Below are 144,179 nucleotides of genomic sequence, written 5' to 3'. Positions count from 1 at the left end.
TTGGATGAAACTGTGGGTATTTCATATTTGCCATGCTGGTCCTTGTTTAACCTCATCCCGACTCAGCTCAGGTGTGGAGCGAGTCAGGTGGCTCAGAAGTCATCTTCAGTTTGATAGTGGCTTGTAACACAAGAAGGAATTTCACCACTGACTGAGCTGAAGAAAGAGATAGGGGCCTTAAAAAACTCCATGTGATTTCCATGAGAATGATAACAGGCTTAGAAGCTATGCAACACACTTATTTTCATGGATGACAATGTAATAAAAAGATCCTGGCTAAAGATGACCAGGAAAATAGTTCCAGTTTCCGAAGTTAAATGTGACACTACAGTGTAGTAACTGGGTAATAGATCAGATTCAATGTCTAATGACCTACATCTTGCTTGTCAATAGAGTATTTAAGCAAGTAGTAGCTCTGCTTCTTTTATTGATTGCAGCTGATGTGTAGTGCTTATATATTGTAGTGATAGCCCCACCTTCCACATTCCCATCATTCTTATTTTTCTGCTTAGGATTTGTCAACCCCTTATTCAAATGGCTTTTGCAATTTGCTTGTTTAGTTGGTGAATTTTTGGGGCTGAGTCTATCAAGTTTCTACATTCTTTTTTTTTTAAATATTCTACACCAGGCTGCTGTTATTATCCCTTTGTGTAGCAAAGCATCTGCATTCTGGGCTGTAAAACAATTATATTTACTAATACCTTCTTCTGCAGAAGGACAGTTTTCACCTGGCTCACGAGTAAAGCTCCTAAAACCCAAACTGTCAAAAACACTTACAGACTCTGAGTTCCAAGGAGGAGACATGCCAGCTCCCATTCTCTGAAGGGCCAAAATCAAGGCACATCCAGACATTTACAGTCACCTCGAGTCACCCTGATGATATGTGTAGGGTTTGAATGTGCTTCCAGCATAACACTGCCATCAGCAGAAGGTTTGTATTTCTTTTATTTTTTGACTAAAATTTTATCAGAGATCATAATACTCTATCACATTTAGTTTTAAAACACCAGATGTGTTATACTATGCTATGTACCCTCTAAATTTCTTCAGCCAGACCTATACATTAATTTCCGTATTTTATCAGTTTCACCATTCCTGTGGTCATTCCCACAAGCTGGTCACCCTGAATACCTGAGGATCTTAAAAATTTCTGGGGAAATGGGAGCTGATTCCTTTCTTCTCATTTAATGCCCTGATATTTAAATGCAACACCTATTTGTTTGGAAAAAAGAGCTTCAAAATGATCAAATTTACTTGTAAATTATTGATTATATATCTGAAATCCCAGAAAAGAGTCTTTATAAATACACAGCACATTTCTTGCATCTTACTGGAAGAGCAATTCCTGCTATTGTGTGTTAATAGAATTCAAGGCAGTTTTGATGCCATGTCCTAGTGAGAGAGGAACCCATAGCCTCTATTTCACTTTCAAATGGAGAATTGCTGTTATTAATTCAACTAAATTTCCTCTAGCAGGAAGACAACAGTGCCTACCCAGAGAGCCACGTTCTAAGGAGGATTTAATACAATTTGGTACAAATTAAGTTCCTTTAAACAAAGCCTCCAAACATGTAAGTGCATAAGGATAATCCAGATAATCATAAAATAAACAGTGAACAGTATATTATGTACAGTAAAGAGAAGAAAACTCCTCTTGTGTAATATCAGAATTTTAGGTTTCTTAGATTCCTCATACTGTGGTTCATAAATTCCTTTTAGCTCTGATTAAAATACTTGGATAATGAGGCTATTGGTCAAAGTGAGAATTGTAAAAGGATGTTTCAGTGCCATCTAGTGGGTTTATCATGTTAATAAAGAAGTTCCCTCTTGTATGACAATTTTATTTTATAATCATAATCAAAAAACAATTTTTGCTTCTGCTTTATGCTTCCTTTTTCTTCATATTTGTACATAATGATGTTGGACACATTACCATTAAAATATTTTTGTTTATTGCTTTGAAGGCCCATCTGTTTCTGTGCAAAAATAAATACTGTGCAAGGTGGGAGTATACTGAGCTATACTGTGTACAGGGAGGAGGCATCATGCTCTGAGTCCAAGACCAATAATCACCCTAGTGAGGCTACCCTCCATCCTTTGGAAAGGTACAGCTTCAGCTTGAAGATGCCAAGAGTGGGGAAAATCAGATCTGTTCTGCTGACTAACTGGCATCTTGATATTCATTTAACTGAGAATTTGAATGAGTTTACTGTAGCTTCTCACCCTTGTTTGTCCTTATATTTTCTTCTTTGAGGTAAAAAAACCTTTTAATGTATTTTCCACGTGTTAGTACTTCTGTGCTATAATCAAGACTTACCTTTCAGAGTCCTTTTGATATGCTTAAAAAATTGCATTCATTCTGTCCTTCACAGTAAGGCTTCCCCTCCCCAGCGTGCAGATAATCTTTGCTGCTTTCTTTTTACACTTTCTCCATTTCTTCCACTGTCAGAAACACTTGACACCTGACTTGTAAGCAATATTCTAGTACTGGCTTCATCAGTGCTTATATAAACAAAAAATCACCTCCCTACTCCTACACACTGCCTTCCTGAATAGATTTACAAATTCAGGTTAATCCTGTTTGTTTTGCACATCACATTAGAAGTGTGTGTTTACTCAGTTGTTCAAGATGATTTATAAGCACTTTTCAAAGTTGCTGTTTTCAAGGATACCATCCTCCCCTCCATAGTTATAAATTTCATTTCTTTTTAAGACATACAACTCAGTATGTGAATATATTAAAACAGAGCTAATTGCATGGGTTCATTCTATCCATCTATCAAACTATCCATGTTACTCTGTGCAACTTCAGCATCAATATCTGTCATGCTGTTCACCTCTGTGTCATCTGTATATTTTATCTGTCATGATTTTATATCTAAATCAGGTTATGTATAAGACTAGCATTGCTTTCCTTTGAGCACTCATCTTTGGAAGATGGTTTTAAACAGCCTCACTGGAGGATTGTTTCTCACTGGCATTATTTTTCCAACCCATCAGTTTCAGACTGTAGGTGCTACAGAGGCAGATATTTTAAAGGAAAGGCAGCATATTGTGCTTGTTGAATGTCCTCTAGCAGTTAAAGCATATGGTATCAGCACAGTATGATTACATCTGTAATCTCTCAAAGACCTAGATCAAGACTCCTAATTGTATTCCTATAGTTTAAATCTTTGTCACCAAAATCCTCTGACTTTCTCCACTATTTTAGCTGGATTGTATCAGGTTAGCTACAAGTTCTTTTTATATGCTCCTAACTTATTCACAGCTTTTGTGCCTCTACAATTTCCTCAGCACTCCAAAATTCATCTCAAAATCTGCTGGTGTACGTGAAGTGCCTCAGCCAAATGTGCTTTCTTTATGGACTTTCAGGTGTGTATAATCCAGATTTGATCATCCCAAGCAGATGCTAAACTTTCCTCCTTACATAGTAATGAATTTAGTGGATTTTATGCATTGCATATTTTGTTCCAAACACAAGAGAGGAAAAATATACTGAAGCTCTTTGCCCTTTTTACATAGCTGTAATACAAATCTCTCTGAGTAGTCTACTTGAAACGTGTTCTTGGGAGCACTGCCCAGCATCTCAAAGAAAATTCACCTGGAGCTCTATGGCCATCAGTCACAGACTTTGAATTCTTTAAAGCTCCCAGGGTTAATCTATAAGCACATCTGCCTGCCATGGAAGCATGCTAGAGAAAGCAAAATCAGAGCTACCACATTATAGAAAGAGCCACTGCTGGTGTGGAGGGCAAACTGTGACACCACAGCTGATGTTTCTCTTAGAATCATTCACTCTGTCAGAAAAAGGTAGATACAGCTTGTAGTGATATATTTGCAATACTACTGCTTGTAATTATTAAATAAACTGATTTGCATTCTGCTCATATTTGAGCCCCTTCCAGTCTTGCTAAAACCCAAGGAATTATCCATCAAGCACCAATTTGTCCCTTTAAGCCTGTAGCCTAAGCTTTGAGCACTTAGCTTCAGTGTGGGCAAGATCCCTTTGCCCAAATCACACTGGAGTTCCAAAGTAGTGAATTTTCTCAGCTATTCATGTGCTTATAGGGAAATTGATCATTCTGGTTTCTATAGATATGGCTTGCAAATCAAAGGGACACAAAGAAACAGGAGGTCTGAAAAAAAATACTTGCTTATTGAATGAAAGCATATATGGTTTCCTGAGAGTTTAGTTAGTCCATAACAAGAACTACTATGAATAGATTTGGTTTTTTCCTTTATAAGAAATAAGTATATATTCCATATTTTTGAACAAGGACAAATACAGCTAGTATTAGAGAAAGCATTTTTCAGAAAGTTCTGCTGACCACTAAGTTAATTCTGTATAGATTTTTCCTATTATGAGAGCATAAAGTAAGACTGGGAAATTAAACATAAAAAATAAAAAATACTAACTCATGTAGCTTCTTTTTAAAAAGTGATATTATCCAACTGTGACTGTAAAATAATTCATTGAGACAAATGAGGATTCCAATATAGCAAAAACTCAAACACCAAAGTCCCTTGTAAATGGAAAATGAGTTTGTGTGCCCTTTTTATATTATTATTATTTTATGTATTATTACATAGCCAGCTCCTTATTACTAAGGAGCAACATTACATTTTTGCTCTTAAGAATTTTGTTTAAATAATTCCTATATAATTTGAGAATGTCTATTGGAAATACATTTTTAAAAAATATATTGTTTCATGAAAGAAGTAGAATAGCATCAAAGTAATAGCTACACACTAGGAATTAGCAACATCAGCTGGGCAATCCATACTGTTCTTTGTTAAAACCAGAATGCTAATTCTTGTGAACTTGGAGATTTACTGGGGTTTTACATACCACAGTACATGAGCTCAAGACAATCTACCCTCCTTTTCCAAATCACACTTCAAATATTAACAAGGTGTTTGTACAAAGCAACCACTGTTCATTCATAGAAACACACAGCTGCATAATTCAGCAGAGGTGTAGGTGTGTACTATTGTGCTACAGAATGATTGCTGTCTTAAAATTGCTGTATACATGAGAGAAAATAGGTAGATAAAGCATGGAAATCAGGGTACTATTTACAGAGGACTTACAGGAAGAAAACCCATCCTGTAAGTGTCTGTTTCTGTCATTAATGTAGAGTTAATGTTACAGTCAATAAATACCTCAGATAGATTAATTATTCAGAGGAGTTTTTGAGTAAGAAAGACAGCAGACAGAATAATGCTGTTGCATTGGAACAAGAATTGCACTAGGTGGTAGTGTGAACTTGCTCCTCATGAGAAAGTGGTCAAGGATTAACAGTAATGGTTGCGATGCTCCTTAAAAAAATCTCCTGCTTTCTGCAACTAGACATTCTTTACCTAGGGGCTGTTACTAAGCTGAATAGGGTAGCAAATACCAAGAAAGGGAGAGATTTTTCAGAATGAACTTTCAAAAAAACCCCCACAACTTCACCTTGTCTCATATTCATGCCTGTACCTCTACAACAAAACACATAATATATATCTTATTGCTTTCTTCATACTTAAAAGTATACAGAATGGAGACTAAAACCAGGGGCTCTATACTTTTGTTCAAACCCTTAATCATTTTTGTACTCCTTCAGAAAGACTTCTATAATTTGAATTTTCTTATTTTGATCACTTTTTTCCCCCTGTTTATTTGCCTTATCTACTGTATCCTCAGGTCCAACATCTACTGTATCCTCAGGTGCTCTAGCAGGTTTTCCCAAGTTGTCTGCTAGAGAGCATCACAAAGTTCAGAAGAACACACTAGAAACTCTACATGATCACCAAAACGACTCAAATTTACCTCTGTGATGGTGGCTCAGGTCTAGGTCCCCCTTACAGCATTTCCCTTGGAGGTTCACAGACTTTACAGCTAAAATGCTCCATTAGAGCTCAATACAAGTATTCCTATTTATTTGTGGCACCTAGAAGTGAACAGGTGCCTCATGGCACAACCAAATTACAAAGCACCACAGAAAAGCTAAAAACCCCATTTCAGCCCCAGGAGGAAGAGCAAGAGTCTGGTGAAGGCAGCACCAAGGATGAGCTGCAGGGAGGCTCCAGCTGCCCTGGGAAGAGCTGAGGGCAGTGCTGTGATACTCAGCACAGGAGCCCGAGCTCGGGAATGTTTTGTACAGGTGATGTGTAGGAAGGAGAGAGGAGATGGGAGCACGCTGGGCTCCAGTTCTAGGAGTAGGAGTGGCTGAGGAGGAGGAGGAGGATGTACATCCACCACAGGAGAGGTGAACAAACAAAGCAAGGCTGGTATTGTTGGCTCAGCAGGGATTGGGGTGGTGCAAAGAGCACAACAAAGTTGTGAAACTAAATAAAGTGTTCTGTTAATTCACTTCCCTGAGGCAACCAACCAGCCATTAAAAAATAAAAAAGCATCAATAAAAAAACTACACCACTTTCACTGAAGGATATTTAGGAGTATCAGCTGTTATCCATCTCTCTGTAACACTCAGAAATGTGACTTGTAACTCTGGTTGCTGGCTCTAACTAGGCTATGACCAGTGAAAATGCTCATTTAATCAGTATATACTTCTTCTATTTTATAAAACAAAATAGCACAAATAAATAAATAAATAATAATAATAATACTAATAATAAAGTGTAGTGTCTATAATAATTCTCAAAAATTATTCCAGAGAAACTACCTCAACTACTAAACTGCATTAAAAAAACCAAGTTTAATTTACTGTTAAATCTGTTTAATACAGTTGTGTCCAACTGTATCTTCAATGTAATGATTTGAACTAAATGGTTAATTTTATGTTTCTCAGAAGATATTCAAGCAAATATGATACAGGACATCAGACATATTCAAATATATTATTACTCTGTGTCTGGTTCATTCCTGTGGAGTTGAATGTACATAAATAGAATTTTTTACACCCTTTGAGGATTCAAATAACATGAATTGTAAGTCTCCACCTGACAGAAGATACTGGAATATTTCAGCTGTGTGAAATCACTTTATGATCTCAAATGCACTGATACACTGATATGCTGAACTCTAATAACAACTTGCAGCTGACATTGCAGATATATGTTTGCATGCAAGTACTGCCATCCACTCACCAAAATGCCCAGATTTTATTTTATTTCACTCATGGTGTTTCAGCAGAATGTGAACTCCACTGAACAGCACCAAGATATTTCCAAGCAGTATCTAATTCACTACTGGAAAAGTGGTTTCTCACTGTGATTTCTGCAAGGAAGTAGTCATTGTGTTTTCATCCACTCGTGGAGAGCAGGAAGAACGCAGCTCATCTAATAAAAGAAAATTCATCCAGCTCTAACATTTCATAAATAGAACACAGGTATAAACCAGAATAAATTTCACAGAAGGAATGTCATGAAGCAGTAAATATGAAAGGACAAAAATATCAGAATAGTTGTCATTTCTGCTTCCTTTAAATCCTTCCAAGAGATGCTGCAGCATGGTTGTACCTAGAGAATGCCATTAACTCCTGACAGCTCTGGGGAGGCAGCCATGACTGCTGTCAGCTATCTCAGTCCTTGCTTGGTTCATCACTGTCAGCCTCTGCTTCCTCCAGCCCTCCTCATTTCAGGATCAGGGTTATCCCCTTTGGTCTCTGCGTACCTCTGGCCTCTGGGTGTTGCTGTGATGCAACTGGCAGTAAGGGTGATGGAAATGACTCTGGAGGTTAAAAGGTGCATGCAAAACTGCCCTCCATTTCAGGACCCTCTCTGTTAACTTCTGAGCTTTTTAATTCTGCACGAAATATCTACAGATGGTTGTTGAGCCTGTCCTGAGTAATAAAATGCTTGCACTATTCAGGTGTTTCCATAACTGTAATCATATTTATTAGCTTCCTAGGAAATTCCAAGCACATTTTAAGACCCAGATCATAAAGTTCAATTCACAAGAGTTTCTTTGCCTGTTATAATCTTTTATCATTTCTAAACAGTCAGGGAGTGTTGCAGTACTTCAAGTCCTTAGATACTGTTTTGAGATTAATATCTGATAATAAAAGCTACTTGGAATTTATTTTAAGTAGATATTTTAAAGACTTTTCCCTTTAGGCAGGTGGTGAATTGACCTGACAATGCCAGGGGTAGTAAAATTATAATTCTGTGGCAGTCACAGCATCTCACAGACTAAGCCCCATGGAGTGCCAATGTGTCTCAGGTGTGGATCTCTGAGGGAATGCAAACTCCACAGGGAAGAATTGCTCACTTAGTTGCTCTTGTTCTAATTTAAGATTAGCTGCAAGTATCTTGACATGATTCTTGTGCAGTGCCTGGCATTTTGCATTCCTGGTTCATGCAAGGCTTCCTCGGAACACCAGTGATGTCAATTGGTCATAAAGGTAGAACATGCTCTCTGCATGCTACCATCCTACACATTTCATTTATCCTACCCTGAAAAATCATCAGGTGCCCTTTGATCTGAACAAATGAAATGAGACCACATTTGCCCTATGCCAAAGAAAGAGTGTTTTCAAGGTATCTCTTGATCTTCTGTACCACAGGAAATGCAACCAGAAAAGTGATGTTCCTAGGAATTTACTTTCAATTCTACTGATAAAATGCCTGCATATATCAGTCTAATGGGATTAACTAATGAGACAAGCTGATAATTAATGCGTTGTTTAGAGGCTATGCTATTTAAAGGCAGTAATGAACAGCCCAGCAATGCAATGCAGGCTGGGTTTTTTTAGGTTAGGTTGAAGGACTGGGGAGGGGTGATGCCCCACACAGCTCCCTATCCCAGCTGACTGCAGTGTGAAGGGGGGTGGTGCAGGTTGGGTCTCAGCCCTTGCACAATGAGAGCTTTGTTAGGGCACAGACCCCAGCCTGAGAACCAGAAAATGTTTCTTCCTGGGGCTGATGGAGTAGATGAACCACCAGACATAATTAGGGACCAGTGTGTCTCTGCAAATCAACTGAAAATAGGGGTAGACAGATTGTGATATTTACACATCCACCTGGCTGATTGTGGAAGGACACTGCAACTATTCAGGGAGCCCTCTAATAAAGTGAGACCCTGATTCTTCTTACAAAGTAATCAATTTTTGAGATATGTTATCGTTCTTTATCAATTCTCTAGATGTATGTATTGCAGTTTGATATATACAAACATTTATGGCACAGAAAGACAGAACTCGGGGCTTGTTCCCTCTCCCAGTTCAGTTACTGAGATGGCCACTCCCCTGCTGCTCACTGTCCTGAAGTTGTTCATTGCTGTACATTTTCTTTATGATTAGGGTAGGGGGAATGAATCAATAATGAAAGAAATAAGTTTATCTTATAATGGGATACCAAACATGCCACTTTCTGGCATACCATTTGATGGATGGTATCCTATCCCAGACTTTTTGGCCTTTGTGAATGACAATCTTGCAAATGCTCCTTGCAGATGGAGAGGGCTGTAATTGCTTCTGTTTCAGACCCAGACCTCCTTGTAATCAGCATTTACACAATGGAGAGGAGGATTGTGCAAATCTTGAAAACACATACCTCACCCTCTGTCTATGGATTCTGTGCTTGTCTGAAGACAATTCTCTTTTCTATCACTTGAATGACTTAAATTCAAAGGCATTAAAAATTATGCTCAGTAAGTATCTTACTCGTGTATCATACAGATACACAGAGTAAAGCAAGCAAGCTAAAAGGCACCCATGTACACAGTGCAAAAGAAGTAATAATTTAGATTATTAAATTTCTACTGTCTGAAGAGTAGTGCTGTTGGATGAGAGAAAACTTTCAATATGAAATCTTTCTGGGATAAATAGAGAAATGCAGAGAAAAATTTTAGAGGCAAATCCCAGGAATCTTGAAACTACTTTCTTACTGTATTTAAGACTTCATGCTAGTGAATGTACTTCCAGTTACTATAAAAGCAGTGTTATACTAAAAAGACTTTAAAGGCCTTTATCTTCTATATTGCCTTTAACTCTGTGTTATAAATAGCAAATTAAATAAAGTATTAACTTATGCCACTGATAAATTTTCTATTTTAAAGCAAGTAGAGAATTATTACTTAAAGAAGAGACATGAGGTACATGAAGAGCAATCCCTTTGATGTGTGTTTTCAGGGCTGGCAGGAAGATTTTCAGAGCAAAACAAGAGCTTGCTTTCTCAGAACCCATGAAACTGCCAGTGAGGGGGATGACCTTTGATTTCTTGTCCAAATGCTGCATCTTCTTGGGGCAGGCTCTGATGTCCAGGCTCAGATCTGGAGGCAGTGGACCAAGCTATCTGCAGACCCCTTACTTTTTATGACCTCTGATGCAGGCTCTGACTGCCTTTCATATGGCCAGTAGCCCCCAGGATTTTGGCAATCCCTGGTTCCCAAAGCCTGGCTAACAGCATGTTCTCATCCCAAATCAGTGTTCAAGGCTCACCTTGCCATTTGACAGCCCAGGTGTCATTTGACTCTCACCTCTGGTAACTGTCAATAATTCTAGCTTTGATCTTAAGTTGTTTTTCATTACTCTCAACATGATTTAACTGTAGTCTAGTTGGTAGTAACAGAAAGCAGATGATAGCTGCCTAAAACACTTACATACATTGTGTATAACTAGTATTGTTAATTCCCAGAATAATCAGTACTTCCTCCCTTGCACATACCAGCATTGTTCAAATCACTTCATGGTTAACAACTCCACAGCATGTCACATTGTTGTTACAATGCACTTTAGGAGGGTGATGAAATAGCCATTTCTTTTCATAGGATAAAAGTGTTGAATATTCCCAAAACAGGCACAGCTCCTTGAAAAATCAAGGACTGCATGCTGCAATCACCTGCAAGCAATGTGTTCACAAACCACCCAACTGGTTTTCAGATGCAGGAAGTCCACAGAGAAACCAGCCCTAAAGCTTTTCACTCTCCAGATGTCCACCCTTAGCACTTAGTGCCTGTCCAGTTACAGATCACTGAAATACCACTGAAACCTGACAGCTTTTTCAGACATTTTCATGCACTCTGATTCAGCCATATACACCTTGAAACAGCTACATAACCCTAAAATCAATACTGCAGTGCAGCCTTGTACCCTTGCTTGTCGAAAACAATGACAATCACTCTGGATCACTTAAGAAGAGGCTGGGTTGGACTCACATTGTGAAATACTCCAGTTAAACTGATTTAGTCTAATTGGTGTGGTAATGCTGAGTGCTGTGCTGGTTGCAACATCCCACTCCCACATTCCTTAGGCTTAAACAACTTCATGCTTTGCAGCCCTGCCTCATAACTCTTATTTAGGGAAGCCCTTTAAAAAGCTTTCCCTGTTCCTCATGATTTTTTTCTTCAATTTTTTTTTAAAAAGCTATGTTTCTTGACTTCAAAGGCAAAAGTCTTAAAATCAAAATGAAGGTGCTCAATTTTTAATTTGGAATGTGATACTGATTTAACTGGCCTGCAAGATAAGTGGATTTCATCCACATCCATGTAACTTTTCCATTACTTTATTTACAGAAAGATGCTATAAACTAGATACTTTTCATCAGTCTACCCTGTATTAGCTGGCCTCTCTCAAAGGAGTTTTGCAAGACCTTCCAAAAATAGCAGAGGGCTATTGCTATATGCTTCATTAAAACCAACCTACTGAATTTAATTCCAGTAGTGGCCAAAAATTTCATAAAACTCTGATAGTATTCTCAAAGTGTACTAAGAACACAAGTTCCCTGAAGAAACAAGAGTACTCAAAAGCAAAATAAAGAATCCCTCCTGTTTACAGTCAGCCTTGTTGCTCTGAGCAAATAGGATAAAAGAATATTCTCTGTGCAATCCATCCTTTTGTTCAGGGAGTGGCAATGCCAGTGAGAGGCACCAAGCAGACTTTGGAAACCATCCATGTGCTGCTTCTCCTTCTGTCAGCATTTCCAGGAGTTCCTCTGAGGAAGAAATCTCTAAATCTCAGCTCCAAACTGAAACTTCCTTGCCAGCACAACACGAATAAGGCACAAACCCAAACCTGTGGTCACAAGTGGAGAGGATGCCACAAAACAACATAAATTTTTATGAAAGCATTAGAGGTGCCACACCAAAAATAGTTAAGAACATATTTACTTTGGCACAGGCATAACAGTGCCCTGATGGAAACTTCCTGTGTTACACTGAAGTTAAAGGGAATGTGATGGAGCAGAACCAGTGTCTACAAAATGACAATTAAAGCCACAAACACCAGGTCCCATATCACATCAAAGGTGTGATATGGAACCATCTGGGGGTTTTCTTATGTGTTTCCACTTAATAGTGACTAACATCTTGTATAAATTACTGTAATTTCTTATTTTCACTTTTTGTACTGTAATTTACTAATTTACATCCCAGAAAATTAGATCAATGCACACAGACCCCATAGGCCTTAAAATACCTTGCTGTGAAAGATTTAAAATTTTCTGTTTATATCATATTACTTAGGTCCCTATTTTGTACTCTTCATTCAATATTGTCCTCAGAATATGCACTGAGCACTAGAGTCTTTTATCACAGAAAATAATGACCAGCTACTTCACCTGGAATTCTCTTTGATGAAAACTAATTGCAGGAATAAATCTATTTTCTTTATTAAGATACAAACTTCAGATATTACCCTGTGTAAATCAGAAAAATAATTGGACTTACATGAAAGTTACAAATAAGTCATGCAACAACAGTTAGTTTGGATGGTATAAAAATACAAAGTAATTGGAACTTAACATTTGGTACTCTTTCTTTAGCCAAGGAGTATTTTATTCTATGAGTCATCCCCTTGAGATTGGCATCAAGGAAAGCATTAGAAGCTGGATCATAATAAAGTCACAGCAGATACAAAGAATAACAATCCCTTCATATCTTTTCCAGCAGCCAAGCAGACTGGAATAAATAAAAAAAAATACTTGCTGGTATTTAAGATTCTTTTTTTATTCATATCTGAATAATTCCAACTGATATGTTAGAAAAGGTGGCCTTTACCTTACTGTTACTATCTATGATATTGACACATTATTTATGCACCCAAAACTGAATTATGCATCCTGCATAGATAGGCAGGTCCCTGCCCAGAAAAATGCTCTAGATCAGGACTTGACAGTGGTGCAATTAAAATTAAAAGAAAAAAAAAATAAAATAAAGAGCCCTCAACAATAACTTGCTTGAATTATCCCTATTAGATGATTTTTAAATTGTAGGATATTGTATGCATCATAGTTCATCATGTAAGATGATTACAGATATTGTTAAAGAAGAGAGATTTTGGAGAGAATACACAAAGCTGTGTGTTAGCTGCACAAAGAACCTTCTTCCACATTTGGCCGCTTCATGCCTCATGAAAACACACCCATTGGTAAAACTTCAGGACAGAAGGAATTTTCCTTGCTGGTTTTGGTAATGGAGAGCAAAATACTAAATGTCCTCCTAGTCCAGCCTGATGGAATAAGAAATCATTTTCCCATGTTGGCGTATAGGAGAAAAACAGAAGTCAGCCAAGAACAGAGATGAAGGTTTGAATGTCATCTATAAAAAGAGGAGGATCATGGAGAAGGCAAACATGAAATGCCTTGCTCATTTCCTTCTACCCTAGTAGCAGGGGGCATGAAATGGAGATTCATGTACACCAGAAGAGAAAGGAAAGGAGATGATTCTCCTCACAGTTGCACCATTACAAAGTGCTTGGTACAGGATGCTGGGTGTGCTAGAGCTATGCATGAGTTCAGGGACAACTTGCACAAGCTCATGGATGAGAAATTCTCAGGCACTTCCAAGGGATGGAGAGTCAGCATTCTGTTTCTCACTGCTCACTACCCTGGTCCCAGATAATACTGCAGCAGTTAACCCCATTAAAGTGCAAAGATTTCTAGAAGCCAACACAGAAGTGCTGACGTCTGACAACGCTGCTGAGCTATGAGCTTTCCTGGTATTAGCAAACTAGCATAGAAAAACCATTTCATGCCTGTCAGCTGGAGTAAATCCTCTGACTAATTTGTTCCAAATAGGAGGATACCTTGCTCTCCCAGTAACCTTGTATCAAACACTGAAGGAGAGCTCTGACGTCCCACTGGCTGCTGAAAGGCAGCGAGAACATCACTAAATAATCACTTCATGTGTTCTAAGAAAAGCCTGGGTAACTTAAACTTCATTTGATGCTCAATATTGGCTGGAATTGATCTTTAAAAATTGCACAGCACACATTTATGCCTAGGATGTGAGACAGCAATGTCCTTATTTTAGGTGAAATTAAAACCCCTTTAATATTTTGTTGTTTAAATTTTAACTTGGCAAAGTCACTGAATCCTGTAAGTGATCTGAAATCTGCACCACCAGATTGCAGTTGAGTCTATGTTGCAGCAGAGGGTTCAGCTATGGTTTGGGACTATAATACCAGGTTTGAGAAAGGCTTCTTAATGTATTGAGTTACATTTCTTGAACTCCCCTGAGAACATAGGCACCTAAATACACCACGTAGGTAAAATATATGAATTCAAATTATTCAAGAATGATTCGTTGAATCAACTAGATTAATTTAAAAGTTTGAGTGACCTGTTTGTGCAGCAAACTTTCCTTCTGAAGTGTGAAGAAATGGTGAGGATAGAGTGAAATGAGGGTTTAGTCCAGTATTATAGATAATAGAATTAAATCAGAAGGAAAGATTAGATACTAATACTTCTGTGGAGCCCTTAAATTCTAATGAATCAGCCTTTCTTTGTCTATGAATTCTTAATGATGCAAAAAAAATAAACATTAAGTACTTTCAAATGTGATGATTTATCAGAGATCTGCGTGCACCACACATCACAGTTCTGAGTTCTATTAACCATCATTGAACCTAGTTTTCTGGGATGGCCTAGGAAAACTTGGAAGCAGATTTTTTTTTGTGCATGCGTCTTTTAAACATTTCTTCATTTTTATTTACTTAACTTCTGTGGGTAACTGGTTAACTGATCAATTTGCAACCCAAACACAGACTTTAATTATGTGAGCAGAGGATAACTCAATTTTAATGTGATTAATTCAACAGTTTACTGGACTAACTTATTCTTGAAGGGATGAATAGGAACTCCCTGAACTCCATACTAACCTTGATTCTTAATTTTCTATTAGGGACTCAGAGTTGGAACACATATTTGCTTCTATAATATACAGCTGAAAAAAAATCAAACTTTCAAGGGTAGCTTTATTAAAAAAAAAAGGAAAACTTTGAAAATGCTTTTGTACCTAGTATTTGTAAGAATCACTTTAACCCAGTTAATATTTGTGTGTGCAAGATATGGAATAGCTCATCAGTCAGTGGAAAGGATTATACCAAAAGGGAGTCTCCCCTTCCTGTACACCTTTGTCTTAGGAGGTGTCAGTAGTCACCCTTATACTTAAAGGGTTTAACATTAAAATGTGGAGATGCAGGTTTCTCATTTGTGTCTACACAGAATTATAGAATCATTTAGGTTGGAGAAGCCCCACATACACCAACAGGAACAAAGGTTTCCAGAAAAAGTCTGATCAGAAACTTGAAGATAATAGTATAACAAAAATATAGTACTATGTGAAATGACATCATTATCAAAACACTAAAAAATAAAATTACTGCAATTAATACAATTTAATTATAAAGATTCATGGTGATTGAATGTGTTGACAATCTGCCCCAGGAACTATTCTCCTCTCTTCAAAAGCATTTCTGTCACCTTTTCAAAGAAAAGTCAGGTAATTCATCCAGTAGAAAAATTAGAGATAAAGGATCTATAATATGAACAAATAGCAAGTGACAGATGAAGCAATTTCATTTTTTTAATCATTCTTCATATTTCTTTTTGGATTTTCTCAAGTGACAGTTTGAACCTTGCCAACATACGCTAGCTCATCCCAAAACACCTTGTTTGCATCTTCAGGTTGATATCAAGCACAAATTTGAAAATTTTGCCGAAGACTGGAAGCTATTTAAGACAAGGATCAGTTCCAGGAAGGATAGTTTTGCTACTAAAACAGTGGAGTGGAATGGAAAGGATGGGGGCCCTGCCACTGCTGTTGGTGTGATGTTGAGTGACAATCTCAACTCGGCATCGCACCGAGATGAGCGGCCCCACTGACCCTGAAAGGCCCTGTGCTTGTTCAGTGCTTACATCACACTTCCCAGCAATTTTTAGCTTGAAAAATAATAACCAATGGAGGACAATAACAGCCTGTTTGAAACTTTGCATTAAGTGGGTGGAGTCACGTAGCAACTGGTCGGACCTGGTTGCTGTTATCTCGGATGAAGGCTGACGGAAGGAGATCTCTTTTGGCATTACCCAACACAGCCACAGCTGCACCTGGGAATCCAAGCATTGTGGAGCAGCAGAGGGTGAGCATCCCTGTGCCACGTGCCCTTGGAGGGCAGGCACAGAGCTGTCCTGCTTCTCTCCAGGCTCCTCTAAGAACTTCTGCAAGGTTTGCCACAAGCAGCTGAGAGGTTGACCCTGAGAACTTGCTCTGAACCTTGTTAAGGTAAAATGGGATGCAGTGGAGCCAAGAACATCTAAGGAATTGAAATAAGGATCATGATGATGAGGGGTTGGGTATATGGTGAGAAGCTGGAGGAGAGGAGATGGAAGTAGGACGTGTTTGAACCTGCACTTGGTTTCATAGGAATGAATTCTTTGCTCCTAAGAGTGTATTGTGGACTTCAGGGGACTGGGAAGACTGGTCAGAAAGGGAATGCAGGCTCTGCCTGTGCAGCACTGGTTAGATGATCTGGGCATGACATTAGATTTTTTAAGAATTATCTATTTTCCTTTCAAGATAAGTTGCTCATGGTAGTGGTGACTTTTCCTGCTTCACCTTGGAGTAGATGATGGATTCCATTTACCCCTGTGCTTACCTATCAGCTGGTGATTAACTGATCAGGCACATGAGGGCTGATAAGCATGCATGGCTGATAGCAATGATCAAAATGAGTCTTCAAGACCATCTGTATGATTAATAACCACAAATTATATTTGTTCTTGGGGTGTTTTTAAATGCAATCACTGATGGCAGTTCTGTGAGTAACTTTTCTATGAAACCCTAGGACATACTTCAATCTGTAATATGTTGTTGCAAATCCTGTAAGAATTTAATTTGCATTCCCATAAACTGCAGCTCTACAGAGAAAATAAATTTCTGTTTGTCAAGGAGAGGAAGATGATCTTTAAGGATTCCTAAAGGATTGCCTGATTATGCAAAATCTCCATGGCAAACAGAAATAATCCCAAAGCTCCTTTCTTGAAATCTTACTATTTTTGAGGAAAAGTTTGTGTTTGTTTGGATCTAACTCAGTAAATGACTGATGTATGGAGTTTTGAGCAGTTTTGGTGGGTTAAAGGAACCCTAAGGTGAATTCCAGATTCTAATTTCAATTATGTTTGGATTGTGTTCTTAATCACTTCAGATGCTTGCAGTATGGATCACTACTCTTTTTCTCCTCAACGCAGCCAGAGGTGAGACACATAAAGAATAAAACTTATAAAGAGTAAAACTGATGTGCAGCTTACTCCAGGATATCTATATTCTAGAAAGAAACCTGTTCATTGGAATGGATTTAACATAATTCTTCATTAGGACCACTGAGTCATGTCGTGACTTTCCCGCATTTAACTCATTACTTTTCTAATTCTGTAAAGGTTTTTGCAGCTAGGAAAGAGAATGGGAATAAGAAAGATATTTTTATATGCAAACTGATACTGAAATTCTTCCAGAACATTTTCCCCCTACCCACCCTCAACTCACTCATGGTGGCTACAGCCCTGGTAATGAGAGCCTAGGCACCCACTCTTCACAGTGCTATTCAGAGAATGAGAAAATAGTCTTGGCTCAAAATACCTCTTTAATAACAGGAAATAATAGACTTTTTAATAGCAATATAAATGGGATTTCACAACAGTTGTGCTATAAGTGTGGAAGGATGACAATTAATGGCAACACCTGCATATCATATTTGCACCATTACTGTATTAAAGGCACAATAGAAATTGTGAAACTGGTCCTTCGGACATAGACCACACTTCCTGAGGCTGTGCTTTGCTCTAAGCATCCACTCAAATCCCATTTTATTGCTTCCACTAAAATCTTATGGTGTTTAAAAAGAAAAGATAAGGGAGATGTTTAATGTCTGTTGTGGAGCAACTAGAAGTATGTATTTTAATGTTTTGGTTTCTTTTTTGCTTCTTCATGAACTGTTGCACAACAATTTAGATGATCCCTGGAGTTTAGGACTGATTTAAAGGACTACTCTGTGCTGACAGCAAAAGCTGATTTCTTCCCTGGATCAAGATTTTATAGTCTCTTCCAAAGGCTGTGTTAACGATATGTTTGACCAAACACAACCTGAGTTCACCAAGCTGAGCTCCAGGCTCTGTCTGCTGCAGGAAGCTTTCCTGAAGTTCAAGTCCTTGTTACAAGCACCTGAGCCTAACTGCAGCCCTTAGTGAAAGATGCCCAGAAGTGCCATCCTAATCCAAATCAGGCTTGTTTGGCTTTCCTGGTGTAAACCCTCTCCTGTCAGCTGTACAGAACCTGTGACATTGCCAGAACACTAATATATTTTTCTTTGTGCACCCCAGGAAGGGAAGTTTGCTACAAAAGGCTTGGGTGCTTTTCAGACCGCCCCCCATGGGCTGGGATCCCAGGGAGACAACTGGCAGGCTTGCCCAGCTCTCCAGATGCTGTGAACACAAATTTCCTTCTTTACACCAGAGATAACAGGGTGAAATACCAAGTAAGAAGATGCTTTGTTTTTAAATACTGACATTGGACAAAATATTCAGTGAATTGTAATGCAGCTTTGGTTGTCACGTATTTTTACTCATAAGACCCCCCCAGGAGAACCTCCAATTTTGTATTAGACACATGATCATTTTCTTCCATCTTTTTTCCTTTTTCCTCATTTCAGCTCTCTGAGGAGCCAGATATATTTGCAACATATTAATCACAGCCCTCTAACACAAGTTATTGCAGGCAAAAGGCTCCAGAATTAAGGGGGTTTATATAAATGGCAGTCAAAATCAATAGAGGTGTTTGTTAAGTCACTTCAGAACAAGTCCAACTCCTCCAGCTGAGAGGGTCTATGGTGAAGTTTTAACAAACCAGTCTTTCACTGAAGGTGAGATGTCTGCTAATTAGTGCATGACATCCCTCTTTTAAGTCAACAAAACCATAGCAAAAATATGTAAGAGCTAGTACTTGGAATTTCTTCTAAAGAAAATAATGTCTTCTTTCTCAATACACACCAAAATACCCACAGCGTCTGTAGGCCTGGTGGGCTTTCCCATAAAATATAAATGAAGCAATGGGTCTTATCTTCAAAGGAAAAAAGAAAGAAAAACAGGTATAGTTTCAAAGTCAACCACATAATACCTTTCAGAAGATGCTATCTTTGCATTGCTGTGGCCAAGTTTGATAAAATCTTGTACTTACATGGCATGTTGTACCAGTATATCACAAAGCATTGTGAAAAGATGCCAGTATCATTAGTTCAATTAACCAGAGAAAGTGAAGCATTTGTTGAAGTGATTGTTTGATTTCCCCCTGAAAGGCAGTTTAGGAATGAGAAATAAGACCCAACTCCTCTGTGTCTAGAACTCTGCCTTAACCATTGGGGTACTCTGCCCTTTATCAAAATGTATAGTGGGATGGAATAGTCACATCCTTGTTGTGTTTGTTGGTTGTTTGGATTTTTGGCACAGAAAATTTCAGCTACAAATCCTTCAACTATAAAAGCTTCGAATTTCCGAGCACACAGGAAAACTCGTTTCATTATACACGGCCACCTTGCCGGAGCAGATCTCCCCTGGATAACAAGCATCTGCAGGGTAGGTGCAACTATTGTTTGAAAGCCATTTTGCTTGTATTTGAAAGGCTAAATACCCACATCTGGCTTAAAATTCCCATGTAGAATTTACACCTCTGTTCTCATGTTAATTCAGGGGATATATAAGGAACACAAAAGTCCGAATGAAGCCCAGTTTCACACGAGCACTGTCTTGTTCCTGGCTATGAGTACAGTGCACTTCAGCCTTCTGCTGAATGCCCTTTTGCTGCGTTCACCTCCACAGGGAAAGCTTCAATAAATTGATTTTTCAATTCCTTGCCAATAATAAAGGGGGGGAGGGGGGAAGAGTGAGTTTTCTCACCTCAGCAAAAGGTCTCAATAAATGTGTCACTTTGAGTGACACATCTGATCTAATAAAACCATAAGGCTTTGTTCAGCAGATTGGTTTCATTCTACTCGGGTACATTTCAAAAGTGAAATTGTTTCAGACTAGAAAACAAAATCAGAAAGTTCTGTTGGCAGAAGTGTCTAAATAGAATATTTTGGTTATAATGTGTGAACTTCAGGGCTGAACAATTCAAGCACAAATTTGAGAATCCTTTTTGATGATCCAACCATAGAGAATTTGAAGAATAAAGCTTGGACCTATTTTGGTAACAGGGGTACTGTCATTAAGAGAAGTTGGTACCTTAGAGCCAACCAAGGCATCTAGAATGGAAAAAAAGAGCTAGAGGAAGCTTGTGAATGTCCTCTAATCACTGGTTCCACTCTGCCTCCTTGTGTTGACCTTTAGCATCAGTAGGAATTACTAAAGATGTGTCGGCATCAGTCAAACAAACAAAACAAAATGTAGTATACATATGCCCTGATACAATTGTAGTTAGTGCCTGTTTCCTTTTCCTGTTCTCCACCAGTTCATGTTTCACTCTGAGGATGTGAACTGCATTTTGACAGACTGGAGGGGTGGCTCCAGTGGTCTGTACACAGACGCTGTCAACAACGTCCGCATTGTGGGGGCCGAGCTGGAGTACCTGGTGAACTTCCTCGAGGTAAAAAATGTACCCCTCGAATGTGCACAGCACACATGGTAAAGGTCGTGCTCAGAGTGGCACCTTTAGGTTCGATTCAGTAGAGCCACAAAAAACAAGTACCCTGTAAAGCAGGTCCAAATGTTATAAAAGGGCTCTAATCCCACACAAATGAAAATACCTGCTTTAGTGTCATAATTGATTTTGAAAAACTAAAGTGACTTTTTAGCAGTTCAAAAGGTTTGAAAATCTGAAATTAAAAATTAAATCCCCTAGATTTAATGTATCAGGATAAGATGGTAAATAGCCATGAACACCCTGAAAATGAAGAGGGGTGGGGAATTGCTTCTCTTTAGGTAGAGATCCCATCACCCAGACACCAGGACACCCATCTCCATTGCCCAGTGATCTGGCCCTGTCCTGGCACTGCATGGGGACATGCTACAGTGTCACTGTTTTTTTTTCCTTTCCATAAACTTCACAGAAAGACTATGGCTACTCTCCTGCCAACATCCATTTCATCGGCCATAGCCTTGGAGCACACGTTGCAGGGGAGGCAGGGAGGAGGAAACCCGGCATTGGAAGAATAACAGGTACTGTAGCTATTTCAGCTGATAAAATTTTGTATTTTTGCACAACTTTAGAGCACTGAAGAACCACTGCTGCTTTATAAATATACCAATACAGAATGCAATGGGCTGGTTTGTATCACACATTGCTTTCTTTTAAAAACTCGATATTTTCTGCTTTCCTTCTCCCCCAGTCAGTGCTTTTCTCTGCATAGACATTGCTTCGTCTAAGCCATGCACAGAGTGAGCAGTCACACGAGCAGTTCAGGGAAACTGGGATCAGAGATGTGTTTCTTTATCTCTGAAGGGAACTCACTGACACTGAAGTAAAGGATACCAAGACATTCTGCAAATAAAAACAGACTTCTTGCCAAATAAAAATTCATAAATAAATCTACATGCTCAGAGCAACATATGAAGATTTCATATTATTCAATAAAATGACAAAAAAAAAACCCAGCAAACCAAACCTCTTCTTATATCATCATTCCCAAAAGTAAGCCAAGCATCCATCAGCATTTTACTGTGCTGCAATGCCTTCAGTCAGCTTCCTAATAAAAACCTGCCTGTTTTTCTAGCTGTGGACCACAAAATGGATTTTTATATATGGAGTAAAAGCAGAAATGTAATCACATATATAGCATACACAACCTCTATGTGATGATATACATATAGCATTATTTACTCAATCAGATGTATCTCCGTTCATTTAGGTTTGGATCCAGCTGGTCCCCTTTTCCAGTACACTCCCACAATGGTTAGGCTGGATCCTTCAGATGCAAAATTTGTTGATATAATTCATACTCATGCTGGTCACCTTTTCTTTGACTTTGGTAAGTTTTTATTTAAAGGCTGCCATTGGCACACAGTTGGCTACAGAACACCTGAGAGTGATCTGCCAGGATCCCTTGTGCGTTTCAGCTCCAGGGATTCTTCAGCCTTGTGGCCACCTGGACTTTTACCCAAATGGTGGGAAGAAGATGCCAGGATGCAACCAGCTTCGTGTGCCTCCTGCAACTCAAGATATCAATGATCTGATGAGAGGTAAATATATTTTAAAGAAGTAATACATCATTACAAGTTGCAGTTAGAAACAAAGGCAAGGATAAGGCAAGACCTTTATACAGATCAGATTTGGAATAGGGAGAAAATGCTCAAAATTTTAACATTTAAAGCTACCTCTGAAATACCCTCCAATTTTCTTTTGCACTAACCAAGGCAAATTCTAGATGAAACCTTCAGTTACAGCATGCAAAATTGTGCATCACTAGCTTTCTAAGAGCCTGCCACTCTGCTCAGTGGGAATTCCTCACATGAAGGACTGGTAAAATTTCATTCATGGATAATCCAAAAATGAGAATTTTCAAATCTGAGCTCTCCTTCTCCCCAGGAAGATATCACTCCCAATATTACTGGGATTCATCCATGCCATCAAGCTTTAGTCTCTTCAAAGGGAACAGCCCAAGGTTAAAAATACAGATGATAAAATGACTGCTCCATTAGTAGTTCTTCAAAGAAAGCTGGACAGTTAATCAGAATTGCCCTGGGATCCAGTACAATAGATCCACAAAATCCTTTCTTCTGATCCTAACCTACAGAAATGAGAACATCTGTTATTCACAGCTAAATGTTTTGAAATCCCTACCGTTGTTTAAATAATTTGCTTTCAAAAATGCTCTCTTTTACAACTGGTTGCGAACTTAGTAACAAAGAGAACTGAAAGTTGGCTGTGCTCAAAGTCACTTGGAACAAAAACACTTTCCAATTGAAATGCATAAAAATGTCGGCATTTAAATAAAAAAAAAATTAAATATTTTCCAGAGACATTTCACAAGGCTCTTTGCAATGTTTTGTCATGAAGGAGAAACTCAGTTCTATTGAACACGAGCAGATGGAGATGGTTGTTCAAGCAGCTCTTAAAAATAGAGACAGCCTTAACTCCCTCCCCTTGGTTAAGCCTTACTTTGTTTGGTAACCTCTCTTTTGTGTGCTAATGTTTATATTTATGCAGTGTTTTTATGTACAAAGTGCTTTAGAAATAATATTTAGTGACTTTTCCCCTACAGTTTTTGATGCAGTAGGAAGACTATAGGTGTTAAGTGAATTTGCCACTAACATAAATTGAGCCAGCTGTAAGAGATGAGAGTTTAAAAGCACAAACCCTTCTGAATTAAAGAAGGAGCTACTAAGAATACTCAGGAAGCCTTGATGATGCAGATTATTTTCAAGAAAAATAGACAACAAGTACTTTTCAGGGATATCTTAGTGTGGGGCTTCTTTTCTTTCCTTATGGAAAGAACAGTATGTCAACTGGTCAACACCAGTCGGTCTATCTCTGAGATGCATCAATATTGCCTTTAGGGGAAATTTTGATTTCACTACAAACTGTGCTAACTTGCAACTACTTCAGTGCCTCCCAGACTTCCCCCACCATGCACTGAAGTGGAATAGAGCACCTTTTTATACAAACAACCTAACTTTAGTATATTGTGTTTTGATATATCAGAGACCTCGGAATCAAGGAAGACAGCATTTTCTATAAGGGATGTGTAAATATAACTCAAATTGAACTTCCTTTCTAGCTGCTTATAAATTTCAGTCTGATGGGGAAAAGCACTTGTTTCAAAGAGTTCTGACAAAATCAAGGACATGCTGCCAATTATCCTGCTTTTCAGAGGATTTCACAGAATTGCTATCAAATAACTGCAGATTTTCTAGTGCTTAAAAACATCAAAAGCTACTGAATTTAAAATAATTGCTAAAATTACCTTTAATTCTAGAAATTAGTGGAAACTGTGATTTTACAGAATACCATGTTGTGATAACTGTAAGAAAAGGAAAACTACTTCATTATAACTGCTGCATGCTTTACAAAAACTCTAGCTATGAAATATTCCAGTTTTTGAAATATTGAAGGGGAATGCTCCCAAATACTTCTTGTTTCACCTTGGGGCATCTCCACCTATGTTAAAAACAACGTCTTTCCAACAGAAAAACAAAATGTATGTAGACATAAGTACACTATCTTAATACAAAGCCAAATAATTCACACTTTAAATTTTTTTCAGTGATTGCTATTTTGTTCACCTGAGATATCACTATATGTGGAAGTGTTTTTGAGGAAGAGAGACCCCAAAATGTTTCTTTGTCATGGACTTTATGTTAATGTATTGCTTTAATCACTTTTTACATGTCGGGATTTTTTGCTGTTTTTATTTTTTTCTCAGCATACAGATCTTTTGGATGTGGACATAAAAGAAGTCTCAGGTATTATGCTGAGAGCATCATCACTCCACACGGATTTGTTGGGTATCAGTGTGACACATACCGAGAGTTTGTGTTGGTAAGTACCAGGTCTGGGTCCATCTCAGGGCCTGTAGCCCTGCCCTTCTTCATTTAATAATTTCTGGGACAACCTCTACACTTGGGATCATGGGATATGGGTACAGGGGACATTCAGAACCACTGACTACCTTCATTCAGACCATACTCAAACCCAAGCAGTTTCACAGTAGATAAGTGAAGTTGATAATTTAGCCTTTTTTTCATCGAGTGCACAAATAGCCAAAGATCCACTAATAACAGTTTGAACAGAATCTCCCACGTATCAAAACTGAACTACCTAAATATAGCAATGCTATTTTTTTTTTTGACTGCAATTAAATTACTTTCATGCTTATTTTTTTACCTTTTTTTAATGGATGTCAGGGTCGTGATCTGATTATTTGATCTATGTAGGTAGATTAAATTCATTAAGGTTCTGCATGGGAATAAAGGATAAAGAGCTGACAGAACAAATCCCAAATAGCCCAAACTTCAGTATTCCTAAACATAAATATTTTTACCATATGAGTGAGATATCCAGCCAGACCCCCTTGGAAACATGGTTATCCATCCTGTAACCAGCAGAAAACCTTCCAGTGGACCCTATGAAAGATGAATATATTACCTGGATTTTACAGATCAGGTAGCAAGACATTCTTTATGGTATTGACTTATGATATCTGCCAGACCACAAGAAATTAGGCCAGTTTTCCAACCTGTTTCTCTCTGATTTTCAGCGACATGAAATAAGCTTACTGACCACCTCAACTCCTTTTTCAACCACAATGATAAATACTGAAGATATGATCTGAACTGAGAAGCAAAAACCTAAAAACAAAAAACCACCTGGGAAAAAGCTGAAATACCCTAATTTCCTAAAATTTAAGAAGTGAGATTAAAATAGATGATGTCTCATTACACACATTTTTATTTTCCCCCCAGGGAGACTGCTTTCCATGTCCAGAGGAAGGATGCCCACTAATGGGTCATTATGCTGATAAGTTTTTACATAAAACTGAAAAAGAACAGCAAAAGGTTTATTTAAACACAGGGCCCTCCCCTCCATATGCTCGTAAGTGCTCATTTTGTGGTGTATTCTAAAGTGGCGATGAATTATGTGTGAAAAAGAACCTTACACGTCTGCAGAGCTGCTGCAGACAAAGAGTTGCACTCTCTAAAACATCTAAAAAACCTAAAATTTTATGTGTTAGGAACATGTAGTATCAGCATTATTTGGGAAAGCTGGGAAAATTGTAAAAACAGATCAAATGACGCTCACCTTTGGCTTAAACTTGGTTATTACATAATTGCTTAAAAAATTCTATAAAGCTGAAATTGGGAGGAATTTTATGCTGGAAGTGCATAATTTCAAATTTTAAAATGTTGCATTGTTTTTATTGGCAAAATGTTATAAAACTGGAGCATTTCAGGATATTTTTTCCAAGCTCATCAAGTCAAAATGGCAGGGAGCAATAAGAAATACAGTTTTAGTTGTGATTAATGTAGAAACAGCCACAGGACTGGGAAACAGGAAAATTAATGAATTAACTGTAATTAACCACAGGTGCTTTTTGTTACAATCACATTTGTGAAATCCTTTCCTCTCTCTTAGAGACACTGAAACATATAAGAAATTTAACCCTTAGGAAAGACATCTCCTTACAACTGTAATCCATTTGATTTTCCTTTTCAAGGCTGGCGAAAAGAAATACATGTCAAAGTATGTGCAACAGACACCATGAAGGGAAATATAGATGTAGCCTTGACTGGAACTAATGGGTTCAGAAAAAAATATACCATTGACAAGTAAGTTTAATGTAGCTGTTGAAAACATGGCTCTATCACTGTTATCACATGGAATGTACACACAGCTATTTTTACATGCTTTTTCTGGGTGGTCTGTGATTTACTCTGGTAATAGAAGTAGCTGATAAGTGATTGAAGTTCTCTGTGCTGCAGACCGTGGTAAAAATCTGTTTGCTGGTTCCTCTTGCTCTGTATTTCCTTTTGTTTTCTGAGGTTGATGTTAGCACAGCAGAGTGGGCAAGAGCTCCGTGGCTGCTGATGGATGATTCGGTGATCTCTGAGAAGACAAAGGGCTCAGTGATGTACAGTCATCTAATTATCCCCTCCTCTGGGGAATATGTGAATAAGAAAGTTGCAGCTTGCCCATGAACTGTGCTGGAATATGGGATTCCTGTCCACTCACCCTAGCCTTTTCCAGTAAAGGTGAATTTAAATCTTGATAAACAGATGTTGGTCAGCAACTCGGTTTCAATCTTACTAAACAAACCTCCCCTGTGTTTGAACACAGTCCCATTGCTGGTCTGTACCAGGAGTGCCTTTGGTTATAAATACACCACTGCAGAAATAAACCCACAGATAATGTCAATGTTAATGTCACATTGCAATGTGTGTTCTGTTAAGAGTGAACAGTGATAACACAGAAGGCACAAATGTAAACTATAATTGAAAATTATATTAATTTTCAATTTCCTTCATGGTTGAGAGCAACCAGAAACTATAAGAGAACTTTTTGATTTGGATTTATTTGAAGATAGATCTTATTTTTCAAAAGAAATGTATAGAATAAATAACAGTAATACTTTCAAAGGCTGTGTTAACTGACATGTGTTTTCATCCTGAAAGGCACAGGAATTTCAGCAAATATATTTAAAAAGTTCATAAAATTCTAACAGTAGTATTCAAAGCCCCAACTCTCATGGCACCCTCCTGCACATCTCTCTTTCTGCCTATAGTCAAGTTTTCTTTTGGCCCTCATTGTGTAGAACACCGAGCATCACTTCTGTGTTTTTCTTTTGGCAGGGGAACTTTCCAATCTGGCAACACATACTTGAACTACATTGATACAGAAATTTCTGGGAACATTTCAAAAGTTGAGTTTCTCTGGAAAAATCATGTAGGTCATGTAGACAGCGGCTGCATGGGAGCAGAAGAAGTCAGAATAATATCTGGGGAAAATGGAAATATGTAAGTACATAATCTAATGTTGTAAAGGTAGAAGTTTTTCTCCTAAATTGCAGTTTCATGTGCCCAGCTCTCCATTAGCACAGAGCACAGCACACAGAAGCAGCCCTGCAGAGTTCAGCACTTACCTGCCTGGGCAGGGTACTTGATGCTGTCTCCAGCCTGAGCTGATGGGCCTGGCAGCCACTGGCATCTGCAGGACATTAGATACACTTTTGGAACATACCTCTCATGTAGTTTTAACCAAAATTAATCCAGTTTATGTGTCCACCCCACTCTGTCATGTAAACCAATGTGTGGTAAGTGGGGAAAATGGAGGGAGCAATTCACTTCAAAAGCACTCCTGTCCCAAATGAAAATGCTAGGGGAGCCTGATCAAAAAGGCAAACACATCCTAAAAGTTAATAATTAGTCATGAACTAGTAAGTCTTAAAAAAAAAAATTGATAACACACACTCTGTTCTAAGTCTACTGGAACTTATACTTTGGCCTATCATGAAATAAAAACAGGGTTTATATTGATTATGTTGGCTAGCTGCTACAAAAAAATGTCCCATTTCATGACAAATATCTCCTTAAACTCTCCCTCCGTTCCCAGGTCTGTGTTCTGTGGGTGTGGAACTGTGCAGCCCAGCATGTGGCAAGCCCTGGCTCTTTGCTGAGGACCAGGAATGCCTGGAACACTGCAGCAACCCTCACCAGCTGGAAGAGGACACTGCAGTCAGCAGCAAAGGATTAACAAGGCTCCCTCAACAGACTTCGAGAAATTTGCCCATCCCTCTATAAAAGCTCAATTTCCAAGTCAGTGCTGTCACCTTTTCTCCATGCAGGGCAGCTACACTCCTGTGAAATATAACAGAAAACATGTATGTTACTAATAACTGGGACTCTTTTCTATACCTCAAACAGGCATCTTCTTTATCAAAGCTGTATTGTACTTCTGAGGAACTTAAATTTTCTGGCAGCTTTCAATAAGAAACTGTTCTCTCTTTGCCAGTGAAGCTGAATTTTCCACCTCTACTTTGCCTTTGTGACAATGCTGAAGTCAGACTTGAGCTACATCATTTGGATTAGCATTGCCACTCCAAATTTGTCAGCTTTTTAATTGCATTGATTAGCCAAGCCAGACCACTAAGAGTTATAAGCTAAGGTTCCTTTGTTTCAACACAAGCTACCCACAAAAATTATTTCATTTTTTAATTACCAATTGTTGTCTAAGGCACGCAACTGATTTTTGCATCTGATGATGCAAAAAGGTTTATCATTTGGGTGCAGAAATTATGTGTATCAATCACACTGGGCGATGTTGTGTCCCATCCTGGCAACCAGCTATTCCAGAATGCTTCCAATGAGGTTCACCAAAAGGTGCTGATGTGTTACACAAGGCTGAATGTGGCTGATTAACAGGTGTGTTTCAAACTATGCAGCAATGCTTTTGAGATGTCAGAACCCTGTCACCTCCTGTGAAGATTGCTGAAGGAGCTTGCTCAGGATATTTGATAAATCAAGTGTCTGCCTTCTCAGTGTCTCTTCAGTACCCTTCATTTATCATCTCCCCATGAGCAGGGTGGGACCACAAACCACCTAGAGCAGGAAATTCACCCTTCTTTGCCCCTTAAGGAAACTTCTTGGCAAAATGCCCTTCTTGAGCAAGAAGAAGGGCATCTTCTTACCTCTCCTGTGCTCCCCTGAAGATATAAAAAAACCCCAGGTACTTCTACACAGTTTGGAAATAATCTGTAACTGATAATTACAACATCTTGAACATCCTCCCATGGCTCTCTGCCCCAGAGTTGCACAAATTAAGGAGACTCTATTATTTTGCCTCTCTTAAAGTCAGGAACTGAAGCAAAATAAATGTAAATATTTTCCTCAGGATCACAAAAATCTGTGCAGCAGGAGAAGGAGATGGGTTTTATGGCATAAACAGGAGTGTGATCAGTGCCATGTAAGGCATCACTCCTCACAGGAAGGAAACAAAGTCCCAATGAACTCAAGAATTCTTTAGAGCCTATCCTCTCCTGCCTCCACACTTGTGCCCCTTCTGCAATTCTAAAAACTGTTTTGATGTTTTTATGATAATAAATCATATTCTTTCAAAAATATAAGTTTCATTTTGTTTAATTTTAAGCTATAGATTTCAACAGCGTTAGACAAAATGTGACAGTTCATTTAGGCTGCTGACTTGTGTTACAAGTGTGGTACAGCTGATTAGACCATTTAAAAATATGTATTTTATCACTCAACTTTCCTGCTAAAACTAGAACATTGCAATAATTTCTTCCTCTTGTGTTTTTCTGTTCTCATTCTAGTCATATGGTATTTCTTGAGATAATTTTTATTCTTTGGTATTGCAGTATTGCATTCTTTAGTATTTGGTATTGTAGACATCAACACTGCCCTTCTTTGCTAATGTATTTTTAGACAGAACAAGACTTATTTTTATGACATAAAGGTGGATAAACCCACACTGACAGAAGTTGTGTGCTGCTGGTGGCAAATAATCTTCTTCCTTGTTTATTCCTGTATGTAAAATTTAAAACTTTTCTTAGTATATAATCCTATCACTTCATATTAATAGTGCTAGTCCAAATAATACAAGGGTTTAATATGTCATAAAACAATCTGCCTTTGACAAAGACCTGGACAGGCAATTCTTTCATATCTTTAAAACAAGGTTAAACCATCTTTACAGAAAAATTTAAATTGAATCTTTAAAATGTCAAATGAGACACACCACTCTATATGTTTGGCTGTCATGTGAGAAAGGTAGTGCTTCTAAAAATTCAAAGGTGTCTCATTTCTCCAGGAATTTAAAGGACATATTATGATTTGCATTCCGTCCTTGACAGTATTTAAATATTGTGCCAAATTATAAGCACTTCTGAATTAAAATACAGATTTAATTTTATACACCTTAAGCATGTGTTCACTACAAAAATTATGCCAAAGGTAGATTGATACGAAAGTCATTATGGAGCTTTCAGCCTCAGTCACTTCGCTCTATTAAGACACTCTTTCAGCCATGGGGTAAGGTAAATCAACTACACAAATAAATCTCTTAAACCTTTTATGGAAAAAGGGACAGCAATAATTAGCAATCCAAAATATGAACTATCTGGTCCACATACATTATCTTTATGTGCTTTATATGCGACAGAAAAATAATTTTAGAAGAAAACAAGTTTGTCATAAAGGCATATGTGCTAAAGAGAAAACAAGGGCCATTTTGGACAGAATTCTCTGGTAACAAAAATAAAATACTCTACTGCATAGCGAAATGGTTTCTCTTCTTTCCAAAACCACAGCCTATCAAAATGCCCCTCGTAAATGTTTGTGAGCCCAGAATTAAAATAACAACAATAATTAAAATCAAATAGGACTAACAGACAGAGATGTCAGTGTTGAGATTGTGCAATTGTCTCTTTTCCAACTTTTGTTCCTATATTAATCGTTGACTTTTTAGATTTTTTTTCCATGGTAGTGTAGTCCACTACAATACATTGACAAAATCATTGCAAAATAACCAGAAATTTTCAGGAATAAACCTTCCAAGATCTTCTGGTCTTTAATCATTAGGTTTTTTTGTTTGTTTGGTTGGTTGGTTTTTTTGTTTTTTTTTTTTTTGGTTTGTTTTTTTTTTTCTACAGCAGGAAGAATTTCTAATTCTCAAATATCTATCTGTTACACAGAAGATTAAAAAAAATAAACCTTTGGAAGGTAATTGTGCTGAGAACTTAATGCAGTCAGGGTATTTTGTGAAGGCCCTGGGTCTAACACTTGTTTGACAGGCTGCTGGGATGGAAGCAAAACCAAAAATCTTTGCACATTCCCACCATTTATTTGTTATTCTTCCATAACCAAAGCCGACTGGAGTTGGAGGTGCCATTAAACAACTGACCTATCAGTAAATCCATCTGGGTGGAGTCTCTACAAAACTTGGGGCTCTCTCATTCTCCTTCTGTCATAACACAGTATCAGGGACTTTGTAATTTCAAGTAGTCTCCAAGCTGCTTTAATTTGCTCTGTTCCCAGCAATTAGGGAGCAGAAGTTGATAGCATGCCCAAATCTATTTCTGTGGTATATTTCCAGGACAAAACAGAGCCAATAATCTTTATCTTCAAATCTCGAGGATATAAAAACTTCCAGAAAGAGCATGCCTCATCACGAGCCCTTGCACAAGCAGATCACACCCATGTTGCTGTGCTGAGGATCACAAACCTCTCCCAGCTGCCACAAGGGTCTTGCAACACCGGAAGCATAAGCAATCTGAGAAAATAAAGGCTGCCAGTGGTGTCATCCCAGAGTTCTTTCCTTTTTTTTTGTGACCCTAGGTAAGCTTGGGGCCAAATGTTGATATCCAGAGTTCTAGAGGATTAGCTTTGTTCTGAGCCACGGAGCTGTAGGTGAGCTTCTCAGAGCCAGGCTGTTATCAAAATACATATTCTAGATTTGCATCTGCTTTCAATTTCCAAGGCAAATCTATAGTTATTCCCTTCTATCTCACCTGATTCATTCAAATAAGTTCAATATTCTAGCATTAATAGGAGATAAAGCATTCAGAATAATGAACTTCACCCTCTTCCCTTTAACTCTGCCTATTACCTGTAAAGAAAATCTGGCTGTCCCTAAGGACTCCCCTCTGCCTTGGGTTACTTTCATCATCTGCTCTCAAACTCCTTTTTATAGTGCTATTTGCTTCAAATACTATGCTCCATAAACCTCCAGCTCAAAAAAAAAAAAAAAAATGTTAATATTAGTTTTATTTGCTTTGAGTGATTTAATTAACATCCAGCATGTATTATGGAAAACAATAAATATTTATAACTTCCAAAACATTCCTTTAATTGCTGCTGTGTGATAGTGGAAAGTACATACTAAGGTAAATTGTGTTTGTCTCTATTCAATTTAAAATTAGTTCACTTGACCAGAAAGAAAACACTGGAGTTAAACAATAGAAATATGAAGCAAATCTCTTATTCTTTGGCTCTGCCACTCAGATACTGCAGGTAAGATTCTCCAATGAGCTGAGTGGTCTTTGTCTATATATATTAGCAATTCTTTAGAGGGTGGAATACACAAAGCTACTTCCAGATGACCTCCATACAAGCTAAGAAATTAATTAACCATCTTCAATCTAAAATTGAAATGAGAGCAAGAAAAATGTTGCTTTTACAGTTTTATGCACTTATCCTTCTATGAAAGCCTCAGTAATTTATATATTGCTGCACTTGAAACACAGCTGCTGAGGTTCCTTTGGAGAACAAACACTCAGTGAGTGTTTTGATCCTCTTTTTCCTACCTATCTGAATGCCACTGCTATGAAAAAGGATTTATGTCCTTGATAATTCTTAAGCTGACATTTATAAAAACACTGGATATGTTCACTTGCACATTGTCAGGGGCAGCTGCAAAAGCCAGACTTTTCTTCCTGCCCACTAAAATCTGTTTTCCTCTTAAGACACAGAAACAGGCCCAGAAAAATTTACCATTCCTAAAAGGAGCTACACCTCAAAAGCCTACAACATGGGTTAGAAATTACTTTTTGCTATTAATTCTGGTTTTTTGTACTGGCCTACATTAATTTAATCCCACCACGGTGTATTCCCTCTGAAACACATGGACAGTGAAACTCAGGGGCACTGTTTCAGCACTCACACACAAAGACTAACTCTGTGGAAAGAATGGCAAAATATTTGAGCATACCTAGAAATCCTGATGCTCTAAAGAAATGTTTCAAAAATGTGTCATTGCCCCACAGAGATGTCCATCAGATTCTGAAGGTGTCTCATCATAAATAGAGGCACCAGTGGCTGCTTTGAATTTAACTTACATGCCAGAATTTTGACACGAGGCACATGAGGGCACATGACATTTCTTATCTGTTTTCCTTGGCTCCCCAGCCTCATTCCTCCCCAGGCCTATTTAATGAGCTGCATTGTTCTGATATGTGTCCCATAACTGCTGTCAGATCTCCATCTTCCAGTCAATGAAGGTAGACTCGACTGTCAAGAATTTCTTATTAGCTGGATCTCTTCTGTCTTACCTGAAATTACACACACATTGTCAATGTAAGCAGAAATTAAATATGAGATGCAGTCCTTCACTGGCCAGTGCTTCCTTCACATTCCTCTCAGATTTCTTTCTAACGATTACTTTCATATGTGGCACTGCCTTGCACCACTCTGCCAAGAGCCGGACCCGGACTCAGACACTCCTGTAGGTGCCGTGTGCCACAAGGAGTGACAGACACTCTTAACTCGGTGCTTACAGTGCCTTGCAGGCTGACTGCCTTGCACACAATTCAGTATATGGAGAAACATTTTTTGGTGTAATTTTTGAAACATCTTCTCTCAGGCAATGCACGTATTCCAGGACCACAAATTGGCTCCTTATGTGAGCCACAGATCCAGCCCAAGTTACTTCCTGCCCTGAGGCACTTGCACCACTCCTTGATTCAGGGTGACATTGGCTCCTACAGAGCTGCCAGAGCAGGTGATTATGGCAGCACCCATCCTGCAGATAGCACTGTAAGGACTGACACCTTGCTCAGGAGCTGAAAGAACTGGGTTCTGACATGGCTGTGACTCACAGTCTCCAGAGCACAGAAGGGAATCTGGGATTTACATGATGGACAAGTCATGAAAAGATGAATGACACGGTTATCATCATCCTATCCTTCTCCTGAAACAATTCTGAATGAAAGTGCCTGTGGTTTCTCTGATCTAGGTGGATCACAATAATGTCAGTTTACACCAGTTATATTCAGAGCATGCCAGCTGATAAGAGAGCTTGGTACAGAGACACCTAATATGTAAATCCCACACGGCCTAAGAAGACACAGATTAGACAAAATGGTAGTGGGTATACAGATCCTGAGTAATTTCACTGGTAAAAGCTCAGATACTTACATTGCCCCTAAGCTGTAAGACTATTTTTCCTATTCCTTTCTTTTAAAAGAAGGTAGTCTTCCCTTGATTAAAAAAAAAAAAAAAAAAAGAAATTAAAAAAATATAACAAGCTTTGACTGAATGAAAATGTACAAGGGCTTGCTCTGACGAGGCATGTCCACCAGACAGCTGACAAAGAGACAGCTGGTGACTGCTAGTGGGGGACACAGAGCAGGGCAATAAAGCTCCTGCTCTGACCTGCCTGGCAGTGGAGGATCAGTTATTACCTGTAACACAAGCTCACAATAACCCGGTAACTCAGGAGAGCATTCCGTGCTGGCTGGGATGAATTTTACACACAAAACCCCTCTGGAGGGGAATCAAACAGTCTCACCTTGCTTTTTTTCAAACTAACAAAACTTCAGGAGGGGAAAACATTGATGAATTACTTACAATGAGATACAAGAAAAGGAAACATCTGTTATACCAGCATCGAGGGGATCATTCTTACCAAGGTTCTCACTCACCCACACCAAGCCTATAATTAGACACCATGTGGGCAGGTCTGCACCTACTGTCGTGGGACTGATTCCAAGTGAAAAAGGCCAGCAGCAACCAGGATTTAACAGGGAGCTGGCTGAGCAGAGCCTGCAAAGCACCAACCCCTCCTGCATTCAAAGAGGTAAGTGCTGAAAAATTGGTGGGCTTTGGGGACGAGCGTCTGTACAAGCTACAGGTCGGGACCCCAAGGACTCCTTAACTTAAAAATAGCCAGGCTGAATGGTATGGTCTGAGTGAACATGCAAAATGCAAACAGCAGCACTCAGAGAGGGGTCCTAGGCAGCAGCTACGGGGCTTAAAACTTTTCAATTCCAGGAAATCCCAGTAGGGGATGAGAATTTCTGGGCTGTGACAATGCAGTGCAGCCAGGAAAACAGGGTGGATTCAGTGGAGCTAAGCTAATCTGAGGCTGAATATATCTCTGATTTTAAAGAAAGAACTAAATGACAGCATTTGCAGATGGTATCTGGAGTTCTTTCTTTTATTTTTAAAGGAAAATGCATTGAAACACAAATTACAGCAGAAATGAAAAAGGAGGATAAAACAGGCTACGTATTTAAGCATTACTAGGAGCACTGAAAATTTAACGGGAGAATGGAAATGGGGAAGAATTATGGAGCTGTTTTGTGGAAGAATGTGAAAATGAGACTTTTTTTGGTAGACTACTGTGCACTTGAACTAGTCATCAACAAGGGCTATTCTGTGCTTCAGAAATGGCAGAAGGCCAACAGTGTTGGTCTTGGAGTTGACTAAGTTCCAAAGCAGCCTAATCATGGAGATGAACAGTGGAGGTCACCCAGGGAAGACAGACAAGTGGCCAGGTGGTGGCTGCAAGTCAGCCAAAGGCTCACTGCTTAGTCAGAATTGGCACAGCCACTTCCCAAAACTGAATCACTTTTGTTGTTGGTTTGTTTTGATTTTTTTTATGATGCTTGTAAATCAGATTAAATTATCATAATTGTCTCTGTAAACTTGAATGTATAAATACCATGTAAGGTCAAGGTGAGAACCCTATTATTTAGGAAATCTGAGCAAATACTGCACAGTAGGAAGCAAAAAACTTGTTATTAAATATGTTTTGTTCACTGTTATCCTACAATTTCTTTAGATTGTTCACCAGTTCTAAGCAACTGACCTAAACACCCTAAAAGCCTACATCTTACTGCACCCTCCAACACACCTACTAACCTTTTATTTGAGCTCTTCCCACATTAAATGCCTCAAGAAAATAATTTGCATCACTATTCTGAGTCATTCAGGTCAATGTCCTAGTCCACTGTTTCAGATTCAGTTTAAGAGGTCAACTGGCACTCAGAAAAAATCTACTACCCAGACCAGACAATGTGTGTGAGCCTTGCCTTGCCATGGTTATTCCTTTGTGTTGGGTGGTTTGGAGGAAGAAAATTTGCAAAAGGTTCTGCATATCATTGCTCAGCTACAAAATTGATTTCTCTAACATTAAATTTGTGGGTGCCAGAGCTATTCAATTAAGGCCAGTTTCCTCCTGCAGAACTTCACTGTATCTAAAAGCTGGTGAGCAAGCAGGAAAGGAGGCTGACCAATGCCAAGATGATCTTTATTTGTTATTCCTCATTTGTATTGAAGCAGTGTCAAAGAACCTTCATCCAGAATGATGAAGGCCCCTGCACTGGGCTGTTCATGGGGAGGAGCTGGAGACAAAATTAGGTCTTTAACAATTATGCCAATTACTCTGCTACCTGAGTTATCACACCACATCACCAGCATTTTCCTCAGTACTCTGCACACCAGCTTTGAGTATTTGATAGTTATTTGATAGTCTGCTCAAGGGGTGTGCCTGAGCCACTGACTGTGGGCTGTGCCTAGGAAAAATGGTGTTCTTTGTGTGCTTGTATAGAGTGGGCTGAACAACAAAATTACATTCGAAATAAACAATTAAAAATCATATTGTACTTTCAGGTAATCATATATAATAAAGGATGAATATGGACATGATCACCATTATGAGGTCTAAAGATACTCTTGTAATTTTTTTTCATTTTCTTTCTGTTACCATTTAAAGTAATGTTCAGTACTTGGATGTGCAATTAGATCTCTAAATGCCTCACGCTCAAGGCCATGCAAGAATTTGCTGGTAGAACAAGAAATTTAACCTTCAGCTCCTATATCCAAAGCTTATATGTTAAACTCTGGGTGGGTTCTCCTCCTTTGTACTGATTTACAATTTTAACTGAGCACTGAGACAAACTGCTGAAAAATAAGAAAGACTTTAGTAAAACAGTGGAAAGACAGAACAGCAAAAATATTCTCTGTTTAAGGACAGTGCCAGGGCAGGGAATATAGGAAGCATGGTTGGAGTGGCAAGGCAAGAAAAACATTGAAAATAAAAATTAAAAAATTAAAATAAAATTTAAAAATCACACATCAGAAAGACCTGAAAGGTAGAGGGTAGAGAACTTAAACTTCAGTATTGAAGGGGATAAAGTAGACCTGAAAATTGGAAAGTAGCATTCTCCCAGCTGTATGGGAAACAAAGCATATCAACTTCCTTGGCACTTCAAAAGTCACTACTAATACATTAGCAAGGCTTTAAAGGTCTTCTCAGTTACAGCTTCCTCAAATGTTCACCTCAGATCTGCAAGCATGATGTGCAGTGTGACAGCCTTTAGTTCCCCAAACACCAAAAAATAATCCTACATCCAAAACCTGTACTTTGTTTTACTATACTTTGGCCTAGATGTCAGCATTTTTTCAGTCTGAGCTTATGTCCAGCAATAACAGTGTTGAAGGCTAAAACCTTCATCAGTGATGATCCAGCATGAACAGTGAGTAAAAAAAGCCCTGAAGCTAAAAAGCTGAAAAACATAATCACACCTTGATTGTGGTAAGATATGATATATGATATGATAATGATATAATATATGATAAGAAGTTATATGTTATGACATGATAGTTCACAGTAGCAAGAACTGTACTTGTAAATTCAGGAGCTGCCTTCTAGTTCTTCCAACTAAAGCCTAAAATGCAATAATTACTCAATTTTTAATCTACTTAATCCATGCATTTAATTTTAATCTACTTAACTGTTGTAGTATGCATGTATGTAATTTTGCTTTCCTAATCAAAATATCAAGTGGCAGAGATCTTCCTAAAATCCAAGTATTATGTGACTTACAATGTTGATCTTATAAGACTGTCAGTTTGTCATGTCATGTAGCTGAACTCAATTACAACTTAATCTTTTAAAAAATTTTCACAATTTTTCTTTCATGGGTGAGTGGAGAAACTCTCCTGTGGAGAGCTTCATTATTCTGCCTCAGGCTGATATTGGACTGCAGTTCCTCAGGTCATTCGTCCTTAGTTTTTTTTTACTTATTATCATATCAATTTTCTTCAAATTATGTATCTGGACTTTTCTTGCAAAACAATAACTTTAAAAAAATTGCCAACAATTTTTTCTGGTAGGGTTTGGAGTTTTTTAATGAATCTCAGCTATGAGTTACTGGAGTCCAGTGATTTTTGAATTTCCAGTTCCAACAGCAATTCTACATCAGATCTAAAATTACTGTCTGATCAGAGAATCATCGTGAATTCTTCCTTTTCCCTACTATGAATTTTACCTAGTTTTGGTAAAGATAGACTAAAAAAACCCATTGTATCTTCTTAATTCTTTCATGCATCAAATATTTTTCCTTAATTCCAATGTGCATAGATTTTACATGATGACATTTTTGTTTTCCCTACGAAATCTATGTAACTTTTAGCCATTAATTTCCAGTTACCAATGTTGCCCTTTTTTGCCCCTATGTTTTCTTCCAATTTATTCCATTTTACCAAATTACCCATAGGTTTTTAATTTACTTTTTAATACTTTTTTTTTCAGAATAAAGCTCTCAAATTTTCATTAAAGAAAACAGCAGCCATTTTTGTATCCTGGTGCTGCTCACCAGAAAAAGATAACAAGACTTTTAAGAGAATGGTGAGTAAAATTCTTAGCAATTCAATACATAACAAATGTTGTTTAAAATGTTAAAAACAATCTATTTATGGTGGTGAAATAATTGGCTTAAAATGCTGATAATGAGAACTGCTGAGATTTGGCCTTGGTTTTCATTAAGGCTCTGTGTGCCTGCTTCAGTTCATGTCCTAAGGAAGGTGTGTGGGTACATGTGTGGGACTTAAAAATACACTGCAGACAGTTATTATGCAGACTTTCTCATATCTCCCCAACCCTGCACTGTGGCTCATGATTGAGCAATGGTGTCCTGCAGGTGACTTGATGTCGTGTTATGAGGAGCAACCACTGCTCCAGCCTAGCTTTTATACATCAGGATGGCAGTCTGGGAATATTTGCCTTTTTTTTTTTTTTTTCCCTAGGTTGAACATCAATTTAAGAATATTTAGTGCAGGTTTTGCATGCATTGAGATGTTACCTGAGCTCAGCATTGAGCAGCCTCTTGCCAGCAGCCCTGGGTAGGCTGAGATCACGTTCACAAACAAGTTGTTCCAGTTCCTCTTGTTCAGCACTACGCCTCCTAAATGCCCAGTGAAAGAATTTTCAAATTGCATGCTGCCTGAACTCTTTTCACATAGCTTTTTAGCCTCTTTGCAATTTTTTTTGTCATTAACATAGACTGATACAGAAAGGCTTCCCACTCAAAAATTATCTTCTACCCAAACTACAACTCTCTTAATTACAGAATGCATCAACATTCCACAAATGATAAAATTTCTGCTATTCCTTTTATTTCCCTGGCCACATGCTAATTTCTATTTTCTGCCTTCAAAGGAAGATCTTTTGAAGGAAATTACTAATCACTTTTTATTTGGCAATCTCCTACATCTCCCTAAATCATTACTTGCCTTTCAGATTTTAGGTGTGAAAAGAAATTCCACTCTCCTTCCTGCTGCAGTGTTCCTGACATAGACTGCACATCTCCCGGGTGTGAGGGCTGTCCATTAAATATTAAGAAATCCTGTGGAGCTCTCCAATTCATGTGACGAGCCACAGCAGCTGTCATTTTCCTGCACTGTCATCATGTTCTCATCACGATGATGGGCACCTTGACCAACATTCCAGCTGAATGGAGCTGCTCCTTTGGGCAAAGTGTTGGGACCTCTCTGTTCCTGCCCTTCACCAGCTGCTTAGAGTAACTCCTGATCCTTTTCTCTCCTATTTTACTGCCAGACTTCCTCTCTGTTTCCCACTCTCCTCGAGCTGATAGTTTTTCTCTCTGGTAACAACATCATTGGATAAATTAGGTTTAGGATCAGAACAGTGTTTCTAAGGAAATTCCATGATTCCTCTCAGCTCTGAACTTTGCAGATCCTGCTCACTGTTGAGATACTCATCCTCACTCCTCTGCCCAAACACACAAACAAAACAAGCTATTACCAAACAGGGACTTCAGAGTTTATTAGAGAGTGCTCTGACCTATCCTGTTTGGCTTTGTTAGGAAACCATGTCATTACAGACAAGTAATCCCACCTCCATCAAAAACAAGCACAGGGGTGGATCGACACCACAGGGGTGGATTGTCACACAAGCTTCAAGGACAAATTCTGTAAAATTCCCAATTGTTTCTTCTTTGTTTCGGAAAGAATTTTGTAATGCCAAGGACCTTTGGAGTGTTGTGTTTCTGGCTTTCTCACATCTGTAAAAATATCCCTTGGAGAGTGCTAGTGACATTATAAATACTCAATTTACCAATTTTTCTTAATATTTCTAATGAGCTATCCCAGTTGCCAGGAGTGACAAGTCAAATTTTTGGTTTTATAGAAAAGCAGTATGTTGGAGATGAGAGGTGGGTGCCATAGGAAACACCTAAAAGAAGGAGGAGAGGAGAGGAGAGGAGAGGAGAGGAGAGGAGAGGAGAGGAGAGGAGAGGAGAGGAGAGGAGAGGAGAGGAGAGGAGAGGAGAGGAGAGGAGAGGAGAGGAGAGGAGAGGAGAGGAGAGGAGAGGAGAGGAGAGGAGAGGAGAGGAGAGGAGAGGAGAGGAGAGGAGAGGAGAGGAGAGGAGAGGAGAGGAGAGGAGAGGAGAGGAGAGGAGAGGAGAGGAGAGGAGAGGAGAGGAGAGGAACGAATGGAAGTCCTGCCATGGGAAAGACCAGTGAAGAAAGTGTAGAGGAAAGGAATCTGATCAAAATTTTTCTTCCAGTAAGGGTCCTAAGCTGCCAAGTGTGCAGATTTCAACAAGTTATTTGCACCACTGTGCTTGTTGTACCACACCTCTCACCTATCCCATCGCAGCTGGGAAAAATCAGGATCCTGAGATCTGGTTGACTCCGTCAGCAATCTGCACGCAGTATTGTCTGCAAGAAATGCAGTGAATAGCAAAACTGAGTGGTGGGGTAGAACCCCTTCCCACATCCTGCTGGGAACACTCCCCCTCAAGCAGCCCAGGATGCTGCTGGCTGTGGGGCACGTTGTTTTATGGTCATTTGGTGTCTGCCAGGACCCCCAGGCCTCCTTCTGGCTGATGGGTCCCCTCTGTGCACAGCCCAGTGTGTGCGGTTATTCCTCTTCGAGTGAAGGTCTTTGCATTTCTCTTTGCATTACACTCTTTCTAAAAGGACAAAATACTCAAAAGAAAATGCTTAACCTGTGTATTCAATTTGCTTCAGGTGGCTGGAATGTGGATTGTTGCATTTTATCTCCTTGGCAGAGTAGCAGGTGAGAAATTGTATCTTTAAACATTGCCACTACAAAGTGAATTCAGATGAAGTGGTACATAGCAAATGATGACTGTTATTTTCCTTTACATTGAAATTGTAGTATGATTTGTGTGTCATTGTAGGGCAATGCTTATTACAGTGCATGGAACTAATGCTAAAAGACTCTGCTCTGTTTAAAATTTATTTTTAAGACTGCAAGAGACATACTTCTGTGCTGTAAATCCATAGAGAAATTCAGAGCTGTGTGTCCTACCTCCATCAAGGCAATGCAACATCTGTCTTTACATTGCTACTCTATAAAAATAAATGACCAACAAAAGGGTGCTCAGCACACCAATGCTAAAACATAAAAGCTGAGAGTAAATGAGCACTAGGTCCATTTGATCTAGAAAAAACTACTTTATTGAAGGAAGTATTCATATCATTCTTTGTGCAAGGTTACCTTCATTCCCATAAGAAAGACCCAATGCTTTGGAGTACAAGGTATGCAGGAGCAATTCTAACTAGCATTTCTTACTAGGCTGTTTTTTAAAAAGGAACTGAACTAATCCTTTACAAGCCTAGAAAATGGTGTCAAAATACTGTGTGGGTCTTGGCTTATTCTCCTTTACTTGGTTTATTCAGCTCTACCTGGATTCCTACTTCAGGCAATGCACATAAAGGATGCATAATAACGTTCAAAAATTAATTTCAATATCAATCATAAAATTAAATCCTTAGATTTTTGCTCTTCAAACTGCTTTAGTCTCAAATACATCATCAAGCAAGAGAACCATACATATAAACAAGTGGTTTCTTCTACTCTAGGTAAAGAAGTTTGCTACCCCAGGCTTGGCTGTTTTACAGATGACCCACCCTGGTCTGGGGTACCAGGGAGGCTTCTGACAGGTTTGCCTGATTCTCCAGAAGAGATGAACATCAGCTTCTCTCTCTACACCAGAGAAACAGGAAATAATTCACAGGTGACATTTATTTTTTATATCAAAAGCTGACTGAACCTAAAAATGTTTGTTAACTTGCTACAAAAGTCTGTGTCAGTCACCATAGGCAAACAAGTCAGAATCAGAAGAGAGTTTGAAGGTACACTACTGAATATACAATATACTGGTAAAACACAAAAAAAGGGTTATGAATTAACTGTAGGGCACAAGAAGTTTCCTGGTATTTTCCTGAAGGTTTAGGATATAAGTTATACAAACTATCCTTTGCAAGTACTTAAGTCTCTGAGGAAGGTTGAAGCACACAGGATACAGCATCAGGTTGCTCAGCACTTCTGTTGTTGATAAAATAAATCAAAATACAGCTTCCACCACTTCCCATTAAACTTCACCCTATCTATGATCTAGGACACAACCCTTCCACACCCAAACTCCCTGAGCTCACATCACAGCCCCTGTACTTGCCTGAAAACAATACAGACAGATTACATTCTCAAGGAAAAAGAGATAATTTAGTAGCTTGCAGCAATGTGTGAAGATCAGCTTCACCCCTGCTGCATGCAGTCCCTGCATGAAGTTCTTCCAGCATTTCTGGAGTGGCTAATGAGAAAAACAGGCTGCAGCTTAGAAGCAGAGCATCGCACTGAAGCCAAAGGTCAGGTCAGAAAAAGGACAAGCTGGAGCAGGAATTGTGGAGCTGGTGGGCTGCTCCCTGGAGAAACTCATCACCTCAGGCCAGGAGACACCCTGTGACAATATGGCATTTTTAGGTTGCATCATATTCTTCAAAGAGAAGAAGGTTCTTCATGCAGAGCAGATGGGAGCAGGAAAAACCATAAAGGCACAATTTCTGTGGAAACCATAGTGGAACTGAGAAAGATGAGATTTTTGGTCCCCAAGTTCCAAAACCCACAGACTTTGTCCTGTCAGAATCCCTTCAGTCCTGAGTGCATGACCTAGCAGACTTTTTTAAATGTTTGAAAGTAGGAACAGATAAAACCTTTTTTTTTTTTTTTTTTTAACCTATAGGTGATCTCAGCAATAAACTCCTCGACCATCCAGAAGTCACATTTTTCCTCACACAGGAAAACCTCCTTCATCATTCATGGATTTGGCAGCACTGGAAAAACAGGCTGGGTGGTAGAAATGTGCTTGGTATGACAGTATCCTCTGGTTCCCATCAGCTCTGCTGGTATCCTTTAGACATTAATGTCAACAGTGAATTTTACAGTTCATTAGGCAGCAGAAGGTGCAAACCAAGAATTAAATTCCACACACACCAAAGTGCTCCCACTTGGGAAGATGCAGCACAGCAGAGGCCCCTTGGTCCTCCCTGGCTTTGTTTCTTCTTTTTGTGAAATTTCCATTCACAAAGCCTGCAGATCAGATCAGCTCAAAGCAGTAACTGAACAGAGCTGTCCCCAGCCTCTACACCCATGAATTAGACATCAATTCCCACTGCTAGCGGCAGCTGAACCTTCCTTCAGTCCAAGGAACTTCCTGATTTGGAAAGATCACGTTTCAGTCTATAAATACCACCCTGGTTCACCACGGTTCAGTTCTTAGAGACAAACAAAAACCAACCCAAACAACAACAAAGCACAAACAAACATAAGAACACCACCAAAATTTTTGCTTTGTTGTTTGATTACTGAGTTCAGTGGAAAAAACATTTCAAGTATGAAATGTGAGAGGTCCCACAAAACCAGCAGAGTGTACCTTGTCTCTGGCAGACAAGCAAGATCTGCTCTGCTTGCTGCTGCTTCTGAGCTGGTAGGGAAAAGGCTAAGCTGGGAAAAGACAACACTGGATAATAAGTCACAGATCAGCAGCACTAATTCTCTTCACAAATATATGAATACTTTTAATCTGAAATATTAAATTTCCTTTTCCTTTTTTATTTTTTTCAATTGAAAAGAGACAGCAGTTCTTTCTGGCTCTCTACACTATAAACTTATGGTCCCTACAGGAGAGGAGTGAGTCCAGGATGCATTATTGTTTCACTTCTGTTTTCCTTGTCATTCACCTTTAGCTGTTTTTTCATGGATTAGTTTTTGTTACCACTCCTTGTTCTATCTCAAAGCTCAAGTGAGCATTATTCACAGAAAGCTGTAAATGCAGACTAACACATGATTCTTCCACTGGAAAAATCACTATCTCTGCAGGACTGTGCCCAGCACCGAAGTGACCAATGCTTTCTTTGCTGAAATAGATCCTTTCTTCTCTCCTCCAAATTTTTTTTAAGTCTGACATGGCTTTCACAGTTTTAAACTCAGTTGGTAAATAAGCCTACTTCTTAAACAAATCAGTTAAACTACCAACATCCCTCAAAGAAGCTCACAACACTGTACATAGAATCTACTGTGCACTTGTATGGCATTTCAGAAGTATTTCAAATATAGAAATGGTGCATAAAGTAAAAGATTTTTATTACAGTTTTCATAACTGATAATTTTTGAGGAGTGATTGTTATATTCTGTCTTGTAAGAAGTCGCGTTTCGGGGCGGTACAGGCTGCAGGGAAGAGTCCCATTTAGTAAAGAATTAAACACTTCATTATTCTGTTACATTTTAATCCTTATTCCAGATTAAGTTTAATCTCTGATTGTTATTTTGTTTCTTTAAATTCTTCTCTTCGTGCGTTCCCACCTCAGCTTTTACTGGAAGTGGAAAACATCAACTGCATTGCTGTGGACTGGAAAGAGGGAGCAAAAGGCACCTACGTCAGTGCAGTGAACAACATCCGTGTGCTGGGGGCTGAGGTTGCTTTTTTCATCACAGCTCTGCAGGTAAAGGACCCTGCCTTGGCCCTGGGGGTGCCCAGGGCACCTGTGGGGCTGTGACACTGCTGCTTTGGGTCTGAGCCTTGCCCAGGACACTCGGGCAGGGCTGTGCAGTGGGAGTCCAGCTAATTACACTGATGGGCGGCCCCGTGAGGACCTCTCGCAGCCACCGAGGGCGCGGACGGAGCCGAGGCTGAGATGTGCCTGTTAATTAGGGACCAGCAGATGGCAACGTCTCCATACGGTGTTACAGCAAGCCAGCATTCCTCGGAAATGAGGCACTCCGAGGGTTTCCCAGCGTTATACACCCGTGCCAGAAGTGCACTAGTATCTTAGCACCACCAAAACGAGCACTAGCCGCCTTACTTGATAATTCCATGTTTTCTGTCCAGCTGCCTCCTGGCTGTGAGCCCCCTGCTCCCGAAGGCAGCTGCTCACATTTACACACAGAGTGCAGAGCTGCTCGCTTGCAAAGTTTGTGCAGCTGCATTTCCCACTGATTTCAGAATGACTCACAAGTACTTGGAGCAGCTGAAAATCAGAATCTTGCCTGGCTCTGGACTTGACCCTGGCCAGGAGTTGCTCATCTTAAAGTGCAGTGAGAGGAAGTTCAGAGCCCATGAGGCAAGGTGCAAGAACCTGAGGCTTAAAGAACACTTTGCCAGGTTCTGCTGGGGTACAATCTATTGTACCTTCCTAGGAAAATCATATGAAGCCTCACACATTTGGCTTCTGGATCTTTCTCCTCTATGTATAAGTATCAAGTCATTTGAAGATGTGTCCAGTTTCTCATTTACTGTCTCTGTTACTGCATCATGTAGAGTCTAGGGCATCCTTTCTTCCCTCACAAAAATGCATAAATGATGCTTAAACTTCCTTTTCTTTTCCCTAATTAAAAAATTTCTGGACTTTCTTTGTCAGAAAGGTTCAGCTGCACAGTAAATGGAAGCACTGCATTAAAATGTTTTCAGAGGAATCTGCCATTTAACATTAAAGGCAGACAGGGCCGTTCTCCAGGTCTGCTTAATTTTGGTACACACATAACAAAACTTAATGCAAAAAACCTCAAGTAATTAGCAACCTTATTGGTTTTGGTTGCTACAAAACCCAATGAATGTGTCCCCTCTGTCTCTCCACCTTCAATGCAAGTGTAATATCTCAGCAGTGCAGGCCATGTACAGATGACACCTGGCAAGGAGGAGAATGGATGTCACCCCACCTGAGCTTGGCAGTGAAAATCATATTCATTATATGATCACATATTCTAAATAGACATGGAGAATAGATATGTAACACACACACACACACACACACACACACACAAAAAAGGCTGCAAAGTAGAATAAATAAAGAAAGAAGTGAGATAATTTTTATGGAGGATGATGTTAGGCATTGATCCAAATGGGAAAGATGGTCCATATTTTGTCATGTAGGATAATGGAATACAGCAAGCATCTGCCAGCACTACAACAGTGAACCCTTCATCACTATGCATGTAAAATTCCAGATGGGATCATTTTTCTGTCAATTCTTAGTGCAATTTAAACAGCAATTAACTCAAGGAACTCCCCTCTGTTTGCTATGCAGAAAGTCGGCCTAGATGTTCCCAGAGGCCCATAATGTCAGCCCTTCTCTTTGCTTGTTATTCAAAGCCTGTGTTCTTATCTCCTACCACCACCACCACCACTTTAATGATCAGAAAATGTTCGGGTACTCCCCTTACGAAATCCATTTAATTGGCCACAGTCTGGGAGCACACACTGCAGGAGAAGCGGGGAGAAGGATCCGAGGCATCAGACGGATAACAGGTAGGCTGCTCACCAAGATGCTGACCTAACAGTGAGTGTTCAAAGGAAAAAAAATCTTGCAACACAGTGGTCTGTAGACTGGAATTAAATTATTGGCAGCGCTGGAGATAGCTGTCATGAGAGCAGACAAAATTGATGCTTCTCAGAAACAGGGTAATTATTGCATCTTCTTTCTCTGTTTAGGTGAAGTGCTCTTCAGTGGAAAGACAAGCGTACTAACATGTTTGTAACATTGCCATCATTCACTGGGCTACATCAAGCTCCACACAAATACAAAGCAACAAGAACCCTTAGTTTTCCATAGTTACAGGTTTAGAGTTCCAGTAATAAGTCCATGGTTAATAAATGCCTCCTTCCTAGTGATATAATATACCATTATATAATCTATTGAAAAAATATTTTACTTCTTTTGGAATAAGTTTTCAGAAAGGTTCACAAAATCATCATATTTGCATATTTTTTTTATAGTTTAGCTTGGGATTCACATCATTATTTGGCTTGCCTTTTGCAAAACTAAACATCTGATTTCATGAGTTGGCAAAAGATACATCAACATGTATCACTTCTCTCTCTCTCCCTCAACCAATAAATGTGGGTGGTTTTTTAGGTTTAGACCCTGCTGGGCCATATTTTGAAGGTACTCCTCCTGAGGTGAGACTGGACCCTACCGATGCAGACTTTGTTGATGTTATACACAGCAATGCTGCTCACTTTCCTGCAGCAGGTAAGTGCTCCTGTGCCAGTGGGTACCTGCAGGGATGGGCATGGCACCAAGGCATGACACCTTCCCATGCATGTCTCAGGGTTTGGAATTTACAACACCACTGGGCACCTGGACTTTTACCCAAATGGAGGAACTGTGATGCCTGGGTGCGCTGATTTAATTCCAGAGATGAAACAAAGTGATTTTGAAGCCATCATTGCAGGTAAACATATAATTTCAACATGCATCGTATTTTGGATTTGTTCAGTTCTGAAACACGAACTGTGAAAATTGCCCACTGTTTGGGAGAAAACAGGAAAACAAAATTGTTCTTTGCCTGTTTACTCCTAAGTTGAAAAGGAAGTAAGAAACAACAAAGGCTGGAACAGAACAGTGCTCCACAGAGAACTCCGCAGGGAAAGGAGGCGTCGTACATGCCCAAGCTTTGCTTCTGTAATTTGAAATTGGATGCAAACCCCAAAAAGGAAGGAAGCAGGGAGCCTGCAGGTCCAACAACCCCAGTAGGAGATTTTCAGGCTGAAAAAGGCCAAATCAGCAGCATGACAGCACCACCTCTGGTTTCTTGAAGATTCTATAAAGGGCATCCCACATATCTAAGCCATGAATTAAGTAAAAACACTGAGTGTTTCCAGGGACTGTAGTACATGCCTCACCTCTGAACCTGAGACGTCTCTCTTTCACAGATTTTGGACAGTTTGGTGGCTGCTCCATGCTCTGTTAAGCCTTTAAAACTGTAATGAACATTATCTTGCTGTGACATCTCATATATATGTGTATATATAAAAATATATATGTGTGTGTATATATACATATATAATATACATGTACACATATAATATATATGTATATATTAATGTCTTCTTGAAAGGGACTATTACATCACAGCAGACCAATGCATCTCACTTGAAATCTTAGGGTAATAGTACACTAGTCTTCAGATAAAACACAAAAAAACAGCAATTTCTCCTGCAACTAGAAATTCAGACCAAAAAAGAATCATTACAGGCCCATGCTGCTGTTCTGCTCTGTGCCTGAGCTGTTTCCATGGTGAGACAAGTGCAACTCTTGCAGAGGATAACAGGAGGTTATTTCACCAAAGCTCATAAACTTTTTTCCTACAGATGCTACACTCTTTGGGGGGTGCCACCACTCACGCAGCCACGAGTTTTATTTTGCAAGTATCCTCTATCCCACTGGGTTCCTTGCATATCCCTGTGACTCCTATGAAGCCTTTGAGAAAGTAAGTGTTTCAGCCCAGGAAGGGGTGAGGTGTAAAGAAAACATTCCAGGTCTCTGGAGCAGATACCACTTGGATTCTCATGGCTGGGGTCCTATAGTGTGGCTGGGTAGGAGGAAGCACAGCACACAGCAGTTCAGCTGTTCCGCTCTGGAAAAGGAATCCTGAAGCATAAATGATGTCACCAAAATAGTGGGGACAAAAATGAAAGCTCCTGGAATTCTCACCCCAAACCTCTATGCTAAGGCAACATAAGTTAGATAGATCTATCCTACTAATTCCTACATTTAGAGCCTCCAGAATCCTTGACTGCTCTCTAATTTACATTGGGCACTGGTTAGAGCACCTAAATACATGCACTTATCAATGATGCTCCTTTCATTTTCCCCAATTTGTGAATACAGGCACATTCCCCTTGACTAGGAGGGTAAAACCAGCCTATATTTTGTACTACAATCTAACTGAAAAATATTTGAACTAACAAGTTTCAGGTTATTACCATACACGGGCATCATATCTGCTCATTCTGCATCTTCCTGGGTACAGGAGCCATTATCGAAAACAAATTTATCAGGTTTTGGTGTTAAGTTACGAAAACATACAGTACAGCCACATCTTTGCAATATCAGAACAGCATCTGGAGCCTTAATTCCATAAGGGCTAGCATGAAAAATAATATTCCTCATGAACTGATGCTTTTATTTTCCCTAGGGAGCCTGTTTCCCATGTCCACAGGAGGGATGTCCAATGATGGGACACTATGCTGACAGATTCTCAGAAAAATTGAAGAGGGTAGACCAAAAGTATTTTTTAAACACAGCAGCAGATGAGCCTTTTGCTAGTAAGTGAAGAAGGTTTGTTACAGTTATTCACAAGTTTGAAAAGTACCTTGCTGTGATTTACAGTCATGAACCCATGCTGCTTCTATAAATGATGCTAATAGCTCTGACAGAAAATGTAATGTAATATAAATGTTATGTAATGTAGCATTCAAGCTCATCAATGGATTTATTCTGGATTTATTTTTGTTTTTATTTATGCAGCTTGGAGACAAAAAGTATTTATCAAATTGTCTGGTGTAAAGAAAACAAGGGGAGACATAAATCTGGTTTACTATGACACACAAGGAAACTCAAAAGAATATGAAGTTGCCAGGTAAGTTAAATTAATATTTTTCTACAGTATTTAATGCTGATAACATTAATCTACATACTTTCCACATATTTAAGCAGTGTTAACACTCATCCTGCATTGCAAATCTTCTGTTTAACATCAGATAGGAAAGAAGTTATTAGTTAAGCAAGAACCACGAGGGCAGATAGATGGTTGTAAAAAGAAATGGAAGGTATTTCCATTTCCATGAGTTCTGTGTTTCTGAACTCCAGGTGAGTGATCCCTGCAAACTCAGCACACAGGGGCTCTGGGGACAGCCCCAGTCTCACTCTTGTCGTTGCCCCATGGCCTCCTGCCACAGGCACATTTGAAATGTTCAGTCCTGGTTTTCATCCTCTCCTTGTTCAGAGCCCTGGTCCAGTGCCCTGCGCTCTTGCAGAGAACAGCATAAAATGCAAATTCCTATTGTAAAAAGAGGGAAAACCTGAAAAATATGTAGAGAATGTGATTTATTGTAGTGATCTCTGAACTGTTAAACTTAATGTTGCTATTTTTCCCTCTATCCACAGCGGAGACCTCTCTCAAGATGATATTTACACAGACTATCTTGATGTTGAAATCAACCCCAAAAATACAACAAAAATTGAATTTCTCTGGAATAAAGCCATATTCTCTCTGCTCTGGGCAAGGCTGGGAGCAGAAACAGTCAATATAATACATGGAGCAGATGGACATAGGTAAGTGTATCCCATTTAGAGGTCAGAAGGCAAGTGGAAAAACCCTGAGAGAAAAGATGGAGAAAAGGTCTTAAATTGGACAGATGGTTTGTAATCAACAATGTGAATTTCAATAAGGAAAAGGCAAGGCACTGCACTTTGGGCAGAAAAAACATCCGAAAAATCAGATGTTTGACTATGCACCAGGGAATAACTTCTAGAAAAGAATATAGCAGTGCATAATTTGAAATGTTTAGCTTTTCCACAGCAAAACAATTACAAACCAAGATAATGCATATTAAACCTCAAATTTTACAGCTGGTCCCCCCAAAGAAGGAAATTCATCTTTTTACTGTTAATAGCAGATGCTAATAGTCTTTGCAGCAGGCTTTTAGGAAGCCTTGAGTGGGATTATGGGTTGGACTAACAACCCTCAAGGTGACGGCTGACACCCTTTCATTTTTCGTTGGGCAAAAAGAGATAAATCTTGATTCAAGCATTTTTCTTCTTCCCAGGTCAACTTTCTGTGGCCGTGGAACTGTGGCATATGGAGATCCTCAGTTACTTAGACCTTGCTAGAGGTCCCCAAGGTCTGTACATGGCAGCTGAGTAAACCCTCAGTCAAGTGCATGGAAATCTTGGCACAAAACACCATTAAAGCAAATTTAAAAATCAAAAATGTTGCTCCCTTTGGTTATTTTTCCAGTTCTTTGCAAACACACGTGTCAACAATACTTTTCATTCTTGAGCCACGTTTATTGTGCCTGTAACTATGGAGCAACCAGAAATCACACATGCTAAAATCCATTTAAAACTGCACAGTCTCACTCTACCTGTTCCTCCAGGCAAGATCGGAGACCCACCACACTGATGGGTAGAAAATCTGGGATATTATCAAACACTCTCAAGGCAACACGTGTCCTCAGAGCACCCCTGCGGGTCTGAAGCACCTCCTTTCTGCAGGCTGTGCTGCTGTTGAGTTTCCCAGCCCCACACAAGAGCTTTGCCCCCAGAAGACACTTTGGGATGAGGCAGGAGCAGCACAAGGCCAGGTTATCCCTGCAGTGAGCACAGCCCTGTGCACCTGCACCTGCTTGGAAAATGCAGATAAGGCAAACCTCAAGCGCTCCCCACTTTGGAAGGAACTAAACCTTGAATCCCAGCTCCTGGATACTGTTTAGTTTCAAACACGATCATTTGTAGTGGCCACTGAGAATCCTGAAGGGAAACTCTGAGTAACCAGGCTTTGCAAAACCTGGTCATTAAAAATTACCATCACTGCTCTGCAAAGCGTGGCATGAGTGAGCCTCCTCCTGCAGCTGTAAGAGACCAAGGCAGTGGATATTTTTCCTATAAAACCCAAAGACTGGACTAAAGAAGAGGAAGGAAGAGTTACTAATTTATTTACTCCCATTTCCCCCTTTGATAAATGACGTGCAAGCACTTGGGCAGATAAACTTCTAAGAAGTAGAGGTAGAAATATCATGAGAACACATATATGAGTATAGACTTCTGAATGAATTAAAAAAAAACAAGAACCCTGTTGTATCCTTAATTAAACACAAGTGTGTAAAAAATTAAAAGCATATATAAACACAAGTCTGATTTTCAGCCAGAGGGACCTGCAGTTGAGTCCTGCAAGTCTCCTGGGGAATTGGCACATGGCAAGGAAAACGTGAACAATGCTGGGAAGCTCCACAGTGTCCCAAGAGAGCCACAGCATCCTGAAATACCAGAAATCCAGTTCTCTCCTCTGCCTGCTTCCCATTCCAGACTACACCTTCTTCAGGATTGGAGAAACATAGCTGTGCCTTGGTTTATAACTTCTTTTTTTTTTTTTAATCAAAACCCATCCTTCCTCCAAAGCCCCCAGCTGTGAGGCCACAAGGACCAGATCATCTCCTCCAGGCTCAGACTGGGCTGCATCCCAGCCCTGCACAGCCTTCCCAAAGGAGAGGCAAGCAGCTGAAATCCAACTGACCGTAGCCTAAGGAATTGTCTATTTGTTCTGTCTGACCTGGGTTATTGCAGTATTGAATAAGAGCAGCAGACTAACGGATAAAATCCTAACTCAAATCTTTTCCACCAGCTCTTAAATTGAATGGGAAAAATTGTTAAAAAAACTTATTTTGAGCAAGTGTTAAGTCTTGTCAATGCACTGGGGCATGTTCTGATTCCACTGATACACACCTATTTACAAACCAAAATCCTACTTCAACTAAATACAGCAACACTGAGCTCTAAATCAATATCAAAGGTGGTATCTTGACAAAAAAATGAAACTTAGCTGTTTAAAGAAATAAACTCCAGTAGCACCAATGACAGCAGTGAAACACCTGGTATCCATTTGGTCATTCCCAGAAGTGGAGATCAGGGAACATCAACTCTGCAAACATCTAAGGCCATAAAGCCTAGCCAAGCTGACTAAGCTCTCTAAGGGGAGTCAGCTCAGGTCTCATTTCTTCTTGAGTTCACTTAGAGCCTTCTCCTAGAGACAAACAGGTCCAAGGGATTGCCAGACCTGGTCTTGTGCATTTGCACAGGCTGCTTTTCACCTTTTAGTTGATGCTTCTACTGGAACAATCTACAGAGCTTTGTAGCATTCCAGCCATATCCCAGTGTCCGGGGGAATTTTGGATGTTATTTGTATATGTTTCCAGTGTGTTTGCTCTCAGTTCATCACTCAAAACTTTTCTCAAAGCTTGGATTCCATGGATAGTACAGAAAGGACCCTAGGGATTACACAATTGTCTTTCTAAATCCACTTATTTCACCAAGGAAATTAAAAGGATGCCAGGAGAAGGTCAGATTCTTTCACTGTGAAAAGAATATACCAAGCCAAATAAGAGTTTTCTGAAACGGATAAGCCTTCATCGAAACACTCAGAAAACAGGAGCATTTCACATCTGAAGTCATTCGATACAGGGAAAGGAATGGGACTTAAAAATTATGTGATTCCCTACTAACTCCCCCAGTAGATCTCCTATACTATGTCTACTATCTACTATAACCCCAACTGCACAACACCAAAATAAAAGCCTCCCCAGCTAAGACAAGACACACGGATCCATATAATTCTCCTTCATGGGCTACTCCTGATGAGTTGCTGCCTGGGAATTACCAGCCTCTGGAGCTCAAATCATGCTGTGGGATCCAGCTCACCGATTCAAGAAATCTATGCCCATGGATTTTTGAGTTATCAGAGAAGCCAACCATCAAAGTTGTTTTCCATCTTATCTATAAACCATAATCTGAAACAAATATTCCTATCTTTCTAGGAACATTTCCAAGGATAAAGCATACTATAAAAAATACATGCAAAGTTTGCACATTACTGCCAGGAGCTCCAAGGCTGCATCGTAAGTAGTTCAGGTCTGGGGGTTTTTCCTTGTGCTTGTTAGATTTGTGGCTTCTCACAGCACGGGAGTGTGAAGGGGAATGGCAGCTCATGTTCCCTAGTCCTCATGCTAATTCTAAAGTAGCTCCTATACATCTTATTAGAAGCGTATCCTCAACAGGGAAAAAGTCACCCTGGACTTAAGCTATGCTTTTGTATATTTATGGTCCCCAATCTCTCGTGGAGCAAGCAAACACAAGGCTGACTCACACCTGGCTGGCACACACAGCAGCCAGGGATACGTCCTGCAGAAAAAACAGGTACTCTGTTCACCTTGAGAAAATTCAGCACCAGGGGGCTGAGTGTGCTTGCTAAATGAGTGGGTTAGCAAATCCTAGCTGCTTCTTTTTCTCCTGTTCCAGATGCTTGGAATTTGGATTCTTGCCCTGTTTCTGCTCAGCGCAGCAGAAGGTAAGCATATGGGGTTAGTGTTTGTATTGCCTTTCTATGCTGCTGTATTTTCCACCTATTTTCTAGGTATTATTCTACACCCTGGTGCCTTAAAATTTACTAATTGAGGTTAATGTGGTTCACTTTTCCATATAGGAATGGTGAGATGAGAGTGTGCATGCTACCTTTCTTCTCCAGTCTGGGATTTCTGCCCTAGGAGCGAGCAGGAAAAGCTGATGTGTGTGTTTCCCGTCAGAGAACCAAGCTGCTGCCCTACTAAACAGAGGGAATTATTTCCTGTACTCTTATTAGTGATGGAAATAGAAAAAAAGCCAGGGCCACGGGCTGAAGGCCGTCTAATGAGGGCATAGCTTTGCATTTAGCAGAAGACACTGGCTTGTGTAGTATAAGAGTTCTCATGTGCAGTCAGCTGTTCAGCACAGCCTCGGTTTATTGCTGATTATCTGCAATATTTTGGCTTGGCATTAGGAGAAACTCATTCAGCTCTTTCTGGCTTGGGCAAAGCAACAGCTGGGGGAGGACACCCAAGGTATTGCACAGGATACCCAGAGGAACTCCTCTGAAGACTTTGCTGATGAGTAATTGGGTGGCTTGTCTCCCTGGGGCAAACTGCAGCCTCTCAACATCCGGGAAAGGGCAACTGCAGGTCTTGGCTTTTCGTAAACTCTGGGATTTTCAAGGAAAAATAAAGACCCCCAGAGAAGCTATGCTATGAGTTCTGACTGCTCTATTTCTTTGCTCATTCACACATTATTGTTTTGGTCTTTATGCTACAGGGAATGAAGTTTGCTTTGAAAGGCTTGGGTGCTTCACAGATGATATACCATGGTCTGGGACTACAGAAAGGCCAATCTACAAATTACCCTGGAAACCAGAGAGCATAGACACTCGCTTCCTCCTGTACACTAGAGAAAACCCTGATGACTTTCAAGTAAGAACCTCTGTGGTTTAAACATTAGTGAATCGCATGCAAAAAATTGTTGATAAACATAGTCCTGCTGTGTTCCTGAAAAGTGTTAAAAAGTGGCCAAACCTCCACTTCATTCAAAAGATCACCTCTTCCAGCTCCTTAGCAGGGCCCCACTGTGAGCTACTGGGAAACTGAGAACTTTGGAGTAATTTTTTTTCTACAGATAAAATCAAAACACGCTGAAGTCTTGTCTGCCCTAAGATGGGTGTCAAAACTTGCTTCAAACAGAGATACACATAAGCTTTCATGTGCACTCTCAGATGAGTTCAACATTGCATAACTTTTAGACACCTGCACAGATAAGCACAGTTCAGGTCTTTGCAATTTTGATAACTTATTTACAGAAAGCAGATTTAAAGGTCTATTAAGTTCTTATCTATGCTAATTTAATTATTTTAAAATCTACATTAATGTAGGAGGTGTCTGCTGTTGAGAAGTCAACAATTGAGGCCTCAAATTTTAATGCAAGCAGGAAGACCAGATTTATTGTACATGGATTTGTAGACAATGGAGAAGAAAACTGGCTGTCAGATATGTGCAAGGTAGGTACCAAAGGGACACCCTTAGTTTGCATTTATAAACACTGTTTTCTCTATTTCTAACCAGTTTTTCTCATGGTATTTGTAGTGATAAGAAGCAAAAAATAGTTCACATTTTCAGATTGTTACCAAATGGAATATGTAGCTTTGCACCTTGAGGAAATAATGAAGCAAAATCCGTTCAGCTTTTCTCTTCAGTGAAGTGAGTGACAAGTGATTTGACTCAGTAAATTTGACTTACTCTTTTTCTTGGTAAAAAGAACACAAACCCTGGAGCAAGATACTGGCTCGGGTCAGGGTGATTGCAGAAATAACAGCAGACTCATAGTTCCTGCATCCTATTTCTCCAGCTAAGGGATGGTTTCTCTTGTGGAAGCTCTATCAGGAAGGTTTTGGCTGCCACGTGGGCTGGCCATTACCAAAAGCAATAAAAAGACATAAAAATGTACATCCAAAGAGGACCTCAAGGGGAGCATTTCAAATAAAGCTTTCCATCTAGCTCTTGCAATGAGCACTGAATGCAGTAAAGCACTCTGCTATATTGATTTTTGTGCTAATTCCACAAACTATTTCTTAACCCTGTCCCCATGCAAAGTGCAATTCCAGCTTATGGTTTTCTCAAGTCTTCCAAACATGCTTTTTTTAATTGCAGCTGGAGTTAATGAAAGCCTCTATTCATGCAACACAAAACAAAATACCAACTGAGGGCATTTTCAGGATAAGGTTTTTCAACCATTAACACAACTACAACTTTAAAAAATAATGTATTCCGATTTTACTTATGAGAACAGTATGAGGAGCAATATGAAATTAAAATCAAGGTATTTTGCATTTATTGCATCCCCATTGTCTGTTTCTTTTTGATGCTAGACCAAAAGAAAGAAAAATGATGAATAATTGTTGGATTTGTCAGATAATAATTTGTTTAAAGTATCAGAAGCAGATTTATGTTTTTATAATTTTCTGTCTTACATTTTACACTCTTAAAATAGAGGTTTGTTTCCTGGAACTTCACAGTCAATGACAATGATCTCAGGTTTTTTCAGCTTGTCCCTTAAATCCATTTGATCAATTTTCCAGGATGTAGAGGCATGAGATAAATCCTTAAATTCAACTATTACAGCAGCCTCTGTTTTATCACAATACTCTAGTTTATATTTAGAAACAAATTGGTCTCAGTGAATCTTTTCAATAAAGGGTGGAGCAAATGGGATTGTGAATACATTGATCCTCTTATGTGTATCTGTTACTTGCTTTCCTTCCCATTAAGCAATAATCCTATCTGCATATTGATTTTTACTGCTTCTAGCATGGTCACAGACACTTTATTGCCTTTTTGGTCCTTTTTCATTTGTTGCCGTATATTTAAGCTGCTAAACCAAAATGCTTTTAGCCAAACAATCCAGCCCAATGGAGAACAGTGAGGCTTCTGATTCTGTGGCAAAGTCTCTGCCTGCATATACAGATTTCCAAATAAAGCCATAAATCCAAAATGAACACCAACAGTTTATGCATCATCTTATAAAACACATAAAATCTCTTTCTTAAAAGTCTGCATCAGAAAACCACACTTGACTTTTGCTATCAAAAATATGCTAATTGAATTTGAGTTACAGTAGTACTTTTAAATCACTGAAGTGAATAGCTGCATAAGCAGAACTCTTATTTAGTGTTACATACCAAGTTTGATTGAAAATAAAAATTGAAAATTTCAATATTGATAATGTTTTCCTTTCTGTGAAAAATACTGCTGTGGGCATTTGAAATTATTACTACATTATATATCACCCTCTTTCAGCATTGTGTGATCACAACAAACCCCTCTGAGCACACACCCATGCTACAGCTTTGCTTTTCAAATCATTCTCATAGGAATTCACATAAGATGAAGTAGCTGAACAAGAACCACCCACACGATCTGGTCTCATACTCTATTTACCATGGGTTTTACTTTTGTTTTACAAAACAGAACATGCTTACTGTGGAAGATGTGAACTGCATCTGTGTGAGCTGGAAGAGAGGTGCAAGGTGTCAGTACACCCAGGCATCAAACAACATCCGTGTCGTGGGCGCTGAAATCGCTTATTTTGTGGATGTTCTCATGGTAAGAGTCTGCTGTTTCTAAAGCTATAGCTATAACACTGATTTGAAACAAATACAGCTCTGGAACTTTCACAAATGTAGATGTAACCAGCAGAAAATATTGATCTCTGCTCCACGATCAGTTACACTGAAAACAAATGGTTTTTTTCTTTAGAGGAGTGTACTGTGTGATAGCAGCAGGGCCTGCCAGCTTAAGGAGAGGAAATTCTGCAAGGCATTCTCATAGAACAGCCAAAGAGTTACTCTGTAGATGTTAACAAATGCAGTGTAAAACTTTAAATATGCAGAAATAATGGAAATGGCAAACTTCTTTTTCATGGAGACAGAACCTACCAAAAATCTACCAAAGAGCTCACAAGAAAACCAGCTGGCAGCACTGCCTGGGTCAAGCAGGGTCCAGCAGCTGCCGCAGGGAAAGCTGTGATGGACAATGCCCATATCTACAGGAGATGCCCCCTTTTGCAGCCAGTTTCACATTAAATATGAAGTGAAGCTTGGTCTGAACCCTTCTCTTAATTTAATTGCTTTCAACACACATTTTCCATAAAAGAGCTATAAATAACTAAAACCAGGGAGTGTGCTGGGTCTAGCAGTGCTCTGACCCACCTCTCACTCTCCACATCTGCACTGCAGCTACTGAATTCCTCCCCCAAAAGGCTGAAGGCATCTCTCATCTCATGACCTCCCCAAGCTGTACCTGGTGCTTAACCTGCCAGGTGTAACTGAGAGTTCCTGCCTGGCCTATTCTTGCAAGCCAGACAAGCATTCTGTGAATCTTAAAAGCTCTCTGGAAGGACACAGAGCCTCTCAGGACTCTTGACAGAGCTGTCTGGAGCTATAGCAACCTCCAAGGAGGTTTGGAAAATCTGTGTTGGACAGAACTGGCAAAGAGACCCTGAAATCCCATAGGAGTCCCTGAGTCAGCAGGAAAATTAAAAGTGGTTTTTCAGCCCCTTTTAAATCTTCCCTGTTGCTGATGTAAACGGACATAGCAATGTTTATTGCTGTTTTATCAGGATGAATATGGATACTCTCCAGCTGACGTGCACATCATTGGGCACAGCCTGGGAGCACACGCTGCTGGAGAGGCCGGCCGGAGGCGCCCGGGCATTGGCAGAATAACTGGTAATAAATCGTTACCAAAATAATAAGAAGAATTCATTAAGTATTAATAGTAAAAAAAAAAATAGTAATAATAATAATAATAGCCAGTGACTGCACAGCCACACTCACACCAAAGCCACCAAACAAAACCCTGCTATTCCCCTTCCCTTGTGATTGTATCTGTGGCCTGCAGTGTAGTCAGGGGTAATTGGAATATTGTAGAACTCAGCCCTTTCTCACTGCAACCCAAGAAGCAGGGCTGTGGTAAGTGGGGGAAGAGACTGTGATAATTATTTTGCTTGCGCACGAGTTACACAGCAAAGGGATTTTTTTAATGTGTTCAGCACTTCCAGAGGTTAAAGTTGTGGGTTTATCTCTTTATTCATCATGTAGGTAATGCCAAAGGCATTATGCATTAAGCAGAGAGGCCTTTTGTACATAAAAGACAATTTCGGACATTATTAACAAAACCCTTTTCAATTGTTATTTTTTCCTCAGGGATGTCAGGCTTGGTGAAACCTGGACTAATAGTCTACAAAAATCAGTTTAAAAGCAAACCCAAAATATGCTGCCTAGGGACAAGAAGAGATGCAGGCACAAGGCAGCAAAACCTGTGCAATTTGCAAGACTTTACAAGAACCTGAAATTGCTGCAGCAATTTGGGAAGCAAATTGATTCCATTTTCTGCTAGGTTCAAAAGCAAAGATCATTGTTTCAAAACTAGATGTTTTCCCAAAATCTGACTGAAGCCCGACCTAGGCAGGCAGGTTTCAACAGGAGGGGTGCTATCAGCTCAAATTCCTCTGAGTCCTCTCAAGAAAAACACTCTAGAAACCACACAGATGGCTCAGTTACTTGGGATGCAGACACAGTAACCTCAGTTTGAGTAGTGTTATTAAAGAGAAATTCAAATTAAAAAAAATAGTTAATTCCAAGTGTTGGCAATCAATACTCATGCAAGTATGTAAAGCAGTAAAATTTAATAGGCTTCCCACAGGTGACTTTGTGAGAGAAAAGCCACTTGGTAAGAGACAGCACACACCCTCATTTTATTAATGTCTCTATTACTTAGATATAAGGAACCATAGGCAACTGTGTTTGTGATAATTATTATATGCAATCAGTCACTGGGATGTAAAATGATTCTACACCTGCATCTCTTTTTTTATACATAACACTTCTCTTTTTCTCTCAGGACTGGACCCTGCACAACCTTATTTTCAAGGTACTCCAACTGAAGTCAGACTGGATAAATCTGATGCAGACTTTGTTGACGTTATCCACACAGACTCAGCTCCCACAATCCCCTACTTAGGTAAGTATGCAGCTCTACTGTATTGATTATTTATTATTTACTGCACTGAATTATTTGCACCCTGTGGCACTCACGTGTTGTGATTGTTCACTGAGGCTGTTGTGCTGTGGCAGAACGTAACAAATTCACCCCTTTAGTCACTAACAGCTCCTGTCCTAAATCACTGTGCATGGGCAAACTTGAAGCCAGCAGCTACGGGTGTGACACAACATTAATTTAAAACATACTTACCCCTGTTTCAAATGCTCCAGGTTTCGGCATGAGCCCAGCTATAGGACATATTGACTTTTATCCAAATGGAGGAGAGCAGATGCCCGGCTGTGGAAAGAATGCTGTTTCACAGATCGTAGATCTCGATGGCATCTGGGAAGGTAAGTGTGTTGTTGGCATCATAAACTCAGGGGAAGGCAACCCTGCAAAGTGTAGCCACTTATCTTTCCTTAATTCAGGTGTTTTAGGTTAGCTTTTGGTGTGTCCACCAGCAATGGCAGCTGCAGACTGCAGTGAAACTGTTAAAATGCTCAAAACTTTTCCAGAGCCTATTAAAAAATAAACAAGGCAAAGGGTTGGCCTCTGGAAAATGTGTTTCCTCTAAAGGATCTAATATCAGAAACAAAAATTACTGGGGCTGCGCCAAAAACTTTGAAGGGTCTTTAAGAACACATTGCATTTTGTGTCTAATTGCCCAGCAGCAGCACTGGTGGAACTGGGCAAAGATGTTCACAGCTGCTCCTGGGAGAGAGTCTTCGGCTGAAATTCTTCGGAGATAGAGCAATTAATTCGATTCCTTGTTAAATTACAGATTACAATCAGAGTTGCATTGAAGTGATGTCATTGTGTCTATTTTTGGGCAGCTAAAAAAAGATTGGCACGTAGTTGCTCAAATGCACTGTTCTTTGTTGTTTTACGTGGTTCTAATAAAATCTCGAAGTATCAGAGGATTCCTTTGTACCTTTCAAAATTAAATTGCACATAAAATTTTAAAAATTAATAAAAAATTCCTAAGAATTCTACTGTGGAGATTTTTCAGTACCTTATCTGAGCTCATCCTTACACTACTGTAAGCACCTTAAACTCTGGGAACCCATTAAATGATTCATGATAGCTGGCTAGCTTTTTACTCCAGGTTTTATTTAATTCAACTGAAGGCATTGCTTTTTCATTCTACCCCCGTTTTGGGCTTTTTGGGTGTTTTTGTTTGGTTGGTTGTGTTTTGGGTTTTGTTTGTTTGTTTGTTTGTTTTTGGTGGGGTTTTTTTTGTTTGTTTTTAATTTTTTTATGTAGTAAACTTGTTATCAATAATGGGGAATTAAAACACAAACAAATAACTTCATAGTATATGGTCTTCTTTTAAACCTAAAGTCAGGAAAGTACAGGTAACACAAAGGAAAATAATATATTCATTATTTTAATTTTAAGAATCTCCCTTTCTTAAGCACCCCCAAAATAATAATAATTTTGTTTTGAAGCCCTCAGCTGGAGCAAATCAGCACTGCCCTAGGAAGTTCACTGTTAAATACTTTTCATTTGGTTTTCTTTTGTCATGGTAATGAAACTGCTGCCTACAAAAGACCTGCTTCAGGCAGCTCTAGTTTCTATTGTTAAACTCAGTCAGATTGCTTGAATAAGTGTTTTTTTGAGGGGCGGGGGCTGGGCTGAGCTGCACAGTCGGTCTCCACAAAGCATTTCAAGTTTGCATTTTATACCTGTTGAGCCAGTGACATTCCTTAAGGCGTGAGTGCAGCAGAAGCAAGTAAGGTTCCAACCTGGTGGCTGATGCTCCGAGAATTGTGATGAGGCTTTTGAGAAGGAATGATGCACGTCAATGGCATGGGTTTCTTTCCTTGAGTGGGAAGAGAAAAGGAGAATTAACCTGGGTGCATCTTTTCATAGGAACTCGGGACTTCGTGGCTTGCAATCACTTGCGGAGTTACAAGTATTATTCGGACAGTATCATGTACCCTGATGGATTTTTAGGCTACCCGTGTGCTTCATATGATCTTTTTCAATCAGTAAGTATTTCTAAGAGCTTTGGGATGGACCCTATTGAAAACTTTATTAAAAATTAGTCCTTTGACTAATTTTTTTTTTCTTTTCTTTGGCTGGATGGATAAGTTATTAATAAATGTATTTGTTTTCACTAGGGAAGCTGTTTCCCATGCCCAGAAGAGGGATGCCCAAATATGGGTCACTATGCAGACAAATTCAAGGGCAAATTTAAAAGTGGTTTCGTGAAACTTTACCTGAATACTGGAGAGACCAAGGATTTTCCTCGTGAGTTTTGAATGCTTCCATTGCTACATACTCTTCATAAAAATCTTATTTTCCTGTTTGAGAGTTAACTTCAGCAGATGAACAGATCTCATCACAGCACAAGGTCTCTTCTGCTCTTCATGCTTCTTCTACTTTTGCTCCACCACCTATGCCAGTTTGGGGCCCTACAGTACAAGAATGTTGCTGACAAACTCTAGAGTCTAGTGGAGGTTACTGAGATGTTTAGTGGATTGCAAGCTTCACAGAGAAAGGAGGAGAGACAGTGCACAGAAGTTGCAGAAAGGGAATTTCTTATTAAATAGTATGAAAATTACAGTCACAATGGCAGTGGTTAAATGCAGGAAGAGGGGTCCAGGGAATCTGGGAAATCTCCATCATTGGAGATGCCAAAAACCCCATTTGACAAGGGCCAAGAACAAGCTGGTTTCAGAACTGGATGGACAAGATGAACTCCTTTACAACCTCCGATATCCTAAACACCGGCTCTCACAACATACTGCTTGGTTTGCCCTTGTAAACACAAATCAAAATCTTCTTGAGCTCCTTTTGCTAATTGCACATTAAAAGGAAGTTCTCACCCACAAAAATTATTTTCCTGGACCTTCAGAATTTTCTTGTGCTGCTTAGATCTGTATTTATATCCCTAACACTCCTTTATTTCCAGCTTCACTCTGTATGAAAACCTTCATGGTCAAAATGCTGAGATCTGTATCGTATTTACTACGATATGGACTTGTTTTCTCTTTTTTTCTCTCCCAGAAAGTAACACAAATGTCTTCTATTTCTCATGTTGATCTCATTAGGGCATAACAGATTAGACTCACTGGTGTTTTGTATCTTCTGCTCTTAACTATACTGTACAGACAGGAAAACAAACAATAAAAAACAACCTAGAATTTGATATTTTGGGGGCTGTTTCTCCCTGGGTACTGTCTAAGTCACTGTATTTCTTCTGTGTAGTTTGGAGGTACAAAATAACCGTGACCCTCTCTGGAAAGAGCCAAGTAAGAGGATACATAAATGTTGCCCTGTATGGCAATGACGGGAACACAAAGCAGCACCAGATCACCAAGTAAGTTAAAAATTCAAAAGAAAGAAAAAAAAAGAAACTTTTCTTCCAGAACTCTTAATTTGTATTTGTAATTAATAATTCTGTTTAAATTGATCTTATGAAGAGAGAAACGAAAAGGCAGCCTATCAGGCCCACCTGCCTTTGCTGCCTCTGAAAAACAGTGATTTGGGATTAATTACACCAGAAATCTGGCAATAATGCTGCTACCATATAATAGGATAAAAATTGTCTCTCTGCTAAATTTCTACCCTCTTGCCACCACAGCAGAGCCTTTGACAAGACTGGTAATTAAAAGTAAATGTTGCCATGCCTCACATCCATAAAATGCTATTTTTCACAGGGGTTCCCTCAAACCAGACAACACTTACACAGCCTATATTGATGCAGAAGTTAATGTAGGAGAAGTTACCAAGGTTAAATTTCTTTGGAACAACAACTGGATAAACCCAACTCTTCCTAAACTGGGAGCTGCAACTATCACAGTAGAAGCTGGAGAAACTAGAAAAGAGTAAGTATATCCATTGTGAAAGTCTTGTAAGTTACTGGAGAAGAGAGGTGACAAAAATTATAAGTGGACTGGAAGACTTTTCACAAGAAAAGCTATTTAAGGCATTAAAAGGAAAATGTTCTCAAAGAAAAAATATTATCTTTTCTTTCCTTCCTTCCTTTCAAGCCATTGTCCATCCATAGTTCTATTCACTACTACTTCAACCCTTTGCCTTAAATAAACTCAAAGATAACCTGAAAATCTCTCCAGGCTTTAGAAGAGCAAATTTTCTGTATAACCCTTTGGGTGAGAAAAATTGATGCTGGCTTGGATTGTCAACATCATTCTTGCCAAGCTCCTATTTTCCACAAAAACACATTATTTGTGTGTCTGATTCACTGTCAGCTGGAACCAGCCAAGTATTCCATTGGTATTGGTGGCCCCTAAGGTCATGACTGACTGAAGAGGATGGTGATAATAAATCCATCCTTCCAATAAGGAACACTAACACTTGGAGCCTACACTCAAAGGCTATATATATAGCTGAGTGAAAGAGGCTAAAATTGATTTCTCTAGACTTTGTGAAGTGTGGCTTGGATGTTCAAATTATAGCAGCAGTATTTACTGATCCAATTTTAATAATTTTCCTTTCAAAAATAAATTCCTTAGTTTCCTTGATCAGTTATTTTATTATATCCACATAATGAGTTGTTATCTAGGACAGGAGGTACATTTTTAAATTTTAGAACCTATTTTCAAATACACAGTAAAAATTGCATCACCTAAAAGACAACATGGGAGGTGGAAACAATTTCAAGCAAAGTGTAATAATTACAGCCAAGGAGCACTTGACCTCACCTTAAAGCAAAGGTCCTAAGTCTGGTTGTAGTTTCCAGTCACCCAAGCACATTGCTGACAAAGTGTATTTCTGTAGATAAGAACTCACCCTTCTACTGACTTGTGGCCTTTGCACAAGTAATTGTGGCCAACTCTATAGAGGTGGTAGCACAAAATCTGGGGAAAACCCCAAATCTGTAATATTAAAATAAGGTGGGCAATGAAGCAGGATGAATGCGGTCTATCAGTGCTTTCCCCAGCAGCAATATTTTACATTTAGAAGCTCAAAGTTTGTTCCATTCAGTTGTCTCAAATGCCAAATCAGGTTGAGTTAACATCAAAATAAATCAACTTGTAGAATTTCAACAGCTGCTGACAGCTCAAGGTGCTTTCATTTACTTTATCCTCAGGTACCGTTTCTGTGGTTCTGGCACTGTGAGGGAGGATGTTCTGCAGACTCTGACTGCTTGTTAACAGCACCCTCGGATCTCCAAATCCTTGCTACCAATAAAAGTTATTCATACATAAAACACTGGAATCTGCAGCTGTAATACTGATGATGTGTGTTGTTTGGGGTGGGTTTTTGCTGGTTTGGGAGGCAGAGGTTAAATCTGTGGATACCTCTCTATTGAAAGAATTTTTAGAGTTTCAGGAGTGAATGTGCCAAAACCTGTTGAAGAATTCCCCTGATTTCAGCCTGCTTCAAAATAATTTCAAACAAGAGGAAAGAGGGCAGGTAACAGGAACAAATTCATTTCTGTTCCCATGTAATCCTGCCTCATGTCCCTCAGTCTTCTCAGGGGGCTTTGTCTCCTCTGCTGCCAGAGGAAGCTCATCCTCACTGATAAAACCTCAGAGAACTGCTGGGGATCTACTGCCACACAGATCTACTGCTCCTGGGGATCTTCTCAGTTTCTCCCAAGGCTCCCCAGACTGGGGCACTCTGCTCTTTCTGTCTCTCTTTCCTCACCCAGAACACCCTGTCCTGAAGTACATCAACACCCCAGCAAGGCTTTAGATTCTGTGCAGTGATAGAGGTGGAAACCAATTTCTTTTGTGTTGGAGCACTACTTTTCTAGTACAGAAAAATAAAGCAGTGGTTTTGGGTTTGTGTGGTTTTTTTGTTTGCTTGTTTGTTTTGTTTTGTTTGTTTTGTTTTTTTTAATTGAGTGCATTCTGCCAACTTTAACAGGGTGGTGGGAAGAAGATAGGGGATGTAAATAATAGACAAGGAACCATCAGCACTGAAGATTAGCAACCTATGGGCATGCTCTGGGCTGAAGTAAGTTCTTCATATAAGAGCTAAGTGTCCATTGCTTTAACACAACTGAAGAGAATATCCTCCAGCAATTTCAGTTTTAGTCAGAGACATGCAGGCTTTCTTTTGTGTATAAAAGCCTTCTAACCTGCACTTCTTGCCCAGATTAAAGGGTACTATTTGATTTAGGTTAAATGTATGGAAGAAGTTCTGTACTATAGGAGTTTTAAAACTGGCACAGGCTGCCCTGAGAGGTGGTAGGTGCTATATCTCTGAAAATATTTGACTCCAGGCTGGTTGAATTTGCAGAATTCCTGAAGTATTCTCCCTGTTCCATTCCTTCTCTCCCTGTGCAACTCCTCAGGCAGCAGCAAGTGCAGCAAGCACACAGTAGAGTTCTCTTTGTGTGTTTTCCCCCCAGCCTGTGCTGTCCAGAAGGACACTTAAAAACTGACATTTATTTTATCTTCAGTTTTTCCCAAATGCGGTCAGTCTTAGAGTGGTAGAATAACAGAGTCAGGCCTAATAAATGCAAGGATTTGAGTTCTTTGTCCTGCATCAGGCTCTGGTAAGTCCAGCTCTGGGTTGCTCCTGCAAAGCCCTCCTTGACTTTCCACGGCCAGAGCTGGGCAGGAGGAAGGATCCAGCCACAGGAAGAGAGGATTTCACACTTTATCCAGCCCTTGGAGGAGAAACAAACCCGCTCCAGGAAGTTAAATAGTTGTGGGTTTATGAATAGCCACAGACAGGGGAGCTGGTGTCTGATGCTGGGTTTTCATGTACCCTCCCATCCCTTTGGCATCTCCTGCTTCCTTCTGCCTTCCCTGTTTGTCTCTCCTAGGATTTGGTGTCCTGATCTCAGTGTCTCCTGCTGAGGAAACCTCAACAGGGTTATTAACTTCCCAACACTGGAGAGGAGTTTCTCCTTTGTCTTTTGTTCCATTGCCTTGGAATAAGCAGATTCTTGCCTACACTATTGTTTTGACAGTTATGATATTCTCAGCATTATCCTTTGCCATAGCCACTTCAGCAGCCCATGTAATTTTAACAAACACCTAACAGAATCAAGACGTTAAAGTTGACAATAGCATAATAAAAAATCTCTTTTTAATAATGAACTGGAGCTGCCGTCATCCTGTTTTAGCAGAGTAAAATCTCTCCCCCCCTCCCGAACACTTTACAAAGCTATTACATAAAATGCAATGTTAAATGAACAACAAATTACTTTCCCTTTAGCAAGCTTTTAATGCTAATGGTGCTATTTATTCCTGACCTTTTGAAATATTAGATTTTTTAAATGACAACATAAAAAGAATTCTTGTTTGAAAACGCGAGCGACTTTAAACCACATGTTATTACTTGTAAGTATAGCATGCACATGCATCATTCATTTCAGTGTCCCATTTAGGGCTAATTGGTATATATTTCAGTTGACATATATTGTTCTCCTGCAAACGTGTCAAATTCCTTAACGATGGCGGTGACAAAAGCAGAACGCTTGAGATATATAAATTACGCTCTTTACCATATAATCATTCTTATCTATTGGGAATGGTATTTGTGACAAACCATGCTCAAAAATACACAGCAAATTGATTTTTTTTTTTAAACTTTAATATCACACCATTCAGGGCAAGTCTTTGATTGCATCCTTAAATGTAGAAATGTTTTGATTTTTATCTGCATCGTTTTGTGGCTTTTGAAAAGCTCACTTTATTTATTAAAGGAAGAGCAGCACAGCGAGGATCTTAAAATGTATCTTTTGTTATCAGCATAAGAAAAAAATGAGCTGTAATTGTGGATATAGAGTGAGTAATTTGGTGAAAAACGCTTTGTGCTATAGTTTAGGTTTTATAATTCCTGCCATAAATTACTATTATTTTGTTGGTGGGCAGCATTGCAAGAAGAATTTTAAATATTTTAAATATGGAAACAACTTGGGCCATGTATTTCCATTACATTTTAGATTACCGTGTGCAATGCATTCCCCCACCCCTTTATTACAAATCATCTTAGAATTAGACAAAAAAACCCAAAAATTGAAGATTTCATGTGACTGTAATAATTGCTGCGCTGTAGCAGTGCTCATTGTTGTCTTTAGACAATGCTGCCCACAGTCATTACTTTGCTCCATAAATCAGTAGCATAATGAGGTTCTATCTTTCAAGAAATATTTGAGTGTATCTTAATTCGGCATGGATGAATTCTCCTTCCCTAATCTCTGGAGGGTTTTTTTAATCTAGTTTGTAATGTTAGAGCTTTCATCACCTAGCCCCAGCTGACAGTGTTATGGCTGCGTATTTATTTCCATACCTTCCTGGGACGTGTCCTCAGAGGTTGCAAATAGGAATTTTATGATGTTATGCTTTGAAGGCTGTTTTTTCTTGATTTAAATGTCATTCCCAAATATTCCATTTGCCCCACCCTCAGCCTTCAGAAATACATACTGTGTGTGGTTGTATTAAGTGTGGAAAAGCAAGGTTAAATTTGTTAACTTCTTGTTGCTGATATAAACTGGGAGCAGTTTCTTTGACAGAAGAGATATTCACTGGAAAAAAATTACCAATTTTTGCCAAATAAATTGTATAATAAATTCAGGTTTTTAAAATTATTATTATTATTTTATTATTTTCCTAAAATGTGAAGACAAGAAAAAGTAAGATGTAGTCCCGTTCTTAACTGGGTCAGCAGAGGGCAGTGGAAGAAAGGAGAGGGTTGATGTGATGCTCCACAGCTCCAAATCAAAAAATACTAATAGTGCGCTATGTGACATTTACTTCTAAACTGTTCTTGCAGACAAACAGAAACAAGAAGCAAAGTACTCTTTGAATTAGTCTAAATGTTGTGCTCAATTACACAGTAACAACTGTGGGGCTACTGCACTTGCTATGACCTATATTTTGTGAGACCCGAAGACAAAAGTTGCATTCAAGTCCCTCTTTGTGCTCTGCCCCGTGGAATTATTGTTGAGTGCTTATCCTATGAAAAATATTACCTTTAATAGCATTAAGTAGATAATACTTCACATCTAACCAATTAGGGAGGTGAAGGGGGGGAAAGGGGATCTAAACCTCTACAGTAATGCATTTGTTCAGATAATAAGTCACATTATTGTAATTTGGCATATAATTTATATAACCTAAGTCTCAATTCCACATGAAAAATAACAGCAATGAACATTACTGGTGCCTTGAGTGCCTCAGCTTGGGATGTTTCAGAGGATGCATTCTCTAAGAGTCCTGATTATCCTCTTTGGGAGGTGAGTGCAGTCCTAAGTGCAGTACCATTTCTCACTCAGAAGAGGTCCTTCACGCAGGAGGAATATAAGTGATCACCTTAATTATATAGATGGAAAACACAGGATAAGTTTGTCCTGCCTGAAGCGATGGAAGAGCAGGAGCCACCCCTTCCTTCTCCCAACACAAAGCTCTCTGTCCCCTGGCTACAGACTACAGAAACTACCACAGGAGCTGCTTAAAAATAAATTAAACAAACTCTAAGTTTAGGCTAATTTTTGTTGTTGTTGTCTTTTATTCTTCACCCAAACACCAGCCTTTTCTCTTTTGAAGAGGGGGAAAAAATCAGGAGGGAAGTGTGCAAGGGCTCTCCACCACCCCCAGCTCTCACCAAGGTGCTCCGAGTCCCTCGGGGATTCCATGGCCTGACCCCACATCTCTTTCCAACCTTTCTCATCTCCCCCGGCTCGCAGTTTGGAAATCAGTGCATCTGACCATTCTATAGCTCTGCTTTAAAGGATGTGTTTGCCCCTCTGCAGCCTCCCTCTGCCATCACCCACCTCCAAATCCCCACCTCCCACAGAATGCAGGGAAGGAGGCAAAGGAGGCTTCTCCCCTTCATTAAGGACAGGCTGTAGATCTCAGACCTTTGCTTTAATTCCAAAAGGAGCCAAAACATCTTCGCTGGGTCATGAAAATCAGCCTGTCATTCCCTCCCACAGAACCTGAATTTGGAAGCATCTCCTGATGGCTGTGACAGAGGGGACATTGCTCCTGTGCTGGGTCTGAAGGACAGCAGCAGAAAGCAGCATATTTTTATTGCATAGGACCCTCATAAGGTAATAAAAACTTTTTTTTTTTTTTTTAACCAGGGAAGAATGTTAAAAGTGGAGAGCAGAGTGACTGCACCAAAGAATAATTCTCCTTTTGACCCACAGAGAAAGAGGTGCCTAGTGAAAGTATATGATCACGGACAGTGTGAAGATAACTGTCTGATCAGATAATGGAATTGTTTTCAGTGATAAGAATGAATCCATTACTAATGCAAATAACTATAATAATTATAATTTGCAATACAGTAAAAATCACCTAGTCTACCTCCTCCTCTGACAGGAGACTGTATAATAAATTATAGGCTGAGAAAAAAAAATCAAAGGGATAAAGGTTAAAAGATTAAAAAAATTTCTGAAACTTAAATGCTTAACAGGGAAGTCAAGACCTGAAAGCAGAAATTGGTGCTATTAAATAAAGCAATTGTGAAGAATGAGATATTATGGAATTGATTAACAAACCAGAAACCAAGCATTTCCTCCTATTACTACCTCTTGTCACAGATTTCAATAATTCTGAAAGAACAAAAAATTATGAGTTGGCGTATAACAAGGAAATTAATTATTTAAATGTAGGTGAATATGCTAATAGTACTCTGGGAAGATGAATATAACTTCACACACAAAAAAACCCCAGAAGGTTCAACAAATTTGAAGGTCTCTCCAGTAGTTATTGCTTTGCTTTAGTATCAAAACTGGTCCAGCTGTTCCGGTGTTCCCAACCAGGACTGCTCATCTACAGGGCAGATCTTTTAGGGTTTTCTGGGCACACCAAATTGCTCATACCAATCCCACAATCTTCTTTGTTCCTGTGAGGTATTTTGGGCATGGAGACTGTAAATGATGCTTTATTTCAGCTTTAGAGGAGTAGAACAGAGCAGATGAAACAAATCTTGTGTGCAGAGTTTGCACTACAGTGAGCTGTTTTCTTGTTTACAGCACCTTTGCTTTCTCCACAGGTGAAGCAGAGAGGAAATAGTGATGCACAAGGTTTATCACTCAGTGTTGGCATCAAACCATTCATAGTTTTAGATGATAGAGCATTGGGAATCTCCCAAGAGATCATGAGATTCTTCCCAGCCATTAATTTGAGTAAAATAGCTATTAAATAACCCAGTCTAAAGCTCTGTCTTCCAAAACTCTCCATTTAGATCTTCATTTTCCAAAGGTCAGACTGTCCCATAACAGCCACAGAGGAAAGCCAGAGATTTTAATGGCAGGGGTGTGTAAGGGGGACCTGGACACGCAGAGGTGCTAACATCTAGTACCAAAGTATGTCAAAAGTAGGGGTGACTACCAGATTAAACGAATTTTTAACTCGGAGTGGAACCTGATTTTTTGTGCTTGGAGCATTTTCCTGCGTTTTAAATTGATTAAAAAGCTCAGTGTACCCTGCCAAAAGATCCCCCTCAAGTCATTCATGAAGTCAGAGATTTCTCACCCTCTTTGAAGGTTTTCATTGCAGCACTTCTCATGCAGCTGAAAAGCTGGACACACTTCAGGCCAGCAAAGCACAAGTAGTTTATCAGAACCTCCACAGAACAGGAGTTCAAGGACAATGCTTTAATGATGCAAAGTCCAAAAGCAAAGTGAGTGGAAAACTCAGTCTGCTTCACAACCATGACGTGAGGTTACCTCCTAAATGCCATTTATCCCAGCCACACCCAGCCCATAGAACATTAACTCCTGAGCTTTAAACACATACCTTTGAGCTTAAACACAAGAAGGCCTTTAATCAATGTTTGCAAAAGACAAAACCTCAACGTGCCTCAAAGCCCCACATCCCATTCCATTGTTTGTTGATGCTTTACCAGGGCTGTTTTGGAGAGAGGTGCTCCCTACACTAGTCCTTCACGTATGTTCACACAGAAGAACTTCAGCATCCGTTTCCAAATCTCCTCCCAGCAATAAAATGCTTATTTGCCAGAAATCAGCATCCGCTGCCTAATCCTCAAAGCTCCCATTAAAAAGATCACAAGTTTTAAAAACGTAGTTGAAAGACCTGGGATTTAATTAAATAATTAGATTCAGGGCATGCATGAAACTGGTCTTCAGATATGTCAAAAGCTGTCAGGGCAGGAATGAGATGAATTGTTCCCATGTTCTCTAGGGGTAGGACAACCACAGAAAGTCAAAGCTGACATCATGTATGACTTCAGACAGAAGAGGACAGTGAAGCAAACTGCCCAGGCAGATGACACTATTTCACCACCAGAAGTTTAAAAAAACCCCAAAAGTTGGGAGTAGTTTAGTCAGAACTAATATTGTTTTGCAGCAGAAGGTGATACATACTGATTCCTGAAGTCCTTTCCAGCTATGTGCATCTCCTTTGATGCTCTGACAGAGCTGTAGTTGCAGTCAGCAAAAACACTGGATGGGTCTGAACAGGGAAGAGAAAAAACCTGAATTATTATATGTTACTTGACTCTGAAGGGGAGAAATTAAAATTGCTTTGGTGGGATATGACCAATGGAGTTTGTCACATCCTCTCAGTCCTGTAACTTCCTTGATAAGTGTGTGGTACTTTCTGATCTCCAATCTCTTGTGTTTCACCCATAAGACAAAATAAAAGAACTCCGACATTAATTGAAAAGTGTTTTGGAACATCCTCAGTGATGTTACCTGATTCTTCAGCTGCCTGACACAGTTATCAGGTTGAAACACTGACCTTGTTTCCTGAGTAGACAAATCTATTCTCCTGCCCACTGTGTAAGGAATTTTTCATGGACAAGTTCACAGCACCCTGCAGACAGCACTGCTATCCAGACCTCTGCCAACACAAAGAACATAGAGAGAAAATAATCTGAAGCAGGATGCTGGAATGTTGCCTGTGGGAAAAAAAAACAAACATTTAGATACAACTCCTGCATACATCGTGTAGAACCAGCACCTTCTCTGCTTGATTCTGCTCTACTTCCAGCTAATTTCCTTCAACTCCACTCATTTTGAGAAGTCAGTAGTCATCTAGGCAAAGTGTTGGAACACAGGCTGAGAAAACAGATGCATTACGAGTCACAAGATGAAAAAGAAACCTTCAGAGCAATCCATTCCCTGCAGTGCTTTAGCTGCAGCCTCGTGAGTGTCACCAAGAGCACGCCTGCAGGGTGAGAAGCACCAGGGCAGCGCCGAGGCTGCTCCTTGGACTACAGAGGATGTGCTCAGTCTGGTGTCTGCCCTTATCAGCTGATGGCAGACGGAAGCTCCTACTAGAGGTGCGGAGATTACTCCTCAAAGGGAAGGAAATAGTCCTTGTTGCCCTTAGGAAAGGGAGAGTCACCTTTCTAACTCCTTACATTGCTGCAGTTCAACAAGCACTGGCAGTCACAGCTCTATCTCACCACTCTCTGCTTTGAAACCATCCCTGACCTTGTAACTGCTGGAGCACTCCAGTGCCTCTGTTCTAGCACATCCAGGTCCTGCTTACACACCCCTCCAGCCAATTCCTTTGTTTCCTTACACTCTGTCTCGCATCCTCCTCCTTTGATGTCTTGGCTCTACTGCAGCACACAATATTCCCAGAGTAAGCTTGGATTTATTTTTCATTTCTCCATGCCTGTGTCAGCTCACTTGTGGACAGTGATAGAAGGATCATAGTGGCTGCAATCTATCAATTTTGGTTTTGGGGTTTTTTTTGGTTTTTTTGGGGGTTTTTTTGCCTTTTTTTTTTTTTCCATTGCTTGGTAGTGAACATCACTGCCTCATTCAGTGACTTCTGCTCTAGGCACAAAGCCAGAGCTCCTGGGATATGGCACTTAGTTAACTTTTCCCTATTATTATAACCCCTGAAAAATTAGAAAATAGTATTAGAAAATTCTAATTTTCTAAATAGAAAATTAGAAAATACTACCTTAAAATCATAGCCAGGACCTAATCAATTGTACATTAACTAAAGACAATACAGAATTTCTTGGTTTTCAGAAAAATGTTTGCAGTTAACTGACTCAATATATGGCATAAGGATGGCACAAGACAGTTTTTGCTGTAAGAAATTGATCTTTGCATCTGTGGACTGCATAGGCTGTGGTGGAAACTTCTTCCTTTTTTGAATACTCACGTTCCAGTCTCTAACTTGAAGGAAAAGAGCACAGTACCTTATTGTGACTCTGCTTTGATTCTACCACAAAAATGGTTTTGATTGTTAGAACACAGCAAGGCGTGAATGAGAACTAATAAAACAGATTTTATTCCTAAAGAAAAAAAAGAGTTAAGTACAAGATTGGCAAAAAGCAGGCCTGAATTCCAGCCACACAAAGCATTTGCATTTCTCAGTAATTTACCCAGGATGCTTCTCTTGAAAATCAAGCAGTTCTTGCACTGAGTAAAGGAGCTCTGAATCCATTGTCCCTAAGACAGAGAGCGGGACACTGCTGTCAGGGAGGCCCTTTTACAAGTTGTTTTATTCCACAGCTGTTCACATGAATGCAAAATCTGAAAATTTCAGTAAGGTCTTATTTTGTAATTTAAGTGATTTTGTAGAAACAACAACTTACACAAAATCTCTTCTATAAAGATGAGGCTGTAGCTTTAAATACAAACACACTCCTCTGAGAAAGCCTTAAGATTTAGAAAAGTCCAGTTTAAGGACAAAATTCTGAATGTGAACACATAAAACTCCACTGGAATATTCAGCAACGTGGTAGAACACCGAAAGCAAAATTTGGTTCTTAATGTGTCTCTGAAGACTGTAATTATATTTCCCATTGTACTAGTAACATTAATTGAATGTTTAGCTGAAATCAAGTTCATTACAAGTTAAATACAGTACCTAGCCTATTAGGACGGTGTTTATAATTATAGTCATAAAGCACTTGTAAAACACCTTCATTGCAGCAAATAGGTGGAAGTTGGGTGTAGTGGCTGCTAAAGCATCTCAGTTCACTCTCTGCATCTTTGCAGCATTGTGGGCCAAGGTCACCTGTGCCACTGAATCACCTCCAGAGCTTGTGCCAACAGCACTGAATTTCAGAGGGACACAGCCTACAGCAGAACAATGTAATACTGCACAAACTGCTGTCTAAGGGTTTTTTTCAGTGCAGCTGGACTATACTGAACATCCCTAGCTCTATAAAGAGGCACATTCTCATACTAATACACTTAATTACTGGCCAGCTTATTGGCCTAATAATGAATTTTAAATAAAACAGCTTTTAATAACACAAGACCTAAGAAATTACAGTTATCTTTGATGTATCAGATTTTGTATTTGATTTCCTGTCTCTCTGAGAGCATCCTTACAGAAAATACCTGATCTGCTTTTGGTATTGCCCAAAGTCTTTCTGCCTGAACTCCAACAAACACCTTACTCAGAGAGCTACACGATTTTGCTGGGAGCTGAGTCATGAGCAGCAGTGAAGTTCCACCTTGGGCACACAAGTGAACTGTAGCTGTGCAGACACTTGGTGTCACTTCTGCCCAGTTACACACATGAAGGAGCACCCAAATTCAAGCATAACCACTTGGCCTGTCTCACTTTGATAATAAATTAGGTTTCTTTTCATAGCCATTTTCATAAGAATAGTAGCACCCAAAAAGAGAAATTAGTTTTAAGGTATTTTATTTGACATGATTGAAGACACAAGAACACTCAAGATACAATCCAGACAAGTTGTGAACAGCTCCAAGTATCAGTGAAATCTGAATTTATCTTGCACAGAGGTGAACAAGACCACAATGGTTGGTTTAATAATATAGTTTAAGACTATTTCAAGCAGGTGAGTACTGTGACATTATGCCCAACAACTTTTAAACTATTCATCCGCTTAAGCCATTTCATATCATAAATATGCAGCTTATCTTGGCTATTAAATCTCTGCAATATATAATTAGCCTTCTCATAATAATGCATTAAAACTCCTGTATATGAATATTGGTATACTCATACCAATGCAAACTGTCCTAACCACCACTGCACATTTATCATATTCTAGCACAATTAATCATTCCATCACAAACAGCTGCTAAACTTCAGCCTAGAGTTCAGTAACTTGGACCCAAACCTCCAAGTTGCTGCTTAGAGCAAAACTCCTGCCAAGACCTTCTGCTTTCCCTATGGATAGCTGGCCTTGTTGTCTTTTCAACATTAAGTTGCACAATGTCATCTGAAACCCTACCAAAAAAAGTTCTGCAGGGGAATGTCCTGCAAAAGTATCACAACTACAATTCTAAAAATGCCTCATTTCCTAGTAAATTTCATATTAATTTTACAGCCTAACATCCTTTATTGAAATGGGCATCCACATGCCTCTTACAGTGTAAAGTTGTTTAATTGGGTTACAGTCTACAGACCACAGCATAATATTCTACTTTACAATTCTAATTCCTTAGAGAGACAAGCTAATTTTCCATTCTGAAAGAGGACAACAAGGACAGCTGGGAGTTTGTTCAGTAGTTCAGTGCTCTGCAAAGATAAGCTTGATAGTGTTCTCATCAGACTGAAGGAGGAAGTGCAAAAAATAGATAAACCACGTTTCACAGTCACAGGGCTTTCAGCAACAAGCCCCTGCTTGGATCCAGATGGGACCTTACAGAAGGTGAATCAGAAAGGGCAGAGAATCGCTGCTGTGCAGGGAACTGTGCTCCAGAAGAGCTGCAGAAAACACCTGTAGCTTTCCCTGCAGACATGCTGCAAACAGCACAAAAATCAGGGGCCACCTGATCTTGCAGGTCACCTCCTCTTCACAGGGGAGACAGGGGGTGACAGCCACTTATTAGACCAAATCCTGTGTTAAGGCCACTGAAAATAAATCTGTGCAGAACTGGGCAGATTCAGCTTAACATAGCATGCAAAGACAGCAAAGCCTATTTTTCTGTAAGAATTTTCTTTTGTGGCAGGTGGAAGTGGTAGACAGAGACTGTGCCTTACCTGCAGCTACAATAAAAGAGTGTTGCCTGGCTTCGGAAGGTAGTTTTTCATTTTGTTGTTGTTGTTGTTTTGTAAACTAGAGAAGATCCTTATGAAAACCCCAAAACCCAGTGAAGAAGCTGTATACCCAGATTTTTGGTTTTACAGGAGGATTCATCCATTATTATGAAGCATTGCTGGAGATGGAATGGTCACCCTCTGAAACAAAGAAATGAAAACCCCAGCAACAGACTATTGCATTTGTGTGATGTGCTTAGCTGGTATGACTTGCATTGCAGGAAGAATGTTGTATTCTCTGACACACCAACAATTCTTTCCTATTATTATAAGATCAGCCTTTTACATTTCATATCTTACCATCTTCAAAAGCCTATAATTACAGAAGCTGATTGAGAAACTGTGTTATTTAAAATTAACAGCTGAATGAAATCAACAGAAGCAAAGTGCATTTTTATACAAGAAAATAGCACTGTAGAAAGAAAGAGTCTGTACAATATTTAAATATTGTATATACATAAAATTATATTGTTCATAACTCATCTTAAAGTTTCTCTTGTTTGTAAACCATGGAAAGCAACACACACCAAAAAATTCCCAGCATTTAGCTTTTAAAGCATTTAGCAGGCAGCAGGAACTCGACTGCTAGCAAGCACACTTTGTAATTATAGAAAGTATCCAGCAGGATACTGTGACTAGCATTCTTCATAGTCCTTTATTTATTTATTTTAAAGCTGAATGCAGAACACATTTCCCATTCAACCAGGGAATTTCTGCAGGAGACACAGAAAACTCAATGACAAAAAAATGCAGTGGATCAGTTCTGCAGCTCTCTACTGTGGCAAAACTCCAGGATAAACACAGAAAATTTAAGTGCAGGATTGGAACATAAATTAATGAAATAACTGATAAAGCTTTAATCTCTAAAAAGTGTCAGTAATGGATTTAACTCATGCTCAACTTTTTTAAAAGGAAGGTTTAGGCTAATAATTCATGTTGCAAAGTTTTGAAAATGTAATGAATTCCAGCAGGTAATCAGGCAGCTCTGTATAAATGCTCTGGAAAGTGTCAGCATTTTAGGGTGATTCTACAGGTTGGTACCAGTCAGCTAATTTGGAGTGAAATTAGGATTTGAATCTGAAGTTGTCAGTTTGTGGCAGATACAGAACGTAGGTTTCAGAAATTTTCCTCCTGTAGCATTTTGCAAAATAAAAGCTATTCTAGTTGCAAACTATTCCAGTTGGAAAAAAAAATAAAAAAAAAAAAATTCCAGGTGAGCATGCTTAAGGAAACATTTCCAGAAGTTGTTATTTGAAAAACAAGATGCTACCATGACCATCAGTGCATTTCTCCTGTGTCAAGACCTCTGTGCTCACTGCCATGTAAGGAATGCTTTATTTAATGCTATTTGTAGTTTCATTCTACTGGCTTCTGCCTTCCACTTCATTGGCCATACAACTCAACCCAGCAACGTATTTTACTGAATTAAAATGCTTGCTACAAAAAATATATTATGGCACTTCTGATCTGAATGTTTTGTCTCTTCTGCATTGTTTAAATGTTTCTGGACAGTCATCGTCTAGCTGTGCTTCCAAATCTTAACACAGGAATGAACAAGAAAGGAAATACAACCACTTGGGGAAGTGCTTGATAAAGCAAATGGGTCAGAGGGATGTTGACAAGCTGAAGAAATGTGCAGACAGGAACCTCAAAGTTCAGCAAAGGCAAGTGCAAAGTCCTGAACGTGGGCAGGAATACCTCCAAGCACCAGGAGAAGCTGTGGTCCAAGTGTCTGGGAAGCAGCCTGGCAGCAGAGCAGCACCTTGGCATCGTGGGAGACACTGAGTGAGGCTGAGCAGGAGCCAGCAATGTGCCCTTGGCATGCAGAACGCCAGCAGCCTCTGGGCTGCACTGGGAACAGCACTGTCAGCAGGTCTAGCAAAGTCATTATTCCTCTGATTCAGCCCTGCTGAGACCATGCCTGAGTGCCAGGTTCAGCTCTGTGCTTCCCAGGACAAGAGACACGGACACACAGCACTGAGACCAGCAAAGGCTCACCAAGGGGAGAAGGGACTGAGGGATCTCCCACGTGAGGAGAGGCTGTGAGAGCTGGGGCTGTTGGACTCAAGGAGGCTCAGGGGATGCTAGGAATGTGTACAAATGCCTGGGAGCAGGCAGGAAAGAGGATGGAGCCAGACCTCCCAGAGGCATCCAGTGAAAGAGCAGGAAAGAGGCAACGCGCACAAATTTAAAATCAAGAAATTCCTTTTAAGCATAAGAAAAAACTTTTGCAGTTAGGGCTGTCAAGCAAGTTGCCAGGAGCTTAGGGATCTTCATTTTGGAGATAATAAAAATTGGAAAAAGCAACTTGTTCTGACTGATACTGCTTAGAACAGAGAGTTCTTATCAGATCATGTCAGTGGATGTCCCCTTCAAGCTCAACTACTCTGTGATTCTCTGGTTTCAGATGGAGACTAATAAAAGTAAGTTTAAGACTCAAAAGAGAAATAGGTTGTTCTTAGTATTATTTTCCAAAGTACAATGAAGGTAATGCTAGCTAATTAATCTGATAGCTTGTTCTGAGAGTTTTGACAACAAAGGCCTTGTTTTTAAACTGGATCAATCAACATTAGGCCCCCAAAACATACATGTATTTCCTAAATATAATTTTAAGGATTTCTGAGGATTTTCTTTACTCAGAATTTAAGTAATTTAGATCCCATTCCTTTGAGTCATTGATTTTCAGCACTTTAAATTCTGAAAGCACTGGGCAAAATCAAAATAATATAATAAAACTACTAATTTGTTCCCATTGCCAGAGGATGGTGCTGTTATAACAGATATCCCATACAGATAAACCCCTACACCAGTCACACGGGATAGTGAGTTTTTCTCAGGAGGAAGAGGAAGAAGAACAAGGCAAAGAGATTACAACGTGGTATTTTTATAACTAACCTTCAGGACCCAACAATAATCAGTGTTTACTTTATAAAGGTAGATCTTTAAGCATGCTTGAGTAACTTGGTAACTTTTACAACCTCTGGAACTTTTGCTCCCAAAACCTTTTAAGGGTCTTTCAAAATGCAGTCCTTGGTCACCAAAGGACACAGACACAACATTCCCCACCTTAACTAGCTGTTCTCATATAGCCTGCTGAAATTCAAGGTGATGACATGACAGACGGAAGTCAAAAAACAGAACAGTGGAAGATCAGTCTCACAAACAGGCTGTGGTGGGGAGAAAGGGCCGTTAGTAATTTAAGAAATCAATACCAACTTTGACACTTTTAGAGGTCGCAACATCAACAGCCATGGCTTTGATTTCAGTGTCCCCAAACTGCATGAGTGTTTTGATCTCGCGCCGGTTGGGCACGGAAGCGTCAGTTCCCGTGAGATCCAGGCGCAGGGTGCCGCACTTCTTCACACCGGGCTCGGTGATGAAGCTGACGCTGTCTTGCTCCGAGCTGTAGATATTGATCACTATTACTAACTGAGAAGGCTTGGCAGGTGTGTAACTGCGTGTCACAGTCTCTCCCAGGGCTACAGACTGGTCGGCTGAGATGAATTTGTCGAAGACGTCGGTGCACCAGCGCGTGCCGTCTTTGATGAGCAGCTTCTCCGGGGGATGCTTGCCCTCCACGAAGCGGTTGAGCACCCCGACGCCGTAGGTGAGAGGGGAGCGCCGCACCTTGATGACAGCAGGGTCGAGGCCAAAGAGAACAGCTCCTTTGAGGATGGTCAGACCCACATCCTGGGGGATGATGACCCGGCACCTCGAGCCAAAAGCGCTCTGGACGGCTTGTTGGAGCAAGGGGGATTCGGCAAAGCCACCCACCAGGAACAGAAACTTCACATTGGTCACCTCTGGCTTATCAAACACTTCACCTGAACAGAAAGAGAGAGCATTCCATAAAATCCATTTTAACAAGGCAATGCAAGTGAAAATGCCAATGTCTGAGTGCACCGAGTGTTCCACACAGGTGATGTGGAACTGTCACATCTGTGCCCACACTGCCTCCCTCAGCATGCACCAGTCCCACTTGTGTGTCTCCAGGATATTTCACTATAAATTCACTCACCTCAAAGCATACATTTTTGAATGTATGACCCTTTATTGCATTCCAGATAAATCACTCCATTTCAAATTCACTTATTATTTCTGACCCCAGCATCTTAACCACAATAAATACCATCTGTGAAATAATTCCTCTTTACATTTTTACAGACTTTCCTTCTTAGCTTAAGATCACATCTCCTACTTTCAAGAAAACCACGCAGTTCACTTATAGGCTCACTTTTAGTTCAAACAAGTAAGTCACCTGCCACAACTGCTGCAGTCCTAGGTCTCCCTCTCTGCTCACATATAAGCTGCTCTATACTTGTCGTCTTATTAAGTTCTGAAATTCAGCTAATGATCCCTCACATATGATAAGCAGATATATTTATTGCTGGACATTTATTCCAAATAGTGCTTTGCAATGTGTAGAAAGCAGCACTTTTCTCATCACAAGCATTATATTCCACTTGATACAAATTTCATCTTCCACAAGGAAGACTTTAAATAGTAACTTTCCCAATAAGCACGTCACTTTCCATTACTGGACAAATAAATTCATTGCTGCTTAAGCCACGCCTGGAAGTACTTCTACCATGATGCATCACTTACTATTTGTGCTTTAGAGATGTCAATGATTTGGATGGTCATGAACAAATGTGACCTTCCACTAGGGAGGAATGAATTGGAGGTTTTAATAGCTGGAATAGTCAAAAACGATTTACAACTCTGGTATAATTTAGTTGTTGCCTGAACCAGGAAAAAAGAAAGGCAAGATCTGGGTTTCTCAGTGCTTCTGAATGCTAGCAGCCCTGGGAGCACAGAGTAATTGAAGCTCAGGCAGTAAGAGAACTGAATCCCACAGTAACTAGCACTAGAGCTAGGCAGGACTGTGTGCTCAGGGCACATCCTCTACTCGTATTATTTTCCTAGCTGATTTGTAGAGAGCTGAAAGTTTCAGAACTGAATTCCTTGTCCACAACTGGTGCATACCAGGAGGGTTGTTACTGGGTTGAAATGGATGAGCAAAGCCTCAGTTTCAGCTCAGCCAGGAAGTGGAATCACACACAGATACGTACTCAGGTGCTGGACAATCTGGTCAATCGTAGGTTTGAAAAGAGCATTCATTGCATCTGGGCTCATCCTCAGCATTCCCTGGGAGGACCACTTCACAAAGTCCACACTGCAAAGGAACAGTGAGAAAGAACATTAAAGCACTGCAGCTGAGCATTAAAACAACCACCATTAAATAAATGAATTAATGAGTTTACAGAATCTGTGTGCATTTTCCTTGGAACAAAGTGCTCCACCTCACCCTAGCCCTGTACCAACTGCAGTTATGTAAAACTTGAAGGGAGAATTACTATTTTGGCTTGTCTAATTGTTGTTTTCTTTGCCTGATTGCCTTCTGCAGCATTAGCAATGCTCAACTGCTCTCTGAAACAGCTGGCAGTCAGTGCAGTGCTCGCTCATCTGAAACAGCACTGATTCATCCCCAGAAGGGCAGCATTTAGATTATAGCAGTGGCAGGCCAAAGCCACTGGAAACACACAAGGAAAACAAGCAAGTTGGGAAGCCTCAGGAGGCAGAAGAAAGAACGACATTTTTAATGAGGCATAACATTTATTAAATGAACACAGGCATTATGCTGTTCTATCACTGCTACACATCTGTATAGCTCAATAATCCCCCTTTCATTCATGCACATTATATGTCAACCTTTACACTCTTTCCATCCTGTTATCCAATTCATTTCATTTCATTTGAAGGAAGCATTGAACATTTCCTCTAAGATTCACCATTAAGACTACTGATAAAAGGAAATGGCCTCATGATGGGGAGTACTTCCAGAAATTTTTAATGATTTCAGAACCTCAGACTCATTTAGAAAGCGACTTTTAGCTGGATTCCAAGTCATTTAAGCTTACAGTACATTTACCAGTAATTTCTGAAAGAGATGCAGGAGTTCCAACCTGCATACTACATTCAACACTGGCTAGTTAAAAAAATTAAGGTACAGGTACTAAATATCAAATATTCCCTTCTCAGGTCCCAAGCCTTCTGTGCCAGATTCAGAGGTTCTCTTGTTCATTCTCTTTTACACCATTAAACTCCAGGTTTTCTGTAATATGGAACTTCAAAAGATGCAAAATGCCCATTTCTACTTTCTGCTCACTTCCCTTTCTACAGCAGCCCACGATCTTGTCATTTAGGGTGACTTCTTGATACTGAAAATCATGAATTAAAATCTCTGGAGGGGATTATGTATCCCTGGCTATCAAGCAGATTATCAAACTTGTAAAATCCTGTAAGAAGCAAAGGCCTGTCATCACTTCAAAAGCCAAATGCTCTCCTCTTGCAGAGCTTTATGCAGTAGTGTATGTTTTCTCCAGTGATCTGATACTGTTAATAACTTCCCTCAAGCCCTGAACATATTTATACATCTCACAATCTTGATGTGTTCCAGGATCCAGGCCACTAAAAATTAAGGTTCTAGGCAACAAATTCTGTGTTTGATCTGACATTCCTAATTAACATGCAAGAGACTCTCAATATACAGTCAAAGGAAACGATGACCTAACAGAAGTTATAGAAAGCAATACCTGAAAAGTGAAAGCCTTGTACAAAAAAGCTTCTGCAAGAGATCAATCAGAACTTTTCATTCTGGAAACTGCACCAGAGTCAACCCCACCTTCTCATCCTTGCACTACACTTTTTACACTATTACCTTCCAGTCCTAATGCAATTAGGATATTTTAATAATTTGTCTTTGCTACCAGTGGTTAATTCTGCGTCCATGTGGTTTCAATTGCCTACTCACTTGCTTTTCCTCAAGGCATGTTCTACACTGTGACCTCGGAACTTCTTGTAGTAGTCAATGAAGGAGAAGGGCAGGGTGATGTTCAGGGGGTTGGTCCTGTCGGGAGCTGCCGCTCGCTTGCGGGACTCGAACGCGATCATCAGATCCACCCAGGCTGCAGGGCGCTTGATTTTAAACTGCTCAATGAAATCTTCCCCAAATATTTTACACAGGAGCTTTTCAAACTCGTAGTCCACACCTAGAGAACCGTATGGCCCACCTGTAGCACAGACAAAGCACAGCTTTAATATTCTGGATATTCTTTAATCATCTTATGACATTTTGAGTTGACCACACAGACATCAGAAAAACACACTCAGGACTGTCACGGGACAAGGTCCACAAAAAAAGGGATCTTCCCTAAACCTAACAGCTGGCCTAATACACAACGTGATCTTACCTTTGCCTCACTGTTACTCCTGTATCATTATAACCACTGTAACACTACCACTATAATTGAGTGGTTCAGCCAGTTAGGGTTAGACTAATTTTGAGTGCTGGTCTCATCTCAGGAAGAACTGTCAGTAAAATGCAATAAATGCATATAGGCATTTCCTTCAATGACAAGCCAAAACACGAGATAAATATGTAACACATTATCTAATTACATAAAGCAAGCAGTGGAAGGGACATTACCTGTTGCTTTGTAGAGCTCCTTCAGATGTCCTTCAGGGAGCCTGATCTGATGGACAGTCATATCCACCGTGCCTCCCCCGCTGTCAACCACGATGTACCGATCACCTGGAATGCCACGGGGAGAGGCCAGGGCCATTAAACCAGGGTGAGCACACCAGCTCACTGCAGCCACAGCTCCCGAGGGCACCAGGGGAGATAATGGCCTACAGACTGCCAGCAGTGGCCATGCTGAGGACTTGATGTTCGCCAGTAATTGTATCACAGTGATTGATAACAAATACCAGAGTCAGATGTCAAAAGCTATTGATGTAGCACGGCTGATAAGTGGGGACTGCTCACGCTGCTGGTGTACATCCTACCAAATATTATACCATATTTACAAAGCTTGTTCTGAGGAAAATATTCTAATTGCATGGCTTTCCACCATCTCATTAATGAATCTTACTACGCTAAAGCATGCAGAATTGCAATTCAACACTTGTAACTAAGAGCAGCACATGAACTTGTGGGTTTTTTCCTTTTCCCCTTTATAACCACCGTGAGAACAATGCAGTGCACAACACCTTTGTGGGAAACACAATATTTGCCTGCAATACAAAACCAGTGACAGCAAAGTTTGTCCAGGAAAGGACAGTACCTTCCTCCAGCTCAGACCAGATCTCTCCTATGACGTTTTCCACCATGAAGGTTCGACTCTGCCTGTTCCGGCGCACGTGTTCCTTCCCTGGAGATTGACAGAAAAAAAGTTACTGATTATAAAAAAGCATGAGGAAATAAAATTTAAAACTGCAGGGAACAAGTGCAAGCACTCTGACAGATCTGTATGTATCACTTCTTAAAAAAACCAAATGTACAAATATCATTACATTGGGACCAGGAACATTAGAATGTCACTCCCGGAAAGAAGGAAAAATGGTTTATAGCCACCCTGCTCTTCCTTGATATTGTTACATATACTTATTTGTCTTTTAATCTATACTAATTACCTAACACAAATAATGCAAACTAATCACATATAGTAATAACTGAATAAGAAAGCTATAAACAGGTCTGACTCACAGTTTTTTAGAACACTCTGGGTTGGCAAAGTGCATGCTGGCAGCAGGGTGTGGGGCTGGCAGCCAGCTGTGCTCACAGCAGCCAGCTGTGCTCACAGCAGCCTCCACCAGCAGGTGGCAGCCCCAGCCCACTCCCACACAACCCCCACACCACCTGCATGGGAGAACATCCCCACATTTCCAAAGAGCCCCTGCTCATTTTGAGTGCTCTGGCAAATATGCCTCCCCAACCTCTCAGGGTGTCAGTCTACCCCAAAACCAGCAGCCAGAAGTAGTGCTGCCCATATTAGTAACTTCTTAAAGACACAGTGATCACCAGGGCTGACCCCCACAATATTTAAAATTTATACCCATTAAAAATTGTGTCAAGCCATTAACTTACAAGACTTTACTACTACTTAGACATTTATAAAACGAAGAACAGTCTGTCAAGAGAAAGCAGAGTAGTGAGAACATCTGCTATTTATGCTTCTAAATCAACCTCTATAACTGAATCATAAAAATGTCCACATTCTTTGTGTTATCATCACTCACCTTCAAAGGCACTCCATAAAACACTACAAGAGAGGCAGCCTGTCATGAGTGGAAATTTCTTTTTCTGAAAATACCAGCACGCAAATCACAGAATGCACTTTGCTTCCTATTTCTATAGTACTGGTCATCAGAAAATAGAGCATCAGCTGCACTTGCTGCTGCACCCTCCCCAAAAAGACCCCACAATGCAGAGAAGCTGCTCCAGCCTCAGTGCACTGACTTGGCAGCACAGGAGAGCTCAGATGAAGCATTCCATGACACAACAAGCACCAGGTCCTAGCGAGGGCCTGTCAAGCCCACAGAAATCAATGGCAACCCTTTCATTCCCTCCTGCGGGCTACAAGTGAACACAAGAGCCAGTCTGTAAGTACTGTAAGCAAGCTTATCCTTGCTCCTATGAACACTAGAATTTTTGTTTTGACTTCACAGCAATAATATGGTCCTTGGAGTGCTTCTCTCTGTTTATATATAAAGGGTTTTTCTCCTTAATCTGTTCTCAGCTTGTCTTGGGTGCTTGCCATGCCTTTATGAAATTTTAATTCCAACCCCAAATTAATTCACTCCAAACTTTGTTTTCATTAATTTTGACATGAAACCTTTCTCATCCCCAATAGCTTTTTACCATACAAAGTCAAGAACGAGAGTGGTACTCCCACCCGAGAAAAAGCCCATTAGCAGAAATCCATGATCTGCCAGATTCTGCCTGGCTTCAAAACCTTAACCAGATAAACTCCTTTATTATTTTCCCAGAAGCAAATCCCTGTGTTGTCTGAAAGTGAGTTCATATAAAATCACATGGAACTGGAATAGTTCAGGGCACGAATGAGGGGGACAGAAGCCAAGGGGCCCTGGAGGGACTGAATCCTGAAAACAGATTGTGTCCTGTACTCTGCGTGGGCCTCCAAACACTGAACACATCTGACAAGTGCTGGCTAGGAGAACCATGGATTTGGGAGAGTGGTGTAGTCACTCTGCCTAAGTGAAAAAAAAAAAATGCTCCGGTAAATGCAGGAATAGCTCTACTAGCTTAACCTCCCACTTGCCTCTACTGCTTTGACCTAGTAAATGTGATAAAATACAGACTCTTGTGAAAAAATCCTAGGATAGATTGTCACACTACCATCAGTATGAAGGCAACTGTTACAATTCACAGAGATGTAGAGAAATATGCACATTATGCAGCAATCAAATCTTACTGCTGCAGGCCATTTTCATTTTTTTCCCCCTCTCTATTTCCCTCCAGTTTCAGTAGGCTGCCAACATCAAAAAACTCTGCTGATGAAGGATCTTCTGTCAAGTGGCTTACAGCAGTCCAATCTCTGTCCCTCCCCTTCAAACAGTGACAGTAGCAACAAATCCCAGCTCAATGAATCAGAAGTGCATTATCCACTTGCTCTTCAACATGCAGATAAATTCATTGCTACATTCCAGTGCAATGTGTTCCACTGAGTGTTGGAAGTCATTAACGGTATTTCATAAAGATGGCATCAAAAAGCATCTGCCAATACTTTGGAACACCTCAGACTAATAATTTCATTGCAGATCCAGTTATTTAGCACTGCCTCAATAATGGAGATAATCAAACAGATAATTGCTTCCAACAAATGAAATTTAAAAAATGATCCAACATGAAGTACTAACTTAAATTAAGGCAGAAAAATACTGTTGTGAAAACACTAAAAGATTCCCACGACATCCAAATAAAGTCAAGACAAGGAAGCTACCTGCATGCTAAAATTCAAGTACATATTAGGAAGAAATTGTTCTCTGTGAGGGTGGCGAGGCCCTGGCACAGACTGCCCAGGGAAGCTGTGGCTGCCCCATCCCTGGAAGTGTCCAAGGCCAGGTTGGACAGGACTTGGAGCAACCTGGTCTAGTGGAAGGTGTCCCTGCCCATGGCAGAGGGTTGGAACTAGATGATTTTTGAGTTTCTTTCCAGCCCAAATCATTCTGTGACATTCACTGGGTCAACATCTAAACAAGTCTAACTGTGGTAAGCAGCAAAACAGTTACAAGCAAACTGATGCCAGCCTGAAACCTTTCAAGAGAACAAGGACAACAAGAAACGGTGAGAAACTGGCCCTTGGGGACAAAGCAAACTGCGTCATGAGCATCTGAGAAGCGAATGAGCAGAAGTACCCTGTGTAAATCCAGTTCCAATAGTGTCACTCGGGCTGTAGCCATTGACAGGTGCCCTACTGCTCAGGTCTATCATCTGGTGCAGGCGCAGCTTTCGGCAGTAGATAGAGGCAGCCTCGGGTTCCAGGGCAATGATCAACTGCTCGGGATTTTCAGGAGATGCCATTCCTGCCTGTGAGAGAGAACGGGTCAGACAAGTGGGGAGGGGAATCCCAGCACACCCTCTCAGCACAAGGCTGTCCCCAGCCCCTGGGTGACCCCTCAGAGCTCACCCCACCACGGAGCTGCTGCCAGGGGCTAAAGGTCAGCATTTGGGAACTGTCCTGCCCACACTGTATAGCACAACTCCACAGGCTGTAACAGGGAGGTTTGCATGCACTTACCATGCTAAGTGTCTAACCGAGCACTCGTGTACATGACAGGTGGAGAAACGAAGAAAATCAGTTTGAAACCTGTAATAATTGGCCTAAAACCTGAACTCCTAATTAACCTGTGAATCTGCCAGCCAACAGGGGCCCCAGCCTCCTTTCAGCCTCCTTTTGCCTTTCCTTGCCACAATATTTTAAGAATGTCTTTATGTCCCAGATATTCAGTCCTTGCCTTAATGAGGTTCCTGCATTGTTTAACTGTACGGGAATACACAATACACTTTGCCAGTAATGCACCTTCTGTCTTACAACCAACATTTTTTATTTCAAAATCAATTGCTTTAAAGTACATTCACTTTTAAAACCTGTTCAAAATACTCAGCATATTCAAGGAGACAGAATACAACAGGACAGGTTCCCTAAAATGTAATGAGAACAAGCCTAAAAATAATACCACATTATAAAATTGGTGTTTGCCTTTCTTTCTATTTTCTTGCTAGATTTTCAGCCTTCAGACACAGATATTTTCAAAAATCCACAAGTTCTTATGTAACTACATCACTCTCAGAACTGGCCTTAAAGAAAAATATTCAAAGAACAGTTCACAAAACTCTGTTCTAATTTCTTTTCCCCAGTACTTCTGCCTACTGAATGATATTCTGTTAAAATAGGCATCCTTCAACTCTTTCTGCCAACTTTCGGGTTACTTGCTATTACTCTTCAGTTAAGTGCCTGAACACTAAAGCTTTCTAGCAGACAAAAAAAACCCAACAAATATTTTTCTGCTTCTACAGTCAGTCTTCCAGCCTTCAACTCACACACACACACTGTGGTGTCTCCAGAGCATCCCTAAAAGAAAGCAGGCTCACATGGAAAGCCTGCAGACTTGGACTACAGCTACACTGTGGGCTGTGGGAATTGCTGCCTCATTGACACCTGCAGCCAGAAACTAGAAGCAAAGTTGGTTTAAAATGTAGTACCAGGATAAGACTTGGAGACACAAAACTGTCCTTTGTATTTAGTGAACCGTCCTTCATTTTACCATCTCCATCCTAGTAAAATCAACAGATTCTTAAAGAAAGCATCTTCCTCATTGTTGGTAACAAAAAACAAACAAACAAAAAAGCAAAACAACAGTAAATTCTAAAATAAGAAAGAGTTAAACTCTTAAGTCATGGTTGCTCATTATTTTACAAGCACACCATGACTGGGATTATGGTCACTTTACAGCTTTTATTGCTGTTGGGAAAACCTTTCTGCTTCAGTTACATCCATGGACTAAATAGCATGATCCAAAATTAGCAGAACGGTGTGGGAAGGAAAATATTGTGCAAATACTACAGAATTTCAAACCTCGCCAGCACTGTGGCAACACATATTGAAAAAAATACTGTATCAAAAAGAATCTTGGCAACCAAACTTTCAAACTTCGGAAAATACAGATTTACAGCAGCCAGAGTAACTCTAAAATGTATAAAAAGAGTATCAACTAAGCACAGACTCTCCTGCCATCACAGCACTTGTGTGTGAGCAATGTTGGGAGATGCAGGTTGAGATAAAGGCCAGGAGCTGTACTGGGGATGAAGATGTGCCTTAGGACAGATAAACCCACTCCCTCCTGTGACCCATCTAGATGTTGCAGGCACAAGCAGGGCTGGTTTCATGCCAGCTCACTTCAACATCACTTATCTCCAGCTCTTTTCCACAGAGGAACTTTTGGGTTGCAGCACTGGAAAGAGCAACATTCCAGATATGAATCGATACTGGGGTCCCTGACAAACAGATTTGCCTAATCTGCTTAAGAATTCCAAAAATGTACACAAACTGTCTTTTCCTTTGGAGTTTTGCTAAAAGCCTAATCTGGATCTTGCTGCAATTCTAAGGGCGGCACTTCCTGCACTATCCAATAAGGGCTTGGAGAAAAAATAGCTCCCAACTACCCTGCTTCAGTTTTTAGTTGTATTAAATCCATTATCATGTTGTGTGAGAGCTCTGAATAGGAGCAGAAAGTGGGGGTTTTTTCACTATGTAGGAGACTGCTCAGTCTGCTCCTTGTACTGGGCATGTGTCAGCAGCACAGACAATTCTTAGTCTAACCTACGCACTAAAGCCAAAACTGTATTTTAAGGGAAAAATAGTTTGTTGCTAAGGATATTAAAATCCAAAGGCTACAACATAAAGCATTTTCAGAGGTGATTAGAACTGAGTTGCACACACGTGGAATGCACTGGTATTTCCTAACTGGAGGTGGTGGTGGGGAGAAGATTGTATTAATTGCCAAATCATCTGTTCTAGGGGGAATTTTAGTACAAACTCCCAAGGCTGGTCCTGCTAAAAGCAAACAGTAAACCATTAACAATAACATTTGCTTCCTCCCCTCCTCCAGCAGCAGCCTGTACCATGAACTTTTCACACTGCAGTCAGGAGAGGAAGGCAGTGACCTGCAGCGGATGGACTGGGATCTGTGTTCTCAGACCCTCTGTGCACAGCAGATGCTATTCTTGCTCCTTTTTCTCTCTAGCTATGATTTTAACATGCCCAAAATATCTCCTGAGGAAAACATCCAACAGAAACGACAGTTTTTAACAGTTCAAAGCACAGCTGATCCTAACAGAACTTCATGAAGAAAATGCTGAGGTTTTTAGTTTAAAAGCTTTTCTTACAGAGTTTGAAGGGCCAGTTACAGTGAAGAATGTGTTGTTTCACATCATAAAAGACCACACAGAGAATCTTCTACAGTGAAAGGCACAAAGCACCCAATACATATTTTTATAAGCAGACACACATATATGTACATACACACACACACATTTATATGTAAGTATATGTAGTAATCAATATTTCATACCTCGTGTACATAGTATTTCTACTTAGACCATGAAAGAGGGCACATTGCATATATATCTATACACAGCACAGAGAAAATGAGGGGAAGGGAGATGATAAGGATACATGAGCACATAAACACTGCTGGAGAGGAATGGAGCAATGAGGTTGTTTTAACAGGAGCTCCAAGAGGAAGGCTTAGGCAGTACATCTGTCCCATCATTACAGCCAAGGGACAGATGGGAGAAAAATATTGAGCATGCAGAGAAAGAGGAGTGGAAACAGCAGGCAGGCAACATGAAGAAAGAGTGATGCATTTGTTAAAATTATTAATTGCAGGCATTTGGGAATTTTCTGTAGTTTACACTTTCTGCTTTCTGTCTGCCTCGCTCCCTGTTCTTGCCCACTGCTACCCAAGTACTACCGTAATAAAGACCAGGGATTCACAAATTAACAGACCTGAGCAGGACAGATGTAAACAATGTCTCAATATTCAACATTCTAGAGATCATTCTGGCAGTGGGACAGACACACCAATTTGCTTTTGCCCAGGGCAGCTTTTAGTAGACTTCAGAACAGAGCAGTGTCTTGACTCCAGCCTGCTAAGGAGATTTTCTTCCTCCCATAACACTCACTAGCAGTCATCACTTAAGGAACATGAAGGAAGCAGACATCAGCTTCCCCAAGAACACAAAAATGGAAAACTCATCATGGGATTACAAAAATTCTTTGCGCACAAAAAAAATTCCTAAATTAATTTGCAAGATATTGCTGCATTTATACACCTGGAAGAAGCAAAGAACACTGTGAAAAGAACTGCTCTAAAATTCAACTTTGCTCATACGCCTGAGGACTAGGATTTCATGTTTTGACATGAGAACTCCCAGACCTCACTCCCTCCAGTAGCACAGGTCTGTGTGCTGGTGCCAGTGCATTGCTGCTCATTTGCCAAGATGCATCACTGGCAGCAAACTTCAAAGTTCTTCAAAGTACTTCAAGGTCTCATGTACTGGAGCATAAATAACTTTACCATCCAGATGCAGGTGAATTCTCACCCTGGCCACCAGCTCTGTTTTTAAAATAGACAGAGAGGTGTCACCAGCAGAGAGCCACAGCTGACCACAACACATTCCCGACTCCCTGAACAGCATCAGCAGCCAACTGTTAGACCAATTCCCCACTAGCAAATATTGAGGTTTGGACTGCAGCTCACTACAGCAGTCTGAGCACTTCAGAGAACTGTTTTCACTCATTCCACATGCAGAATCACCATTACTACAGATTAAAGGATACTGGTTTTCAAACCCAGCTTCACATGCCATAGCACACAGAAAAAAAAAAAAATAAACACACTTTTATTTTCTTAGTATTGTAATGTATGTGACTTTAAAGACAGCATTATAATAGAGTATTCCATGTAGTCAGTCTTTTTAAGGTAGGCCTAGATGAAAATGTCCTGTCTCTGAATGCTGCTGTAATTAGAAGCATCAGCATTTATCAGCAGTCCTCCACAGGCAGATAGAACACCAGCGTGTTCTTTATTTATTATACCACAGTGACTTCAAAAGAAGTGCAATGTTAGGAAATACACCTGTTCCTATACCTGTTTCCTATTCCTGTGCTTGCAAATTATTGAAAGCAACAGGTAAAGTTCCTTTTTTTCGGGTTTTTCAGAAAGATACATCAGATATATTTTTAAAGGGGAAAAAAAAAAGCTGGACCACTGATTTGTAACACCAGGAACATGCCTTACATGGAGTGCACCTGTTCTTTTGAGTCATAAAACTTACTAAAAGTAACTGATTGGATGAATTCTGCTTTTTTCAGCTTTGATATATTTTGTAGTCATCTAAGACCTAATTCAGCAGTGCTTCAGGGCTGTAGGTACCACATTCACAATTTATAAAGCATTTCCAGTTACAAAAAGGTAGCATAAATAAAATAAACAGATAAACACGTGAGAAAGAGCCACTCTCATTATACAGTTGGAAAAACAAGACACAGAGGCTAAAATTTAGGCTTTCCTTAAGGAAACCCACAACAAGGTAGGAATTCCCTCCACAGTCCCAGAGCTTCAGTTCAGTGTCACAGCCAAATGCTACCCTTCCCCAAGCAGCAAGGTTCCATTTCTGCCTGGGGCACATGGAGCACATGCAGAAGCTGCTGGAACAGTTTCATCTCAGCTCCACCACAGACTTGGGTCCCCAATCTTCTCTCCCAGTTTGTCACTGCCAGCAACTGCACTACTTTAATCACTTCTGAAGCAATGCTGCAGACCAGACACGTGCAATGATCCATTCTCCTGGTTGGTAGGAAAAAAACTTTTAAAACTGTTTTATACCACTAATGTTCCATTTGTAAGCACCAGAGATAAAATTTAGAAGTTGGATCCCATGAAACAGCTCTGTAAAGATAATGGGGCTCATTAAGAAACTAAGCTCTACAGGACAACACCATTAAGCCAAAACAAGAGAAGCTGAGAATTAACATCAACATTTTCCTATTTTTCAAGATACTTATTACAATTAGTAACAATAAGAAAGGCATGATTGCAAGTTAAGCACTGTGCAGACTGCATGAAGAAAGAAAGTATTGTGAGGCTGAATCAAGGCAAGACAAAACAGCTGCTGGAAATTAAGTGCCTTGTGAAACTTCCACTGTTTAAACTAATCAGTTCATTATGTTAAGGGATTCATGACCACACCATCCACTTAGTGCCTTGGTAAGTGAGCTCCTCTAATCCTCCTCCTACTTCACTAGGTAGCACTTTCTCCAGTCCTATGGCATCAGACTGGGATGTCACAAATAAACGACTGAGATCTGATTACGGAGGCAGAGCGTGCCAGGAAAGAAGATGAGCAACACGAGAAAAGACTCCCAGCATTTTCCCAAAGAGGCATTCAGGGGGAAGCAGGGTTGGCAAGGAGTGGGGCAAGTGGGTACCACAAAGCTGCAGGACAAGCACAGTGCATGCATTTTTGCTGGAACATTGGCCTGGAGAAGCCTTAAAAAAAAGAAAAGTTTGAAACTCACTACACCATCACATACCCTGATGCTTTGCCCTTAGACTTCAGAGTGATGAAGAGAGCTGCAGTACAGGAAACATCATGGGTAAATAGAATAGACTGAGGTCACACAGCCCAGTTAGCTCTGCCCACTTATCTTCAAAGACAGATTCTTAAAATTACTCAATAGCCACAAAATAAGCAGGATTCTCAAAGATTCCTCTTAGTAAGCACAGTAAAGAGGCTGGGCTTGCCAAAGGCAGGAGGAAGAGCTGCTGGGTTCTTCCCTCCTTTCAAAAATACACACTCCAGATAGCAGAGCCTAGATGGAAATTGAATATTGACTTTTTATTACAAATCCAATCAACACAATGTTTGGGTGGTGGTTGATCCTGCAAAGATCTGACATCTACAGTGCCATAGAGGAACTTTTTGCTTCACAGAAACCAAGAGCATTTTGCTTTCTCTTAACACTCACTACACATAGATGCATATACCTAACATATATACATGAATGCATACATTTTCACACTATTATTGCTGGTTGAACTACAATCAGAATTGTGGCACAGGCTGTCCTTCACCCTAGTCTGATCAGATGTCACTGACACCTTACATTTCACAAGTGAGAACGTTGTGGATAATTACCACAGCTGCAGAATTCTTTCCATGTCAGCTTCCCCATCTGTACAGACCAGGGACAAGACAAAGACACACATCTCTCTGTGAGAAAACTGCTTGAGAAAGCATAAAGGAAATCTCAGGCTATGGGAAAATAGTAGTAACTTCATTTTGCAGACAAGGGGAATACAAGCTATGGAAGATGAAAAAGCCATATGGAGCGGCACAAACTGGAAGCTGAGATCTGTAAGAGTTTTCATTTACTCACTTTGCATAAACATAAATGATAAAATAATATGAAAGGCATAAAAGGATGAAAACTTAAGTAAAAATCAGCCTTTAAACCTTCCTTAGGATTTTGGGTTTATCCTGAGAGGACTCTTTTGGGGCCTCAGACATCTTCCCTTCTGCCATGAGGAAGTAGATACTGTCACTATGTATTTATACACCCTTTCCCTGCTTTTAAAATACTAGGGTGTAGGCTTGGCAGCACATTCTGAATTTCCAGGGCTTGCCCGTACCAGAAGTCATAAAGAACCTAACCCACAGAAAATTCACAACTTTCCCACAGCTTTCACCTGGGCTAAACCTACTGCTGCTCCCACTTGAAACAGGAACTCGCAAGCTGTGAGCTCCTGTGAAGGGTTTTGGGGTGAAATCCTCGCCTGCATTCAATCAGGGTGGATGATAATAAGGTACCTCACATTGGCACCTGTACAGCTGGTTGGGTGAACATCAGCAGACAACACAGAAATTAATTCCAGTTAACAGTTACACTAATCCCCCTTTAGTAGTTGTGCATGACCATGTATGCTGAAGGACCAAGAGGTTTAGATTGGCATTTTACTTACAGTTAAAATCAGTTTTATGATGAAAGAAACTCTTGCAGGCCAGGGAACAGCTGCCTGCAGCTCTCTGAAGGGCAGGTCCAAAGACAGCAGAACACAGTTTTTCTGAGTCTTGCAAGGAGATAAAAGGAGGGACAAAAGCCTCATACTGTAGCTTGTGGGGTCCAAATTGGGTACTAAAATCCCTTTTTTCACTAAGATGGTGATGCAGCACATGAACAGCTGCTCAGAAAGGCATCTCTGTCCTTGGAGAGTTTTAAAACTTGACTCAATAAAGCCACTGCTAACCCAGTGCTGGCAATAACCCTGCTTCAACTGGAAGGTCAGGCTAGATTATCTCCAACCAGCACTCCCAGTTAATGCTTCCATGACTCTGAAATGCTGCAGGTATGCCACACTCAGAAAGGCCAGGACTGCAGGAAGGAATCCTTCCCAAAGGCTAAGGACCTATAGACTTTCTCTCTCCTTGTGTTTGTGACTCTTGTGTCAAATCCTTGTGTGCATCAGTGAGAGGGAGCCCATCGTGTCTGACAGGGTGACAGCAGTACCAGTCCCACTGCTGCAAGCCTGAAGTTATTCAGGTCCTCACAGGTTTCTGTATGGATTGCAATTAGAACTTCTGTTCATGTGTCTTGGCATCAAAAGGAAACATTTGCCAGACCACTTTTTTTCAATTTATTTTTAAAGCTAAAAAAAAAATACAGAGCACAACAGCCTCAAGCAGTCCTGTAATCCTAAACATCAGCTGTGAGCCACATTAAAAAGTGATGTGACACATGGACAGCAATTGGACAATCAATGCATCAGGGATGAGTTTACAACACTAATGCAATCTGCACTCAAAACAACTATCTACCTCAGTCCACTGTCCTGTCAGAGAAGGAAATTCAGTTCCTAATTAATTCATTCATTGGTTGTAGAGGAAAAAATGGTCTTTATGGTTAAAAACATGAGGACACAAATAGCAGACCTGGCCCTGAAACCCAACTTTTGCATTCAGTTCTGCCACAACCTTCCTATATAATATTTTGTAAATCACCAAGAACAAATTTTGTGAAACAACCCACTAATGAAAAAGCATCAGCTTCTGAGTACCCAAATCAGTATCAAGGTTTTCAGTGGAGTTTGTTGGATGTTGGATCATCACCCTGGCTGGCTGTGCATGCACATAACCTGATCGTGCAACTTAGCAAGCTGCTTTGGGCCAAAGCAGAATCCATTAGATATTTCACTTCTGTTTACTAACCTGTCAGTAAAGCTATTCCTGTGGTAAGAAATAACATGGAACATTTCTCCCTCTTAATGGCTGCCTAGAAACTATGGCATTATCTCAGTCTGAAAAGCAAGAAAACAAATGGGGCACCTAGAACCATAATGAAGTGTGACTTTTATTTTCAGCACACTTAAAATAATGAATGTGTGGAGCTGCACAGAACTGCCAGAACTGCTGCATTTGTGGGGCCACTGATTAGATGAACCAGTTTGTTACAGACAGCCAGGCTGTCTGATTGAGATAAATGCCTTTGCTAAGCACAGTCAAACTGCCTCAATTTATTTTTCTGGTGTTGCTATTACAAAGATAAGAGTACAAACTGCTTTACCTTAGCATTTCTATACTTCATATTTTATACATTACTTTTATTATCTATTCTTTTGTTTTCAAGCTTGAAAATTGAGCTTGGAATTCTTTGGAACTGTAGAGACTGTTTGACTCTATGAATAAAATTTATACTTATCAGGTCTTTTGGATTTTGTATTAAAATTTGCCCTTTGTAATTTATAAAACCATATTTTTTTTCTTTTAGGAAGAAAGGTGGAACATAAGGCAGGAGATATCTGAATTATGACCACTGGCTACCAATCATGAAACTTTTGTTTACAATCCATGGAGAAGGTTCTGGAGTTTACTTATGCCAATTTGACTAAAAGCTTTCATTAACTGCTCGTAAGATAATTTCTTGCTACACATAGGCAAGGCAGAAGATTTCTGGGTTATTAGGAGACAGAAAAGGATTTCTTGTATTTTTGAAATATGAAAGAATACCAGCAATTGCAGCAGCCCTTACATAGGACATTAGCACCAGTCGAACACATTTTGGTCTCAGAAGTAATCCCAGACACAATTTCCCAAGGAGAAGAATATTGGATCATTTATTAGGTAAGGGATAACCACATGAGACTGAAATCACCAACATTTTGCTTTGCACAACTTGCTTCTTTTGTTGTGCCTCTGCCCTCTCATTCTTCAAAAAGTTTCTCAGGTACTGGGACCACAAATAAATCCAAATTAGCATTACCTAAGACGAGTCACATATTGCTGAATAATAACAAAAATAGAACACATATTTTTTGACAAGTTGAAGATAAATGGGACCACAGTGGCATTTGGTCCTTATTTCTGCAGGGTGATGTTGCTGTAAGCTCCTTCCCAAGGGACTCTTGTCACAGATCACATTTGGGCAGTAACTGAAAGCTTAGCTCCAAGTGGCATTACCAAGAATTTTTTGCTGCATTACATTATATCCCTCAAGGTGCAGGAGAACACTACTTGCAAGTTTGATGAGTAGCAGCCATTAGAAAAATGCAGCCATTAAATTCTCATAAGCTTTTCAATTTTTCATGTTATAATGCTCTAGAAATGCCTTTTGTACCTGGGGCAGGCACCAGTTACCACAACAGCAAAGCCTGACTCTTCCTATTTAGGTCTCTTCCTAATGCCTCAGGCCATCTCCTTCCCTTTATTTAGATGTTTCTTTTCTCTTCAACTGAATATGGGCATTTAAGATTTCTTGTAGACCACAGACCTCTTCTATGAATTTATTGCAATCAAACCCATTAGATTCAGACCCCGTCCATGCTAAATTGCATTTGTGGATTTCTATCACTTTCTAATGATTGTAGTTTACAGCCTTTCAGACAATTGTTTTCTTTTTGGGCTGGTAAATGCCATCTAACACAGCCTTTCCATGAGGCAGAAAGAAGATTCTATGTTTTGGCTATTTCTGTTGTTTTCAGGCAATTTCTAAGAACCTGAAAAGTGTTTCAAAACTTGGTAAGACAAGCACAGATTCACCCTTACAAAGAATGCTATGAAAACCTCTTGATTTACTTGTTTAGCAAAAGGAAAAACTGCAAATACTCCAACTTGGGTTTGTCCACTTCTGTCACACAAATATACAGAACTGGATTAGCAGATGCCTCTGCCTTCATGTCAACCTGGCTGAGGAATTCAAATGTGTGAGCAGAGACCAATTAGTTCACATTTTCCACTCTGTAATCTTCACCTCTCAGTTAGTTATCATTTCCTAATGAAACACAGCTATGAAACGCAGAATCCCCCCCAAAAACCACTCGATAAACAATTTCATTCTCATGATTAAAGGATCTTAATATCACAAAAGCGAAATCAGAGACACAACAGACCCCTACAAACTACAAATAATCAGGATGGTTGGTGCATTAAGACACTTCTGCCTCATCTGCCTCACTAAAAAGTACTGTTTCAGAAAAATAACCAGCTTCCCAGTGCTGCTTACACCTTCTTATGCAGTTTATAGCAGGAGCCTGTCACACTGTCCCCACACAAATAAATTTCAGTTGCATGTGTTTTATGTACAGAAGAACAGACTTATAAGGGAATAAGAGCTCAGCTTCACAAATTTCAATCTGGTTAAAACTCCCAAGCCATTTTTTTAAAACTCAAACATACTTCATGTCACATTTTTATTAGCAAGGAATTTCTGGTGCTGTCACATTCTTTCACCAAGTTTGTTTATTTTTCTCCTAAGGCTTCTCCAGAGTAAAGTAGTATTGATCAATGTAATGTCACTGACCTCAGAACACAACGTGTTAAATAATTCTCATTGTGCACATTCCATGACAAAACTGATGTTAAAACAGTAATAAATGTTCAGCATAGGAGCTGGTTAAATAAAGCCTCTGAATTTTAGGCTCACATGCTTTAATCCTATAACCTAGACTGCCTCTCTTTTGTTTATATGAGCTTACCATGCAAACGATTTTATTTGCTATTTGTAATAGAAAAATAAATCTACTTCAGAGCTCCAGAACTCAATTTCAAAACTCGGAGTTCATACAAAAAAGAAACCCTCAGTATCTAAGACCAGAACAACTGACTGATGTTTGAAAGCCCAGAGAGTATTTTGGGCAGAAAATGGACCAGCCTCCTCTTTCCTTCACCCTGCCCTGAGTGCAGTTCTTATGCCATGTTTTACTTTCTCATCTTACAGCTTCTACATTCACATATTCCTGTCCCACTCCAAACTCTTCCTTAACACTTTATTCCTATTTGCATGTTGAAGGAATTCCATCCTGCAGATTCTGCTCTGCACTTCTTGTGCCCAAAGGATGTGAAGCAGAACAACTGGGACACAGAAACAAGAAAAGCTGATGCTATTTATGATGTCTTCTATTTTACTAGTGGGGAGAATGGCAAATATGACTATAAACCCTAAAAGTCATTACTGAGGATGTAGTGAACACTGATGCAATGCACACTAATCCCAGCAGACATGTTTTGGGAAAGGAAACTTAAAGCTAAGGGAGTCCTACAGAGTTCACACTCTTTCCAGTTCTGACCAGACCTGAACAAGTGTCTCAGAGCTTTAGAACCATCTCTGGACACATGGGAATTAAGCATGAGGGACAAGAAAAAGAATCTGCGAACTGTTATTCAGGAATAAAGTAATTTTGATTCAGCAAAATAATCTGTAAAGACATGCAACTCTCTACAACCTGCCAGACTTAGTTCCTCAGAAGGCCCCAGAGAGAATAAACAAATACCTGCTTCAAAGAGGTAATAACTCAGCTATAAAAATTGTTCAGGATACAAAAAGCACAAAAGATGAATACAGATAGGGCAGGCAGAGCAACAGCAAGAAGCAATGAGTGGTTTTCCTACGATAGGAAAGTAGTTTAATCACACTGAAGTTTTTGTAATCATGAAAAAAACCAGCATTTTCAAAAGTGTTTCAGAAGAGGAAAATGAGTGAGCAATAGAGACATTCATGTTCAGGACATGCAGCTTATGTCTCAGATGACACAGATGGAGTCAAATGTGGGCTGATTTCCCTGTCAAATGAGAGGCTACAGAACTCTTTAGAGGCAATATTCTGAAGAGATACAAACCAGGCCAGACTACAGCTGCTGAAGCCAAGGAAATGATGTTGCAGTAACCAAGATGCAAAATCACTGACAGCTTGGATGAAAGCTCAGCAGTGTGCAAAGACAGGAAAAGCTGTCATGCAGACAGAATTAGCAGGATTTTGATAGGCTGCATGGAAAGAGAGAGGAAGAACTGTGAGCTGAAGGGAACACACAGATTACTCATTCAGTGAGAAAGCAGCACAGCAGCTGGAAGGGGACAATGCAGGAGCCCCTGGGCAGATGAGGAGTTCCAGGTTAGCAATGCTTTGTTTAAGGCAAAGCAGAGATGAGGGGACATCAGAGGTGCACTGAGATCATAGGTTGGTCAAAAGCTGATGGGTGTTGAGCAAAGCAGCAGATTTCCAATACTTCTTACTTTATTTTATTAATTCCATTAGCTTTGCCTAGACAACTACTTAACCATTCCAGAAAGGCTGGGCTTTACACTGTGAACCAGTGACTGAAGCTGTTTTAGCACTTTAGCTCTCTTGGAGCTACCTCATTTGACACAGATTGCTCAGCACATTTCCACAGCTCATTAATATTTTCTGCAAGTTAACTCTCAGCTCAGACTGATGGTTGTACTTCAGTGTGTCTCCTGTTACAAGGTTTGTACCACTGCCTTTTCACACTTCTTCTCCACCTGATGTCCCTCATTTTCAAGATGCTGCCATCTTCCAATGGCTAACAACAAGAGCTGCAACTTCTGATCCATCCACAAGGAACATTTGGATCCAGCAATAGGAATCTGAAAGACTGAACGGCAATTCAGAATTCTGTTTTCTGCACTTGTTTCTTCATTCCCACTGCTTTGAAAAAAGTCAGTCATGTGTGAAGTTAACATGAATTATTTCCCTAAACTCGAGTTTTCCTGCAGCGGATCACACACCGAGTTGAAAGCCTTGTCAGCCCTTGCTGTTTGTCAAGCTTGCCCATAGAAGTACACAATCACAGACACAACCACAGACACAGACACTAATTAACAACATTCCATTGTGCCACAAATGAGAAATGCCAAGAGATCTACCTGAACCCTGCCCTGCTCCTTACACAGCTCCCACTTCACGAGCACACATGCACACAGACAGCAGGCAGACAACAATATACAGAGATAATGAATGGGTCTCTAGTGTTTCAGATTTACCTACAACCGTGTCCTTCCATCAGAACTTTAAGAGTGTTTTGCTTCTGGCACTAGCATTAGCAATCCCACAATACAGACTGTTAAGAAAAACGTTGCTCAACATTAGAGATAGTTAGAAACAGTTAGAAAAATCTGGGTGCTTCCCAGGAGCACTCTGCAAATTACTCATGAACTAGAAGTTATTTTACAAACTGTGCATTGCATAGCTGTTGCCAATGGGTTACGCAAGTCTCTGACCAAAAATGGGGGGGAGAAAAAAACACAAACTAAAAATTAATATCCTGATGAAAAGAAGAATGTGTACGTCTCATGTACTAGAGACACAAACTGAATCTGAAATAAAGGACATGCATATGGAAAGTGCATATATCTGAGGGGCAGTTGAGGGGAAAGAGTTAAATGCAGATAAACCTCTTACTGGCAAAAATAATATTTGAATTTAATTTTATATCCATGCCATCTGGTTCAGAGTCCTTTCATTCCTACTGTGGGAAAATGGGCACTGGAAAAGAAGTCCCACCAAGGAGGCTCTTTTCTTTCCCTCGTTTTCCCTTTTTTTTTTTTTTTTTTTAAGTTAAAAGTCTGTGATGACCTAAAGAAAGTAACAAAACAAAGCTGTGTCCAGTATTTTAAACTCAACTTTCCTCAGGGTCTCAAAACTGCATCTGTTCCATGTGCACTGAATTCAGCAGGAATACACTGTCCAAGATGACTAAAATACCAGAGTCTGCAGTGAGGGACGCCAATACATAAAAATAAAGAGTAAGAAAAAGGCATTTAAGAAATGAATACATATAATATACAGCTACTGCTTGGTAGAGTTAACTCCAGTTTGAACGTTTCTAGACTGGATTTATACAGTTTATACTAAATTGCCCCAATACATTTTATCATTTAGCTTATAAACTAGGGCTTTAAAGGGGCATTTCTACATTTAGCCTGTAATATTACCTTGTAGGCAGCTTGTCTCATAAACTGCTTTGCAGGCTGCTTCCAAATAGCTGGCACTGTAATGACCCATCTTACTTCAGTGTTTTCAAAGTCCGAGCCTCCTTGGTCACTGAGCTCCTAAGAGAAAAAAAAAATACAAAAACCCAAAAAAAAAAAAAAAAGTGAATAAAGATAACAAGGAGAATATAGAATTATGGGTGTCTACAGGTAAACATTCTTTTCTGCTGGCTCTGATAACAGTAACCCTCTTTTCAATTTTCTTTGCCTGTTACATCCATGCAACAAATCAGAATTACTTCCACCCTGCCAAGAATGCTTCACTAAGCCAAAAGGTGGGTTTAAGGTTGAAGCTTTCTCAAGGAGGCTTATAGAAAGGTTTATTGCTCAAATAAAGTAGAAAAGTCAGCTTTTGCAAAAGTAGCAATTTACAGAATATTACAGCACATTTATGTACATTCTTAGCCATGGTGTGTGATTTGCTGTTAGCCTGAAGAATGCACTCCTTACATCTTGATTAATATACAGAAAAATATCTGGAGTATCACTGATGAACATATATGTTTTACAACCTGGATTTTTCAATGGCTTCTATACAGCATTTACCTTTAAATCAAATTTTTACATTGCAGTTACCAAGGGGAAGTTACAGTTAACCCCTTTAAAAAAAAAAACTGATTGGTCCTTCAAAATTTTGCTTTAAGCAAACATTCAAGACTAGTTTAGTACTTTTATTTTCCTTTTTTTCCTCCTCTTAAAAAAGAGGAAAGTCTGTACTGCATTTTCAGATTAGGTGATATACTGACATGTTTTGGGCAACGGTCCAAGTAAAATGTCATTACCATATGTCCTATCTAAACCTCCATCCAAACAGAAAGGTTCAGAAAGGTGGACAACAGGCCTTTAGAATGTAAAAAAAAAATGTTTCTGCATGTGCTGAGCCAAGGTGTTGTGTTTGTTTAGTTATGCTGCAGTTCAAAAATCCATGCTGGAAAAGTAGCACCATTATACTGCACAGGGCACCACAGACAGACACGGTACAGTCCAAAGTAACAGCTCACTTACATGGCTTGTCTAATTAGTTCCAGGATTCACTCACAAATGCCAGGGATTCAGTTATTAACATCAGGAAAAGGATGTAGCCCTGAGCAGGCAGCACAGCAAATACATGGAATTTTATCCAACATTCATATTTGCTAATAATATCCCCAGTGTGTGCACACGCCCAAGTCTGTGACTCCACAACCAACCCCAGAAAAGTAGAGTAAAAAATGTCTCTGACAAGATGAGGCATTTGAGTTGTACTGGCAGTATTGTTTCTCTGCAGCCATGAGGAACAGACTGGATCTCAGAGAAAATAAATTAAACCCACTCAAAAAAGTGGGTTAGCTTTTAACCACAAGGCTATTTTAAACAACACTTGCTTGGATGAATACTCTGATTTGACCCAGGAATTGCTCTGCTCACACTGACATTATAGTGGCACGTTGGAAGCCAATGTTTACTTAACTCACAATTGACTGTTTACACGAGATTTAAAACCTCAAAACCTGTTTACCAATGTATTCCATTGGAGAAAAAGAAAAACAATCTTGTGATCCAAGAACACTGCAAGAAATGAGCCCTGCAACATTTCAAATCAGAAATGGAAAATAATAAGCTTTTAAATTTTCTTATCAAATCTACCTTTTATTTTTCCCCATTAAAAATACAGTAGAAAATACCTAAGCCAGTAAAAAACTATTCAGAACTCTGCATCACAGTGATGCTATTAGTGAATCGAGCTTGACCTGTGCAAGGGGAAATTACTTCAGGCTATTGTGAGCTCCCCAGAGTCCACAGCCTGCCCAGAGTTTCTACACCTGCCTTGCTTTGTTTACATCAAATACAACTTAAGTCAAAGCTTGGCAAGGCTAAAAAACATCAAGCTCATATTTATCCTAGTTATAAATATAGAAAATCTTGATAAGGAAGCATTAGCCCACCTTTAATGCCTGTTCCTTAAAGAATTGCAGAGCATAAGCAAATATCTCAAGTGCTTTGACTTTTTTGCCATTTGCAGCTGTCAGGTCTGTCTCCATGGTAAGATTCTACATGAAAGAAAATAACTGGAAGTTATTAAAAGAAAAAGGCAAACATTAAATTAATTCCCACAGCTTGAGGACAGTGAACTCTTCATTATTCACCTGATTAGGAAAAAGTGAAAAAACTATTCTGAAGAGGATTTAACTCATCACTTGAATTTCCTGGAGTATGACACTTTGCTGCTTATTTTAGATTTTGTTTTTAAACACCATGCCTACAGACAACTGCAGACAGAGAAAGAAATACAGACTAAATATTAGACAATTGCAATAGATGCATCTGTAAATAACTGCAATAAAGTTGCACATGCAAGATATCCAAACTAAGAGTTAAAAGTACAGATTTTTGGTTTCCCACCAACCAGAAAACACCTCAAAACAGAAAGTACTGGCCAATTCCCAAAGCTCTAGAATGGATTAAAGACAATAACACGATCAGTAGGCATAATGTCAAATTAACAGCCCAAATGGCACTTGCAGTTCTGGCAACAAATTCTGGGTGAATTTGCTCAGCTGCTCTAGAGCTCAGTCAGGTTCTTATATCCCATTTCTGCTGACCAGATTTATTGAACAAACCAACCTCATGCAGACTCCCCAGACATAAAAGATCTAAGCAAAGCAAATACTGAACTTTTAAGACCTACAAGGAAGGCTGGCATGATACAGTTGCCAAATGCAGTGAGAAACAATATGAATCATAATGCTAGCTGAAGAGCTTAATTTACTCAATTTACTCTCTAAGTGTAGAGATGCTTCACTTCTAGTTGACAAGAAATTTAGTAGTGCTCAGAGGAAAACAACTTGAGTAGCAAGCACAGTTTGGGTATTACTTACACCAGTGGTATGCAGCTTCATCTTAAACTTTTCAAAATACAACCAGTGCTTTGATTCAGTGGGATCCAAGTCATGGTAGAAGTCTCTTGCTGCATAGCCAAAGCTATGGAACTTCCTCTCTGGAGTTAGGAGGATTGTGGTTGGGGTCTTCTGATTGGAAACACCTGGATCTCCACCTTCCCATCGTCTGGCCAAAAAGTGAAACAGCTCCAGTAAGTGATGCTCAAGGTTACAGCAGCAGGAAAAATCAAGTAGGTAATGAGAAAAAGCCATGTGGTGGCAAATTGCACAGATTGCTTTTCCCTCCAAAGATAGTAATTTCAAACCTTATAATACCAAAATCAAGTGGTTTTATTCCCACCTAAGAAAAAAATGAGTGCAATTTTCATTTCAGGTAATTCAACACATTTTTGTGGTTAGTGTGTAATTCTTAAGGATATATCACACTCAGGGAAGAACACAGGTTCCCTGAAGTAAGCCCTACACAATTAAGGAAAGAGTTTTGTACTTAAAATTTCTACCTAAGACAACACATGTAATAAATATATTGTACAGAAAAAATAAATCAGCAATTATTCAATAATACTACTAATAAAAATCCAAATATGGCCTTTCCAACTGTGATTCAGACTTCATGAATGGTTACTTACAAGGGATATTTCTCCCATTTTGAATTAGGGACCTGCTTAAGACATCTAACATCACCATGAGGAAGTTGATTGAATCCCCATTTCTGTTCCAGAATATTCTCTGAAACAAGACAAGACAGTTCAACCAATGTCTGATCATGTGCTTCATTTCCTAGGCACCTGAAACTCTGAAGGCATCCGTGCCTGCAGATGCTGAGCTCTCTGCACTGCACTTTATACTCACATGAAGTTGATGGATTTTGTGTTTCAAATGCCCAAAATCCTGCACAGGTTTTAAACTGTCAAAAATGAAGCAGACTTCTCTGACCTCCAAAGATCTGACAGGCACCAAGCCATTTATGAGAATAAAACTATCCTATCTCATCAAGATTGTAAAGGTATCTTTGGGGGATACCCATGAAAGCATTAAGGCCAAAGTAACCCAAAGCTGCTTTCACAGAATGGATAAGGAAATAAATAAGGAAATAAATAACAACATTGAATATGGGAACACCCAGCAGCAGGAACTGAAGGGGGCATGGCAGGACAAAAAGGTCAGACAGTGGAAAGTTGTAGAAACAGCTGTGAGCATTCCTGTCCCCTCATTTCTCCTTAAGAAAAAAAAAAAAAAAAAAAAAAGGCAGAATTGAGGAAATTCACATTACTGTTCCTCCCCCCGCCATATACAAGTACTTTCTGTATGAGAAACAAACATTTACCAGAAAACACTTACTTAAAAAGGCATCAGTGGAAAATCTGTTTATGCTCTCAGACATAATCATAACACAGCTCAACCAGGAGCCAAGTTAAGATCATACAGGCAACTGCATTCATAATTAAACTACACGTAGACTGCTTTTTCTAAAGATAGCAAAACGCACTTTCAGAACATTCTCCTGCCAAAGCCCTCATTCTGAAGCATAAAAAAAATCTGCCTTGCTCTGTGGTAGCTGTTTATGTGACATAGGAAGAATATCTAGGGAAAAGAAAAAAATCTATTTCACTCTCACAAGCAATTGAATCCATTGAAAAATAATTGACCTCCAGACCAAGGCAGAAAACTGACATGGAAAACTGCAGCCTAAGGGGTCGTTGTCAAAGTAACAAGGAATGGGATCTTCTGAAGTGCTGGAACCCCTTCAGACCATTCCACTGGATCAAACAGAGCAAAATCCCTTTTTTGCACAAGCAGCAGAGAATAACACGACTGAACTTCCCTCAGTGCAGAGGGCAACTCCAGTGCCCTGGAAGCAGGAACAGCAGGATGAGGAGCAGAATGACTTCCACATTCATCCACTTGAAGTTTCCTAAACATGCCGAGCTCCGCTGCTCAGCCCCTGAACTATGATCAGCTAGCAAGGGCTCTGCTCCAGGTCATTTCTTCTAACCTGCTGCTAGAAATGCACTTGGTCAACTCCAAAATCTTTGAGTAGGTGTTACAGCAAACATATGGTTCCAATGTGAAGAAGCTGGGATCTCACAGCTCATAAGCAGAAAACACTGCTATTCCACCAGATTGTTAAATCCCACACACCCGCTGCAAGCAGAGAGGAGACAGACTGATATCGTTTTTGCTTGGAATCATTAATGATTCATTCTGAGTCACTGGTGGGAAATGCCATAAATAGGCTGTGGCTAATAACAATGCTTCTTTGTTTTTCATTACGGCCAGGCACATTTTCTCTTTCCGGAACAAGCACGCTTAAGGTGCGGTTTAAATGAAGACAAATTTATGTTCAATGCCGCAGGATGAAAATTTCAAAGCCACCTGGAGAATTGGATGTTTGCCTCCTGATGAGTTTCTGATGGAAACTGGACACGGTAATTACTCAGCATGTTCTAAAGCCCTTAGCTTGTATTACTGTTCAGTCACAGCAAGGACAGTAAGGAAAGAGAAGGGGAAGCATGACTCTACCATTTGCAATCAGAGATTTAAAAACACTCCTGTGTGTGATGTTTTTCTAGAGAGAAGTAGATGCAAAGGCACAGGAATGCTAACTTCTGGCTGTAACACCTTTGCCAGGTGGGGCCCTAGCCTCACTCCAGTTAGGGGAGAATTTTAGTCAGTAGGACTAGGACTGCAACACTTTTGTTTGCAGTTTCCTTTCATGGTACCACTACAGGTAAAATAATGGTAATAATTAGGAAAAAGGGAATGCCTATCAAAAGCATAAACCCATACAAGCCAGAATTGATCTAAATCCATGAGGGGGATATTTTTGCAGTGCAGAATCACAGCTTAAAAATCTTTCCAACAGAACCAAGGTAGCTTTCCTTCAAATGCAGACATACAAGTTCCTAGGCTGATATAAAGTGGAGTATCTGAACGGAAATATAAACAACATAGACCTGTTTATAGCCACAGAGCATCTAACTGTATACTAGAAGTGAAAATACAGACAAGAGAGTCAGTGAGGAAAGAAGCACGAGGTTATAGGAAGGTTAGAGAAATGCCCTTACTCACGCTTCAATCTGGCCAAGACAGACCAAAGAGTGATTTGTGCAGAGTGATGAGAATTTGATCCAGAGCTGCAGCACCACAGTCAAGGAAATGAAACACTGGGGTCATCAACATGCAGCTGAATGCCACCAGCAGTGTGTCCATGCAGAAAAAAGTGTCTCCCAAAAATTACAGTCAAACAGGGAAGTGGGGGAAAGCAGAAAAACCTGAAGGTTGAAGTTGCACTGAAAAGTTGCACATTCTCCCACTTTCCAGAGACAGACTGCAATTTCACAGCCCCATGCGTTTTTTCATTTATTCTTCTCCATATGTGAAATACTCCCATTCAGTTGGATGCTATCTAGCCAGTAACCAAAACATCTGTAACTTCATGTAAGTGCATATAACTGAAGAGTTTTTCAGAACTGTGTAATATCTCGTATTCCCTCCAAGTGAGATGTTATTAACTCGTTCTACAGCAGCAAATTTTCCATTTGGCTCTGGCACTGCCCTGCTCACAGAAGTGCTGAGCTCACAGCCAGGCAGTTCAGATGCCTTTACCCCAGTCTCAAGTTATGCTGCAAACAGCACTCACCATAACACATTCACTCTGCAAAAAGAATCTGAACCACAGTCACCTGTAACAGAAGCTGGGGACAACTATCAAGACCTGCCAGCACAACCTAAAGCTGATAAAACAGTAACCAGTGTTTTGCAATCAAAGTGAAGTCATTCACTGAACATTTACAAACCCACACCCAACTCCAAACGTGCTGAGGTGAGTGAGGCCACTCACACATTTAAAGATAAATGAGAACTTTGCTCAGTCAATGCTTATAAACTCTTTCTTTTTTAGCAGTGAGCACCACAGCAAGTAAACACACACAGTCAAAACCACGATTTTGTTTGCCTTCTAATTATACAACAAGAATCATGGCACTGCTGGCACTACATTCAAACCTGGTGCTAAAGCCACGTGTGTTCACTCTTTTCAAAAGCAGGGCCTTCTAAATAAACCCATCTTACCCTTCTAGAGAAAAGCAGCTTTGTTAAAAGGTAGTCAGAAATCTAAGTATCTGGAAAGGATCAACACTAAGGAGAGAAGGTGGAAAAACGTTAGGAAGTAGAGAGAACCATGCATCACTGGTATGCTTTATTTTAATGTAAACATTCTCGAGTGCCAGAGGGAAGTTACATTTATTCTGCTGAAATATTTGTAAGTTATCTGACATGTAAGCCTCATTATATACAGAGTTTGAGCCCCTTAATACCTATTGAACTACTGAAGACTTACCTTAATAAATATACCATTCTTTCAATTGAATTTCATGATTTTGTGAGTATTAATATATAAATATATACATAAATATGACAGATAGTATTTGATAAGTCCATTTCAATTATATCTTGCCAAAATCCTTCCCAGATAGAAATATCTATTTTTAAAAAATTAATAATCCTTGGCATTAAAATATTTTCCATGTTGGAAACATGAATTCACCCCTCAAAAAAAAAAAAAGGTCCTCCTTGAAACACACAAAGTAATTTATTTAATTTCTTTCAACATCAGTGTCTCACATCATAGCTGCACAGCTCTGAAATCACAGACATGCTGCCATTATTGCATAAGGAGGAAAATGTCATGTTTTGAGCCACAAGTAGCAAAATGTCAGTTGAGATTTGGAATACACTCTCAGCACCTGGATTTCAGTGTCCCAGTGACTGACAGCAGGACCCCTGGTAAGGAGAAGGAATTTCTCCAGGGGAGGAGAATCTAATCTGTAATGTGAATCCAGCAGCAAAACCAGGTAAAACTCGAGTCCAAGGCACTTCAAGGACTTCCCCAGGAACAGCAGTGATTCCACACAGTAAAATCTCCAGCATTTATAGGAACAACACAGAGTTGTTCTAAACACAATTTAGGCTTGCTCAGATACAGCTACAGAGGTGCTTTCCCTCATTCCATCCAACTTCTTTGAGAACTTCAATTAATTACTTGCTGCCAAAAGAGAACGGGACTTGATAATCGTGGGTTCCAACTTGCCCACCCTGAGAGCTGAGACAGCAACACAGGGCATGTCCTTTGACTTCCAGCCTTGTGCACCTTGCTGTGCTGCTCAAAGAACAAGGCTGAAATGCAGAGAAGACCTGGAAAGCATTACTTGTCCATCCTGCAAATAGCAGTTGTCTTTGCAACTGGATGGCAGAATACCATTTTTAAATTTACTCTCCTTTACACAGTATTTTAAATCCCTCAGCTGCATCAGTCTGCAGCCGTACACAAACCAACCATGCAGGCTGACTGCACAATCAATAGTGCCTGCTGAGATTCAGGGAGCTGCATTCAGCTACCACCTTTGCTTAGGAAATATGCAGTACATCACACTGGACTGCAGCAAATTAGGCTTTTTAAACTTTTGTTCTCAGTGTTACAGCACAGTACCTACTTCTGCAACAGCAGCGATGTTTAGAAGAACATCTGTGGCTGAGCTTTTCATATATACTTTTTTATGTCTAAAATTACCTACACCTTGCTCTCATTACAATATAGTAATTTTAAGTATACTTTTATAAGAATTGAAGATGTTTTAAATTATGAATAACTTTTAAAAAAAAGACTATAAAATATTATAACAATGGTTTGTAGGGTAAACCTTTCAGGTAGCTGCCATAACACCATAACAGTTTTTTGCATTTGTTATTGCACAGACTTATATTGTGCTGATTTAATGAAGAAATAAAAAGAAAAAAAATTAAAAACCTTCCCTACATTACAGCATGTAAAGCTTGTCCTTTACATACATATAACAGACAGATTTCACATCAAACCTTCAATTTCACTTTCATGCCTTTTGATTGCTTGTTTGCCAATATCAATGGATCATTATCATAGATTTGACTCAGATTTAATGCCACAAAGCTTAAATCGGCCAAACAAACTCCCAGTGCAAGTAAGCAGGTGTTTTACACCCAGCTATGGGGATGGGCAGCTCTGGATGCCATGACCCTAGAAAATCAGTCTTTGAGATAAGGGAATCCTGACTTAATTAACTCTTCTCCCTGAACAATTCTGAACACTCAAATTCCTCCTTTTACTCTGTCATCTTGTAAACTCAGCAAAATACGAGAAGGGGTATGCTCCCATTGACTACTAGAGCAAACCAGAATACAATAAGGTGCAACAAAAAGTCATAACCATGAGAAATCTGCACACTTTGGTAAAGTCAGACAAATCCAGACATTTCAGGCTCCTGCAGAAAATATCTATGGCTACTGCAGGCAACCCATGTTATCACAGTCACAAACTACTGCATTGCAGCCCTTACCTCATTACATGAATACATTCTGGCTCCTTGGTGAAGCTGTAGGCGTAGCCACTGGATGTTGTGCCAAAATCAATAGCCACAACAACAAGAAATAACTGTTCTACAGCATCGTCTGCATCAGAGTCCTTCTGTTAAACAGCAGAAGCAAAATAGACACGGGGTCACTGGTCAGAATCATTGTATCCTGTCAGAAGTTTTGCTATGCAAGACCTGCATCTCTCTTCAGTGAAAATGAGGACTTCCCTTAATTTGCTTTTGTGACCGAAGTCGATACCAGAAAACTGCACATTCCAATGGAACTGGAAATTCAGTACCTGACTCAACATACATGCTAGAGCCTTTTATACATCATTTTCTAATCAAAGCTTCCTTCATACTCATTTTTTGAATACTTCTTATTCTGTATTATTAAAACTTATGGGTTTGGGGGTGGTTTTTGTTGTTGGGGTATTTTTTAACTGATCAACTGAAAAATGTGAAACATTTGGGATTTACTTGGTGGTTTTAGGAGTTAAATATATCATAAGCATGAACATGAAATACCATTACCATTCAAAAATAATGGAGACAAACCCACTCAAAATACAGCAAAAGGCTTTATATCCCATGTTATAAAGAAGAATTTATATAACACGTTAGCCAGCACTCCACGCCGCATTCCTCCTGCCTGTGCTATAATGTGGGAAGCTGCTCAGCTGTTCATCAAATCCTTCTCCCTGCCTTTTACCTGTAATCCTGTAATCCCTGAAAAACACAGTCAAGGGCTGTATGCTCCAGACCCTTCACCAGCCTTGCTGCCCTAAATCCACCAGGGCTGCTCAGCCTGTACCCCCCGAAACACCTTGAAGCAATTGTTGTTATCTTCTACAGAGGAGCTGCCACATGGTCTCACTCTATGGGCAGTGTTCCACCACTAACAGATCTCTGTTAATTCCACACCTCCCACCTCCACCTTCCACATTTCTATTGTTTCCCTACATTTTCCAAGATCACTCCATATAACTGCTACTTGAAATGGAAAAACAAAAGCAACAAGTTTTGGTCTCCAATCATAGAAGACTTGTTTGGATTCTCCCAGTGAAGCTTTTCAGCTAGGACAATGTCTTCCTCAAAGACTTTAAGGAGCAACTCCAACTAAAATATAATGTAAGTCATCAGCATGACAGAAGAGGAATTTCAAGAGTATAGAGAGAAAGAAGGGAATAAGAGCCAAAAACTGAGAGAGAGCACTGGAAATCCTGAAGATGGGTTTTTGCACGATTCTGAATCAGAAAGCTAAGGCAGAAGGCTGACAAGGATAAAAATGTGTTCTGAACACAATCCCTTGCAATAACATCAAATACACTGTGCATGTACTGTGTTACAAATCATAAATGTGATCTTGAAAATGGGTGGGAGTTAGTTTTAACAGGAGTTTATCAACAAAATTAGCATGATGTACAAGAGATTAAAACACGCTACCTATGGGTCATGCTCTTGGCTCTAAAAGCTTACAGAAGTGGCTGTTTTCCTTAAGAAATATAAACCAGCTAGTTCTATTTTGAGCTTCTACCTCTCTCTCTCAGAGCAGATTCTTTTCTCTGAGAATTTGAGTTTTACTGTTGAGTACTCTATATATTCTTCTTTATTTTTCTGAAAGGAAGATGACTTTTCAGGGTGCTGCCTAAACAAATCAGTGATAAAGACAGGGACAAACCTTGGGAACCCTGAGGATCAAGAATCCCCTGTGTTTGATATAAAAATATGCAGGAGCAAGTCTATGAGTTTAGCAAATGAAAAATGGCAAGAGCAGGAGTCCAGTGAAGGGAATCAGAGCTCTGTCAACAGCTCCAGTGTGACCAAAATCTCACTTAATACTATGATAGCATAAAGGGGATCAGTATGGAGGAAATGACAACTCTAAAGAAATTATGTCCCACTAAACAGGCAGGAGAAGGTAATGTAAGCATGCAGTATAAGAGTGCATTTCTTACCACAATGTGTGATGGAGACAGTGGAGTTATTCCAGGGTCTCCCAAACTTTTGGCTGGTGATGAGTAAGCAGATGTGGAAACTGCATCTAAAAGGAGACAAACACCCATCAGTGTCAGCAAGCAGAGCCAGTAGATACAACAGTTACTTTGCATACTGCTAAACTGCTTTCTAGTTGTAAAGAATCTGCTAAAACACAAAGCAAATTCCACAGCTGCCATCTAAAACACGTTTTGCCTTTAAAGCATACTAAGACACACCTGCTGTTTCAGTTTTAAAATGTTTGTCTGACCTTCATGACTATTACCATTCTTTTATTACATTGTCCTGTACAATCTTAAAAGTCTTCCTAAATATATTCAAAAATCATAGCTGGTACAAGTAGCTTGAGTACCACACACTGCCTAGGATTTAAATGATCTCTCAAGCTGTGAGATCCAAAAAGACAGACCCATTTACAAGAAAAAGAGTTGAGAGCAATTGGAGAAAGCAGGAAGAGAAAGTTGCAATTCATCCACCCTGAGCCTTTATTCTGAAACTTTCCGAATACTGTCTCTGTTTTTATCCTTCACTACACTCTGCACTGGAACATCTTGCAGCTGTTAATACTACTGCAGGACAGAATCCAGCTGGGAAAAAGGAAAGCATTATTAACAAGTCATCAAAGAAATATTTCTACCCGGCATACAATACTAAAACTTCATTTAAAGGCACAGACCAAATGAGTGACAAATACTGAAATGCACTATTTTTATTGTTCATTCTTTAGTTTACATCATTGATGATAGAAAAGGAAATGCCTTAAAACAATTAAGCACTGATGGCTTAGATGGATTGATATACAATCTGTACTCTTATAAAGAATGCAATTGTTTATCAAAATAGAATGTAGAAAAGGTACACACACCCTGTCCATGCTCATAACCCTCTGCTCCAAAATTTATGCTCTGAGCACTTACTGAATTCTCTTCCACAGAATACAAGCTATAATTAGATGTAAAGCAGAATGATGTAATAAGCCTCTGAACATAAATATTAATAATTAAATAATAAACAATACATGTCAGTGTATTTTTATCACCTACTTGGATGCATCACACATTCATTTGTAGCATGTAATTCCTAGACATGACTGACAATTCAGAGCATCACTCCAAGATGACTCTGGAGCTGCTCTCCAAGACCTTAGAATTATGTAGGGAAGAATGGTAATCAAATATGTGCTGTTTCCCAGGGAAGATTCAAAAACCCTGCAGTGGGCAAGTATGAAATAATTTGCCTGCAGGAAAACAAAATCTTCCTCCAAATCTTAATACTGCTCTTGTAACTTAATTTATTTCTTGAAGTTATAACATGCATGTTCAGCCTGATTTTCAGAAGCATTTGCAGAAGCACAGTATCTGCATTTTCTACATACGTTCTCCAGGAATATATTAAGTTACTCCTCTTGCAGTGAAGTACAAAAAGTCACAGGTCAAATGTGAAGAACAGAATCCGCTCAGTCCATTAAGATATCTTTGGAACAGATGCTGTTATCAGCCTCCTTTGTGCAATTTTTGCCTCTTCATTTTTTTACCAGCAACATGCTATTTATTTTAGAATTGAAGAAGTATTTCAAGGCAGGAAAAAAAAAAAATACTAACAAAATATATTCCTTGCATCCTGCTGTCATTCCTGGCTGGACCTGAACCAGCACTTCCTGAGCAGACCAGGACATTGCAGCACTGACTCAACACCTTTGGAAACCAGCACTTTACCCACACTCAAGATGCTGATTTGAAACACAAAATGTAGACATCAAATCATGTGTTTTTAGTGTTTCACTTTGCCACTAATTCTTCTGGTTACCTGTTTCGGCACTCATGTTTCAGAGATGTGCTGGAGCAGGTCCAGAGAAGGCCACAGAGATGATCAGAGGGCTGGAGCACCTCTGCTCTGGAGACAGGCTGGGAGAGAAGGTTCCACCTTAGAGCACCTTCCAGGACCTAAAGAGGGCCTAAAAAAAGTCAGAGAGGGGCATTTTACAAGGACATGTAATGACAAGACAAAGGGTAAGGGCTTTAAAAGGAAAAAGGGCATATTTCCATGAGACTTCAGGATGGAATTCTTCACTGTGACAGTGGAGATGCACTGGTACAGACTGCCCAGGGAAGCTGTGGCTGCCCCATCCCCACAAGTGCTCAAAGCCAGGCTGGACAGGGCTTGGAGCAGCCTGGTCCAGTGGAAGGCTTCCCTGCCCATGGCAGGGGGCTGAAACAAGATGATCTTTAAGGTCCTTTCCAACCCCCCAAACTATTCTGTGTTTCTAAGATGCATCTTCCAGCCTGTCTCGAGCTATCAGCCTTGAAAAGTTATTTATATCTCTGTATGCAACTAAGAAAATTCTGTGTGACAGGATACACATTTTTGTATCTCAGAAAGCAGTGAATAAATACCCAGAGCAATACTGATGTCTATCCAATGAAACCACTAACTTGGGTGGTGTCCTACCAAGAACTGTTTCAAGTTAATGAATAAAAAAGACCCTTCCAAATCCATGACCATCCTGCACTGCACTCACAGCTCCTCCTGCAAACACCTAGCTAAATAATATAATTCTATAACATATCCTGGATCTAATGCCAAAACTTCTCAACAGGCAGTGAAATGACTGTTAAAAGCAAATGAAATTAGGATATTTGTAATATTATACTATCTACCCCATCTGAACTGCAAAGTGTTAAAATATATTTGCCCATGTGGGAGCTTTGATATTTTGTTGAGCTAGTATTTCCGTGGTGAAAAAAATGTGTGTGTGTAACAATTTTTACAGCTGTGTTCTGAAGAGCAGTAAATGCATGGATATTCCAGGATATTTAAAAATCCCTTATCTCTAAAGCACTCTGATGGGTTGACTTGACAGAAACAAAAGCATCTTTTCCAAGCCAGAGAATGGGAAAAGGGTTGCAAGGAAACTGATTTGCAACCATGAAACTGAAGAATGATGCCTAGACTGTCCTGGATAGGATTAGAGTATTTGGAACAGTCCTTAAAAGCAGAATGACTTATTATGGCTTCTGCAACAAAAAAAACATAGTCAAGGAATGTTGTACATAGCTCAAGTTCCAGTTTTATCTCCATGTTTAATAAGGATCTTTGTCTATATGCTATGACAAAAACACAGGTAAACAGTATGCATTAAATAAATATTCAAATTCTTGCCAATTAACACACCAAATTAAATGGAGGAACTTGATTTAGAATCCAAATTAAACAACTCCTCAAATAAACTGGAATTTAAAATAGTCTTTTTCCAAATATGATGCAAACTTCTTGAATAAAAATACTTACATTTACTTCTGATATGAATATTAAGTGGGAATATGGCTTGGGTAATTTTAATAAATGTGTACAGACTAAATTTGAGCACATTAGGATTTCTAACTTTAGTCCTAACCTAAGCAGTTGCCAAAGAACACCTTGAGCACTTTTAAGGTGATCAGAAGCTGAAGGGAAAACAGAGAAGGTTCCCATTTTCAGACTTTGGAGGTTTTTCTAACAATTCAAAGGGCCCTGATTTGCAGATTCCCAAACAATTACAGAATTGGTGAAATTATGATATCAGAAGATATTGTACTGATAATGAAATCATGTCCATTATCACATTAGCTCCAATTGCTGGTTTAGCAGATTTAATTTAAATTATTCCTTCTTTTCATCTAAACAGATGCAAGAGTTTATTTTCTGTGGTTTCCTGCAATGCCTAATCTGTTTAGCTTTTTCTGTTTTTCAGTAAACGACCAGCAACATTGTAGATTTTGGCAAAATGCAATGAAGGATTAACTTTTAAGTGTCAAAGAATGCAGACTAAAAGCAAAGTCCAGAACATCAATTAAAACTTTGCTGATGCAGTGTGGATATTTCATTGATTGCACATTCAGATGAATCTAATTTTCTGACAGATCCGAAGAACAGGACCAAGCTCATCATTAAATTAGAAAGATCAATTAATGGCGGCTGGAAGGCCATCAGTCTGCTCTGAATATTTGAGAGTCCTTGCAACGCATTCCTGTTCACGACTGGATAAATGAACTTTAGGGAACAACTAAAAAATCCAGACATTGACCAATACAGTCCCAGATAATCAGTTCCAAGTCCCCCTTAGAGCAGGGTGACTGCTGGAACTCCCAGTAACAAGCCACTAAGCTGGTACTCAAACAAACAAACAAACAAACAAACAAACAAAATTCAGCAGCCACACAAAATCTTCTATTTTCTGTTAAATATTTCATCTGTATATAATTTGGATACATAAGGCATCAGTAAAATTTTCTGCTTCACTTATTATGGAACTTGTTCATTTCCCCAGCAAAGCAGATGCCAGAGCAGTGGATTTTGGCTAACAGAAGGTTCCCTGCAAATGCCATGGACAATGGATAAACTAAAGTGGGCTTTTCTCCAGTTAGAATTTATCTGGACAAATAAATCAGGAACCTGGGTGTGGGGCTTTGCAGCATAATGCCCAGAAATGCTGTCACACCAGGGAAGGGAGGACATTTCTGAATGTGCCTCATGTCACCTGTTCTGTGTATGGATAAGAAACAACTTTTTAAAAAATAAGAATAAGGATTCAAACCCCAAGTCAGCCATCAGAAACCACTTTAGGCACATTCTGCACTACTTTAGAGTGATGGCCACAAAAGGAAAAGCTTCAGCAGACAAGTTGCACTTCCCAAACCTTCCGAGACCTCACTCCCATGTGTCTGGATCTCTCTCCTACCTCTCTCCTACAACTGTTCCACAAATCACAGAAAAAGCAAAGGAGCATCTCTATGATATCACCTCTGTAAGAACATGCCTGAACACCAGTGTGTGCTCTATCTCAATCAACACAAGTTAATTTATATTTCTGTCCTGACAGAGTGGCCACAAACCCAACACAAACTCCTCCCACAATTTTCTGAATCAACAATAGGATCAATACCATTTCCCATTTCAGATCACAGTTCCATTATTTTAATAAGTGCTTTCACAACACTTTTTCACAACACTTTTCCAGGCTCTCCCAAACTCCCAGCTGAGAATGGCTGCAGGACACCATCCTAGCTCAAAAGGAAAGCTGCAATAACTCTTTTTGATTTGTAGAATGCAAATCCACTGTTCCAAATGCCAAATCATCTGAGTGCTCAGCTATTTGTAGGCTGATGAACCAGGTGCACAGGGGAAGTTGGGACACATCAGACTTGCAAGAATGTCACTATTGCAGCTGATCTTTGTGGCTCCAATAAATCCATTTTAACTGAATTCAACATGAACACACTGAACATTTCACAAATCAAATACTTGCATATATCTCTGGCCATTTTCCTGGAATTTCCAGCCACCCAGCATGTGGTAAAAGTGTCTGCTGCTATGTGTGTATACACTGCTCTGCTCTCAGGTTGCTGGTGATACCAAAATCTTAGCCAATTTTTTTATTTCCCATTCAGGCACTATATCTGGATTTAAAATTTATGAAAAAAAAGAAGGGTGAACAAAGGAAAAAGAAGGATGTATTGAATCAAGCATGGGTATAGAGTGCAGGCAACAAAAGAATGGAATAAACCCATTATTTTTCATTCAAAAGATTGTAACCTTTTGAGCATCAAAATAATTTTGACACAAGCAAGCCTTCCTAATGATGTTTGCACAAGAAAATAAGGGTCTACCACATTGCTATTAGCTGGCAACTGCTGCACCAATGAAGAAAACCTTATTCAGCTTTTCCTATTGCTGAGATTTTCCTTTGCATTAAGCACAAAATGTCAGAGCCTCCAAATGTAATGCGACAACCTAGAGCATTTTACTGTAAATACAAAGATGGCCTTTTAAAACAATTATGGAAAAATTAAAAAAGAGATGGAGAGAAGCAAATACAAAAAACAATCTTAAAACATTCTTTTGCATAATAAAAAGATCCCGTATTTCATATCAGAAGTTAAGAACCTTCTTTTTCTACTGAAACCAATGGCACCACTGTTATGACCATCAGTGGAATTAGAGTTCTTTGTTTTAAAATGCCACTAGGCATCCAGCTGGTTTGCTGAAGACTGCAATATACTTCTCTTCCATGAATACAGCCATAGCTAATCTCTGATACAAATCCAAGTTTCCTGATACCCTTTCATAATTTCCAGTTCTTCAGGGGACCAGATTTCATTGCACTGATACCAGTTAAAGCACAAGGCTTTCCTAAGTTAAAGAAAAAAGAAAAAAAGAAACCCTCACAATACTTTGCGTAGAATTCTAAAAATAAGACTTGTTTGTCATTACAACTTTGACATTTTCCATTTATTGCTTTTATATTGTCTCCCATCACAATTATGCTTTGTCTAGAGGAATTACACTTTTACTACACTACGAATGCTTTCTAAGGTAATTTTAAGATTTTACCATTATTGTTAAAGAATATCAAAACCAAACCCAGTTTCATCCCATTATTCACTGTGTGAACAATATTCATTTTCCTGAGCCTCAGCAACAAAGGGAGACTAAAAGACGCCACCAATTTTCCGTGAACTTAATTTGAGATGAAAGAAACACGCGAGAACTCTCAATAACCTTCTGAAAATGCCACGTGAGTTTCGTTCACTTCTCCTCTGTTTGACAGGACATAGGCTAAACGACTTTACCTGCATTTGATCTGACCTCACCAATGCTTGGTAAGATGGACTAAAGCTGAGCAATCACACTTCCCTGGAAGCACACCATGTCTGTAATGCCCAGCAGGTCCTCACCAACAGCTAAGTCTGCCTTCAACTCAAAGCCTTTCAGTATCCACACCATAAGGTCTCAAATCCAGCTTCACCCTGAAAGACCTGAGAGTTTTCCAGCTTCTGTGATCAGTCCCTTTTCCCTCCCATTTCCTTCCCCATCCCCTGATGTGATTCCAGTGTGCTCAAAACCTGCTCATGCTCCAGAGTTTGGGGTTAGGGGAACTCACCAGCAGAGCCCTGCAGTGATCCCTCCCTTCCCACATTCCAGCATTTCCACAGCCATGCGCTACTGCCTGGAGAGCCAACTCTGATCCTGGTTTACTTCTTGCAAAAGGCAGGCTACATGTTGTGATAAAGGCAGGTTAACAACAGATTTGGCAGCTCAGAGTGGTAGAAGACAATTTCTATGATCTTCCTAAATATTCCCCAATACAGTTTTGTAAGAGACACCTTCAGTGCATACTGACTGAACTTCTCTTCCTTCAACAAGCTATTCTTTGAACTTGCTTCCTCCACACTTCCTTGCAATATTTGCCTCTGAGCAAGAATCATCTTCCTGTATCTCTCACCTCCTCCCTCGCTGCTTCCAGGAACACACAAGGCACAGAAAACAAAACACAAGATGTACAGAACTTAGGTCCTGTGAAAAGATACCTTCCTGGAAAAGGCTTCCTGATGCTTCTCCTTCATCATCATGTCTGTCCTCATCTACCTCCTCTACTTGGTACACTGCAAGGTTGTCAGGAATGGCACTACTAAGATTATGTTCTAATTCCCAGGACCATACTCATAAAACAGAACATCTGTGATGTTAATCATTCTCTTTGAGAAAAACATCATTTCCCAGCTCAAAATGGACTGGTTCACTGCCTTTTCTTTTTAAAAAACAAGATCAAAATACTACCGCTATAAACCCCTGTTTTACTACAAGTTTCTATTTAAGAACCATCTCAAGATGCAATTGTATCCCAAAAAGAATGCAACCCTACCCTTCTCAATCAAGATATTCAAAGGAATATTACGCAAAGAACAAGAACCACTGTTCAGCTTTTCAGACTGTGCATCCAGTACATGGGAATAAGAACATTTTGGGGGGTATTTGTTTACTTAGAAGGCAAAAAGGTAATTTAGTTTTCAAGCATTCCTAGATTCAAACAGTATCTTGAGATGCATCAAGCGCGTTGAATGTAGTGACACCTTTTTCTTAAAAAATGAATTGGGAAAAAAAATTGAATATGTTTGTCTTCATTTTGACAATCTCCTGGAAGGCTTAACATGATTCACACATTTAGAGTCTTGACAAGAGAAAACCAACCACTCTCAACAATTCACAGAAAAAAAAAAAGGATAAACAGAGGGCAGGGTAAAAAGAAAAGCCAAACTAGAACTGCCATTACTTGTAGTCAGCATGAGTGATTCTGTATATAAATCCCTTCATATTCTCCAAGGTTATTAAACCAAATTTTATTCAAAGATGGAAAAATAAAAGAATAGTAACTGACAAAACTGCAAAAGTTGGTATCACATTTGAAAGTCATTAGCAAAGTCATCCGGGAAACCATAGTCTATGGCTATTGGTTTAGCTTCTGAGTAACATTTCATTGCTATATCAAAAAAACCAGATTTTCTTTATTTTTATTTGATGGTCTTGAAAATACATAGTTACTGGGCTTAAAGAAAAGAGTAAAGGAAAAATATCTTATGAGAAAAGAAGAAATTACCTGATCAGTATTTGTAGAGTAGATCACAAAATCATGCTGTCACCAACCAAAATCCATTTCCAGAGGTTTTTTATACTAACACCCATCAGGGTTACGTTCAAGTGCCATGATGGTGCATCCACAGAGACCACACTGGCCAGCCAGAAAACCAACTGCAAGTTTCCACTGCCACAGTGACAAGCCCCTGGCACAACCTTCAAAGGAGTTCCTGTGGCTAAAATCATAACAGGAGCGTAGCTGAGTAAGCAAGAGAGCTCCTACAAAAGGTTAATTTTTGAATGCAGCACTTCCACAGTGACAATACTGAAAGCTTTTGTAAATGGCATGCCCTGCCGTTCTGATTACTGAGAGTGCTCTACTCAGGTATCCATGGAAACTTGAGAAATAGATGTTAAATTTGTTGGATCTGTTTGGCACCAGGGAATGGGACTAGTTGCCAATCAGCCCAGTCTAACCACAGGTATTTTGATCTTTAATCATGGAAAAGGTATCAAGAGTCCTCAAATGATGATGAAACCCACCCGTGTGAAATGGCCACATTTCCCAAACAATGACAAAAGGAGGAGGCAAGGATGCACTGAAGAACTTTTGTTTTAATGGTGTTATTATCTCTTGAGAGAGAAAAACATCCAAATCCCTGTAATGAAGAAAGAGACACCCAAATATTCATTCTTCCAACCTCACAGGGAACAGGGGAAAAAAAAGAAAGCATGGATACAAATGCACAGAACCTTGTAGGGACGGGTGGACATGGAGTGCTCAGGACTGTAGAAACCTTTGGAAGGAACTGCTTCAACCCTAGAGACTGGTCCTGAATAGCACTGAGAACATCCAGAAATGGACAAATTGAAGTTGTGTTCCCAGATCATTCCCTCTGAGAGAAGGAAGTAGCAAAGGGAGAATAACTTATCTCTGCTTCTTTCCCCAAAGAAACTAGTGCAGGTTGGGCAGGATCCTGCAATAGGAACTGATTTTCTTCAGAGAGAGAATGTGGATTAACTCCCTTAGATGACATGGAATTGCTGTTATTGAACTACATTCACATCCACACTTTTCTGGACTCCAACTGGTAATGATTACTAGAAATCTCCCTGAATATTCCTCAGAAATTGCATCTGTAGAGTACAGCCTGAGAGTGTCGAGTTTAAAGCTGAAAGCAAAATCCTCTCCAGGTCTCCCATTCTTGCAAATTTAGGTACCCTTGGAACTGAACCATGAGCCCAGAGCCTGCAAATCTGTACCAGAGCTCTGGATCTGGGCCAGGGAGGACTCACAGAGGAGTGGACAGCAGCGAGGCAGGGCCTGGGAGCACCAGCACAGCTCACAAAGCCACTCTGCTGTCCTTGACACACCCTCGTGCAGTCCCGAGTGAAGAACAAAGGCATTCTAGGTTTCTGGCCATCATATTCTGAGGAGTTTTGTTTATTTATTTGCTTACTTCTTAGAACTGAATGTGTTTTCCTCTTCATTTACATGAAAACATTTCTCAAATCCCTCTGAGACTGCCTTTGAAGGAATTTTCTGTTTTAATACCAATTACTGACACAGATTACCACTGCCATACTAATTTCAAAACACTGCAAAGTCACTGCTTTAATAGCAGTTATAGCAAAATTTTAAACTTGCATTTATTTATTTTAAATGCATATCACTATGATTCTGAACAGCACAGCACGTGGACCAGAGCTGGCACATTTTGAATAATGAGAGCTATGGAATGTTCTTTCAATATCAAAAATGTGCCTGGTCACTGAGAAAAGGCAGGTTGGATGTAATGACCCAGCAGCCAGGACACTCGTCACTGTGAGGAAGATGAAGTCTGCAGATCTGCCACGGGCATTTCAGATCACTGAGGCTCAGCCTTGACAGCAGCATTCCCTCAGTGCAAACACCAACATCTGTGACCTTACAGCACCAAACAGCTGCACACTCTGCAGTGGATCATCTGTGAGGCAAGTGGTGTACCATTTACAGCCACAGCCAATGGACTTCAGAGCTCATCCCTGAAACAGACTCCAAGTCCTCCTGGCACCTCTCTCATCACTGCAGAAACACCAACCTGATGCAGCCTGGAGCTTCACCCATCCTTGTTTTCCAACAGCCAGGCTGTTCAATAGAATCGTGACAAGCACCATACAGAAGCTGAGTAATTATGTAAGAAGTCATCTATGGATAGACAAAGATTTCACTAAAGGTGCGTAAGGAAAATGTCAACAACTAGTTGACTTAAGGAAAATAAAAAGAAAAAAAAGGAACAGATGCAAACTCCCCAAAAAGGTCATGCTGCTTCATACCAAATTAAGGTCATGACTGTTCTCATTCTCTAATTGAAAGTAGCATTGTTTGCGGGCATTGTCTTTCATTCCTTTCACATTCTGCATTATCATTTATTGGGAGCCAGCACAACTTTTTTAAATATTAAAAAAAAAGTCAATTTGCTTCTTCACAATACCTACAGACTAAAACAGCCACAGGGAGAAGTTTCTAAAACCATAAATGGTTTGCTCTCTGAAGTTCAAATACTTGTGAAATTCTATCTGACACATTGTCAACAGACAGAACCAATTTAGGTACAGAAAACTGACACAATGGGACACTTTTAATATTATTGTTTTAAAGTAAAAAGTATACTCTTAAGATTTTTTTTTTAAAGAAAGGGATGGTTGCTTCGGCCATTTGTAGAGAGAGCAGGTGAAATCATAGTAGAGGGGAGCAAAAAGGAATTAATGGAACATCTTAGATGAATAAGTAACTGGAAATTTAAAAATATTTGACCAGATCTGTGACTTTAAAAGGAAAAGATAAAAGAAATCCAGTCTTAATTGCAACAGCAGATATGATGTCCAGAAGGGGCATAAAAAATTTCAGCAGCATTGCCATGAAAGTGTGAGAAGTTGGCCAAGGCAAGTCACATCGACTCAACCAACAAAAGAAGCATTTGGCAGAAAAAAGCGCAAGACAAGACACCAGTCAAGTCCCATATAACCCCAACGACCAGTGACACAGTTAGAAAGCAAAACATGTCCTAAACCCTGACATGTTCATGAAGGGATCAGGTCTTTTATAGCTGAGGCAGCATTCTGGTCTTGCTGCACAGAACTGGCCTCCCAGAGGCTGCTTTGCCTTGAACTGACAGACAAGGCTGCAGCATCCTCTTCCAGCTCCTGGTGACAGTTGCATTTGACAGAAACCCTGGTTACTCCCTGTGGACCAGGATTAAGCACCTTTACTGATGCAGAAATGCATCAGCTGAAAATGCCTTTGGACAAAACAGACCTCTTAGGGCCTCTCTACAGCTGGCTGAAGCTTTGAGAGACTTTGCAGGTAGAGAGCAGGGCAGATCTGTTGAACACCAACTGCTGTCCCCATGGGAATGAACTAAACATTCAGACTGAAAGCTTACAGGGTGCCTATCATAAAGGAAAACTTGTCAGCTCAACCAGCATTACCCTTTTACAAGCCAAAGGCTTTAAAAATGCCAAAATTCAGTATAATTAGAAGCTTTACATGCAATAGCTCCTGGGTATGAACAGTTTCACTAACCAAGCTGCAGATACCGCAGTGCTGTGCTAAGGGAAGCTATAAAGATGATGGGCAGGCACTGCATACAGCATTCAGCTATTTTACATACAGACATTTCTTTTACGCATTGTACTGTGCTGCAAGAAGTGGCTGCAGCTTCAATACTGTCAATACAACACACGCTAAATCACAGTTTATCCCTGAAGCTATTTTTTCCTCTGACAGCCTCAGCATTCCAGTGCATGGAAAGAACATGAAGATTTCTGGCATCACAAATCATTGCTTTACTACCTGGTCTTGTGTTTTCTAATCAAATCCCACCTGCAAAGATTTTCCCTATGACACAAGTTACTTCATTTCAGTATTGCATTGCACCAACCTTGCAACTTGGCAGAAAAGAAAACATGATACCCTGTCATCTGAAAGATAAATGAATCTGTCAGTCTATTCTTCCCTTTGTCATCTGCAGGCTAGAAAATTGTTACAGGTTACTTCAAACCAAACAGACGTTTGAGACTTCATTCAGGAAGCACTGAGAAAACATTCAGATGTGGGGAGGGGGAAGAACCCAGTAGAACATCTTGAACATTCAGCTAGTTTCTAAGTAGTGCTTTCTGGTTTAGTTTGGGGTTTTTAAATGGACACTTTATGACTCTTGTATTCAATTTACACTGAAATTAGGCTATGTCACTCAAAATGTTCCCCAAATCCTGCTGCAATCAAACTTAACCTTTTAAGTTTCCCCATGCATTTCTGCCAGCACCGTTGGCTCAGCGTTACAGTTTCCTCAAGCCTTTGCACCACACAGTGAGGAAGAAGGCATGGAGAGATCCACTGAAATCAGGCTGAGTCTGCATTTCCCTTCGGGTTATTCACCCATATCATTTGTATCCTAGGAACCCTCTGCCCTCCCCCAGCTTCGTTCCCACACAAGGAGAGACCACCTCGTCCAGCAAAGGCTGCGTTGTTTCCATCAGGCACAATGTAACCCCAAACGGATCAAACCCACCGCATCCTTGTTTCAGGCAAAACAAGATCCAGCTCAGCTCGAGTCAAGTTTGCAGAATCGGACACGTGTGGCCCCCTTAACGCGGTAAAACGGCGGCGGTGGGGGTTCCCCCACCTTTACACCTCGCTGGGAGCTCCCTGGTCCCCGGGGCTGCGCCAGGATGCTCAGGCGCTCAGCCCGCACAGCGCTGTCTCTTCCCACCCGGCTGCCAGGTTCTTTCTTTTCCAGAGCATCAGGCTTCTCGCTATACAGGGGTGCTGCCTCTATATCAGCAGCAGCCCCTGAGCTCCGGTCCGAGCCTTCCTCCCTCTGGCCTCTGCAGGGAAAGGGAGAGACCCCGACCCGCGGGGAGGACGGAGCCCCACAAAGGCCCGTCCGGCGGGGATGCCGCGCCCGCCCCGCCTCGCCCCCGCCCGGCCGTGCCGCCGCATTGTTTTGTCACCTGGGTCCCCCCGCGGTGCGGCACCGGCTCCCCGGGGACCGCACGTGATGGAGGAGCAGCGGTGCTGCCCGGCGGGCGGGGGGGGTCCCGGGGCCGCGCTCCGCACCGAGCGGCCGCAGCCGGCCCTGCTCTCGGGGCATCCCCCGAGCCGCAGCACCGCGGGGCCCTGCCCCGCCCCGCCCCGCCCGCCGGCCACGGCCGGGACATTGTCCGCCGCCTGCCGCCTCCCCCTGCTCCGGACGGGGCTCCCTCCGGTTCCAGACGGTTTCCCCCCCGTAAGCCGCGCCCGCCGCCGGCAGCGCTCCTGCATTGCGGCGGGGCCCCGCTCACCTGCGGCACCGCTCCCCGCCTCCGGCATGGCCCGGTCCCGCCGCGCTCGCCGGGGCACGGGCCGGCGGCGGAGCTGCGCTGCCCAGCCAGGGGGAGGCTCCGCCGCTCGCTCCAGTCCCCGCCCCGCTGCGCCTTCCTGCGGCCGGTGCGGACCGAGGGGAAGAGGCTGCGCGCCCGGCCCGGCGCTGACGGGCTTCCCGCGCCGGCTGCGGGGCTGCGCCGCCCCTCCCCGCCCGCTCCCGCAGCCGCACAAGGGAGGCACCGGCGGGGGGGGCCCTGCGAGGGGCGGCCCGGCCCCAGATGCGGATTTCACGGCCGCTGAAGCGGAAACCCCTCCGCGGTGACAGCCGTAGAAAGAGACCCCTCTCTGCGGCCGGAGGTGACACCCCCGGCTCAGCCCTGTGCGCCGGCAAAGGGTGATGGAATCCCGCAGAGCCGGAGCGTGAGAAGGCTGCGAAGGTTACCCCAGCTGTTCCCCGGGTTATCGGGGGACAGTTATAAAGGGTCCCCCGACATCATGTATTGCGGAGTGGCTTGTACGGCATGGGATTCTTTGTATTTGACTTCGGAGTGAACTCTCCCGCATGGGACTATGGTGCTGTCAGGCCAGGAACTTCGTGTTTCAAGTGATTTTTTAGCTACTTGACTCCAGGACCTGGGAGAGAGACACCACTTCTGTCACTTGATCCATGATGAGGTTTAAGAGTTTTCAAACTAAGTAAGAAGACGTTACTTAACACAAGAGAATAAAAATAAGCCTGATATCCTCCCATGAACAATCCTGAACCCAGAAAAGGTTTTTTCTCTTGTCCACCCGAGCTTTATGGTGTAATTGTCCTTTACTTTCCAGACTCAGCAACCATTCATATTTTGAAAGCAGTGCTAGCATTTCACGTGAAATAAATAAGGGCATTCGCTCCAGGTACAGCCTCGGTTCCTTACTGACTCCCAGGCTCGGGAGGTCACTGATACCCCTGACGGTGTAAAATCCACCCTAAGTTCTCCCAAGCCTCCTCACCAAAGCTGTTGTTCACACAAGGTGGGATCCCTGTGAAACCCCCGAGGACCGGGGAATTTTGAAGCAAAGCCCCCGGCACTGCAGGTGCTAACTCAGCACCTCCCTCCATTTGTTCCCTGGTTTCTTGCTCTCATGGCATTTGCTCTGTTCCTTGTAACCTTTATTGCATCTGCGGACCCAAGGTATGGCACAAAAGCCAAAGCCGTAAACTACTTCACATCTGCACACCTGATTCAAAAGCCTTCACACTCTGTACACACTTAAAGGACTCTCACCCTGAAATCCACTGTCTCACCCAGGGAAAACGCAGATCTCATTTCTTCCGCCTCCCAAAATCAGCTGCACAAAGGGATTTTCTAAACTGCTGAGGAGGAGAGAGGGAAGGAGCACGCTGGGATGGTGGCACTGCCGCCCATTCCGCTGCTCACAGAGTGATCCTCTCTTCTTGGGGACGCTCAGGAACACGGGGATCCCTCCCACAGCTTCCAAAGCCAGGGACAGCGGGCAGTGGGACAGAGGGCGCTGCAATTGCTGCTTCCTGCTCTTCCCTCAGCTCCACGCCAGGCAACAAAGGGGAACATCTGGCCAAGAGTCAGCTTTAATTACCTATTCAGAGTCAGGCTGAATATTTATGCTGTCATTAAACAGCCTCGGAAATAAGAAACCAAACAACTCTAATACTTGGTTTCCTGACAAGGGACTTAAATAGCAGAAACTTTTGCTTCAGATTAAATGCACTTCAATAGCAATTAATGCAAGGCTTTAAACACGTATTGAGGTAATTAACAAAGGCAGAGGAAAAGAAAAGAAGCAACCAAGAAACTCGTAAACACGCATCCAAATCATATACTTTCTGGGGAAAAAACATATAGTATTCAGGCTAGTTTTTTTATGGTCCCTCAAGCAACCAGACAACACCCAAAAATAACATTTATTGGGTGCAGACATCTTTCTGAATGTCATGGCAGTGACAACATTATTCAATATCAAGCCAGGTTGCCTAAGTTACACACTCATCTGTAGGTGTTTTGAATAATGCAGAAGGAGAATATTTGAAGGCATGTGACTGACTGCTAGTTTCAGAAATTAGACCCTTTTCCAGAGAGTTAGTATGTAAAACTTAATGAGAGTTAGTATTTTAAAACCTAACAAGAGGAACAACACTAAAAAAAAAAAAGTAAAATTAGATTCTCAACCAGAAATATAAAACTAAGAACTAAAGCCCCTTAAATTTGATTTTGTTTTATAAAAGCAAAAAAAAAAATCATAGAAAAAATTATAGAACTATAAAATACTGCATTTTTTTTCTTGCCTTGCATTTCTCTTGTCATCTCTCTCTCCCTTGGAAATAATAATAAAAAAAAAACCCACAAAAACATTTCATGTGAAAGAAGAACACTTTTTGAAAATGTCACTGTCTCAAGTGAGACTGCCCTGTGGCTGAAGAGGCTTCATTTTTTTTTTTGCTTACTCTGTAGGAAGTTTGTCATTCTTATGGTCATTTTGCATGGTTGTTTGGAATCTGTGGTTTTAAAGGTTATCTTACAAGTATCACAGAAAAGGAGTCAAAATATGGTGATCAAAATGTAGAAATGTATGGTCAAATTCTGAAAAGGATACCATGAGTAGTCATCCTCTGAACACCTGTCCTTACAGACACCTTAGCTTGTCCCGTGCACAAGAGTCAGTTTTAGAGTGTGTCTGTAAAGAATTTCTTTCTTTCTTTCTCAGGGAAGGGACATCAGCTACAACAGACATTAGTACACTACAGGGGAGTAGCAGCAGAAAGGAAGAACCTTTTTTTGACCCTGAAACATCAAAGTGGTTTTGTGTCAGACAACCAAGGCACCCATCAGTGTTCAACTCAAGCACCAGCTCAGTTGTTACGGTGTTACCCTGGCTATGGAGGAAAACGTGATTTCTGCAGAAGCTTGGGGCAGCGTCTGCTGTTAATTCCCCCTTGCATCTGCTTGGGAATGAGCACCTCTCAGGAGCAGTCAAGTGATTTAATACACCGTACTCTTTGTCTGCAGCCTAGGTGATCCCCAGAAAGCTGCAGCCTCAGACCATTCCACTCATCACACAAAGTGTTCAGATACACTGGCATAAGCTGACAGTACAAGAAAAATAGCAGCTTAACCTAGCCCTGGTTTTAGCAGAGCTACCGCATGCATGTTATCCATTAGCATCAATAAAAATTTCATGAGAGAATTGGAGATCACCACAGTGTCCTCTCAGGGCCATTCTCACACGCTGTAGGAGCTGCACAAAACTGTGTCTGGTCAGTCAAAAGAGCTGTGTGCTTCTCACTCTTGAGTACAAGAGTCTAAGTGAGGCACTGATGGGGTAGCACTGAGAATCAGTGAGCTGGAAACACCAGGCACAGAGATCTGGAAGAAATGCAGTTATTTGAATATTATTTTCAATGCACCTGGCAACAAGATGTACAGACATTAATCACAGACACAGAAACCAGTGAGCCACTGAAACCCAACACCCAGTTCAGTACTGGCACCAGGGAGAGCTGAATCTTTAAATAAAGATTCCACATTTAAAACAAAATAAAAGAAGGCAGGTAAGCATGCCTTGCATCTTGGCATCTCAGGAACACCTCATCAAGCACTGTGTTCACCTGCTCAATTAAAATTCCTAGAGTAATGGTTTCTGACTTCAAAATATCCTCTTACATAGTTTCTGGAGCATCACTAAACATACAATACCTGGTTTTTGTTTGTCACCTGTATAACTGTTATTGTAGTCTCCTTCATTCCAACTGTTCAATTTTTCATCTTTACAGCAGTTTAACCTCTAGTTCTGCTTATTCCTGGGATAAAAACTTAGAAATTATTTTTATTACAGAGCCAACTGGCAATCTGTTACCCTAGATACAATTTTATCTTCCCCCTCCCTAAAAACAGCCTTTTATTTTAATACTCAAGAAATCTCTATAAAGAACGAAGAACTATTCATCACTGTCACAGCCTTTCAATAAAGAAGATTATTGTGCACGAAGGAACGTGAAGGGTTCCTTCAAAAGGAACAGGCTATCTAATTTTCACCTGTCTTTTATACATTTCTCCTTCCCAGTGTCCCGACATTGGTTGGAAGTGTATCACTTTGGAAACACTGCCTGCAAGGAATTTTCCAGCATTTCTCAGCAGGATGGTTTTTCAGGAAAACTGCTGGGCTGGAGACACTGAGAGTGTGTTGTGCTCACAGATCTTGGGCTCACTTACTTATCTCGAGAGTACTTTCAAGTATGACAGTCCTCACACTGTCTTGGTGTGACCAGCACTCCTAAAATATAACTGTTCTATAGACTTCTCGTGGACCCAGTGGCCTGTGGTAGCTGCTGTGTGCACAGAACTAAAAGATAAGTTCAGTCCCAAAAATCTCCATTTATACTGTATGTCCTGAAGACCATTTTTACCTTAAATTCATTGCCCACCCTCTACCTTGGAGGTATTAAAGCCAAAGCAAAAAAACCAACCAACAAAAAAAACCCACACAAACTTCAAACAAGCAAACAAAATCCCAGAAGAAACAGATTTATTATATAACAACATTGTCACCCCATCATCTATTACTCTCCAAACATGCACCCATCCATATACAGTAAAAATGCTATTCTATCAAGGCATTTTTAAAATATCAACCAGATTGTGCATATTGGCTTGTTTCACTACTCATTCCTCATCACTCTGAAAGAAACAAAGCTCTAAATGCATCAAACAATTAACTTGATTTTGTGAGATGGCTCTTGTGAACATGTACACTGCTTAAGTGTAAGTGTAAGTGATGAGCATGTTGGCTCCCATTGGAGTCAATAGAAGTGGCAGATGGCTCAGCCACCTCTAAAACCAGGAAACTACAATTGGGTAGGACAAAATTCTGCAAAATCATCTGCCTACTCTGTGTCTTATTTCTCTGTTCTAGAGAAAGTTGTGCCCCTCAGGAGGCACGTTTAGGTAACACTGTTCACACCCTTGCTTTGCAGACTGCTTCACTGGAAGATAAAGCATTAGCAAAATTACAGGGTTATTTGAAGTGTAAGGAAGAGTTCTGTCCCTTAAAAATATCTTGCAGCAGCTCAAGAATACAAAATTTGCCAATGTAAAGGGGAAAGGACTCGGAAAATTATCAGACTCATTAAGTGACATGGGAGTCTGTTCTCTCACTGTGCACCTGTGACAGATGAAAATGTCATCACAGAAATACACAGAACATATGAGAGCTACCAGGCTCTTTCCTAACTGCTTGCTGAAGCTTCCTGCGGGTCAATTAGGTACTAGAAAGACAAGGCAGCATGCTGAAAGACAAGCAACACATGATTGACATGATACCCAAAACAAATTGAATCCCAGGGGAAAATCTGAATCTAGAATTATATACAGTCTCCACAGATTGATTGCTCATAAACAGACATTTAGGTTTTATGTAGGGACTTATCAGCTTAATGGTTTTGGGGATTTTTTGTCATCCAGATTAGTACAGTGTAACCTGGAGAAGTGGGAAGTGGGATGCACATCATATTTCATCCCTCTCACCCTCTGTCCAGGGGGTAGAAGTGATCCCACTGAGACACACACCTGCAGAGGAATAGAAGAGGTGTAAAGCCCAGCTGCAGAAATGGGGGTGAGCAAAGCTGTAGAGTAAATGAGAAATAATACCAGAAGCTCTACTTGCAGTATACAGAGGAATCTGTGCCTCCACCTAAGGCTGGACAAACTGATTACTTACTGGAGTAAATCCTAAGGAATTCCATTCACCTCCAAATTCCATCTGACATTTAAATGCAGCAGGGACATTTTAGATTTTGCAGGGAAATGAAAAATAAACAAAACCCCTCTGACACTCTTAAGAAGTGCCTGGTAAATATTGAATTTTTTGTATCATTACAAACACATTTTTATAGGTTTTACAACCTTTAACATTTCGTATACATGAACATCATCTATATGAATATTATATAATTTGAATTTTATTTCTAAGAATATTATTCAAAAATAAAAGGCTAAGCTCTTGTGACAGATGTTTTACAAAGATACGTCTTAGGAATGCTCATGAAATATAAACCTGCAGATATAAGTGATGTTGGATATTTTCAGAGCATAACTTCTTTTAAAGAAATATTTGGCAGAAAAATAAATTTAGAATATCAAATGGTGCTATTTATTCAGTCAGGGGCAGAAATAGCACAGTAAATCACACACAGGAAGGAAAAATAGAAATGCTTCTAGACATTGTAGAGACAGATATTTTAGCATGAATCCACTGGTTGAAGTATGTTCTTACAAAACATTTGAGAAAATTCTGATAGCTAACATGTTTGTAAAAATTAAAAGGCTGAATTATCAGTCAGTCACCACTGTGAGTAATTTATTTACTCTTGGTTAAAATGTCTGGAATGAATGGTGTCATGAGCATCACTGACATTTTCTCAAAAACTTGATGTGCTACTCCTCTCTGCACATTCTCTTTTAATCCCACATAGTTCTATTTTTGGGATCCTTAATGAGGGCATACATATATAAATGGAAGTACAGAATATCCCAAATTAACTGAGGGAGGTTTTCCACTCCATGTCTAATTTATCTCACCACACGAGAGGTTGCACGAGACCTATGGTAATTTCTTTCCTCCCTAATCATTGAATGGATGCAAATTCCATAAGATTGTACCATTCAACCACTTGTTTTAAAATCTCTCTGGGGAAAAACATCAATACCATTTTTGTACAATTTCTAAATCTGGAGTCTAGTATGCTAAAATAAAGACTATGAACCATTAAGTTGTATTATTCCTGCAAAGATGAGGGAATGCCATGAGTAGCAGCAAGCAAGTAAAAAGTCAAATTATACAATAAATCACAATCTAACAGTCATGTAACAAAGACATGACTATTTTAAAGAAAATTAGCTCGTCACACAAGATTATCACTGAAATATCCAATATATCTAGGTTCTACAAATGAATACTGAATTAATTACAACAGCTGTATTAAAAAATGGAATCAAAAATAAACCATTTCCTGTATTTACAGATTTGTAAATGAGAATACAGTTTGTCTCTGACTTCAGAATTCAGTAATTAAAAAAAAAAATAAAGATAGCTGACTCTACTGCCTTAAAATGTCCTTGTAATCAGAAACCATGATTCAAATCTTTCTTCAGTAAAGCATGAAGCCGTGAGTTGGAGAAGTCCTTTTTGTTTCATTCTCATTTAATTAGAACAAACTGCACCAATATCTTTAAATTGGCACATGTAATGCAAGAAACATCCTTCCTCTTATTAAATCTCTTGGGTTTGCTCGAGGTATTTTCAATAATGATTTATTATTTTAGTCTTCTTTTCCCCCAGAAAAGAGTGTTGTTGACATTCCTCTAAGTGTTTAACCTAAATTATTACTAAACTGCTCAGGTCTGGTAATTCAATAAACCAAGAATTTGTTCAGGAGACAAACTAATACTTTTTTAAATGCTGTCACTTTCTTAGACTTAACTAACAGAAAAATGATGCTTTAATTCCTTGAAGAAACATAATGAAATCATATTAATTTGCTTTTTCATTGATGAAAGAAGAATCCCATAATATTAACCCCATTAGTTGCAATAAAAGATCTGTTTTTTATTTCTTGGTGAAGATTACCATTTAGAAAAAGACATAGATTATTATTTTACTACTCTGTGTCTGTATGTGTGCCTTATAAACCCAGGATTTTCACTGAGTACAATACTGTGGGCCTTTTTGTACTTGAGACATGAGGGCAAACCCTGGTTACAGCTTCTTTCCTCTGGATCCAAAGTCTTTTTGAATCAACGGGAAAAATCTCCCAGTGATCTTTTTTTTTTTTTTGACTTTTTGATGTTAATAATTTTAAATCGGGTGAGGTGAAAGCTGCCTTGGTGCCTGGGAACTCTATAATAGAGGGTGTAATATATGCTGATATTTTTAATGCAGATTTCTACATCCTTCACCTGTGCTGTTGCACAGGAACTGTGTGTACATCCCCACAAAGGTTGTCACAGAATTTGGATTCAGGTTTTTTAAGAAGGCTGCTACATATTAGGAATTTGCATTTAAAAAACCAGGGAGACATCATGCTGAAAAGGAGACTGTATTGCTTTCAGGATCCTCCAACACCAGCAGATCTCCAGAAGGACATTTGGAAACTCAGAGAGAGGAAATGCACTGAGATGAATGGATTCACACCTCAGATGATCTTTGTCCATCCAAGATCTCCTGCTTTGAAACACAGGGCAATGAAAGTAAATGTAGGGGCTTCTTTATATCTTAAATAAGTTCTGCAAAAGGTAGCTGTCATATGGGCAGGGTGCAGGCACAATAAAAAAGCTATCACCACAGGAACCTGCATTTGGTTTGTTCAGAATGGCAGCATAACATTTCTTATAAAAACAAATGCTTGACAGTGTTTATAAATAGTGAAATATATGTAAAAATACTCTTCAAATCTATTTGACATCTCTCTTCCAAAGGACTGTATTTTTGGCTGAGTTGTATTTTCAATCTTTTGCCTTAAGCTTGCATATTACTGCTCTGTTATTTAGAAAGTAGTGACCTTCTTTTACTAATGTAAAGAATAGGCAATTTTAAATTGAAATGTAAGAAACTACTGCCATTAAATTATAATTTAGTGCAGTGCTCAATGCAGAAGCAGTCCTCCTCCTGGAACAGCCTTCTTCCAAAGAAATGGAAAAGAAACACTCAGAGATTACAAGTTTAAATTATATCAGATGGTTCACTAACATAATTCTGGTGCTAGCATAAAAGGTCTTCAGATTGCATGACTTAAACAAAAATGGGTAGTAAACAAAAAAATAACTATGAAAGTACTGCTAAGGAAACAGAAGGAGCACATAGTGAGGAATTTACAGCAAGGAGTCATGGCCTGGAGAAGAATAAGCATGAGGAGATAAGAACAGTATTTTTGAAAACAAGGTCGTTGCAGAAAAGGTTTCAGATTCCAGACTATGTTTATAGCCTTTGGTGTCAAGCTGCCTAAGAACAGATTCAGAAGGACTGACTTTGTAAAAGTAAATTTCTCTGTCATCCTTTTTCTCACCCGAGGTGCTATCTGTCAAGGCCTATAAACTTCACTGTAGATAGATTATGTTAATAAGACATGAAATAATGTGTATGGCTACGGGGAAAAATAGGGTGCTTGCATCAAATACATTTCCCTGTTCACCGATGCAAGATCTGAGGGGCACTTTCTGCAGATAAATGGGCCTGGAATTATGTTAATTTAAAACTGTGTTCCCAGTTATAAACAGATCATGCAGACAATGGACATGTAAGCAATCTGAACGTGGCCATAAATAATTCTTTATAGTTACCCTTCCTTCCTGGAACTATTCAATACTGCATATCTAATCCATGCAAGAGCAACACACTTAATTCTCATCATCTCAGTTTTGCACTTGAGGTAACTGAAAGAATGGCTTATAAAGTCAGTTTTTCACAGGAATCTATAACTCATTTTCAATAGCACTGCATGGGAGCTGTGAGGGTTCTGTATCCCTTAAGACTTAGGGTCAGGGCAACAATAGTTCAGAAGTGCTCACTAATTCTGAAAGGTTAATTTTAGATTTTCAAAGAGCCAAACTTACTGCTGCTTCCTCTGAGCTGCAGCTGCTGAGCATCAGAAAGAGGACTTGGATAGAGCTAGATGCCTATCTTGATTTTCAAACCCAGAGACACACCTAATCCTTCATGAAAATCACAGGAGATCATTGTAAAATTGCTTTTCAAACCAGCTGTAAAGTCATTTCCATTTCCAGGTCCTTTACTGGCACAAGTGTCTTTCCCTGTAATAGCTATTTCTGTGTACTCCTGCGTTTGCAAGATTTTAGAGTCTTAGCAATTACAAGGATTTTTGGAGGAAAGAAAATTAAGTTTGCCTTGAGGTAGCACTCTTAAATCTGTGACTTTCTACAGGCATTTCCAATTTTAAGGACCTTAATGGTTGGATACATAGAGTTACCACAGACAAAGAAGGGAAGCAGTTGTACTTACATTTGAAAACCTCTGTGTTATGTGTGAACAGGTTTTAAGTGGATACATACAATAATTTCCCATCAATGTGGTAAAGTTTATGGAAAAGATTACAATTTTAGTCGAGTAATTACAATCATTATTCCTGCTAAGTCTCCTCTTTATAGACTCTTCTGTTTGTAATTTTTTTTTATATGTGGCTGCCCTTTCTCAACTGGTACAGCTGAGCAGGATCACCAGGTAAGAGTGATGGACTGGGCTCTTTCTATGTTCCTTTGCTCACTGGTCAGGGACCACTGCTCTCACCAAGTGAGAGCATACTGTAGCATATTTCTAAGTCTGTAGGTACCTGAATTACTGCCAGCTGGCAGATGCTGGTACTCCTGCACTACCTGCAGCTTCAGCTCCAGCTGAGGCCCCAGGAACAGAAGCAGGATTTTGGAAATGTGATCTTCTGTATTTTCATTGCCCGTGCTTTCTGGTCCTTTTAGATGCTCTGAGCACACCTTAGCCAAAACCTGTCCAGATGTATATGGTGGGAGAGAGAGGTGCCTGTCAAACATGTGTTCTGGTGTTCTAACACAGAGACTTGAACTTTCTCTTGCTATGAAGATATGCAGGTTCAGGACCTTTCCAAATCATGCTGAGCAAATAACAGCATTCTTCAGGCATGTCTACCACTTGCTTCATGTCTCCTGTTCACACAATATGATTTAGACATACCCCTAATTCTAGGAAATCACCACATGTTTAGGAATCCAAATGGAAGTGTCTGCTTGCTCCAAGACCATCTTAGTTCTCATCACAATTCTTGATGTTGCTGTCTTGTTCAGTCAGATTTTCTCTCCATGCAGCTGATGTATGTGGGTGGGGCTGCTCTGCCCTTCCCTGTAAATTGCTTGAGGGAATTCTGGAACTGAGGACTTAGTTTAGCTACTAGGCTCAATGGAGACCTGGAGAAAGGCAGTGCCAGGGACTGAAATGTTCAAACACCTTTAAAGGTCTAGGTTGAAGCCAGCTGGATTTCTTTTTATCCCAGCAAGAGGTCTTTTAAATACCTTCATGTAAGTAATGTCACTTGTCACAATAAATAAATCACAACAATAAGCCTGGAAATAATTTTAAATTTGAAATCTTTAAGTGAAAGATCGCCTAAACGCTCTCTAAAATAAAAAAAAAAAATCTAATGAGAATTCAGAAGAGTTTGTTAGTGTCAATGTGAGACACCTGAATATGAAAAGAGATGCAATAGTATGAATCCATAGAGGGTTGAATTTCTGCTCAATATCTGTGTTTCCAGGTAGCCAACAGTTAGACTGCAACTTCAGACTTCTTTGCCTGACAGCCATCCCCACAAAAAAGCAGGCATTCCACCCCCACTGAACTAAAAACCTACAAAACTCAGCTAAAAAGGCCCAAATCAAATTCTTTGCAGAGTTTCCCTGTTCAAGGTTCCTTGCTCCTTCCTACTGAAAACAATAATTTTTGCAGGAAAATCCATGAGAACAGAAAAGTCTTATGCTCAATATGAAAAGCTCAAAAGCTGCACAACATGCAGCAACAAGTTAAACACATGCCCATTGGTTCAAAGTTCCCGAAATCCTTGTACCAAACTCCCTCGAGGTTTAAAGTAGGAAAGGGTGCACGTGAGTCTCTAAGGCTGTACTCTTACAGTGTAACATCAGTGTAACATCAACTTCTGCAGTTAGAAGCCATCCAGACAGATGACTTCAAAATCATGCTAGGTCCAAATTCTTCAGGACTCTGAACACTTGAATCATTCTATTTAAATAAGGCAGCGACCACTCTCCACAGCAGCCAAAGTTTCCAATGACTGCAGTGTGTTACTCCAGATACCACGTACTCCACTAATCTCCTCAGGAGGTGATGGAAGCACAGAAAACCCTGTAAGGCCAGCCTCTGAAAGGAAAGGTTGCAGAGTCTTGGGCAAACAGGGATGATAAAAGCATTCCTGGCAGCTGCTGCTATCTAAACATTCTGGAACAGTCAAGGACATCTTCAGGATGGCACAATATCATCTTCAGAAATCCACTCCTGTTATCTGCTTTGTTTGTGCAGTGCTTGTTTTGCCCCTCAGCACCCCTGCATGACCCTCTTTAAAGCTAATGGATGTTAAACATACTCAAGCAAGAGGAAAATGGAAATCAATTCCTTGCAAAACATAGATACATAATCTTTGGGTTGACAGGAAAACCTGAATCCCATAACATTTTTGGGTAAACATCACTTTGATTTGCCCCTCCAGACCCAAATGTGTAACACAGAACCAAAACCACAATTGCCAACTTATTGGCAATGAACTGAACATAAGCTAAAAGCAGAAAACAACAACAACAAAAAAACAACAACAACAACAAAAAAAACCTCTCAAAATCCAAATTCAAGTTGAAGAAAAACCTGAACAAAAATCTGAACCAATCTGAGAGAGCATAAGTTTGAGACCATGGCCTTACATTTCACAGAAGCCACAATGCTCAGACCGAACCCTCTTTGTCCCAAGGCCTGAATTTTACAATAAACTTGTATCTTCAGGTTACCTTTTCTTCCCAGGCATAAACGAAGCAGCCTGAAGGTTTCATTCTGTGCTCTCTACAAAACATGTAAGCACTCAGCTACTCACAAAAATACCCATGCCTTTTCAGTGTTATTCTCACTGTAACTGCTTTTGGGCATCCCCATGCATGGCATTAAATGTACCCAAAAAAGTGTTATGGCAGGAGCTCAAGGAACAGAGAGCCAGGGCTTATTTAGTAGCTAATGACACTGTTCCAGCTGATTAATCTGTGCCCTACAGTGTGATCTTTTTCTTTCAGCCAAGTTGATATGCAAGCTTAACTTTGTGGAGGAAATAAGTCAGGCTCTGCTTACAATTCCAGCAGTGTAACCCTGAAGCCAGTTCCCTGTTCCGTTGTCGGAGTTACATTTTAGACCTACAGCCCTGTAAAAGGTGATGTATTTCTACAGTCAGACACTGGTAATGCAGAAAGATTCTAGATAAGCAACAGTGTCCCAGTGGTGCACAAGGAAAACAAATGCAAGGAAGTTTCAGGAAGAATAATTTGAATATCCTGTACATACAGTAAATTCCAAATGAAAGGTGTTGAACTCTTCTACCACCTCTGAAGAGTCAGAGTCAATGAGCAAAGAGTTCTCAAACAACTGCAGTGAGCAGCTTCCAGCTGCACATCAGTGGACAAATCTGACCTTTCTTTTCCCAAACTGACCCAAAAGATCTCATGTATCAAATACATAAATGTGTGCATAAACACGCATCATTTGAGAACTGCATTGATTGCTCCTTGTCTTTTCACACAGTAAAGATTTTCAGAAGCAAAAGGGCAGAGGAGCCCCAAATTCTCGCCTTCTTTTGGAAAGTCTCTGCTGAAATATCATCATTGGAAATTCCATCCTTTTATCACGTATTTGTTTTGCATATCTTGTTCACTATCCCATAGATTTAGTTTGTTGAAAATTCTTAATGTCATTTTGATGCTATGAAAAATATTAGCAACTGCTGTTTTCTCTGGACGGCTCCTTTAATCCTTTCCTAGTGGCCCTTCAGTCTTATTTTTCTAAAGTTTACAGCTTATTCAGAATCATGCTGGTCTTTTAATCTCTTGCTGAACCTGCTGTTCTCTTTGTGATAACTATGTTATGTCTTGAGCTACATTAAGATGACTTGGAAATTGAGAAACAGGATTAAATCTTTGTTGTTAATCTTTATGACTGTAACAAAACCTAATGGGAAATTGGAAGAGATTCAGAGAAGAGTGAAAATTATTAAGGTGCTTGGGTAGTACATGTTTAATTACCTTCAGTAGGCAGCAGCTCACTAGCATGGGTGTAACCAGTGTTACCCAACCTTTGACACAAATCTGAGGAATATGGGTTCAGACTCACAGGAATGGGAGATAATTTTTTACTGTTGAAAAAGCTGTTATGGGATAAAAGGACAAAAAAATTGTTTATCCTAAATACAAGAAAGTATTTTAAAACATTAAATCTGATGCTATGAACAGATGATGTCACCCAGGAAATAGTTTGAAGATGGAAGTGGGTGGCTGTTGTCAGCTGCCCACCCAGGCTGCAGCCTGTCCCTAAGGCACCCTCTAGAAAGGCATGGCCCAAGCAGCTCCAGGACTTTGTGACCTGCTCTGCTGCACAGCTGGTGTCCCACTTGCAGAAAATCAGCCCTCCTGTTCACTGTAAGGTGCTGCACATACTGGCTGCACCTGTGCAAATTCTTAATCTCTGTGTTTGCATAATTTCTTGTAAACCCGCAGAGCTGGGATTTTTCTACAGCTCCTAAAAAAGATGGGTTGCACAACCCAGCAGAGTTTAAAGCTCAGACATTTTGCCCACCTTTGAGAATCTCAGCCAAAACGACCAGTTGGGTTTCCTCAGAAACAGCCCCTCTCACCAGTGTGTGTAACAGCTAAGATTCATCAGGCCTTAAGCTACGACACTTCTCCAATCAGAACTTTTTAGGGGAAGGGAAGGAGTCTTAATTCTGGAGGGGTTTTTGCCTGTAGTCTAGCAGAACTCAGCTATCAAACCACACTGTGACACTCCTTCATTACACACTGTGAGAGGAGGGAGGTATGGGCTGTTCCCCAGTGAAAACCCTGTCACACTTTTTGCATACTCTATTTTGCAATTGCTTTAAAACTGGATAAGAACATTTTTAGACCACATAAATAAATAGGTCTGAGCAATTTTGCAATGTCATTCTCCTCGCTCTCCTTTTTTTGTGCTATGACCAGCTAAGCCCATTGCAGAGAGTATTTGACACGGCAGTTAATCACCAAGACAAAAGGTCATGTACAAAATCTTAGCTTCCAAGAAACACTCAGTTTAGCAGTTGCCACTAACTGACACCAAGGAAAGATCAGACTCCAAGCACTCAGACACTCCATTTCTCCCCATCTATCAAGTTAATTGCTGCCTCTTTCTTCACCTCAGGAGAGGCACTGGCCTCTGTAACCAGTGCCCCGCTTTTGAAGGGAGTCACACACATTGACCCAGACTTTTGCAAATGGCCCTTCAAAAGCCATTCTCTGGAGCTTCTTACAAAAAGCATTAATTTGTGATCTTTCTTTGCTGTCCC

General features: G+C 40.1%; 4 protein-coding genes across 4 annotated transcripts; 3 read left to right on the top strand and 1 right to left on the bottom strand.

The window, feature by feature from the left end:
* The first annotated feature begins 17,366 nt into the window (after window positions 1-17,366).
* On the top strand, window positions 17,367-28,542 carry LOC134045893 (pancreatic lipase-related protein 2-like). Its single transcript, XM_062495991.1, is given in 12 exon segments — window positions 17,367-17,415; window positions 18,538-18,692; window positions 19,660-19,785; window positions 20,660-20,794; window positions 21,258-21,366; window positions 22,056-22,175; window positions 22,264-22,386; window positions 24,570-24,685; window positions 25,609-25,738; window positions 26,361-26,472; window positions 27,493-27,661; window positions 28,253-28,542. Coding segments are annotated over 12 exon segments (1,485 nt in total). The 3' UTR covers window positions 28,394-28,542.
* A 13,176-nt stretch (window positions 28,543-41,718) lies between these two features.
* On the top strand, window positions 41,719-51,657 carry LOC134045894 (pancreatic lipase-related protein 2-like). Its single transcript, XM_062495992.1, has 12 exons — window positions 41,719-41,758; window positions 42,568-42,722; window positions 43,728-43,853; window positions 45,352-45,486; window positions 47,180-47,288; window positions 47,896-48,012; window positions 48,092-48,214; window positions 49,134-49,252; window positions 49,961-50,090; window positions 50,293-50,404; window positions 50,932-51,099; window positions 51,594-51,657. The coding sequence occupies exons 1-12, from the start codon at window positions 41,719-41,721 to the stop codon at window positions 51,655-51,657; spliced, it is 1,398 nt and encodes a 465-aa protein (XP_062351976.1).
* A 3,180-nt stretch (window positions 51,658-54,837) lies between these two features.
* LOC134045924 (inactive pancreatic lipase-related protein 1-like) lies at window positions 54,838-66,061 on the top strand. The gene is made up of 12 exons (XM_062496054.1): window positions 54,838-54,886; window positions 55,663-55,817; window positions 56,273-56,398; window positions 58,365-58,499; window positions 59,515-59,623; window positions 60,798-60,917; window positions 61,169-61,288; window positions 62,811-62,929; window positions 63,062-63,191; window positions 64,152-64,263; window positions 64,604-64,771; window positions 65,998-66,061. Exons 1-12 carry the CDS (start codon window positions 54,838-54,840, stop codon window positions 66,059-66,061), a joined length of 1,407 nt encoding a protein of 468 aa, XP_062352038.1.
* A 14,958-nt stretch (window positions 66,062-81,019) lies between these two features.
* Window positions 81,020-117,124, bottom strand: HSPA12A (heat shock protein family A (Hsp70) member 12A). The gene is made up of 12 exons (XM_062496435.1): window positions 117,109-117,124; window positions 115,263-115,348; window positions 113,290-113,417; window positions 106,895-107,081; window positions 105,962-106,066; window positions 103,980-104,096; window positions 89,051-89,222; window positions 85,957-86,043; window positions 85,320-85,424; window positions 84,645-84,903; window positions 82,903-83,006; window positions 81,020-81,654 (listed from the first exon to the last, which is right to left on the bottom strand). Exons 1-12 carry the CDS (start codon window positions 117,122-117,124, stop codon window positions 81,020-81,022), a joined length of 2,001 nt encoding a protein of 666 aa, XP_062352419.1.
* Between the last annotated feature and the right edge of the window lie 27,055 nt (window positions 117,125-144,179).

Source organism: Cinclus cinclus, chromosome 7 (assembly GCF_963662255.1).
Source record: "Cinclus cinclus chromosome 7, bCinCin1.1, whole genome shotgun sequence".
Classification (NCBI taxonomy): domain Eukaryota; kingdom Metazoa; phylum Chordata; class Aves; order Passeriformes; family Cinclidae; genus Cinclus; species Cinclus cinclus.
This window is presented reverse-complemented; position numbering and strand designations above follow the sequence as displayed.

Excerpts from the sequence above, each read along its gene's own strand:
- LOC134045894 (XM_062495992.1), top strand. The coding sequence starts at position 41,719 with ATGTGGATTGTTGCATTTTATCTCCTTGGCAGAGTAGCAG. Across the intron at positions 43,854-45,351 it reads GGGTGGTAGAAATGTGCTTG|CTTTTACTGGAAGTGGAAAA; the intron begins GTATGACAGTAT and ends TTCCCACCTCAG. Across the intron at positions 47,289-47,895 it reads AGGCATCAGACGGATAACAG|GTTTAGACCCTGCTGGGCCA; the intron begins GTAGGCTGCTCA and ends GTGGTTTTTTAG.
- LOC134045924 (XM_062496054.1), top strand. The coding sequence starts at position 54,838 with ATGCTTGGAATTTGGATTCTTGCCCTGTTTCTGCTCAGCGCAGCAGAA. Across the intron at positions 60,918-61,168 it reads TCCCACAATCCCCTACTTAG|GTTTCGGCATGAGCCCAGCT; the intron begins GTAAGTATGCAG and ends CAAATGCTCCAG. Across the intron at positions 63,192-64,151 it reads AGAGACCAAGGATTTTCCTC|TTTGGAGGTACAAAATAACC; the intron begins GTGAGTTTTGAA and ends TCTTCTGTGTAG.
- HSPA12A (XM_062496435.1), bottom strand. Across the intron at positions 107,082-113,289 it reads GAATGTATTCATGTAATGAG|ACGATGGGAAGGTGGAGATC; the intron begins GTAAGGGCTGCA and ends CTTTTTGGCCAG. Across the intron at positions 84,904-85,319 it reads GGAGCTCTACAAAGCAACAG|GTGGGCCATACGGTTCTCTA; the intron begins GTAATGTCCCTT and ends TCTGTGCTACAG.